At 38.7% G+C, this 144,179-nt stretch overlaps 4 protein-coding genes across 7 annotated transcripts; 3 read left to right on the top strand and 1 right to left on the bottom strand.

Moving 5' to 3' along the window:
- Window positions 1-32,299: 32,299 nt before the first annotated feature.
- LOC137830915 (protein JAZ13-like) lies at window positions 32,300-33,531 on the top strand. The gene is made up of 3 exons (XM_068638320.1): window positions 32,300-32,447; window positions 32,637-32,730; window positions 33,103-33,531. The coding sequence occupies exons 1-3, from the start codon at window positions 32,380-32,382 to the stop codon at window positions 33,292-33,294; spliced, it is 354 nt and encodes a 117-aa protein (XP_068494421.1). The 5' UTR covers window positions 32,300-32,379; the 3' UTR covers window positions 33,295-33,531.
- Window positions 33,532-66,275: 32,744 nt separating this feature from the next.
- LOC137830914 (uncharacterized) lies at window positions 66,276-73,868 on the top strand. Of its 4 annotated transcripts, none has more exons than XM_068638317.1 (18): window positions 66,276-66,460; window positions 67,176-67,248; window positions 68,271-68,314; window positions 69,395-69,437; window positions 69,515-69,733; window positions 69,853-69,969; window positions 70,572-70,649; window positions 71,267-71,311; window positions 71,416-71,495; window positions 71,594-71,658; window positions 71,740-71,806; window positions 71,962-72,075; window positions 72,400-72,473; window positions 72,777-72,874; window positions 72,980-73,039; window positions 73,244-73,312; window positions 73,402-73,455; window positions 73,672-73,868. In XM_068638317.1, exons 1-18 carry the CDS (start codon window positions 66,369-66,371, stop codon window positions 73,723-73,725), a joined length of 1,446 nt encoding a protein of 481 aa, XP_068494418.1. In that variant the 5' UTR covers window positions 66,276-66,368; the 3' UTR covers window positions 73,726-73,868. The 4 variants fall into 4 exon arrangements, with proteins under 4 accessions (XP_068494418.1, XP_068494417.1, XP_068494420.1 ...); XM_068638316.1 differs by having other exon boundaries at window positions 72,397-72,473; XM_068638319.1 differs by lacking the exon at window positions 69,853-69,969.
- A 14,908-nt stretch (window positions 73,869-88,776) lies between these two features.
- Window positions 88,777-92,294, top strand: LOC137830913 (multiple C2 domain and transmembrane region protein 16). Its single transcript, XM_068638315.1, has one exon. It carries the CDS (start codon window positions 89,150-89,152, stop codon window positions 92,189-92,191), a length of 3,042 nt encoding a protein of 1,013 aa, XP_068494416.1. The 5' UTR covers window positions 88,777-89,149; the 3' UTR covers window positions 92,192-92,294.
- Window positions 92,295-131,092: 38,798 nt separating this feature from the next.
- On the bottom strand, window positions 131,093-142,836 carry LOC137830912 (heat shock 70 kDa protein 17). The gene is made up of 13 exons (XM_068638314.1): window positions 141,697-142,836; window positions 139,572-139,731; window positions 138,412-138,657; window positions 138,162-138,298; window positions 137,711-138,047; window positions 137,436-137,597; window positions 134,427-134,501; window positions 134,246-134,346; window positions 134,086-134,155; window positions 133,040-133,096; window positions 132,884-132,945; window positions 131,757-131,829; window positions 131,093-131,644 (listed from the first exon to the last, which is right to left on the bottom strand). The coding sequence occupies exons 1-13, from the start codon at window positions 142,692-142,694 to the stop codon at window positions 131,435-131,437; spliced, it is 2,688 nt and encodes an 895-aa protein (XP_068494415.1). The 5' UTR covers window positions 142,695-142,836; the 3' UTR covers window positions 131,093-131,434.
- Window positions 142,837-144,179: the final 1,343 nt, after the last annotated feature.

The raw sequence follows: 144,179 nt of genomic DNA, 5'->3' as shown, positions 1-144,179 counted from the left end.
TGGCATTCCACGTCCTCGGTACAATTTTGCCCGAAAGCCATTCTAAGTGATAAGCTCCCCCCTTTTCGACTTCTCGGATTTGGAAAGGTCCTTCCCAGTTGGACGAGAATTTCCCTTCATTTTTTCTCGCATTGTTGCGCATTCTCCAGGCGAGGTCGCCCTTCTGGAAACTCCTCGGCCGAACCTTTGTGTTGTACCGTCTGGACTCCCAGATTTTTCAGGCGACCTCCCGAATCCTGCTTTTGTCACAAAACTCACTTACCAAATTGAGGTTGACCACTAGGCTTTCCTCGTTTAGGGTGAGGTCGAACATCTGTCGTCGTATGGTGGGCTCGGCCACCTCGACCGGGATCATGGCCTCGGTCCCATATGTCAGGCTGTAGGGTGTCTCCTGCGTGGTAGTTTGGGGGGTGCATCTATATGCCCAAAGTACCTCGATCAGCTCCTCGGTCCATCGGCCTTTTGCCTTGCCCACGCGCTTTTTCAGTTCGTTGAGTATGACCTTGTTGGCGGCCTCAGCCTGCCCATTGGTTTGCGGGTGTTCTACGGAGGCCGTGACAGACTTGATGCCCGGGTCGTCATAGAAGGACTGTAGGCCTCAGTCAATAAACCGTCGGCCATTGTCAGTTATTATTGTGTGCGAGACGCCAAATCGGCAAACAATGCTCCTCCATACGAAGTTTTGCACATTTTTTGCCGAGATGGATGCAAGGGGTTCGACCTCGATCCACTTGGTGAAGTAGTCGACTCCCACCAGGAAGAACTTGGTTTGCCCTTTCCCTGGCGAGAAGGGACTGATAATGTCCATTCCCCAAATGGCGAACGACCATGGGGAGGTAATGTTGTGCAGCTCTTCCGGCTTTGTGTGGTGGAGAGGGCCGAACTCCTAGCACTTGGCACATTTCTTCACGTATTTGGAACAGTCGCCCTGGACGGTCGACCAGTAGTAGCCGGCCCTCAGAACCTTAGCGGCCATCGTCCTCGCCTCAGCGTGATTTTCGCAAACCCGCTCGTGGATCTTGGCCAGAATGTACTCGGCCCGTTTGTTGGTGATGCATTTTAACAGGGGGGTCGAGTACCCTCTCCGGTACAAGTCTTCGTTGATCATGGTGTATTGGGCGCATTGTTGCTTCATCTCCTTTTCTTGGTCCGGCTTGCATGTGTCGTCTCTTAGGTACTGGATGACGGGCGTCATCCAGTTGTCGGCCTCGACCTCATCCCTGTCTGTTGCCAGGCACTCGGCCTCGGTCACATTGGGGTGTCTCAGCCATATCTGTATGACTATCTCTGGTGGCTCTTCTTCTTGGTGACCGACAACTTAGACAGGATGTCGACCCTTTTGTTGTCCTGCCTCGGTATGTGTTCCAAGGGTGCTTTGCTGAAACGGGCGATGTTGTTTTTGGCCGCGTGGAAGTACCGTTGTAAGAGAGGTTCCTTCACTTCGAACTGTCCATTGATCTGGCCAACCATCACCTAGGAGTCGCTTTTGCATGTGACCTCGCGTGCTCCCATGTCGTAGGCTAGGTTCAGTCCGGCGAGCAAGGCCTCGTACTCGGCCTGGTTGTTGGTCGCCCGAAATCCGAACTGGAGTGCTAGTTCCAAGAGGAGGTCTTCCGGCCCTTCAAGGACGACTCCAGCTCCACATGTCGTTTTGTTTGAGGAGCCGTCCACATAGAGTGTCCACCCGCCCGAGAGGGTGGGCAGCGGTGTCAGCTCTGCTGAGAAGTCGGCCAGACATTGTTGAACCAAGTGGTGTTCAATGTTTTGAAGAATCCAAATCCTTTGAAGGATGTTGAAGCCTCTGCTTTGCTTGATGCTGTTGTGCTGGTTTAAAGCTTTGTTCTGGGGTAGTTTAATGTTGTAATCCACCCTTAGATTAAATCTCAAAGCAATTAGCATCTCAATCTTTAACAAAGTAAAATGTTTTTCAAACTAAGTTGAAACAACCGATTGTTTTGTCGAAACAACCGATTGTTTACACTTAGGTGTTTTGAGAAAGTTAGAAAACTGTTTTTGAATGGTGAAATCTGTTAAGTAACAAAACAACCGATTGATTCGAGGAAACAATCGATTGTTTGTTTTGAAAACATAACAGAAAAACTGTTTTCTTTGACTGAGCTTTAAATGCTTTAATTGAATACGCTCCAGTCATTAAATGCTTTGACCAATCAGTTTTAAAAGCAATTAAGAGTTTGTTAAGATTTGATAACAAACTATATCTTTGACTACATTCAGAAAAACTGTTTTTAAGTATCAAGAATCTTTAGACAAAGTTTTTCAACTAAGAGTTTTTCAAAGAGTTCTGAGATTGCTTAAGAGTTTAGAGATTGATCAAGGTGCTGAACAATTCGTTTTGTGTGTTTTGCTGAGATTGGCTGTGTGTTCTTGAGGTGTTCAAGATCAGCAATCTTAGTGTTGGCCAAGGAGAGTGTGTTTCTTGAGGTTTTCAAGGTCATTCTCTTGGTTGTTGTGTAAGTGATCAAGGTGTGGTTGCTTAGTGGATTTCCTCAGGGTTTCTGAGAAGACTGGATGTAGCTCTGGATTGGAGTGAACCAGTATAAACAACTGTGTACAATCTCTCTATCTCTATCTCTTTAATTTCAGTTTGTTTGTTGTTTGCTGGTATAAACAACCGATTGTTTCGAAGAAACAACCGATTGTTTTTTCTAGTATTACAGTTTTGCTTGCTGTTTTGGCTAACTGAATTGTTGAATCAATTGGTTTCTGAAATAAATTCATTCTAGCTGAGAAAAGTTTGCGAAAACCCCTTTAAACAATTCACCCCCCTCTAGTTTAAAGCCATCTTTTCTAACAACATTGAGATTTGATGGCGCCCCTCGGCTCATAACGTATGTCGAACTCGGACAATTTGACCGATCAACTTATCATTCTCCTTGCAAGGTCCGACTTAGATAAAATTTTAAAAATAGGATAGTCGGTCCTTACAATTATTGAGTGATTTTGGAAGTAGGGGCGCATCCGTCTTGCTGTGAGGACTAGGGCAAGAGCCACCTTCTCTATCATCTGGTATCTGGTCTTGGCCGAGTGGAGGGTCCGGATGACGAAGTACACCGGTCGTTCCTCGCCCTTGGACTCCTGCACCAGGGCAGCGCTAACTGCTTCCTCCGAGACCGCCAGGTATACTAGGATTGGGTGGTTGGGTCTCGGTTTCTGGATGACAGCGGGGAATGTGAGGAAATCCTTGAACTATTTAAAGATTTCTTCACATCGGTCGTCCCAGGCGAACTTCTCGCCCTTTCGGAGTAGCTGGACTATCGGTTTCGTCCTCTCAGCCAATCGGGGGATGAACCTGGAGAGAGCGGTCAGGCGCCCTAGGAGTTGTTGTACCTCCTTGATGCTATTCGAACTTCTCATGTCGAGTATGACCTGACATTTGTCGGGGATGACCTCTATCCCCCGGTGGGTGAGCATGAAGCCTAGAAACTTCCCCCCCTCAACCCCAAATGTACACTTCTTGAAGTTGAGCTTCATGTTGACCCCTCTGAGGGCCTTGAAGACCTCGTCCAGGTCATTCAGATGTTGTTCGAAAGAGTCGGACTTCACGACTATGTCGTCCACGTATACCTCTACCGCCCGATCGATTAGGCCTTTGAAGATTTTATCCATGAGGCGCTGGTAGGTCGCCCCTGCGTTCTTGAGACCGAACGACATGACCTCGTAATAGTAGTTGGCATCGACCGTCATGAAGATCGTCTTCTCCATGTCCCTGGGGTGAGCTTATCTGGTGATAGCCAAAGTAAGCGTCCAGGAAGCTTAAAATTTTATGGTCGACCGCCCCATCCACCAGGCGGTCAATGTTTGGGAGGGGGAAGGTATCCTTCGGACATGCGCTGTTGATGTTTTTGTAGTCGATGCAAATCCTCCAGTTACCGTTCGACTTGGTGACCATGACGACATTGGCCAGCCAAGTCGTGTACCGGGTCTCCCTTATGAATCCGGCCGACAGAAGCTTATCGGCCTCTTCCTTCGCCGCAAGGCGTTTTTCGTCGCCCAGGTCCCTCTTCTTCTGAGAGATCAGGCGGGCTTCCTTGAATATCGACAGTCGATGGGTGATGACATCTGGGCTCACCCCCGGCATGTCAGCCGGTGTCCAAGCGAACATGTTCATATTCTTTTTCAGCGCGGCGTGCATGATCTCGGCCTCGGCAGCTGCCATGGCCGTTCCTACAGCGATGTTGTGCTCTTCATCAAGGAGGGGTACTCTCCTTAGCTCTTCTGTCGCCTCCAGTCTATCCTCGGTCGCCCGGGGATCGAGGTCTACCAACGCCACGATTGGCTCAACTATCCTCGGTCGGAACTTCCTGGGTGAGCGGTCCTTTCGGGAGGACTTTCTCACCCTGAGGGGAGAGGTGTCGTTCCTTAAGGGTTTCACCTGGAGGCTCTCGGCGTAACACTCTCGTGCTTCTTTCTAGTCCACGTGGACCGTGAGAATGTCCCTTGTCCTTGAAGCGAATTTCATTGTCAGGTGAGGGGTTGATATGATGGCCATCAGCCGGTTGATGGACGGTCGACCGAGGAGGATGTTGTAGGAGGTGTTGGTGTCGATGACTAGGTACCGGATTTTGATGGTCCTAGTGTTCTTCCCCTCGCCGAAGGTGGTGTACAACTCAATGTAACCCTTGGTACCTACCCTCTCACCCGAGAACCCTACCACGTGATCGTCGTAGGACATCATCTCGGCCTCGGCTATCCTCATGGCCTTGAAAGTTTTCCAGTAGAGGATGTCTACCGAACTTCCTTGGTCCACGAGGGTCTTCTGGGTGGTGAATCGATCTATATCGACCATTATCACCATCGAGTCGTCCTGTTGACGATATTCTACGCCCTTAAAGTCCTCGTCCGTGAAGGTGATGGGTGGCATCCTTGGTCGAAAAGCCACCACGTTTACCTGGTGTACCTCCCGCAGGTGCTTCTTTCGGGCGTTGTTGCTGCTTCCTCCCCCAGCGAAGCCACCAGCTATAGTGTTGATAACCTCCCGGTTACCTCTTCTGTCGGCCTCCCTGGGAGGGTCGTCCCTTCGGGGGGATCGTCCCTTGCGAGTTGTCGGTCGTCTCTGTTATCTCGGTCATTTCGACCGCATTGTGGTAACCTCGTCCGCCTAGGTGGATCCGCCGGGCGGGGTGGATCTCGGTCGTTCCTGACGAATCGGCGAAGGTGCCCAGCTTGGATAAGTTCCTCGATCTTATCCTTTAGGGCCTGACACTCCTCAGTCGAGTGTCCGGTATTTTGGTGGTATCGACACTGTTTCCTTCGGTCGGCATTGCTTGGGCTGGCCACTTTCCTTGGGGGAGGGATTAACTCGGCGCTGAGGGCCTCGTCCAGAATCCTCCCCCTGTCGGTCGTCAGGGATGTGTACCTCGAGAACCGGATTGGCCAATCCTGATTGTCTCGATGTCAGTCATTTCTTTGATTCGGCCGCCCATGGCGGTCCTTCTCCTCTTTGTTTTTCTCTCCGCTGGCATCGGCGCAAGCCTGGTTACGGAACTCTCTGAGCTCTTCCAGCTGCATGTACTTAGCGGCTCTCTTCCTCAACTCGTCCAGGTTGTCGGCCGGCTGCATGCACAGGTTGTCGACAGGGCCCTGGACGTAGGGCTATCAGCATGTGGTGCATGGCAACGTCCGGGCTCAGATTCCAGATTCTCCCTTCTCCTGGCGGATGCCTACCAGGGCGATGGAGGTTAGGTGGTGCGGTCGGCTGGTCGCGAACTGGGTCTCAAACTTTGTTACGAGTGTGGCAAAGCTGTTGATGGAGTTGGGTGAGAGCTTGGTGAACCAACTGAGGGCTGCTCCCTTCAAGGATGTGGGAAACACTCGGCATAACACAGCGTCATCCGAGGTGTAGAGACTCATATGGTGGTGTATGCGTCCATATGCTCATCCGGGTCGGTAGACTCGTCATATCGGTCTCGGTTGAAACCCTTCCACTTCTCAGGCAGTGGGACTTCGATGATGGTGTTGGTAAAAGGATGTCGGTGGGTCGAATCGGCTGTCACGGTCGTCCGGGCGGACCTGATCAGGCATGACTAGTCGTCCATCTTGGTTTCTCAGGGAGGGGGTCGGCCTCTCGTCCCCTCGGGCATGTCTAGGCTGGGGGGAGAGGTGTAAGACTTGCCGATAACGTTCGTCGGTATGACAGAAGGTCCTCCCTCTCTCTGGAGAGACAGCAGCAGCATCGTCTAGTCGGCTTCAGTCATTCTCTCCATGCTTCTGGTTGAGACAATCTACTTTTTTCCTTCAGCTAGTTTCTCTCGACCCCACAGTGGGCGCCAATTGTTCCTACTAGGGAGATGGGACCTGTAGAACTATTGAAGTCTTCTTCTCCTTCCTTCGGTCGGTCAGGTTGTTGGGTGGTGAACTGGGGTTCTTCTCGTCCTCCTGCTTCTCCTTCGACACTCGGTCTCGGGTGAACACTGGATGGTGGGGGTACCTGCGAAGGCACTCCGACGCTCAAGTCAGTAAAGCGGGTGATCAGTACTCTGGTAGGTGAACAATAATAAATGATGTACCTTTCTCCTTGGGATGTGTGCTATTTATATTATTCTAATGGGCTTACCTTATTGGGCCAATTACCGGAGTGGATCTCGCTTAGGGTTGTATTACCTAATTCTTAATATCGGATTAGCTTCACTGACCTTGGTTTGAGCGTTAACGGTAGTATGGGTCGGTCGGCCGGCCGTGGTGGTTCTACTCGTCTCGACCAAGCTTACCTGGCTTCGGCTACGTCTCTTAGGTCTCGGTCGCCTCGACCAAGACTCTCAGGACTCAGCCAGATTCCCCTGGTCTCGGTCAGGTAGACCGGGTCTCGGGCAGCCAAGTGGGTCTTGGTCAGGGAGGCCACGTGTCGGTCTCGCCCATACCGATATAGCTTTGAAAAATAACATTTTCTTGTTGTCCCAGAAAAACAACTGATTGTTTTCACAAAACAAACTATTGTTTTACCTCTGACACATTTGAATAAAGTTATTATGATTTCTTATGCATGATTACAGTTGTTTCTTTTCTTTCATAACCCATTATGAGTCAAATATGTATTCTTTGTGCCTCTGAATTAGATGATAAAGAGATATATTCTTTGTTTTCCTTGAAATTCAAAGCTTTTTATGAATGGCAACCACATTGGTGGTCATGGGGTTGATGAATATTTATGAATGTATCTTTGGAACGTCTGGAAGGTTTGCTCTTAACAGAAGAACGAATATTTCTACCAAATCCACCTCTTGAGCAATCATCTGACCAACTTGAATTGCTAGATGAAGAAAAGATAGGGGGAGAAACTGTGGTCTCCTTGCTGAAATTTCTGGGGTCTATGGTACTTTGATCCTGCTGTTGTCATAGCTCTGATATACCATAGATTTTGCTGCACTTCTGATATGGTATCAAAGATTTGTTGCTGCAATGGTGCTACTACACACACTGGTTTTCTGGTTTATTATGTTACTCCTATATGCTGGTTTTCAATGCTGGAAAACACTGATGCAAACATGTTATTCTGCTTTTATCCCTTCTTTCATTCTATTTGTGAAGACAAATAGGGGGAGAATGGTGTGGTTTTATGTGTCGTATTGTTGCTGCTACACTCTAGTGTTATCTGGTTTTATCATGGTTTAAATTCTGTTGTTGGCATGTTCTTATTCATCATAGTTTTGTTGCACACAAGTCTAATTTTGGTACTGATTTTTATAGTTATTTGACTGGTTTTTTTGCTTAAAGGCTTATGCAGAAAATTGGTTTTGTGTGTCTTGGTATCCTGCTAGTATACTTGCTTTGTATATTCACAAATTATGTTTTGCAGGACCTTTCATATTCAAAAACAACAACACAAACAAACCAGGGATTTGTCTTCATCAAATAGGGGGAGATTGTTGAACAAGATGCTTTGATGTCTCCAAACCAAGAGGAAAGCTTGAAGACCTTGTTGGGTGTGTGTTGTTTAGTTGTTTGAAACTTGTTAATTCACTCCTTGAGATGATCCAAGTTCATTTGAATCTTTAACCTTTTGAAAAGATGAGTTTTCTAAAATGCTGTTGAAATTTCAACAGGTTGAAATTTCGAAACAACAGGTTGTTTTACCTTAGTAGTTTTTGAAAAGGTTTTGAAAAGCTTGACTTTGCTGTCAAGTCAATTCAATCGATTGTTTTGACAAAACAATCAATTGTTTTTCTGAAAACCTTAACAAAATTTTGTTAAGTGGTTTTAATATGTTTAAATGATTCTAACTACCTTGGCTCCTTTATTAACTATTTTTTATCACTTGGTTGGTCTATATAAAGGTGGTTTTATGCTTCTAATCTTGGAGTAAGAAAAAGAGTTTATCAAAAACAGTTTTTCCAAGATTTGAAAGAGCTTTGGATCATTCTTAAGTGTGTGGAATAGGATTGGGTTGTAATTTTGAACTTTAAGTTTTGTAATACCTAGGTGTATTCTATTCCCTTATTCATTGATTACTGTATTTCTGGTGTTGTGTTGCCAAAGAGTGTTATGTGTTCTTGAGGTGTTCAAGATCAACACTCTTGGTGTGGTTTGCCAAAGGTAGTGTGTTTCTTGAGGGGTTCAGGGTCACTACTTTGGTGTGTGGTGTTTGTAATCTAGTTTTGATTGCATAGTGGATTACCCAGTGGTTTCTGGGGACTGGATGTAGCTCTTGGTGTAAGAGTGAACCAGTATAAATCTGTTTGTATGACTCTCTCTTTCCCTGATCTCACATTTATATGTTTTAAGTTGTTTTTATTAACTGCTGATAAAAACAACCGGTTGAATCGCAAAAACAATCGGTTGATTTTTTGGAAATCAACTCAAACAACTTTGTGCATTGCTTTCCTTAGTTTCTTTATTTGTGATTCTTCATTGACTTTCATTATACCTTCAAAGTTTTCGAAAATCTTTCATAAACAATTCACCCCCCTCTTGTTTGAGGCAACATATTCTAACATAAGCATCTCACCTTAACATAAACCCTTACATCTTCTAGTTTAAGAAAAACATTAAGAAAAATACCTTAGATTTCCATCTGAAATCTCAACCCTTTTTAGAAAGAAACCTTTGACATGATCTCCCCTATCTTGAGATTAAATTCTTGTCTGAGTGATTCCCTTTACAAAACCCTTCCCAGACTTTACAAATCTACTATTCTCAATCTACAACCTTGTCCAAAAATTTCCTTGATCTTCTTGCATTAACGCTTTTTGCAATGACAAAAGTGGAGAAAGTAAAAAGAAGAAAATAACTTAACTTAGAAAATGAAGATATCAAGGAAAACATAACTTGGGGAAGAAACTCATAGAAAAGAACTTCAGGGAGAATGAGAGACTGCTCTAATATGATTTGTCTAAATTGTTAAAATCTTAAAAGAACAATAATAAAAGGAAGTAGCTTGATTTAATATCTACGCAACTTTGTTATCTACTTGCTTTATTCCGCATTTGCTTACAGTACAATATGTTATTGTTATATTATGTTTGGGCGAAAGGAATAATATATGAGTTTATGCTTAGAGCAAATGAAGGTTATGCCCACCCATACAACCAATTAAGTTTGTTATTCTAATAGTGTATATTATGCATTAGACGATCCAAGTTACATATGCACTTAAGTAACAAGAAATTTGTAGATGGTAATAATGATAGTTAGTTAAAATTTGATGTATCGGGAAAAGATCACAACTCTCATTTTGTTTTTAAGTCAAATTTCTTACATGCTTGATTAGTGAGTATTTGTTTCATGAATACCTGATTATGCTCTGTTTGAATATTTGATTAAAAATTATTTGAGCATTTGGATCAAGACTGTCCTCTTTTCAGAAGTTCTTAGTCTTTCACGTTTGAAAGAAAAATATGTGCTACAATCTTTTTAATATCGTTGTCCAATATGAAACATTAGCATGCTTTGAAATAAATTGTTAAAATATGTTTTTGATTTTTGAATCTTGAACGTTACATCTGAGGGCTCTTAAAACTCAAACCATATACTCATATTGGTCAAGATATTCTACAACTATGGTATAGGAGAAAAACATTGTCTCTATGGTTTTGGGTAAATAGAAGATCATTGATCAGGCGAACATCCCTAAAGCAATCAACTGCAAAAGGGTTCCCAACTATTTTTATCTTATGAGGAAAGATGTTTATTGTGCAACTGGCACACTTGTACAAAAACATACAAGTATGGAAGGCTGTTGAAGAGAATAGGAAAAGCAATGGATAACATCCATAAAACCTTAGTAAATCATATATGTTGTTTCCCTTATCAAGAATGAATCATTAGATGATCCATCAGTTACTAGAGACAAACATGAATAGAGAAGAAACTTTTTATATATGCTTAAGAGGGAAAAGACATCTACATCTCTTAGAATACTGAAGAGGAGAAATGTATGAAATGTATTTTGCTCATGTGTTAGATGACCATGTGGCCGATTCTCTCGATACAAATTGAAATGTTTATACCTCTGGAGAGTATCAACGTTGCGATAAGAGATAGTTGTAGAGACTCTAGAGTTACCACACATTGAAATGCTAAAGTTTCACTAAAGAAGGATTAAAAAAATCTTCCAAGAGGATCCAATGTTGGAAGAGTTGCTTTGAAAAGAAAAGATACTATTAGATATCATGGATTTGTGAAAAATTGTAAGTATAATGATTCAGCAACTTCTGAGGAATCATATGTAAGTTACATCCATGGAGATGTCGTTGGTCATTAAGTACAAGATTCAATTAGATATGAGATGTCCTCGCCTTCTTGTCTTGAACTTCAAAATGCTTAAGGAGTCTTCTCCCTCTTTTGTTTAAAAGATCTAAAGAAATTCCTAGACTAACCCATATGGATTGACCCTACTTGTTCAGCAAGAAAAATAAGTTCCTTCAACTTTTGATAAAGATGTTCTCAATACTAAATCGAGTACACAATTTAAGGAGGTAGACAATCTAAGTTTGATAACATAAATTTCTTCTCCTGAAAAATATGAGACAACTCTCAACAAGCATCAGTAAAAGCTGCAAGGATTGAATAGAAATTGTTTAACAAAAATCAACACATAATTGATCAAGTATTACAAATTGAATGAGTCTTTAGTTAGTGGATGATGTTTTGAAATTTTCTATACGATATACAAAATTTGTCAACATGCCCAACATTATCGGAGACAAAGAAAAGATTGTCTAATAACACCTATAGGATATGAAAGAAAAAATCAAAATCCTGAACAACTCTTCACATCAGTAGAATCATATTCTTTGAGATGTTAAAACCCCTAGCAACAATGACGACTTCTTTTTGTGAAATCTTTTTGGTGATGTAAAAAATGAGGAGAATATAAGAAAAGTTTTAAATAGATATACCAATTTAACTGCATACATTCATTGCACACATTTACATTATTTTCTTTTGCTGATATGTTTCCATGTCATATTTAAACTGAAAGTATTTATCTGCTGTGAAAATATCTATGATAACTTGTAGTTTTTGTCATCATCAAATAAGGGAAGATTGTTAAGTCAATAGACAGTCTAGTCAATGTTATACGATTCTACATCCTCTAGACGATCTCTTGATATAAGATTTTATATCTTTTAATGATAACAAAAACTATAAGATGTGTTAAGATATCTAACAAAACTACTAAGTGTGAAGATTCATTAGACATTATGGGTTGACTGAACATATTAGAAGATCATAAGATCCAAAGTGAAGAATGAACGTGGTAAACTAGGCCAAAAGTGTTAAGATGTTGTTCAAGGAAGTGTGATAGAAGTTGCCAACATATGAAAGTGTTAGACAATATGAAACACTACAAAGCTCACACTTCAATAGAGAAGCATCTGGCAAATAACATAATCAGAAGAACAAGCTGGACAAAGTCCCATACATAGTCGAACATTGAATACATCAGAAGATGATTGAAATGCAATGCATCAGACGACAATAATGCAGTTTGAATTTGATATACAATCACACTTTTGAAATGCACTGCACGATCAAATAACGGAAAAATTTCCAAACTCAATATTTACATTCTATAATTATTCCTGAAATATTTTCTAAAATTGTTTTGATATGATTAGTTCATATAAATTAAATATTTAATCAAAACGAGTGTATTAATTATATATATATATATATTTTAATAAATAGTGTTTCAATTGGAAAGTTTTTGAAAAACAAAGCACACATATTCACTGCATTAAAAGATTTTTTGAAAAACATTTTAAAGAATTAAATCCAAGTTAAAATTTGATTATACTCCAACTTTTAAATCTTGTGTTAAGTTGGAAACTATTTGAAAGTGTGTTTATTGTTAAAATCCTAAAATAAAAGGACTAGACAAATAAAAAATATAAAAGATATTGTTTCAGTAATTTTCATGTGTTTAAATGATAATTGACTTTAATATTCAATGGATTTCAAAAATATGCTTTGTATATTCAACTCTAATTAAGCTTGATTGTTATCACTGATTAAAACTTATACAATCTTAGAAGCTTTTTGAAAATGCATTTAGAATAAAATACAACTGTAATTTATTGATCAAATTCAATCATGTACAAGAAAGATTTTAGAAAACAAAGTATATTATTGATTATATTAAAAGAATTCCCTAATTATAATATAAACTAAATTAAATCTATTTGTACTTAATTATTGATAATTAAGATATATTAGAAGATATTTTTTTAGCAATACTTATGCCTTAATATAAAGATTTGATTAATTGTTGATATTCACTGAGAGTTTCTAAATGTATTTTAGGAACATAAAGACACATACAAGTCAATATCCAGAGTTTCCATACTCAGGGTCTGATTAAGGAATCCATGAAGTTAATGAACAATATTCGTGCAATCAAGCATTAAAGCGTCATTTATTCTTTTCTTAGAAGAAGCACATACAACAAATTTATTCCAGAAGCAATCATGTGTCAAAGACGTATTTAGCGTCTGATGCTAGAATACAAGAAATTCAATATGAAGAAGTGCATAACATGATTCCAATATTACTAGTTTTATCTTTCAACTTTCACAACAACCACAAGTTAAAGAAAGAGGATCATATTACAAAGACACTTATATTGTCGCGCAAATGTTTCCATATAAATTTCTACTACATTTACATAGATGAAAGATAACATATTAAGTTGAAGATTAAGTCACAAAGCAATAAAGGGTTAAATGTTCACATCAAAGATCACAAATGAAACAATTCAAATTGTCTCACGCTCAGAGACGTACAAAATATAATCAAACCAAAAGTTCTCATATTTAGCGTTTGACGAGAAGAAGATGATGAACAATGCATGTGAATGAAGGATAACTAAGATTACAACATTTAAGAATCAACGTCCATATTTGGATTAAAGACAGAGACAATGGAAACTATATTTAAACTCTAAGAGGCAAAAGGATCAATCAAATTAAAGAATTTCCATATCCAACATCCAACGATCATGTGATCAAAGAGAAGAATCAAAACTTCAACGATCACACTCTGAAGACTGTATAAAGTTCTTGTAGGTGAAGAAGATAATTCACAATTACGTGAAACAAGATTCAAAGCTTACATATCGCATTAATATTCTTAGTGTGTGTAGTCTTTTTGAGAGAATTTTGTATATCTGGTGTTTAGAGCACTCATTGTTTAGGGAGTGAGTGATAATTTTCGTTTTGTTGTCAAATTAAAATGCATCCAGCGTAGACCTTTCTAACGCTAGTGAGATGATAGTATAACTGTACCGATCAGGTAATCGGAAGTGATGACGTGGCAGTAAGCGATAATATAGGCGTGTTGAACGAGACACTTGGCTGACAGAAGGGAGGTACATCGGGAAGTCCGTGTGGTCGCCAATTGTTGGCTTGGCGTTCTCCAATCTCTAGTATGTGTAATCGGTGGTCACTAGAGTTGCGTCGTAGTCGCCATACATGGGTGATAGGAGATCAGGTGGTTAAAGACCGCCAACAGGGGCACATCGCCGAAAGATCAGGAAGGCTTGCTTGAGGCTTTCAAGAGGTACAAGTATGAAGGACGAGGTTATCAGATGATCATTCCCTGGCCAGAGGTCGAGGCAAGGGAACAATTTCCTAGAACATGCATGATGTGCAAGTAAAGCAGATCGTGATAGCGGCAGGCGAGACCACAGAGAAGGTGTGCATGGTGACACCCCGTACTCGCCACTTAAAGGATCGCGCTCCAAGGAAAGTTGTGCACCGAGTTGCTCTTTGTATGGGTAACTTAGTCGAATAGCTTGAAGAGTAGAGGTGACGCTCAAGTAGAAGGGGCTCCAGATGGCGACACGTGTACAGTTGGATGCGAGCCACGTGTCCAGAGGTGTAACCGTCAGGAGAGAGAAAGTGCTCAGGTATATAAGGAACTCTTAACAGACTTTGAGGTACGTTTTCCAGAACACTTCAGTACGCTTTTAGAGTATTTCAGTACACTGAGATTCACTGCGCACGGTTCCTGGAGTCGAGAGATTCTCTCATAGTATTTGGTGATTCCGTCACTGACTTGAGCGTCGGAGCGCGATCGGCCGCAGCGGCGCCACTCTGTCTTTTTCAGGTTCTCGCGAGGATTTGAGGCGTGAGGAGCAGAGGCTAACGTGGTGCAAAGCCGATCCAGGAGGAGAAACCTTTGACGTAGCAAGACTCTTGCACTCACGTCAACCGGCAGGATCATCAGGCACCCACCGTGGGGCCATGTAAAACGTGTTTCCCATCCACAGCGAAGTTCTAGAAGTTTCTGCGGTTCTTGTGTGGTTGTGTGCTGGTGCAACCATTTTCGGCGTTTTCCACCGTTTGTTTGAGTTTTCAATCGGTAGTTTGAAGTTTCCACCGTTTGTTTGGGTTTACGATCGGTAGTTTGAAGTTTTTCAACGTTTGTGCGAGTTTCAATCGGTAACTCGAGGTTTCTGCAGTTCGTTCGAGTTTCTGATCGGCGAATCGGGAGTTTCACTGGAGAAGCGGTAGGTTTGTGTTGAGATTGCAAGTTTCTGTGAAGGTTTTGGCGTCCGAAGCAATCTCGTGTTGTTGTGGTTGCGTTCTTGGAAGTTCTTTGGAGTTTAAGAGGTTTTGACCGATTGATTGCTGGATTGATCGTTCCGCTGGTGAAGGTTTTGGTCGCTGAAGCTTAATTTGTTGATTTTTCATGAGAAAGATGAGAAGTACGCGTTCAAGTCCCGTTGTGCCAGCTGCTGCAGAAGGCGCCATGACCATGACGCAAATGATGGAAATCATGCGTGCGTTGCAGGCAAATGTGGAGGCATCGCGCATAGAGCATGCGAAGATGCATGAAGACCTGGTCGCCTCTCAGGCCAGAAATGAAGAGCTCAGCAAGGTCACTGAGGAATTGCGTCAAGCTCTTCACGAGCAGAGAGGCCGCGCGACTGTTGAGGAAGTTGCACCGTCGTCGCCACCGCGCGTTTTTCCGATGCCATTCGCTCGGGCGATCACGGACACGCCGATCCCTGCGAGCGTGGTACCTGTGAAAGCTTCTTTCACCGGCGTGGAGGATCCTGAAGCACATCTCACTGCGTTCCACACGCAGATGATGCTGTCAGGAGGCTCAGATGCTGTCTATTGCAAGATGTTTATGAGCACGCTCCAGAGAACGGCGGTGGAATGGTTCGTGAGCCTGCCTACAGGTCACATAACCAATTTCCAGTAGTTCTCAAAGCTGTTCGTCGACCAGTACATCGTGAACAAGGCGCCACCTAGGGTGTCTTATGACCTATTCGACGTGAGGCAGTACCAGGGAAAGTCCCTCAGGGACTATCTGAATCGTTTTGGAGCGCAGATGGTCCGCTCGCCTGCTAAGGACGAGGAGATGTTGGTATACGCCTTCAAAAAGGGCGTACTGCCCGGACCTTTTTGCGAGGCGCTAATTAGGGGCCACCCCACCACGTTTGCTGAGGTTAGGCGACTTGTTGTGGCCCACATCGCCGACGAGAGTGAAGTCGCCGAAAAGAGAGGGAGCGTGGCTCCTGCTAGGCCACAGGCCCAGACTAGAATCCAGCCGCAGAGGGTGCTAGAGACGGCGGCGGCTAAGAAGGATCAAAGGACTCGCCATCCTTACGATCCAAAGAAAAACAAGGGAAGGGGCCCAGGGCGCCCTAGGGAATTCAATCGCCCGCCAAGGTACAAGTTTGTCATGGGGTTGGCGGACCTGATCGCCATTCCCAACATAGCTGTCAGGCTTAAGGCGCCTGAGAAAGTTGGCGACAAGGTGTTAGGACCAAAACCGAATGCATGGTGCGAATTCCACCAAAGTTTTGGTCACACCCTTGATTCGTGTTTGGCCCTGGGTTATCAGCTCGACGATTTGGTCAAGAGTGGCTTCTTGAATGACTACTTGCTAGACAAGAGGACGGGGCAGGCGTCGAGCTCTCAGTCGGCGAGCAGTGAGGGCCAGCAGCATGAGATGCCCACTCATGGCGAGATCCACACCATCGCTGGAGGTTTCTCAGGTGGTGGATGTACTGCGTCACAGAGGAAGAAGTATGCAAGGTGTGTGATGGCAGTAGATGTGTTCGAAGATCACTCGCCATATGTGGACATTACGTTCAAAAAGGAGGATCTCAGGGACGTTGTGCCTCATGACAACGATCCCATAGTCGTCTCGCTAGTCACGGCGGGAAGGAAGGTCCACCGGGTACTGGTGGACCAAGGAAGCTCGGCAGATGTGATGTTCTGGCCGACTTTCACCAAACTACAACTACCCCTTTACCAGTTAAGGCCCTATGGAGGATGCTTATATGGGTTCGCTAGCGACCAGGTGGAGGTCAGGGGGTACATTGAGTTGAGAACTACGTTCACAAACGAGGTGGCCTCGAGGACGGAGAAAATCAAGTACCTCGTCGTGAATGCCCCCTCGGCGTATAACATTCTGTTGGGAAGGCCGACCCTCAACAGAATAGGAGTTGTGCCCTCAACCAGGCACATGAAGGTTAAGTTGCCATCAATGGAGGGAGTGGTGATCACCATAAGATCTGACCAAAAGGAGGCAAAGAAGTGCTACGAAAATAGCCTCAAGAATAAGAGGTCGGTGAGTTACATCACCACGACGCCGCCTCCCGATGTGAAGCCCAGGCCAACAGAAGGGCGAGTTGTTGATGCGGCGATGGAAGTGACCGCCGAAGGCGATGTCATCATGGTAGACGCTGAGGTTGAGGGAAAGAGCGCCGGACGGGAAGAAGAAGCGAGAAACCGCCCAGAGGAAGCTAGGGAGTCGGGAATCGCCAGGGTGGTGATCGCCAGTGAAACCAGGCCCAAACCCGTCGAGGAGTGGCTCGAGAGGGAGATCGGGGGCAAGATCTTCAAGTTGGGAAGATCTTTGGAAGGTGAGCTCCAAACCAGATCGCCAAGGTGATAGAAAGGCATCTGGATGCTTTTGCATGGTTTGCTTTAGACATGCCGGGAATCGACCCCGATTTCTTGTGTCACCATTTGGCAATGGACACACGGGTCAGACCAGTGCGGCAGAGAGGAAGAAAGTTTAATGAGGAGAGGAGACAGGCGATTAGGGATGAAACGCAAAAGCTCCTCGTCGCAGGCCATATCAGGGAGGTCCAGTACCCTGAGTGGTTAGCTAATGTCGTGCTGGTAAAGAAGAGCAACGGGAAGTGGCGCATGTGCGTCGACTTCACGGACCTAAACAAGGCTTGTCCAAAGGATTCATACCCTTTGCCAAGCATAGATGCCCTGGTCGACAGCGCAGCAGGGTGCAAGTTGCTGAGTTTTCTGGACGCCTTCTCAGGGTACAACCAGATAAAGATGCATCCCATGGATGAAGAGAAGACCGCCTTCATGACTGAGAGATCGTGCTACTGCTACAAGGTGATGCCCTTCGGGCTGAAGAATGCGGGGGCCACGTACCAAAGGTTGATGGATAAGGTCCTTGCACCGATGTTGGGAAGGAATGTGCAAGCGTACGTAGATGATATGGTCGTGACTTCGCTGGAAAAAAGCAAGCACATCTCAGATCTGGAGGAGTTGTTTACCACTATCGCCAAGTACAGATTGAAGCTGAATCCTGAAAAATGCATTTTTGGCGTAGAGGCAGGGAAGTTCTTGGGTTTCCTCTTAACTGAAAGAGGAATTGAAGCAAATCCTGATAAGTGTGCTGCCATCTTGGCGATGAGAAGCCCGGCTACCGTGAAGGAGGTGCAACAGCTTACAGGTCGGATGGCCGCCCTATCTCGTTTCGTATCAGCTAGTGGAGAGAAAGGTCATCCGTATTTCCAATGCTTGAGGCGAAACAATAAGTTTGTCTGGTCGAAGAAGTGCGAAGAAGCTTTCGTGAAGCTTAAAGAGTACCTGGCGAGCCCGCCGGTTTTGTTCAAACCTTTGGTAGGAACCCCTCTCAGGTTGTATTTTGCTGTAACATAGAGGGCGGTGAGTGCGGTGCTCGCCCAAGATCAAGACCAGGCTCAGTAACCTATCTACTTCGTTAGCAAGGTGTTACAAGGCCCAAAAGTAAGGTATCAGGCCTTGCAGAAAGCTACACTGGCAGTCGTATTCTCGGCGAGGAGGTTGCGCCACTATTTTCACAGCTTTACGGTGTTGGTGATGACCGACTTGCCCATCCAGAAAGTCTTCAAGAAGCCTGATGTAGCTGGGAGAATGGTGAAGTGGGCAGTGGAGCTGTCGGAGTTCGACATCAAATACGAGCCCCGAGGACCGATCAAGGGGCAGATTTTTGCTGATTTTGTGGTCGAGCTCTCGTCGGAAGCAGCGCGAGTTGAAGGGGACGACTTTCGTTGGGTACTTTCGGTGGACGGATCGTCTAACCAGCAGGGTAGCGGTGCTGGAGTCATTCTAGAAGGGCCCAACGGCGTGCTGATAGAACAGTCCCTGAGGTTTGTTTTTAAAGCTAGCAACAATCAAGCAAAATATGAGGCGTTGATCACCGGCATCTTGTTGGCTAAGGAGATGGGGGCTAGGGTGTTGATGGCCAAGAGTGACTCATTGTTGGTCACGGGACAAGTAACAGGCGAGTTCCAGGCCAAGGATCCACAAATGGCGGCCTACTTGGAGTATGTGCAGGAGTTGAAGGGTTCCTTTGCCTCGTTTGAAGTGATGCATGTACCCAGAGAGCAAAATGCCCGAGCTGACTTGCTAGCCAAGCTCGCCAGCTCCGGCAAGGGGGGTAGGCAGAGGACAGTTATTCAAGAAACTCTGAAGACACCCAGGGCGTTTGTGGCAGACCACCAGGTTCTTCAGATAAGCAAGTCGACGGAGAAAGCGGCGAGGAGTCACAGGTCCTTGACCCAGGAGACCTTGAGATCACCGAGAATAAGAGCATGTCGAGGGGAGAGGGTGAACGTGGCGCAGGTCTGCGCTACGCATAGGCCAGACACACGGATAACGCAATACCAGCGTTGCCTAGCAGAGGGCGTCCTCCCGCTGGATCCGACAGAGGCTAAGAGGATAAAGAAGAACTCTAGCAAGTTCACCATGATCGACGGCGAGCTGTACAGGTTTGGGTTTACACACCCACTCCTAGAATTTGTGCACGGAGAAAAGTGTACAAGAATTATGGCCGAGCTCCATGAAGGTATATGTGGGAGTCACATCGGGGGTCGAGCTTTGGCTGCAAGAGCTCTCCGTGCAGGTTACTACTGGCCAACGATGAGGGAGGACTGCAAGAAGTATGCACAATGTTGCAAGCAATGTACGTCGATTGGCACAAGGCGCCGCCAGAAGAGCTGAAGTCAATTTACAGCCCTTGGCCGTTTCATACTTGGGGAATTGACATTCTGGGACCTTTCCTTTTGGCGGTCAGGCAGATGAAGTACTTGGTGGTCGCGATTGAATATTTCACCAAGTGGATCGAAGCGGAGCCAGTAGCCCAGATCACCTCACATAAGATCGAAGGCTTTGTGTGGAAGAACCTTGTGTGCCGGTTTGGTGTGCCTAAACGTCTGGTGTCGGACAACGGAACTCAGTTTGCAAGTCACCTGTTGAAGAAGCTATGCGAAGAGGTGGGAATTCAGCAGGTGTTTGCATCTGTCGAGCACCCACAGACAAATGGCCAAGTAGAGTCTGCCAATCGGGTGTTGCTGAGAGGTTTAAAGAGAAGACTGGAGAAAGCTAAGGGATCGTGGGCTGAAGAGGTACCCCGCATAGTTTGGGCGTACCATACCACTGAGCAGTCAGGAACCAACGAGACCCCGTTTAGTTTGGTTTATGGATGTGATGCGATGATTCCAGTTGAAATCCAGGAAAGCCCGCCGAGATTCCAGAACTTTGTGGCGGAAGACTCGAACAAAGAAAGAAGATTGAATCTGGATTTACTGGATGAGGTCAGGGAGGAGGCAAGAGTAAAGGCCGAGGCAGTAAAAAGGAGGATTGAGCGAAGGTATAACTCTAAGGTAATGCCAAGGCAGTTTAGAGAGGGCAACCTGGTGATGAGGAAGGCCCATCAGTACGAGATGGAGAACAAGTTATCGCCTAAGTGGACGGGACAGTTCAGAATAACCAAGGTGCTCGGGAACGGCGCCTACCGCTTAGAGACGTTAGAAGGAGGGGCGATTCCTCGCACCTGGAACGCCACACATCTCAAATTATATTACAGTTAAAGCTTTGTAAGTAAAAACGAACATGAAGAGATTTACATGCTTTCTGTTAAAACAGTTTGAAGGGGGCACTCTTTTTCCCCTAAGGAGGGTTTTTAATGAGGCCACCCAATAAAGAAGAGTTTTCAAAGTTTAAAGTTTCTAAGATTGCATGCTTGTGGTTTTGATCGTTTTTCGGCGATTGGCGGCACCAGTTAAAAGTTTTAAGTCCCCATCGTCTTTCGGCGATTGGCGGCACCAGTTAAAAGTTTTAAGTCCCCATCGTCTTTCGGCGATTAGCGGCATCAGTTAAAAGTTTTAAAAGTCCCCATCGTTTTTCGGCGATTGGCGGCATCAGTTGAAAGTTTTAAAGTCCTCATCATTTTTCGGCGATTGGCGGCATCAGTTAAAAGTTTTAAAGTCCCCATCGTTTTTCGGCGATTGGCGGCATCAGTTAAAGTTTTAAAGTCCCCATCGTTTTTCGACGTTTGGCGGCATCAGTTGAAAGTTTTAAAGTCCTCATCGTCTTTCGGCGATCGGAGGCACCAGTGATAACTAAAGACCTCAACGCTCTCGTGCGTCCTGAGGCAAGAAGAGAAAAAGTCCTCCTCACCTTTGAGCGAGTGCAGGCGAGAAAGAGAAAAAGTCCTCCTCGCCTTTGAGCGAGTGCAGGCGAGAAAGAGAAAAAGTCCTCCTCGACTTTGAGCGAGTGCAGGCGAGAACAGAAGAAGTCCTCCTCGCCTTTGAGCGAGTGCAGGCGAGAACAGAAGAAGTCCTCCTCGCCTTTGAGCGAGTGCAGGCAAGAACAGATTGAAAGACCTCTCTACACAAGCAGATAGAGGCAAGATTAAAAGTCCTCAGCGCGTCCAGGGGGGAGGAGATGTACACTCAAGGCAAGCTAAGGCACCAGAAAAAGTCCTTCTCACCTCAGAGTGAGTTCAGGCAAGATGAACTAAAAAGTCAGGGGTGTTTGTGACCTTAAACGGTGGGAAGGGAAGGAAAACGCCTTTTCCCCTTTAAGTGAAACATCAATATTGACCCAGTAAGACCAGATAAAACTTCCACGCTTGCAGGCGGAGTGAAGATAGACAAAATCCTCCTCGTCTTGAACGAGTTCAGGTACGGCGATCAGAAGAGTTTCAGGCGATGACAGGAGTAAGGGGTCGTTTCGCTTGGCAGATCAGGTAAACTGTATTTTAATACCAATTTGAGTTAAAGCCTGCTGCCTAGCGAGTGATTTTATGCTAAGGTTTGTTGCCTTAAGTCTGCAAGTTATATTAAATGTCATCGCTTAAGAGTTGTTGCTTAAGTTTTACTTTGAGTTAACAGTTCGATAAATTGTTATAAGATTAACAGTTTGCTCAAGTTCAAAGCAGTGTGTGAATGGTTAAGCCCGAAGTATCTCTGAGCTAATTCGTTTAAGCAAGTTTCACCGGTTATGTTGATTAACCACACAGCGAGTAAGAGGCACTTAAAGCGAAGTATCAGAAAACAACGTTTCAGCAGTAGAAGTTATATAAGAAGTGGCAATTCGAGTTTGCATACAAATGTAAACAGTTACATAAGCAGTAAGATTACAGATAAAGTTTTTAAAAGGAAAAGGTGATGGAGGGAGGCAGTTAGTCTTCGGAGGGTACAATCTTCCCATCCACCACCTCGTTGTTGATCGACACCATGGAGAGGTCGAGCTCAGGGTATTGACATGTTACTTGCTCCAGAGCGGCGTTGAACCCGGCGGTGAGGACTTGGGCAGCGCTTTCCTCGAGCTCGTGTGTTTGCTTTTTTAGCTCTTCCGTTTCCTCACGAGCTCGAGCAAGTTCTTCAGTAGCCTTTTTGCCTTCGTCCCTAGCTTGGGCCAACTCTGTAGCAATCTTTTTGGCCTCCTCTCGAGCTTCGGCGAGCTCAGCAAGAGCATCGTCCCTTTCTTTTTCGACCTTCCAAAGGAGAACCTCCTGATCTGCTGATCTTTTCTCAAGGTTTTCCACCTTGGTCGCATCCGCCTTTTTTGCAGCCTCCAAGTCTGCCACCTTGAGCCTATAAGGGACCAGTTTGCTTTCCAAGTCGATCTTTTCTTGGACTTGGAGGTGCAGTTTCTGGCGCAGGTCGGAGACTTCCTTGCGCGTGCTCCTTAGCTCAGCATCCATGGCGTCCTCCAGCCTTGAGTGCTCCAGCTCAGTCATTAGCAAGTTGCACGTGAGCTTTTCAGCTTCAGCCCTTACCATAAAGTTTGACTCCTTCAGCACGGAGTTCTCCTCTTGAAGCTTCTTGAGTGAGTCCTTCACAGCTCTTGATACAATCGAGGGAAGATCCTCCGCCATCATCTTCAGTCGGGCTGTGAAGGGTCCCAAGATCTCTTCGAAGGAGGTTAGGAGGCTTGAGGTTGTTGCTGGAGGTGCTGGGGGGGTTTGGTGCTGACTTTCACCACCACCCTCTTGAGTTTGCAGGGCGAGGGGGGCTTCTAGGCGTGGTGGTAAGGTCGGAGATTCTGTTATGAGTATCAGCGAGACCTGAGCGCCCTCATCTTCTCCCAGTGTGGCCCCAACAATAGAAGTGGTGGAAGGCGGACCCTCTCCAACAGATACGAATGGTGTGGAGGCGCTTAGAGGGTTCTCTATGAAGTTTGGGTCGCTGCTTTCGACCACTGGGGGCGCGGCGGCCAAGGGCGTTGCTTGGACTGGTTGTAATGGAGCTGGTGGTGAGGGCGGCGTTGGTGTTGGGAGTGCAGGTGGTGTAGAGGTGGCCACCCTTGTCCTCTTAGTAACGAGGCCATCCTCAGTGACTTCTTCATCATCTTCTTCCTCTTGCACCACCTGAGGGTTTTTCCTTTTGGGTCTCCTCAGGATTAGTTTTTTCCTTTCTGGGGCGGGCTGTACCCCAGAAGAAGTTGAACCTCGGGGAGGAGTTTTGCCTTGAGGAGCGACGATCGCCACCACCGGGTTGGGCACAGCTTGGGAGCCCGCCACGAGCTTGTGGGATCGGGCGATCGCCCTCAATTCCGCCAGTTTCCTTTTTCCCAACATATTATCTGCACAAGGTAAAAAAACAGATCAGCAACCAAGGCAGAAGCCAAACATGCAAGTGCATTCATACAGAGATGACACAAGTAGTACATGGATGAAAGATCAAGGTCAACACAGAATAATGGGATGCCAAAATAGAGTGGTGAAGACGCTAAGCTAGTGTTAGCTCAAAGTGAGAAACTTGATGCTGGAGTAGGGGCTAACCTATGTGTATTGCGAGTTGGCTCTCGAAGAACTCGTAGGGAATAATTGAGGCAGTGGGGAAGGTGATGTTGACGGCAACCACGCTTTTCCAGAAGAGACAAAGATCTTTGTCTAACTCCCCCATGTTGTCAGGACTTCTTGGTCTCCTGAAGCTGTCCTTGGAGTCCTTGTTCCCCTTGTTTACCCAGTACAAGGGGAAGTCGTCAAGCAGTGAGGGGTCTTGCTCATTCTGGCACACCTTAACGAACTTCCCTTTCCAGTCTTTATAAGATTGCTGGAAGATTGAGAAGATTGATCTCCCAGCAATCCCGTTCAAGCTGACCCAGAGGCGATCTCCGGGATTCTTTGACTCAAACAAGAAGAGGAAGACGTCGACTGAGGCCGGCAGCAACAGGTGCGCACAAAGAATTTGGAACGCCCTCACGAACGCCCAGCTGTTGGGGTGAAGCTGGGCAGGGGCGATGTTGAGCTCGGTCAGTAGCTCTCTCTCAAAACGAGTAAAAGGAAGCCTAAGCTTCACTTTCTTGAACAAGGTAGTGTAGATGAAGCAGAACAACTCGCCGTTGTTCCCCTTATCGTCCGCACAGATCGGTTCACCCGGGAGGCAGGGCAACATGGCCACTTTGCTATCGTGCTCCTTGTGGAAGGAAAGGTCGGGTTGATCTCCTTTCCTCAATCGGTGCACGCCCAACTCAGTGTTTATCGAGGAGGTCTCTTTCAGCAGGGTCGGGGTGGCCCAAGGATAGAGCTCCTTATAGTCTTGCGGGGGAAGGGAGGCTCCTCCGGCGAGTGGTGGAGTTGCCTGGGTAAGATTGGCATGAGAAGAGGCAGACCTCTCAGCCTGAGTAGAGGGAGCACCAGAGGCTCGTGATGGGTCGCGTGTTGATGGAGGATTTGTCCCAGGGACAACCCTACGAGTTTTGGGCGGAAGGTTTCGCGATGAAGAAGGAGGGTTAGCGGTGGACTTCGTGTGAGCCATCGCAGGAACTGCAAAGGAAAAAGAAAGGGATGAAATGAAGCTAGTAGAGAATGACTCGATTGAAGACGAAGAAGATGGAACGAACGAATAAGGGTTCGCTGGGATAGACGTTATCAAGGACGAAACCTTAGGTTACGAGAAAAAGAAATACAGCCCACAGCGTATGCTTCAGACAGATAATGGATGATGCAAACCGATTAAAATGCAACAAATACCAATAGGAGGAGTAAAAGGGTTACCTTTTTATGATCGGATGAATGTTGAAGAAAGTTGGAGATTGAGAGAGACGAGGAGTTTCGGGGTTTGCAGAGAGCACGTTTGGAATGCTTGAGAACGAAGAAAGATGATGGAACAGTGAAAAGCGCGAAGGGTTTAAGGGTTTTCGAACGTTTTAGGAAGCGCAAACGGCAGTTGAAAACGACCGTTGATGAAGCCACGTGTCGTGTGATTGAAAAGGGGGTTGGTGGAGCGTCAAAAGGGCAGAGAGTACGAACGTACGGAAATCCATACCAGCGCCACGTAGATCGACGATGACGTGACCTCTTATTCTTTTCGCTGGACAAGTCGCAGCTTAAGATTGGGGGGCTTGTGTACCGATCAGGTAATCGGAAGTGATGACGTGGCAGCAAGCGATAATATAGGCATGTTGAACGAGACACTTGGCTAACAGAAGGGAGGTACATCGGGAAGTCCGTGTGGTCGCCAATTGTTGGCTTGGCATTCTCCGATCTCTAGTATGTGTAATCGGCGGTCACCAGAGTTGCGTCATAGTCGCCATACATGGGTGATAGGAGATCAGGTGGTTAGAGACCGCCAACAGGGGCACATCGCCGAAAGATCAGGAAGGCTTGCTTGAGGCTTTCAAGAGGTACAAGTATGAAGGACGAGGTTATCAGATGATCATTCCCTGGCCAGAGGTCGAGGCAAGGGAACAGTTTCCCAGAACATGCATGATGTGCAAGTAAAGCAGATCGTGATAGCGGCAGGCGAGACCACAGAGAAGGTGTGCATGGTGACACCCCGTACTCGCCACTTAAAGGATCGCGCTCCAAGGAAAGCTGTGCACCGAGTTGCTCCTTGTATGGGTAACTTAGTCGAATAGCTTGAAGAGTAGAGGTGACGCTCAAGTAGAAGGGGCTCCAGATGGCGACACGTGTACAGTTGGATGCGAGCCACATGTCCAGAGGTGTAACCGTCAGGAGAGAGAAAGTACTCAGGTATATAAGAAACTCTTAACAGACTTTGAGGTACGTTTTCCAGAACACTTCAGTACGCTTTTAGAATATTTCAGTACACTGAGATTCACTGCGCACGGTTCCTGGAGTCGAGAGATTCTCTCATAGTATTTGGTGATTCCGTCACTGACTTGAGCGTCGGAGCGCGATCGGCCGCAGCGGCGCCACTCTGTCTTTTTCAGGTTCTCGCGAGGATTTGAGGCGTGAGGAGCAGAGGCTAACGTGGTGCAAAGCCGATCCAGGAGGAGAAACCTTTGACGTAGCAAGACTCTTGCACTCAGGTCAACCGGCAGGATCAATAACTGTGGTCAAATAACCCCAAGTCGTCTTCCAACGAATCCAATAGTGAAATCAGTAAATCATTGTTTAGAATCTCTCTGCAAGTAATAAAAGTTAGCAATAACAATAATAATAAAAAAAGAGTTGAGATAGTTGTGCAAAAAAATATAAAAGAGATTAAAACAACAAATAAAAAGTGGTTGATCCCCAAGTTCTTCCACCTTTGAATTCTTCACAGGTTCTCTAAAGATTAATCTAGTTCTCTAAACTAGATTGAACATGCGCCAATCTTATTCAACTAAAACTCACCAGTAAAGCATATGTCCACTGGTTTAATCAATGGCCACTTTGTTCCATGCGTATACTCCATGGGAATGCTTATCTCCTCTATCTTGAATCATGTGTCAGAAATTAATTAGAACAATGCGAACTAACTAAGAAACCAAAGTTTAAGATAAGGAAGACTTTCCAGGAGATTAAATAATTGTTATAGAGAATAAAAAAAAAGGAAACTTCTATTAACAAAAATCTCAAAACTCAATGGGAAATTACAAAGGAATCAACAAAAAAAGGTTTAGCCTTCCATGCGGAGGCAAAACAAAAGAATTACAAAGAAGAAAAGAAACTAAGAAAACCCTATGAAACTCGTATGAAATGCGATCCCAAAAGATCATCTTTCCTTCCTCTGAAGTCTCTTTTATAATCTTTTTTCCCTTGCATAAAATCAAATTAAAAATATGCCTTATTATTTTTTATTTTATAATTATCATATGTTTTCTTTCCTATTTCAAATTATTAAACACATATCTTCATTCCCAAATATTCTAAGATTTTATTCTTGCATTTCTTCCAGAAATATTGTTTCCAATTTTCTTCAGATTTGTGCATTGATTCCCACATTGATGTGAGAGATATTGCAGAAGATTTTCTTGAATAATATCTTCAAAGTATATTTTCTCAATTTTTGAAGGATTTTACAGAGGAATTAAATGCAAGATTTTTAGAGAATATCCCGACAGAAATTTGCATTCAATTCCTTTTTTGAGATATTTGCAAATCTAATTCTCTAATTCTTCGTTACAGATTTTGTTCCCTATTTTGATCCGAAAGAAGCACCTTGGGTTAAAAATAAAAAATTATCAAAAATAATAATTAAGTCCCAAATAAATCCAATTAGAAGAATATTAATTAAAAAATGGATTTATTTATTATTACATTCCAATAATTTATGGTTAAAATGAATAAGTGTGAATAAAACTATGTTCATCTGTAAGCCTTATATTTTTAAATCCTTCACTATTTGAAGATAACCCTGTGAGCTTTCACTGTTGCTCTCTGTTTGAGAGCGTTTCTCACTTGTTGAGAGGTTTTGGTCTCAGAGGGAGATTAAGACTAGTTTCCTAGAGAGGTGTTTAATACTTGTTACCTGAAAAGGTGAAAATTACTTGTTACCTGGATAGGTGTCGAATACTCGAGTTAGTAAAGTCTATTAAGCAGGTTGCTTAAGGACTAAACATAACCTTAATATTTAGGGCTAACCATTATAAAACTCTTTGCATACTCATCTCTATCACTTGTCTATTGTAATTTGTGATTGATTGTGTTTTTTATTAAGTGAATTAAGTTTAGACTCCTTTCAACCCCCTTATTGAGCCAATTTTACCTACATTCAACATCATAAAAACCGTGCAAATGAAAACTTTCTTTTCCTTTATTTCACAATTCAATATTATTAATACCTTTTAAATATCTCAAAATACATTTAGCAATAGTTAATGAACTTCCTCTGGTTCAAATTAAAAACGAGCACACAAACAGACGTTGTACATAATATCAGGTCTAAATGTTGTAAGATAGAGTAGGGATCCAATTATTTGTCTTTACATAGTGTTGTCCATTGGATTAGACTCCTTTTTTAGACCAAGAGATGTTATTTGATGCATTGGATTTCCCATCTCTTTGAAATCGCTTGAACTACTTTAGCAACACTTTTACATACTTCCTCAAATGTATGTAGGTCAAACTATTTGCTTCCTTTATTTACAATCCTAAGAAAAATCTTAATTCTCTCATCATGCTCATCTTGAATTCATTATGGATGAGGCTTGAAAACTTCTTGTTGTGAGTATCCTATGGTTATTAGCCTAGCCTTGTTTCTTACAACCTTACCTTGTTCGTTTAGCTTGTTCCCAAACACCCATTAGTTTTGCTCTTATGACAACTTTGTTCTTTGGGGACTGACAAGCGTCTAGACTTCATTCTTCACAAATTGATCTAGCTCTTCTTGCATAACTCTAATTTAGTTCTCATAAAGCGTCATTAACATTTCTGGGTTTAACTTCTGAGATCATGGCAGTTTAATCCTTTGTCTTTAATATTTTAGTAACTCCTTCTTTGGAATCTCCTATGACAACATCATCAGGATGATTCTTCACCAGAGTTGAATACCTACCACTAGGCTCCCTTTCTTCAACTAGATAGATTGATAAGCTGGGAAACCCATCTGGTGCTGGTAAATTGACATGTAATTCTTGCATATAAAAACCAAGAGATTTTTCTTTCTCTGATAATTTCTTATTAGGTTCATGGTCATTAAATCTTACATAGATGGCTTCTTCAACTATAGACGTTCTAGAGTTGTAAACTCTATAGGCCTTAGATGTTTCAGAATATTCAAGCAAAATTCCTTCATCACTTTTGGAATCAAACTTCCCTAGATTGTCTTTAGTAATGAGGATAGAACATTGGATTCCAAAAGGATGGAAATATGATATGATATGTTGATCTTTTTGATTTTCCACAATTCATAAGGAGTCCTTTTCAACAAAGGTCTAATGTATATTCTATTTTGCTAGTAGCAACTTGTATTAGTTGCTCCTGCCCAAAAACATTTATGGGTGGAGTTAACATTTAACATCGTTCGAATCATGGTATGATAAAATATCTAACTTGGATCTAACTAATAGATAGTATATAAATCCATTGTATTCAACAACCGTACAAAAAAAAATATTTAGATAAAATAAAAATATTTAAGTATAAAACATTTCAGTGTTTATTATTATCAAAACTTCATAAATGATCTATAAGACGGTCTACTTTTAAGGTTTCAACATTTATTATTATTTTTTGGTTAATTAATTAATAAAAATTACAATATATTCTCTTTCTAACAAGATTTGTTATTTATGTTATTGACAAATCAATTAAAAATCCTAATATATACAGGTTTTTTTAGGATATAACAAATCTTCCAACTATAACATTTTATTTATAACAAATGACATTAAATTCTCTAATTTCATAATAAAATATTAATTTTGTTATCAAAGATTATAATGCATGTAAATTGAAAATGAATTTGATAATATATTAATTAAAGTGAAGATGTAATTGAAAGTATTATTGAAAGTGTTGAGAGAAATAATGGAATACATAAAAGGAGGAACCTTTGTGGTGTGCTATATCACTGTATGCTATATAGAAAGGCAGGTGGGGCATTAAATCTTGGAAAAAAGCTACGCAAACTTGGTACGCACGTGCCTATATTTGATGATGCTCTTGCAGAAATAGAAAAAGCACCCACGTGCCACGTGACACGTGTGACATCTCTAGACACCATTCATGTGTGGCCACGAGCAAAACAATGCATTGTGTACCCTTCTTTCTTCCATCCCTCTTCCCACTACCAACCCCAACTTCGCATTTAAAACGCTCCCTTATTTTATCTTTTTTCTTCCTCCACCATTCACTTCCTTTTTCTTCTATTCTTTTTATATTCTTTCATTTTTTTAAATTCAATTTACCCTTCTTTAAAACAAAATTAATACAACTATTTTCATAACTAAAACACTTTGCTACTTAACAATTCTATAAATTATAAAATGCTCACAATTTATCTTCAACTTTCTTTAGTTAAAGACTACTTTTCTTTCCACAAATTTTTTACTCCTTGTCATTGCAAAGTTTAACTCAATTGTGTGATATAAAATTATATACTTTTTTTTAAAATTTAATTATAATTTATTTATAAACTCATTTCATTTTTTTTATAAATACATATGAAGATGAAAAATTACATTGAACATATTTTTTGGGATTATTGAACGTATCGAAATAAATTCTCAGTTAAGGGGAATGAATTTTTTTGAATTAAGGACTAAGAAAATTTAAAACTTGTCATGATTTTATCTTTAAAAAACGCATTGAAAGCTGAAGGGATGAAGATGTATTTACTATTATCAAATGTACCAGAAGAAAAACCTGATTTAATCATTCTCCTATCTAAATTTAAAGGTAGAAATTTTTCTATAAATACTCATAAAATAAAAAAATAGAATAAGTGTTTCCATAAGTTAAAAAATATAATTTTTAAAAAAGATATTTAATTTCTCCACAAGTCATTTCAGGAGATAAAAAAATATTTTTAAAATTTAAAATATCTTACATACATAAATTAAATATAAAATTTTAGAAAAATCATACGAGAGAATTTTTATAAATTAATTTATATATAAGCTAATTTAAATTTATGTGTAGATATAAGTTTGTCCAATCAAATATTGTAGGAAGTAAATTTCTTTTTTAACTTAAACAAAATTTATTATCTTGTTTTTATTTGTTTCTAGCGCATTCACCCCTTCAATGGAAAAAAGAGTTATTTGACCCCACAAAATTTGTCTTACGTTTGTTTTAATGCCAAGAGAAAGAAAACAAAACGTGTGAAATATGACGAAAGAATTAAATGTTTATTATTTATTTGAGAAGAAGAATAACAAAGAGAAAAAACTTTTTGTGTGTGGGTAGAATTTATTAAATAATTTATTTCCTCCACGAAACAGGGTGAAATATTTGTTGCATTATTTTATCTTTTTTTTTTATTTCTTTAAACATGAAAATATTGTTTAGAAAAACCATGCAGTAATAAGTTCAAAGAATTTCACCTTAAATCTTTAGTTATATATAAAAACCTTTTATACACTTTATTTAATTTTTTTCAGTGTGTTATTAACTCGTTTAAACAAGGTGTAAGGGAAACAAATTTTTTTCTATTTCTATTTCTCTAATTCTGAAAACTGCATCAGACTAATATATAGGTCAAAAACATAGATGTAAATTTACAGTTATTTTTAAAGATGTAAACAATGCATTATTCTTTTTTTGTATCCCTTTTCTATCTTTGAAATCTGGCACTGGCAAATAAGATTTTCATAGAAGAACATTGATATCAATGATACCAATATTTCTTTATTTGGTGGAGTTATAGGTATTGGGATTCGACGTTTCAAAAACTGTCAGTTTGATTGCATATATAATAAGAATAATAATATAGAAGTAAAAAGGAAAAATAAAATTTTTTTCTCTCCTTCTTTTTTATCTTCTTTGAATTGTTGATAAATTTGAAATACTAAAATTTTAAAAGTTGATGATTTAATTTATTTATCGAAAAAATAGAGGCTTAGTAGTTAATAATAAGGAGAAAAGTAATATTTGGATAGTTGAGAAGAAAAAATATGTGGAATTATAAAAAGCAGGGGAGCAGAAAAGGTATATGGGGAGTTGAAGATAAGCTCATAGTATTAAGTATCTGAGAGAGAGAGAGTGGGAAAATTAGTGTTTGATTTATGGGGACCGAGCATGATTATCCGAAGAATTAGAATTAGAATTAGATGGAATTGGATCACGTGAAAGAAGAGGAAACAGAAAGAAGACAGAATGCAGTAGGTGTGGTTACGGAAGGAAAGCAAGTTTTCCAATTTGGGAAACTTGGTCTTGAAAGGGGCAAGCAAAGGTAGCTGCCATCAAATAGAAGCCACGTGAAAATACAGAACCAGTTACCGTCACATTAATTGCTTTTCAACACCCACCTACGTAACCATTTAGTGCTACAACGCAACCCTATTATACCTAGGCCATCATGTTTTTTAGCACGTGTAACTCATTTCCCACGTGTCCTTTCATTCATTCATTCATTCATTTCTTTCCCCCCCTCTTTATAACCTCTAATTGTCCCATGCACCAATAACCAAGTTCATATCTTCTTCTTTCTCTTCCCATATCAATCTCCTATATATTCATTTCATTCATTCATTCATTCTTCCTCCCATGAAGAGAAACTGCTATCTGGATCTTCATTTTCGCCCTTCCTCCGCTTCATCATCTCATCATTCAATGTAAGCAACCACTCTTTTCTCTTCTCTTCTCTTCTCTTCTCATAACTCTTCTCTTCTCTTCTCTTCTCAGTTATGGACAAAACTATATACCATCTTTCTTTCTGCTTATCTTTTTCTCACCAAACAAACGGACTTTCCTTCTTCCACTTGTCGTTAGCTTTTTCCCTTTTGCCTGTAAGAACCTTGTAGGAATGAGCTCATGAACATGAACATGAACAAAAAAGTTGTGGCCATTCCACATGCTGCTGCTGCTCGCCACATGCTTGATGTCACAGAACTTCAGGTCAACTTTCATCCTTTTTTCTTTCACAAATTCTAAATATCAACACACCACTTAACTGCATTTTAAACTTTCTTTACTACCTCTTAAATGTGTTCTTTTATTTCTCTCTAAGATTAAAAATTTAATTAAGACATTTCTTGGTATAGGATTGTCAATTTGAAGAGTAATAAAAGTGAAAGGTGTGTAACAATTTTGTGAGAAAGATGAAGAGAGAAAAAGCATGTAATGTTGGTGTTTTGATTTGAAGAGAGAATATCTTGATAAACACAGTTGCATTCACTTTTGACACTTGAAAAAAAAATATTATTTTATTTTAAAAAACAGTTATGAAAAAAAAGTTTATTGGGATTGAATTTGGGTAATTATGTGCAGGCAAGGGTGATAATATGGTTGGCAAGTCAAGAGATGGATGGTAGCAGCAGAGGAGGAGGTTCTGTGACGTCTCTATCGATGCAGTCACAACCGTTGCTAATGCATGCCCCCCAAGGCTTTTCAATCAAGACTTCCCTAAGGAATTTCCTTCACAAGAGAAAGAAAAGGTCCCAAAAGTCACACCCCCATTAGCACCACCAAACCATTTTTTCACATCATTTTTTTTTATGATTCATTTTAGTTACACCCACTCAAAATCAAAATCAAAACAATAATAATATTCATGGGTGTAAGAAGGTGTAAAGTAAATTAAAACTGATGGGAACCAAAAATATCTTTCCTCCATTTGTATCCTTTGAGAGACCAACATCTCAATACAACTTTTCCACTGTCTAATAATAAATGAAAAGGACCGTTGCAGTCTTTTAAGGGAGTGTTTGGTGATGCCAAAGTTTGAATGTTAATGATGCTACTTTATGTTGAACCAAATGAGTGTACTCTTATGAAAAAGATGTTTAGTTTTAATTAATGATTTAAATCTATGAAATGCGTTTACAATTTCAACAATCTTTTTTCTTAATCTAAATGGTATTCCATCAATGTGGTCAACACATGTAGTAAATGAGAAGGGAAGCAATTATTGGCTGAAAAAAATTGCATAAACGAGCAAAAAAATGTGGATGGGTGGCACTGCATTAACCCAAGAGAAGAAAATGGGAAAAAGTGAAGACAAAAGGCATGTGGGAGGAGTTTTAGAATCTGTGCACGAATATGAAAAAATTAATAATCTCTCTATTTGACAATATTAAATGTCTACTCAACAATAGAACAATAATGCGACTAATATGGTCACTAATACCACAACACCGTTGAATCAACTTACATGGACTATATATGAATTCTATTCTTAACACACAAAAACCCATTATGATCTAAAAAATAAAATATTCCATTGTTTGATGAAAATTATATAATTCAGGCGTTCATTTGAGGCCTAAAAATTGAAACCATGAGATCCTCCCTAACGAAAGACGTTCATGAAAAATGTCTGCGTCACAATTTGTTTCAAAGTCTCAAATAAAAAAAATTAAAATATTGAATGCAACCGATTAGGTGTTGGGGAGTTTTTTCGCACGCCAACCATAGAGATTTAGAGCTTGAGAATAGTACTAATATATCAAGTAAACGGATAATAATAATTGTGAAACTATTAATATAGTCATAAAAAATACTGCAATATTAATCCTTTGGATGGTCTTCACTCGACACACGTAGAAATGGTCTTTTGTGCTCTTCATCGTATACACATCAATTAAAGTTAATTGTTTACTTTCTACGTCTCTTACTACTTATTTGAAGCTTCTAGGTTCAGAAACATTTTGTCCCTTTAGAAGTAGTGAAAGTGTAATAGATGACGTCAACATATCCAAATATCTATAAATATCTAAATATCTATGTATCTATGTAGGTTTGATTGTCCATATCTTCCTATTAAGTATAAGTTTATAGTTATACATTCTTAGAATGTTGATTCTCATTGTTTGGGACTATGTGATTTAACACTCCATCTCAATGTGAGTTTTCTCTTTATCTTTAAATTTTTACACATCATATTCATTCAAGTCTCATTGGATATGGTGTCCTCGCTAATAAAACATCTAGTTTTTTCGACCTCCACAATTTGTACCCTTTTCACTCTTTCATCTATTCAATGAAAATACACATCTCCGCCTGTGCTTCCAATTTATCCTTCTTGACAAATGCAAATGCCAAGACACCTAATGTTGTAAAATCGTAAGCAAATATTGCAAAAAACAGAAAAGCAGTTTGTAAACTCACGTTGCTTGGTCCTGGTCTTACGGAAATATGGAGAACATTGCCAAAGAAATATCAAATTCAGTTTTGAAATTGCAACAACAAAGTGAATTCTGTGGAGATGCAAAATATCTTTGATTCCTCTCCCTATATAAAGAGGGGTTCCATTCTCACTTTCACACATAACTTTACGCTTCCTTTCTTCCTCACTTTCTCTCTTCCCCTTCACTCTTTATTCATTTATTTTATTATAATTATATTTCTGGGTTCTATTGGGTATTTACTCTTTTAAGAGTAACTTGCTAGTTCTGATCCTCGGAAATTTCTGGGAAGTTCCTGTTGTATCCTAAGGGACTTGCGCAATACACCGCAGATAAGTCCTTATGGACAGTGATTACTCACGTCTCGGGAAATCAATTTTTTTCGTGTTTTGAAGCATTATTTACTACAATCGTAAGGACTGATGACTGACAAGACGGACAAAAACAACAACTCTACCCCGAAAACGTCAAATGTGATTTTCGCAACACAACCGATCTTTGCGAAACCATTTCCGGATGTCTCAAAAATTGAAGTCTTCACCGGTCAGAATTTTTGACGCTGACAAGAATGCGTATCCACGTTTTTGGATATGTACGAAGTCGTTTTTGCACTTACGACTTCTAAACCAGACTCAAGAACGAATGTAAAACAAGTTGATGATTGGATTCATGCAAATAAGATATGTCGTCACACCCTACTCAATGCGTTATCTAATGATCTATTCGATGTCTACGCTTAAGAAGCAAAAGATATTTGGGATTCCCTTATCCTCAAATATACTGCCAAAGACGTCGTCAGACAAAGGTTCGTGATCGAAAACTACTACCGCTGGGAGATGATCGAAGGAAAAGACATCAAAATCCAGATAAATGAATACCATAAGCTACTTGAAGATATCAAAGCTGAAAGCATAGTCTTGCCTGATGAATTCATGTCCGAACTCTTGATCGAAAAGCTTCCACAATCTTGCACAACCTTGTTGAAGCACAAGCACAAACAAATGTCACTATTAGATCTGATCACCCACATCATCATTGAAGACCCAAACATGAAGGAGTGTGCTGCTGCAAAGGCCAAAACTTTGTCTGCCAAAGCAAACATGGTAGAAAACAAACCAGCTCCGAAAAGGTACGAGAAAAAATCTAATCACAAAAAGAAATATAATAATAAACTCTCTCGTCCCAATGGAACTAACCCCACTTTCAATAAAAAAAGGGTAATTGCTTTGTCTGTGGAAAGGCAGGTCATTATGCACCTCAGTGCAGACATAGGGCCAAAAACGACTATCCTCCTAAGGAAAATCTAGGCGAAGGGGAAGATACAATTGTGACAGTCATTTCACAAGTAAATCTTGTGACAAATGTGAGCAAATGGGTGGTAGACTCTGGACTACCACACACATTTGTGCAAACAAAAATGTGTTTACCTCCTGATAAGTACCTAATTTCAGGAATATTTCATATTAAAATATAGGCACTTATGAGGATTTATTGCTAATTTACATATAAAATAATCCCTAATTTATGAATTTATACCTTTTTACATTTTTATGAGCTTTATTTGAATAAGAACATTTTATTCCCAAATTTGGTGTTAATTGCAGATTTCTAGGGAAGATTGAAGATTTGGAATAAAGGAGAATAATTTGAGCTAAAAAGATAAAGCCGGAAGGTTCCAGAATGGAAAAAGATGCAAAGAAAGATTGGGCATTTTTTTATGTTTTATCATTTAGCCCATTAGCGCGACACAGGAAGCAACCTAACCCTATAAAACTAGGATAAATAGAGGGCTAGAGGCTCAACCCTAGTGTGCCAAATTGAGAGGAAAACACCATAGAGTGAATTGTAACCAATTGGAAGAATGGAAGGTGCTAGAATTATGTGTAGCTAATTCTACCCTTTGGGATTGAGAGTAATTTGCTCAAACTCTTATGTATTGAGGTGATATCTTATATATTAATATTCAGTTCTTGATTGATTATTGGTATTGTTGTTTTACTTTTAACTTTCCGTGACAAATTGAGAATCTTAAATCTGACCGAGAGGTATTTTTAGGGTTTGGACCTAAACATCAATACTTAGCATATTTGAGTGCTAGGGATAGATTTAAAATGTTAATTTCCATTAACGTCTGAGTGTGATTCTAAGTTGTTTTTATAAATATGCGAGGGATCGATATTTAGGAAACATTCTTAAGGATTTTATATGCGAGAGATCAATATAAATGAATTTTCTACGGGCATCAATTTCAATCAAAGAACTCAATATTAACATGCTAATCAAAATACATGAGAGTGGGAGAGATGAAACCTAATCCCTATTTTTCCAAAAGCAACTAATTCTTTGTTTGCTTTCTTATTGATCAGTGCCAACACAATCACTTCTAAACTCTTTTTGCTGTTATATTGTTATATTTAGCGAATATTGTACTTGATAATTTATTGTTCCTTGTGAGATTGATATCCGTTCTTAGGGACAATTATTACTTCTGACAAACGCGGTGAACTTGCCATAAAAAGTCATCACCTCCTACACAAGTGTAGGGATGGAGAAGAACAAGTTTATCTCGATGACTCCAAGACAACTCATGTCCTAGGAAAATGAAAGGTTCTTTTGAAGCTCACATTTGGTAAAACTCTGGCTTTGAGTGATGTGCTACATGTGCCATCAATTAGAGTTAATTTGATCTCTGTGGCATTGCTAGGCAAAGTTGGGGTTAAAGTGTCATTTGAATCTGATAAGATTCTTATGACAAAAAACAATATTTTTGTGGGGAAGGGATATTGTGATCAAGGTCTTTTTGTATTGAACATTTATGAAGTTATGAATGAATTTGAATCTTCTGCTTATATTATTGATTCGTATGATATATGGAATGCTAGATTAGGACATGTGAATTACTCGTATGTTATGAAATTGCAACGACTAGGATTAACCAACATGTATGACAAACAAAATAGTAAATGTGATGTATGCGTAGAATCTAAAATAACGAAGAAAACATGTCACTCTATAGAACGTCAAACTGAACTTCTTGATTTAATTCATACCGACCTTGCTGATTTAAAACAAACCATGTCTAGAGGTGGTAAAAATTATTTTGTAACTTTTATAGATGATTTTTCTAGAGGTGGTAAAAATTATTTTGTGCTCTTCATCATATACACATCATTCAAAGTTAATTGTTTATTTTCTACGTCTCTTACTACTTATCTGAAGCTTCTAGACTCATAACATTTTGTCTCTTTAGATATAGTCAAAGTGTAACAGATGACATCAACATATCTAAATCTTTGTGTAGGTTTGATTGTCCTCATCTTCCTATCACGTATAAGTTTATAGTTATACCTTCTTGAGTAAGAAGTAGAATATTGATTCTCATTGTTTGGGACTATCTGATTCAACACTCCACCTCAATGTGAGTTTTCTCCTTATTTTTCTTTAAATATTTACACATCATATTCATTCAAGTCTCATTGGATATGGTGCCCCTACTAATAAAACATCTAGCTTTTTCGACCTCCACAATTTGTACATTTCACTCTTTTATCTATTCAATGAAAATACACACCTTTGCTCGTGCTTCCAATTTATCCTTCTTGACAAATGCAAATGCCAAGACACTTAACACCCTTAAATGATCATAATATGTTGGTTTTCTACTCCATTCCTCCATGGGAGCCTTAAAATTTAAAGCAAATGATGGACTCTTTTTTATAAAATAAATTGCAATGTTCACAACTTCATCAAGAAGGACTTAGACAAACCAGCTCCTAGTAGCATACACCAAAATGGTTATGTTCTTCCTTTCAACAATACCCTTTTGTTAAGATTTACAAGTGATTGTCTTATGTCTCCTTATACCTTCCTTTATGTAAAACTCATTAAAATGCTCTGATACAAACTCCAATTCATTATCAATTCTAATCACTTTAAATTGGGTTTCCTATTGATTATTGTAGTGGTAGGTTAGATTCTAACCTACCTTTAGACAAGTCTTATTGCTCAAGATTAGTTATAAAAATTAAGATATTGTTACCAATAAATAAGTTGGAAAATATTAGTCTCGCATAATATAGATAAATTTTATCACAATCAGTCTAGAATAAATACATAATCTAGAAGAATTTAGTTGAATAATATAATAAATCCTAATATGAGTAATTAGGGTCAAATAATTATTATTTAAGAAAATAAACGATAATATGAACTAGGGATGTAAAACTTAATTTTTGCCTTTTGCAAAAGAATTATAAGGTCAAAAAGGTACTTGACTATTGATAGGACTGATAAAATTAGAAAAAGGATAACACATTCAATGTTCTAGCAAACAAGGTCATCATATCTCTTTGCTAGAACATTTGATGCTCACCATGAGTCTAATGAAACTTTTCCTATTACTTCGTTTACAAGCAAAAACCTAAAAAGTATAATATCATGAGATGATAGAACTGTGTAATTTCATTTTCTATTCCTCTATGTTACTACCTGAATAGGTGTTGATATATCATATTTCAATTAAAATTTATTATAATAATTGTATTACTAAATTAGTATTCTTTTATAAGCTAGATCATAGTTCTACTATTCTTTTTTATTCATAACATTTATTCTACATGTTTTATATTTTTACAAATTATGGTACGTTTAACCTCTCTCTATATATATGATCGTATTTATTTATCCATTGTGATTGTCTTTCTTTAATTTCTTTTACAAGTATAGTCTTAGTCTTACTTATTAAATGTAATTGAAGAAGTTTCAACCATATCAAGTGGTGCTAACGTCATTGAGTGTATTTCTATTATTATTTTAATTAACATTCCAATAAAAAAATTGTCATGTCAAGAGTTTTATTCTTAATTTTTTTTTCTCTTAATTATTTATGTTTGTTTTCTTGAAATAATAATTAATTTTTTTAAGACATTAATTAAAAAATATAATTGAAAAAGAATAAAATAAATATATTCCCACTAGAAAAACATGTTATCTACGACCAATTCGTACATAAGATAAAAATTTTATTGGTAATCACACATTATCGACTGACAAAATTTCGATAACAATATTACTAACGAAATTATCGATATAATTATTCGTCAGTAATTATTAATTATTATTATTATTATTATTAATATTTTAAAACTATTGTTTATTAATAAAAACTTAATATTATTATTCATAATTATTATTACAATATACTATTACATAATATTAAAGCTATTAAACATAACATTAGCATTTTGGTGCAAATGGAACTTCAATCTAGGATCATTGAGTAGACGAGGATGTAACCACCACTATATCAAAGTAATCTAGTGATCATATTTTAATTTTTATTATTCTTATTATGTTATTAATAATAATATTGGTAATAATTATAATAATAATAAAAATATTAATAATATTATTTTATTACTGATAATCTATACTTATAAAGAAAAAACTCTCGGGTGTACATATTTTGTTTCTATTTTATTTTTATATTAATATTTATTTTATTAAATTATTTTGAGTTTTTAGTATTTTTGTTAAATGTGGAGCAGATTTTATGACTTAGAGTTGATATGATTCCAATAGCACAATATGAATGATTCTTGACATTCTTAGGAATCAACTTGAGTTGGACATGAGGTAGGCACTTTTTCATAGAATTGAATCAAGGTTCTAAGTTCAAGAACTCACCAAGACTAGTACCAAAAGCCAAACTCATATGGAAGTTCCATGTATTGTCAAATTGAACCGAACAAAAAGAGTGAAAAGGCAAAGACACCGAACAAGCAAGCTAGAAAAAGAAGAAAAAGCAAAGATGAACGGTAGAAAATGAAAAGGAACCGAAGCAAAACAGTAAAGGAATAGAAATGCCGAACTGAAAAAGCAAAGAAACAAGCTAAGACATGAACATAACAAGAGAAGGAAGGAAGGAGAAGAGAAAGCTCATGAAGATGGAGGAATGGTTGGATGATCACGCCACTTAGAGGATGGAGACTCCAAGATGAGTGTGCAAGCCGCCACTTGAGGTAACCAAAGAACTCTCAAGATAAGCCTAAGTGAGGAAGGCACAAAGCTCTCCAATTCTCTCTCAAAATTTGAGTATAGTTTCTCTAATTCAAAATTCAAATCTGAAAAATACAAAGGCAGCACCTTAATTTATAGCCTAGAGGTGCTGAAATGCAAAGCTAATTAAATTCAAAATTCCCCCCAAATACATGAAAGTGGTGTCAAGCATGAGGAAGGTGTGACTTCCTCTCTCACTTTGGCACCTCCCTATTACTTCTACACCTATCTACTAAACGCACACCCCCCCTAAGACTCCTAAACTAAAGACCTAAAGATGCTTTAACAAAAGAGGTTTCTTATGTTTCCCTCTAAGCACCTTCAAACAAAGAAATTACAAAAAGAGAAAACAAACGTCCATTAGCTCCTAAAGCTTTGAACATGCTTCTTGTAAGCCTTTGAGATGGGCGTTGAACTCCATGAGCGTCCTCCATTTGAGCCTCAACCTCTTCTTGCTCTTGATGATTGGCCTCCATGTCCACTTGAGCTTGATCTCCATCATACTCCCCGAGTTGGAGAGAATTCGACCACGAATTCTGGAGACCTACAGAAAAAGGAGTTAGATCACTGATATTAAAAGTATGACTACCTAAGAACGTATCAGGCATATCTAACTCATAAGCGTTGTCATTAATCCTCTTTAGGACTTGGAAAGGTCCATCCCCACGAGGCATTAGTTTGGACTTCCTTTGAGTAGGAAAACGATCCTTCCTCAAATGAAGCCAAACCCAATCACCTTCCTCAAACAACAATGCTTTTCTCCTTTTATTGGCAAGTTCAGCATACTTGCCAACCTTCTTCTCAATTTTCTTCTTGATGTCTTTATGCAAAGTTTTCACAAAAGAAGCCTTTTCATCCCCATCTTTGCACAAGACATCTCCAAGATCCAAGAATGGGAATAAGAAGAAGATCAAGAGGTGTTAAGGGGTTAAACCCATAGACAACCTCAAAAGGAGAACGGGAGGTGGTAGAATTTACTACACGGTTATATGCAAACTCAACATGGGGTAGTAAATTCTCCCACACTCTAGGATTCCCCGAAATGAAACATCTCAATAGTTGTCCCAAAGTTCTATTCACCACCTCGGTTTGACCATCAGTTTGTGGGTGGCAAGTGGTAGAAAATAAAAGTTTAGTTCCAAGCTTGCCCCACAAGGTCTTCCAAAAGTGACTTAAGAACTTGGGATCTCTATCGGACACTATAGATCTAGGGATCCCATGCAAGCGAACCACTTCTTGAAAGAAGAGGTTTGCAATATGACATGCATCATCCACTTTGTGGCAAGGAATAAAGTGAGCCATCTTTGAAAAACGATCCACTACCACAAAAATGGAGTCCTTTCCCTTTGATGTCTTGGGTAATCCTAAGATGAAATCCATAGATATGTCAACCCAAGGCATTGAAAGGATAGGGAGAGGAGTATATAAACCATGGGTGATGTGATTCCACTAGCCATATAGAAAATGATTCTTGACATTCTTAGGAATCACCTTGAGCTGGACATTATTGAGGCACTTTTCTTAGAGTTGGATCATTGTTCTAAGACAAGAACTCACCAAAAACTAGTACCAAATCCCAAACTCACTTGGATGTTCCACATATTGTCAAATTGAACCAAAAGAGATGGAGGAAAGGCAAAAACAGTAATTAACAAAACAAAACAGTAAGGTACCGAATCAAATTGCTGGAATTGAAGAAGAAAAGATGAAGAACAGCCAAGAACACAAATGAACCATAGCTACACAATAACAAGCTGAAATTGCCGAACCAAAACAACTAGGAAACAAGCTAAGACAAGGAAATTAACAAGAGAAGAAAGGAAGGAGAAGAGAATGCTCATGAAGATGGAAGAAAGGTTGAATGATCACGCCACTAGAAGTATGGATGCTCCTAGATGAGTGTGCAAGCCGCCACTTGAGGAAACCATGATCCTTCAAGATAAGACTAGAGAAGAAGGCTCAAAAGCTCTCCAATGCTCACTCCAATTTTGAGTATAGTTTCTTTAGATCAATTCAAATCTGAAAAATACAAGGAGAGCACCTCTATTTATAGCCTAAGGTGCTGAAAATCAAAGCTAAGAGAATTCAAAATTCCCTCCTAAACTTATTCAAAACCGGCGCCTAAACCTATGCATGAGGAAGGTGTGACCTCTTCCTTCACTTTGGCACCTCCTATTCTACTCCTACACCTATCTACTAATACACCCCCCCCCCTCCTAAAGCTCCTAACTAAAGCCTAAAAGATGCTATAACAAAAGAGGTTTCTAATGTTTCCCTCTAAGCACCTTCAACTAAAGAAATTACAAAAAGAGAAAATAAATGTCCCCTAGCTCCTAAAGCTTTGAACATGCTTCTTGTAATCCTTTGAGGTGAGCTTTGACCTCCATGGGCGTCCTCCATTTGTGCCTCTACCTCTTCTTGATCTTGTTGATTGGCCTCCATGTCCTCTTGAGCTTGATCTCCATCATACTCCCCGAGTTGGAGAGAATTCGACCACGAATTTTGGAGACCTACAGAAAAAGGAGTTAGATCGCTGACATTAAAAGTATGACTACCTAAGAATGTATCAGGCATATCTAACTCATAAGCATTGTCATTAATCCTCTTGAGGACTTGGAAAGGTCCATCCCCACGAGGCATTAGTTTGGACTTCCTTTGAGTAGGAAAACGATCCTTCCTCAAGTGAAGCCAAACCCAATCGCCCTCATCAAACAACAATGCTTTTCTCCTTTTATTGGCAAGTTCAGCATACTTGCCAACCTTCTTCTCAATTCTCTTCTTGATGTCTTTATGCAAAGTTTTCACAAAAGAAGCCTTTTCATCACCATCTTTGCACAAGACATCTCCAAGAAGGGGAATAGGAAGAAGATCAAGAGGTGTTAGGGGATTAAACCCATAGACCACCTCAAAAGGAGAATGTGAGGTGGTAGAATTTACTACATGATTATATGCAAACTCAACATGGGGTAGTAAATTCTCCCACACTCTAGGATTCCCCGAAATAAAACATCTCAATAGTTGTCCTAAAGTTCTATTTACCACCTCGGTTTGACCATCAGTTTGTGGGTGGCAAGTGGTAGAAAATAAAAGCTTAGTCCCAAGCTTGCCCCACAAGGTCTTCCAAAAGTGACTCAAGAATTTAGGATCTCTATCGGACACTATAGACCTAGGAATCCCATGTAAGCGAACCACTTCTTGGAAGAAGAGGTTTGCAATGTGGCATGCATCATCCACTTTGTGGCAAGGAATAAAGTGAGCCATCTTTGAAAAACGATCCACTACCACAAAAATGGAGTCCTTTCCCTTTGATGTCTTGGGTAAGCCTAAGATGAAATCCATAGATATATCTACCCAAGGCATTGAAGGGATAGGAAGAGAAGTATATAGACCATGGGGATGCATTTTAGACTTAGCTTTTCGGCAAGCTATGCATTTATAACACAAACTATGAACATGTTTATGCATATGTGGCCAAAAGAAATGTTCATGCAACACATCCAAAGTTTTAGCAACCCCAAAATGTCCCATTAAACCCCCCTCATGAGCTTCTCTAACAAGAGATAATCTAATAGAGCATTGAGGAACACAAAGACGTTTTCCTTTAAAAAGAAAGCCATCTTGAATAAAAAAATCTTTGTGTCCTCCCTTAAGACACTCTTGATAGATGAGAGAAAAATCAAGGTCATCATGATAAAGTTCCTTAATGTGATCAAAACCAAGATATTGAGAGGTTAAAAGATTTAGCAAGGTGTATCTTCTAGAAAGAGCATCCGCCACAATATTTATTTTGCCTTGCTTGTGTTTGATCACATAAGGAAATTGCTCAAGGAATTCCACCCACATAGCATGCCTCTTGTTAAGTTTGTCTTGGCTTTTCAAATATTTAAGAGATTCATGATCACTATGTATCACAAACTCTTTGGGAAAAAGATAGTGTTGCCAAGTAAACAAAGCCCTAACAAGTGCATATAATTCCTTATCATAGGTGGAATAATTGAGATGACTTCCCTTCAATTTCTCACTAAAATAGGCTATGGGGTGGCCCTCTTGAAGGAGAACAACCCCAATACCTATGCTTGAAGCATCACACTCAATCTCAAATGTCTTAGTGAAATTAGGAAGGGCCAAGATGGGAGCATTAGTCAATTTTTCTTTCAAAGTGTCAAAAGCATTTTGTTGTGCTTCTCCCCAATGAAAGACCACATCCTTTTTCACTATGTCATTGAGTGGTGCGGCAATGGTACCAAAGTTTGGGACAAATCTTCTATAGAAAGAAGCAAGTCCATGAAAACTTCGGACCTCATTCAAAGATTTCGGTGTAGGCCAATTTTGAATGGCCACCACCTTTGTTTTGTCCACATGGACCCCTTTACAACTCACAACAAACCCTAGGAATTCTATATGATCAAGAGCAAACATACATTTAGCAAGGTTAGCATACAAATGTTCCTTCCTAAGGGTTTCTAAAACTTGCCTAACATGCAACCTATGGTCATTCAAAGATAAGCTATAAATGAGAATGATCAAAGTAAACAACAACAAACTTATCAATGAAAGGTCTAAGAACATGATGCATGAGGCGCATGAAAGTACTTGGTGCATTAGTTAGGCCAAAAGACATGACTAACCACTCATATAAACCAAAGTTGGTCTTAAAAGCCGTCTTCCATTCATCACCTGGTTTGATACGGATTTGATTGTAGTTGCTTTTAAGATCAATCTTTGAAAAGATTTTTGAACCATGTAATTCATCCAACAAATCATCTAGTCTAGGTATGGGATGCCTATACTTAATTGTTATGTTATTGATGGCCCTACAATCCGAACACATTCGCCATGTGCCATCCTTTTTTGGCACTAAGATGATAGGCATAGCACAAGGACTCATGCTATCTTGCACCCACCCTTTCTCAATCAAAGCCTCAACTTGTTAGCGAATTTCCTTGGTTTCACTTGGATTGGTCCTATATGCTGGACGATTTGGTAAAGAAGAGCCCGGTATCAAATCAATTTGGTGTTCAATCCCTCGCAAAGGTGGAAGTCCATTTGGAGGATCTTGAAACACATCTTGGAACTCTTCTACCAAATTTTCCAAGCAATGAGGACTATCAACAAGTGATTCTACTCTAAGAGTTCTAGGGATGGCTAAGAAAAGAGGATGATGAGCCACTATTTCCCTTTCAATGTCACGCCTAGACACAAAGAGTGTAGGCTTAGAACTCTTATCTTTTTTATCTTTTTCACTCTCCCTCTTTTTCTTCATGATAACTTGGTCCTCATGGACTTCTCTTGGAGAGAGAGATTTTAAAGTAACCTTGTGACCATGGAATTCAAAAGATAGTTTGTTGGTAAAGCCATCATGTAAAACTTTTCTATCAAATTGCCAAGGCTTTCCCAAAAGAACATGAGTGGCTTCCATGGGCACAACATCACATAATAGCTCATCTTTGTATTTTCCAATGGAGAAATGGATGAGGACTTGTTTATTAACAATTATTTCTCCTACTTCACTAAGCCATTGTAATTTGTAGGGCTTTGTATGAGAGATAGTAGGCAATCCAAGCTTATCTACTACTCTTGTACTAGCCACATTTGCACAACTACCCCCATCCACTATCAAGGAACAAATGTTGTTTTGAATAAGACATCTTGTATGGAAAATATTTTCCCTTTGACTTTCATCAAAAGGTTGTGAAACTTGTCCAAGAAGTCTTCTCACAACTAACAAGTCCCCTTCAAGTGGACATTCGCTCTCTTCCTCACTAGATGCATGAGAATGCAATGAATGCTTAGGAGAATCCGAATCATGCTCACTAACTACAATGCCCTCATGCATGTACATACTTCGTTTGGAAGGACAATTTGCAGCTATATGACCATAACCCATACATTTAAAGCATTTAGTATTGGATGTTCTAGTGGGAGACTTAGGTCTAGAAGTAGATGGCTTAGTTTCCTTGGGTTTGAAAGAAGAATCTTTGGAAGGATGTTTAGAAAAAGAAGTTTTGTTTCTCCAAGACTTGGAGTAGTATCCATCATTGGAAGCATTTTTGAAAGAGTTTTTCTTAGCAAGTTGGGCTTCCACCTTCATTGCAAGATGAACTAAAGAGCCCAATGATGAATACTCTTGTAACTCAACAATGCTTGAATATCCTTCCTAAGACCACTCACAAACCTAGCAATCATAGCTTCCTCACTTTCTTCTAATTCAATTTTAAGCACAAGCGTCTCAAGCTCCTTATAATATTCATCCACATTTAGCGTGCCTTGTTGAAACCGTTGGAGTCTTAACATGAGGTCTTTCCTAAAATGTGGGGGCACAAACCTAGCGCGCATATGATCCTTTAAAGAGTTCCAAGAGTCCACGGGAGGACCCTTGTGATAGATAATGTCCTTTACAATTCCATGCCACCATTTCATGGCATAATCACTAAACTCTAGGGTGGCTAGCTTAAGCTTATGCTCATCTTGGATCTCATGGATCTCAAATATTTGTTCACACTTAGCCTCCCAATCTAAATATACATTAGGATCACTAGAGCCATTAAAACAAGGTAGCTTGACCGAAGGAAGCCTTGACTTTGCATCATGATAGAAGCCATTGCCGTAGTGAGTTCTTTCCCCTTGGTGATGATGTCTTTGTCCATGGACTTGGGGTGGAGGTCTCCTTCTCCTATGCTCATCTTCACGGCCAAAATCATTTGAAGAAGCTCTTGTGGAAGGTCTATGATGCTCATCATGAATTGAAGGAGATGGTCTAGCTTGTTGCACCTCCATCTTTTGCAATTTCTCCTCCAACCGTCTAATGGTTCTTTGAGCTTCATGTAATTCACCAAGGATTGAAGCTTTGGATGGAGAATTCTGCTTGTATGATGCATCACTTGAAAATCCAGCCATTTTGGAAATAAAAAACAGCAAACACACAAAAACAGCAAACAAGTTAAGCAACAAAAATTAGCAAAAACAGTGAGTGTGGCCAGCAAGAATGCCGAAGTGAAATGAGGCAGAAAAAGAGGTCACTCTCAAAGAAATAATGTCCTTGCACCAATCTGATCTTGAGGCCTTGGAATCCTCAAATGAAAGATGTCAAAGCAAGCACACCAATCTCAAAAGCAACCACCACAAAACCAATGAAACAATAAAGACAAACAAGAAAAGGTATAAGCAAGGAAAGGTAATTGCAAAAGGAAAACTATATGTAAGACAAACTCAAAGAGTAAGAATGAAAGACAATCAAGAAAATAAAGAACTCAATGAGAAAAGTAGGCACACAAAAGAATACTTAAGGAAAAGCACTAGAGTAGATGAAGAAAACAAAAAATTTAGCTACTGGAATTTTTTTTTTTAATGCAAACTGTGCTTGATATTCACTGATTTAACTGGAATGATGTAGAGCGAACTGGATTATGAAATTTAAACCACATAAACCTCAAGATGTTAAATCAATAATGACACTGGAATCACTCAAAAACAGTAAGCCAATTAATTGAGATAAATTTTTCAAAATCGCTGCCAGATTACCGTATTCTTTTCGGCAGAATTGTACACTTTTTTTATTTTATTTATCATTTTTTGTGTACTTTGAATTTTTGAATGATTCTTTTTTCTACTCTTTTCTAACACTTTTAATATCACAAATCCAGAATTTCAGAATTTTCCAGTGAGTAAATCAATTGCAATAAGGAAAAACAGTAAGCACTTTTTTTTCAGAAACAGAGGAATCCTAATAGGAATAAAAAACAGAATTATGAACTAGCAAAGACATAATGGAAAATGATGTATTGGAACTTGTATAGGTCTAGAATACAAGTATGAACTCAATTCTAAAAAGAAAATGCACAAAGGATCAACATCAATTCAGAAAATTATATGGCACTAAAGCAAGAAACAATCAAAAACAATAAAAGTACTACTAGAAGTAATGACAATTATGGAATAACATGACTAAGACAAAACTTGACATGATTACAAAATTAAAAGACATATGACAAAAAGTAACAACAAGTGAAAGGAAGCTTAAGGTAAACTCTAGGAAGGAGAATGCCATTCCAAAAGAGCAACCATACTCATATGAATAATGAGTGCCATAAACCTTTTCACAAGCACTTGGTGTAACAAAAGAAAAACAGCAAGAAAAACTCAATTAATACCTAAAACAGAAACTTAAATTGCAAGAAAATTAAAGAGCTATTGAAATTAAAGGGCACACAACTCAACAATTAAACAAGAAGAACCTAAGACTCATGATACCACATGATGTGATTCCACTAGCCATATAGAGAATTATTCTTGACATTCTTAGGAATCACCTTGAGCTGGACATTATTGAGGCACTTTTCTTAGAGTTGGATCATTGTTCTAAGACAAGAACTCACCAAAAAATAGTACCAAATCCCAAACTCACTTGGATGTTCCACATATGGTCAAATTGAACCAAAAGAGATGGAGGAAAGGCAAAAACACTAATTAACAAAACAAAACAGTAAGGTACCGAATCAAATTGCTGGAATTGAAGAAGAAAAGATGAAGAACAGCCAAGAACACAAATGAACCATAGCTACACAATAACAAGCTGAAATTGCCGAACCAAAACAACTAGGAAACAAGCTAAGACAAGGAAATTAACAAGAGAAGAAAGGAAGGAGAAGAGAATGCTCATGAAGATGGAAGAAAGGTTGAATGATCACGCCACTAGAAGTATGGATGCTCCTAGATGAGTGTGCAAGCCGCCACTTGAGGAAACCATGATCCTTCAAGATAAGACTAGAGAAGAAGGCTCAAAAGCTCTCCAATGCTCACTCCAATTTTAAGTATAGTTTCTTTAGATCAATTCAAATCTGAAAAATACAAGGAGAGCACCTCTATTTATAGCCTAAGGTGCTGAAAATCAAAGCTAAGAGAATTCAAAATTCCCTCCTAAACTTATTCAAAACCGGCGCCTAAACCTATGCATGAGGAAGGTGTGACCTCTTCCTTCACTTTGGCACCTCCTATTCTACTCCTACACCTATCTACTAATACACCCCCCCCCCCCTCCTAAAGCTCCTAACTAAAGCCTAAAAGATGCTATAACAAAAGAGGTTTCTAATGTTTCCCTCTAAGCACCTTCAACTAAAGAAATTACAAAAAGAGAAAATAAATGTCCCCTAGCTCCTAAATCTTTGAACATGCTTCTTGTAATCCTTTGAGGTGGGCTTTGACCTCCATGGGCGTCCTCCATTTGTGCCTCTACCTCTTCTTGATCTTGTTGATTGGTCTCCATGTCCTCTTGAGCTTGATCTCCATCAATGGGGATGCATCTTAGATTTAGCTTTGCGACAAGCTATGCATTTATCACACAAACTATGAACATGTTTATGCATATGAGGCCAAAAGAAATGTTCATGCAACACATCCAAAGTTTTAGCAACCCCAAAGTGACCCATTAGCCCCCCCTCATGGGCTTCTCTAACAAGAGATAATCTAATAGAGCTTTAAGGGACACAAAGACGTTTTCCTTTAAAAAGAAAGCCATCTTGTATAAAAAAATCTTTGTGTCCTCCCTTAAGACACTCTTGATAGATGAGAGAAAAATCAAGGTCATCATGATAAAGTTCCTTAAAGTGATCAAAGCCAAGATATTGAGAACTTAAAAGATATAGCAAAGTATATCTTCTAGAAAGTGCATCCGCCACAATGTTTACTTTGCCTTGCTTATGTTTGATCACATAAGGAAATTGCTCAATGAATTCCACCCACTTAGCATGCCTCTTGTTAAGCTTGTTTTGGCTTTTCAAATACTTAAGAGATTCATGATCACTATGCATCACAAACTCTTTGGGAAAAAGATAGTGTTGCCAAGTAAACAAAGCCCTAACAAGTGCATATAATTCTTTATCATAAGTGGAATAATTGAGATGACTTCCCTTCAATTTCTCACTAAAATAAGCTATGGGGTGACCCTCTTGAAGGAGAACAACCCCAATGCCTATACTTGAAGCATCACACTCAATGTCAAATGTTTTAGTGAAATTAGGAAGGGCTAAGATGGAAGCATTAGTCAATTTTTCTTTCAAAGTTTCAAAAGGTTTTTGTTGTGCTTCTCCCCATTGAAAAACCACATCCTTTTTCACTATATCATTGAGAGGTGCAGCAATGGTACCAAAGTTTGGTACAAATCTTCTATAGAAAGAAGCAAGTCCATGGAAACTTCGGACTTCATTCAAAGTTTTTGGTGTAGGCCAATTTTGAATGGCCATCACCTTTGTTTTGTCCACATGGACCCCTTTGCTACTCACAACAAACCCTAGGAATTCTATATGATCAAGAGCAAACATACATTTAGCAAGATTAGCATACAAATGTTCCTTCCTAAGGGTTTCTAAAACTTGCCTAACATGCAACCTATGGTCATTCAAAGATAAGCTATAGATGAGAATATCATCAAAGTAAACAACAACAAACTTACCAATGAAAGGTCTAAGAACATGATGCATGAGGCGTATGAAGGTACTTGGTGCATTAGTTAAACCAAAGGGCATAACTAACCACTCATACAAACCAAAGTTGGTCTTAAAAGCCGTCTTCCATTCATCACCCGGTTTAATACGGATTTGATTGTAGCCGCTTTTAAGATCAATCTTTGAAAAGATTTTTGAACCATTCAATTCATCCAACAAATCATCAAGCCTAGGTATGGGATGCCTATACTTAATTGTAATGTTATTGATGGCCCTACAATCCGAACACATTCGCCATGTGCCATCTTTTTTAGGCACTAAGATGATAGGCATAGCACAAGGACTCACGCTATCTTGAACCCGCCCTTTCTCAATCAAAGCCTCAACTTGTTGGCGAATTTCCTTGGTTTCACTTGGATTGGTCCTATAGGCTGGACGATTTGGTAAGGAAGAGCCCGGTATCAAATCAATATGGTGCTCAATCCCTCTCAAAGGTGGAAGTCGTTTTGGAGGATCTTGAAACACATCTTGAAACTCTTCTACCAAATTTTCCAAACAATGAGGACTATCAACAAGTGGTTCTAGCTTAAGAGTGTTAGGGATGGCTAAGAAAAGAGGATGGTGAGCCACTATTTCCCTTTGAAGCTCATGCCTAGACACAAGAAGTGTAGGCTTAGAACTCTTATCTTTTTTATCTTTTTCACTCTCCCTCTTTTTTTTCATGATGATTTGGTCCTCATGGACTTCTCTAGGAGAGAGAGATTTTAAAGTAACCTTGTGACCATGGAAATCAAAAGAAAGTTTGTTGGAAAAGCCATCATGAAAAACTTTTCTATCAAATTGCCAAGGCCTTCCCAAAAGAACATGTGTAGCTTCCATGGGCACAACATCACGTAATACCTCATCTTTGTATTTTCCAATAGAGAAATGGATGAGGACTTGTTTATTCACAACAATTTCTCCTACTTCACTAAGCCATTGCAATTTGTAGGGCTTTGTATGAGAGATAGTAGGCAATCCAAGTTTATCTACTACTCTTGTACTAGCCACATTAGCACAACTACCCCCATCCACTATCAAAGAACAAATGTTATTTTGAATAAGACATCTTGTATGGAAAATATTTTCCCTTTGACTTTCATCAAAAGGTTGTGAAACTTGTCCAAGAAGTCTTCTCACAACTAACAAATCTCCTTCAAGAGGACTCTCACTCTCATTCTCACTAGACGCCCTAGAAGGTGAAGAATGCCTAGGTGAATCCGAGTCATGCTCACTCATAACAATGCCATTATGCACAAACATATTCCTTTTAGAAGGACAATTAGCCGCAATGTGACCATAACCCATACACTTAAAGCATTTCTTACTAGACGATTTAATTGGGGATTTAAGCCTAGAAGTAGATGGCTTAGGTTCCTTGGGTTTGAAAGAAGAATCTTTAGAAGGAAATTTTGAAAAAGACTTTTTGTTCCTCCAAGAATTGTTGTAGTAACCATCATTGGGAAAATTTTTGAAAGAATTTTTCTTAGCAAGTTGGGCTTCCACCTTCATTGCAAGATGAACTAAAGAACCCAATGATGAATACTCTTGTAACTGAACAACATCTTGAATATCCTTCCTTAGACCACTCACAAACCTAGCAATCATAGCTTCCTCACTCTCTTCTAATTCAACTTTAAGCAAAAGTGTTTCTAACTCTTTGTAATATTCATCCACATTTAGCGTGCCTTGTTGAAACCGTTGGAGTCTCAACATGAGGTCTTTCCTAAAATGTGGGGGCACAAACCTAGCACGCATTTGATCCTTTAAAGAGTTCCAAGAGTCCACGGGAGGACCCTTGTGATAGATAATGTCCTTTACAATACCATGCCACCATTTCATGGCATAATCACTAAACTCTAAGGTGGCTAGCTTAAGCTTGTGCTCATCTTGGATCTCAAATATTTGTTCACACTTAGCCTCCCAATCTAAATACAAATTAGAATCACTAGAGCCATTAAAACAAGGAAGCTTGACCGAAGGTAGCCTAGCCTTTGCATCTTGGTAGTGTCCAACTCCACGGTGATGTCTCTCCCCTTGATTGAGATGTCTATGTCCATGGAATTGAGGTGGAGTTTGCCTTCTCCTATGGTCCTCCTCACGGCCAAAGTCATTTGAAGAACCTCTTGAAGAAGGTCTATGTGAATGATGCCCACCATTGATAGAGTGAGATGGCCTAGCTTGTTGCACCTCCATCTTTTGCAATTTTTCTTCCAAACGCCTAATAGTGCGTTGAGCTTCATGCAATTCACCAAGGACTGAAGCTTTGGAAGGAGAGTGTTGCTTGTAAGATTCACCACTTGAATAGCCAGCCATTTGCAAATGAAAACAGCAAACACATAAACAGCAAACAAGTTAAGAAACAAAGTTAGCAAAAAAATGTATTTGGCAACCAAATTGCCGAAGTGAATTTGGCCAGAAAAAGAAGTCACTCTCAAAGAAATAATATCCCTGCACCAATCTGATCTTGAGGCCTTAGGAATCCTCAAATGAAAGATGTCAAAGCAAGGCACACCAATCTCAAAGCCAACCACAACAAAACCAATGAAGCAATAAAGACAATAAAAAAAAGGTATAAGCAAGGAAAGGCTATAACAAAAGGAATACTAGATGTATGACAAAGTCAAAGAGTAATGAATAAAAGACAAGCAATAAAATAAGGAACTCAATGAAAAAGTAGGCACACTAAAGAATACTTAAAGAAAAGCACTAGAGTAGATGAAGAAAACAAAAACAGAGCTACTGGAAAATATTTTTATGCAAATTGTGCTTGATGTTCACTGATTTAACTGGAACGATATAAAGCGAACTGGATTATGAAATTTTAACCACAGAAACTTCAAGATCTTAGCTCAAAAATGACACTGGAATCACTCAAAAACAGTAAGCCAATTAATTGAGATAAATTTTTCAAAATCGCTGCCAGATTACCGTATTTTTTTCGGCAGAATTGTACACTTTTTGTATTTTATTTATCATTTTTTGTGTACTTTGAATTTTTGAGTACTTCTTTTTTTACTCTTTTATAACACTTTGAAGAACACAAATCCAGAATTTCAGAATTTTCCAGTGAGTAAATCAATTGCAATAAGGAAAAACAGTAAGCACATTTTCAGAAAACAGAGAAATCCTAATAGGAATGAAAAACAGAATTAAGAACTAGCAAAAGACATAAAGGAAAATGATGTATAGGAACTTGTATAGGTCTAAAATACAAGTATGAACTCAATTCTAAAATAGAAAATGCACAAAGGATCAAATATCAAACTCAGAAAAATTATGACACCAAAGCAAGAAACAAAAAAATTCAATAAAAGTACTACAAGAAGTGATGACAATTATGGAAAAACATGACTATGACAAAACTTGTATGGATTCAAAAAGGAAAATACTCAAACATATGATAGGCACAATTAAGAAAACAGCAAGAAAAATCAAAAGTAAGCCTAAGTGAGGAAGGCACAAAGCTCTCTAATTCTCTCTCAAAATTTGAGTATAGTTTCTCTAATTCAAAATTCAAATCTGAAAAATACAAAGGCAGCACCTTAATTTATAGCCTAGAGGTGCTGAAATGCAAAGCTAATTAAATTCAAAATTCCCCCCAAATACATGAAAGTGGCGCCAAGCATGAGGAAGGTGTGACTTCCTCTCTCACTTTGGCACCTCCCTATTACTTCTACACCTATCTACTAAACGCACACCCCCCTAAGACTCCTAAACTAAAGACCTAAAGATGCTTTAACAAAAGAGGTTTCTTATGTTTCCCTCTAAGCACCTTCAAACAAAGAAATTACAAAAAGAGAAAACAAACGTCCATTAGCTTCTAAAGCTTTGAACATGCTTCTTGTAAGCCTTTGAGGTGGGCATTGAACTCCATGAGCGTCCTCCATTTGAGCCTCAACCTCTTCTTGCTCTTGATGATTGGCCTCCATGTCCACTTGAGCTTGATCTCCATCAAGAGTAGTTTTAGGAATGATAGTGTAATTTTAAAAAAATTGTTTTCTTATACTTTTTGTATGTCTTTTTATTTTATGACATAGAGCACTTTTAAGAATAATACAACAATTTTAAGAATGATAGCGTAATTTTTTTTAAAAAAAAAAACTGTTTTCTAGTGTTTTTAGAGCTACAATATACCACTACTCTATCACAAAAAATGGTTTTCTTTTCGCCAAGTGCAAGTGCAAATTCACTTCCTGTTCTTTTTCTTTCATAGTAGAAGTATTTTTCTCAATTTTGTTTCTTGCTATTTTTGTCTTTGTTGAATTTGAAAGTGGTGCTGAGTGTGAAGTCAGGACCAATTGAATTAGGCTGACTAGACACCATGTTTTAGTAAGTGGGTTTAATTATTGTGTCTAATCTATAATATCTATTTAAGAGATCTTTATGCTTGTAATAAAATTGTAACAAACAGAATGAAAACCTAATTACTTATCCGTAGACGTAGATTGCAGATTGGCGACCGAACCACGCTAAATCCTGTGTTGTTTATTTTCTGCAGTTGATTTGTGATTGTATGTGTTGTTTCCGCGTGCGTTTTTCCGATCAAGTGGCATCAGAGCTTGGTTCATTTACACACTAGAGATTCGATCAACAAAAATTAATCGACGAGACGTGAAAATTGCGGTTGCAACGGCGTCCCAAAGATAAGGTTTCGCAGGGGCGGTAGTGACGTCCCAAAGTTAGGGTTGTGTGTGCGTTTTGCAGGTGTGCTAGTCTGAGACGGCACGTAGTGCAGTGCGATGGCGGTGACCAGCGACGGTGGTGGTGCGGAGCACGTCAGTGCGGTGCGGAGCACGAACAATGACGGTGCGCGTCCTGGCAGTTGCGGTCTCAGAGCGCCAGTGCAGTGGGGACATCGACCAGGTCTGTTGGTGAGTGATTTTGGGTGGTGCAATTTTTGTGTTCTTGATTTAAAAAAAAAAGATTGCCAAGATCTGAAATTAGTTGTACCGAGATCTCGACTAGTCGTTTGAGATGGCAGAAGACGGGAAGTTTCGAATTGAAAAATTCGATGGTACATATTTTAGTTGGTGGAAAATGAAAATTGAGGATTTGCTAGTTCAGTTACTAAGCACAACAATAAAATGAATTCGATTTTAACCAGACTTATGTCAGTGGGCATTAAGTTCGATGATGAAGTTCAAGCTTTACTACTGATATCGTCATTACCTGACAGTTGATCCGAAACGGTTACAGCAGTTACCAGTTTAGTGGAACCCGATGGATTCACCTTTGAGAAGATTCGTGATCTCGTTCTTGGCGAGGACGTCAAAAGAAGGAGTTATGGGGAATTATCTAGTGAATCGCTAAATTTCATCAGAGGTAAGAGAAATATCAGAGGTAGTAGGAGCAAGATCAGAAGAAAGAGTCAGTCAAAGACATAGGATTGCTCAAGTGTAACATGTTGTAACTGCAAAGAGGTGGGACATTTCAAGAATCAATGCCCAAATGATAAACAAGTCAACATTGCAGAAGACTCCGCAGACGAGGACCTCTTAGTTTGTTGCACGGATAGCAGTGTGGATTTCTGGGTCATGGATTCTGGTGCTTCATTTCATGTTACCCACGACAGCAATGAAGCATTGTAGAATATAGTTATTAGAGACTTTGGAAAGGTAAGACTAGCAGACAACAAAACTCTTGATGTTACGGGCATGAGTGACATAGTGTTGAAGACGCCAGTCGATTTCTAGACTTTGAAGGATGTCAGAGTTGTTCCAAGCTTAACAAAACGTTTGATTTCTGTTAGGCAGTTGGACGAACATGGACATGATGTGAAGTTCGGAAATCAATAGTGGAAGGTCGTCAAGGGAAATCTTGTCATGGCCCACGGAAGAAAGAGAGGTTCGCTGTATATGGTCGAACTACTGTCTGAGGGAGTGACCGTCCCAGTTCAGAAGATAAATAAAGTCCGGTTCACAGAATCTCGTGGGCAGAAGAGGGTTGTATTTACAAGAGAGAAACCCATAGCCACAGGTCAGATTCAGGATGAACGAGCATGGAAAGATTCAGGTAGACGAGTCAGAGGTACTTATAGTGAGAGCATGGGTTGTGCTTCAGATGAGGTTCCTAGACGACAGTGGGTTAGGAAAACCAGTATTCCAGCTGTTGAAACGTCTCTAGAAAATTTCTCTTTGAGTATGGAGTATGTTTGTTCACAGGCTATTCCAGGAGTCGGCAGTTCGTGTAAGTGGAAGCCGGTAGGAATAGAGGACGGGTCAGTGGCAGTTTTAGTCATGGCGAACGTGTTGAAACTCAGGGGAGTTTCAACGAAGTCTTCAAGATGATTAAGAAGGTTGGTGGCAACTAGAGGTGGAACATTGAGTTCCGTTGACAGATTACAGAAGTACATGTACATAGTTGAAGCGCAGGTGAACGTTGTTTCGTGGCTTCAAGTGGGAGATTGTTGAGTGTGAAGCCATGACCAATTAGGCTAGACTGACTAGACACCATGTTTTAATGAGTGGGCTTAATTATTGTGTCCCCTTTATAATCTCTATTTAAGATATCTTTGTGCTTGTAATAAAATTGTAACAAACAGAATGAAAACCTAATTAGTTGTCTGTGGACATAGGTTGCAAATTGGCTACCGAACCACGTTAAATCATGTGTTGTTTATTTTCTGCAGTTGATTCGTGATTGTGTGTGTTGCTTCCGCGTGCGTTTTTCTCATCAAGTTGTTTTTGTAGTTTTGTGTGCTCTCTTTGTGATATTCACCATGTTCACGCGTCGATTGGTGTTTAGTGTAGTGCCACTTCCTATGACAATGTATGTGCCTATTTGGCCCCAAAATCTAACTTCATTTTATTCATCTTCTCTGTTCAGAACACACTTTTTACGCACACATCCCATGAATTTAATTTCATACCTGTAAGAATCCAATAACTAATTTACATTATAAAATCATTATACATTTTTGCATTACAATTTCAAGCCTTTTACTTTTACTTTGCCTTATACTAAATTTACAAACAAAAATCGAAAGTGATCCCACACTTGGATTCCACCATCTGTGCAACCACGTAACAATGTTTTTCCAAGACAAATTCATCTTGAAAATCATGAATAGTAGAAAGAAAATGAGAAAAAGTGTGAAGTCAAAAGAAAATGGTGATTAGATAACACATATGTGCTATAATTGAATTGTAGGTATGCTCCTCTTCTTTAAGATGTGCATTTTGTTATTTGAAAAAATCAATATATTTTGGAAGTTCAACCTCATTACAACCCTGAAAAAGACCTCAAGATTCATGCTTCTAATATGTTTGTGATTTGAAGATGAAATGAAAAACAACTATGATTTTTTATAATTTGGTGAAAATGGAGAGAAACACTTACCTGTGAGTATATGAGAATGAATTCCTTAATGAATTGTCATTTATTTGTTTTATTTGATTCTAGAAGTTGATTGTATCTATATTTTTCTATATTTGAATTTGGAAGCATCATAAGTTTCTAATTTGATATGTTATTAAGTGAATTGAGTTGTTTTGATATTTAAATTCAAATATATTCATTTACTTTGCTTGAGGACAAACAAGATTCTAAGTTGGAGAGAGTTGATAAGTGTCAAATTTCAGTAATATTTCATATTAAAAAATATGCACTTATGAGTATTAATTGCTAAAATAAGTATAAAATAATCCATAATTTATGAATTTATATCTTTTTACATATTTTATGATTTTTATTTGAATAAGAACATTTTATTCCCAAATTTAGTGTTAATTTCAGGATTCTAGAGGAGAAAGGAGATGTCTAGGCAAAAAAATAATAATATAAGCTAAAAAGAGAAAGTTGGAAGGCCTCGGAACGCATAAGTGCACAAAAAGCCCAACTCAACATTAGAGCATCTCGCTCAAGCAAGAATGCTCCATCATCATTGGACAAATTCGACGTTTTACTCGCTCAAGCGAGTAAATCCAGCTTGAGCAAGAATCCACTTAAGCCCAATCAAATTAGGTTAAATAGGGGGCTTGAGGCTCAACCCTAGTGTGCAAGATTGAGAGGAAAAGACCATTGAGTGACTTGTAACTCAATTGGGAGAATATAAGGTGTTAGAAAATGTGTGGCTAATTCTACCCTTTGGGATTGAGAGTAATCTCCTCAAATTCTTATGTATTGAGGTGATATCTAAGCATAATATTATGTTATTGATTGATTATTGGTATTATTGTTTTTCTTCTAATTCTTGACCTAGAATCTTAAATTTGTCTAGAAAGTATTTTTATGGTTTTGATCTAAACAATAATACTTAACATATTTGAGTGCTAGGAAGATACTTGAAATGTTAATTGCTATCAACGTCTTATCTTGATTCTAAGTTGTTTTCATAAATATGCGAGGAATTGATATTTAAGAAGCATCTTAATAATTTTATATGTGAGGAATTGATATAAATGATTTTTATACGGGCATCAATATCAATCACAGGACACCATATTATCACGATTAATCAAAATACAAATAAGTGAGAAAGATGAAACCCAATTCCTATTTTTCCAATTGAAGCAACAACTCTTTGCTTTGTTTTCTTGTTAATCATTGCCATCACAATAAATTCCAACAAACTTTTATTATTCTATTTTATATTTAACAAATCTTCTACTTGAATATTCAACCGTTCCTTGTGGGTTCGATATCCATCCTTAGGGACACATTATTACTTGTGACAACACGGTGCACTTGCCATAAAAAGTCATCAGTGTGGTGCACATTGTGTAAGCAAACACCTTTATTTTTCCGACATCTTCTTCGTCGAAAAAGTCGTCGCTTTCATTGTCGACCCCGCCCACATCTACATGCAGGCACAAGCACTCTTCCTTGGCCGCCAATACTGTCGTGCCTTTCACCTCCTTAATGTCTTTAGAATCCTAATTTTTAGATTCTAAAACATTTATAGTGTATTGCTGCTACTTTTGACCTTTTATCTTTTTCATTTATTCCTATTTTGATTTTTCTATTGTTTTAATCTATACATTTTATTTTTTTCAACAGGGACGTTTAGTTCTTTTATAAATTAATAGCTTCAATTTCATTGTTTAAATTTAAAACCAAATTTGTTCAAATAACCAAATTGTTAAAATATTAATGTTCTTTAATAATTATTATATTTGGTTTATTGTGATAGAAATAATACATTTATGTTAATACAAACTTGATACTTGAATCAATATGATGTAAATAAGTTGTGTCGAACTTTAGATAGGTTGAACACCGACCAAGTAATGAGGATTTTCGTTTTAAGACAATTTTCTTAATCGAAGCAAACTTTATTTTAACCGTTCGGGAGGGATCGCCTCACGGGCAAAGCTTCCTTATCCAAAGGGTGTAGATTTAGGATATCGATAGGGATTGTTGTTTTAAGGAAAAACTTCCTTAACCGTATTGACGCATTACACGTTCGTTCGGGAAGGGCTACTAATTGTTAAGCAAGCTGCCTTGGCCAAAAAGTTCGTTCGAGAAGGGCTACCAATTGTTAAGCAAGTTGTCTTGGCCAAAGAATTGCATGTAGTGTCACGTTTGTTCGTTAAGGGTTGCTAATTGTTAAGCAAGATGCCTTGGCCGAAGAGTTACATGTAGTGTCGCATTCGTTCGACAATGGCTTATAATTGTTAAACAAGTTGTCTTGGCCGAAGAGTTACATGAAGTGTCGTGTTTGTTCGACAAAGGCTGCTAATTGTTAAGCAAGTTGCCTTGGCTGAAGAGTTAGTTCACCATAATATATTAAAATTTTAGGTGTGTGGCATTAAACGTCCTCGGTATAATTCTTCCTGATAAATATTCTAGATAATAAGCTCCATCGATTGTTGTGTCTTTAACTCAGACGGTTGGATCTTGATGGATTTGTGTCTCCTTTCTTGCGGTTTTTGTTGATGAATGCGGAAGCTCCATGAATTGTTGGTGGAACAAGGCTCTCCTAAGAGTGATGATAGCCTTGGAGGTGCATGAGAAGTATGAAGAGTAGGAGTGGTGAGGACAACTCCCTTTGTAGGTGTCAGTTGAAGATTAAAAGCCTATTCCTAAGAGAGTTTAGGCAAAGAGTGAGAATGGCACAATTTTGGCAGCATTTCACTATTAAATTAATCTTCCATTTACATGACCCAAACTCCTCTATATATAGCAAGAGTGGGCTGAAAATGAAAAGAGAATTGGAGGGAAATTCAAATGTTGGCACATGGGAAGGTGGCTCCTAAATTCAGCACATGTGAGGTAGGTTCTAGAATTCTTCCATGTGCTAGGGGTTCTAGAACCTTACACTCCACTTAGGCTAAATGTGGGTTGGACCTAAGTTTAATTAGGAGTAGGAAACTCTAATTAAACTTAGGTTAACCTTTTAAGTACCACTTTGCATGTTTCAACAAAAAATACAAAAGAATTAAACTAAGCTACCTTTGACAAAAATGTAAAAACTAGAGTTTATGACATGTAAAATGTGTCCTCTTGACCCCTCTTTGACCATAACTCTAGTGGTTGCCTCAATTTGATATTTTGGTGGCCTTTCAATGGATTGGTGTTGGTGCCTCTTCCATCAGATCTACTGGGCGTGTGTCTGCCACCGTGATCCCTCTCTTTTCCTTTATCTCCACCACTGTCCACTCAAACATTATTGCGATAGTCACACAATTCTTCCAATTGCATGAATTTAGTCGCTTGTTGCTTCAGTTTGTATAAGTTTTTCCCTGATTTTTTAAACAGACTATTGACAAATGAGCTTGACCGAAGTGTCGTGACTAAATGATGCACAACTACTTTTGGGCTGAGATTTCTGATGTATAAAGATAATTTGTTGAGCCTCTCCATAAATGCTCGTAGTGATTCACCCTTCTCTTGTCTATATTGACAAATGTTATGGATGTTAAATAACATGGTCGCCTTGTTGCAAATTGAGTGTCGAATTTAGATAACAAGGTTTTGAAATTATCCACCGAGTCAGATGGAAGTCAAGTGAACCAACTGAGTGCTCCTTTTTTAGTGAGGTGGGGAATACCCGACACCATACTATTTTTTCTGAGCTATAGAGACTCATCTGTGTTTTGTATACGTTGATGTGCTCATCCGGATCCGTGATACCGTCCTATCGATCGATAAGCAACCCTTTTCCAGTTAGGAGGAAGTTGTGCTTCCATGATTTCATCAGTGAAAGAATGTCCTTTTAGATAATTTTTTATGATCGTCATGCGCTCTGTATGTAACTTGGATGATTAATAAGTCAGAGTTCGGGCTTTAGTCGTTCTCTCCTAATTCTATGTGTGTTCATTCCTCTGAGGAGGAGTCTGTCTACATTGCCCATGCCTGGCTTCAGGTATGGGTTAGGCTAGTTTTCGCCTCATTTGTTCATTTTGCTCTTTGAGAATTTGTACCTCTTCTTCATTCTTTCGATGGAGGGCTACCTCCTATTTATTCTTCTGACACATCTCCTTCCTTTCTTTTTGTAAAGTTTGGAGCATAGCCATATGGTAAGCTTCTGTCGTTCATCATTTGTCTTGTCAAAACCATTTGTTGCTTGATTTGATTCTATCTCAGCCCAACAATGGGCGCCAATTGTAATTGTATAAACTAAAAGGGGCCTAGATAGTACCTGGAACTGGAACTGGTAGTAACAATTATCATTGATGTCTCGGTCGCTCCTCCTTACTCTTCTCGTACTAGTTCTCTAGTACTTAGTGTTTCCTCCTTAATCTTCTCATACTCGCTCTTTGGTACTCGATCGCTCCTCCTTACTCTTCTCGTACTCGCTCTCTAGTACTTGGTTGCTCCTCCTTGGTGCTTGGTTGGGAGTTAACTTGCAGAAGATTCTCCGACAGTCAAGTAAGTACTCTGTGTTAAAAGTGTATGATGTAATTGATCAAAACGTACCTTACTCCTTTGTAGACGGCTTATTTATAGTGTTTGGTAGTGGGCTATTTGATTCATGGACCGTATTTGGTGCATATCTTCAATAAATCAATGTTAACTGATTTCTCGGGGTGTCACCAAGATTTGGCGAGATGTAGCCCAAATTTGTAGGGAGGTTATCTTGATTTATGTGATGTTTTCTTACTTGTCATTTATTTGTCAATTTGTTCTTTAATGTGGTTGATCACCCGATCGATCGGTCAATGATATCGAATGACGTGACTCATTCAACCTCGACTAGGACATATATTTAAAATTGGAGTTATACCTTTAGTAATAGTAGATGTAAGTTCATTACTTTTTCTTTTTTCATTTTATTAAAGTAATATGCTTAATCAATTTAAATCTTCAACAACATCATATCTCTATTCATAAGGATATATATTTTTATATATAGTTAACGACATCATATAATTAAAATTAATATCTATAAATTGATTAAAAATACGAAATATACACTACAAGAAAATCATTAAATAACAATCAAATTTAGAAAATTATTAAATAACAACCTAAATTTAGAGACGAAAAAAATTAGACACTATATTGACCAAGTTATATACTATTTTAGATACTAAAAAAACTATTGGTATCTAAAGTGTTTTCTATTATTAAGTTAAATTTTATAAAATAATTTCTAAATTGACATCTAAATTATCTATCAAGATTTAGGTACTAATATTTTAGATTCTAAATCCGTCTTTACAATACTAACAAAGACTAATATATTCTATAGTAGTCATTAACTAAAATTTTAGTAGTTAATAGTTAAATATCAATTTAAAAATTATTTTACAATTTTTTATTAATAATAGAAACTACTTTAAATACCAATAGTTTTTTAATTTATAAAATAGTCTCTAATTTAATCAATATAATAACTTCTTTAAAATTAATTTTTATTAATAATTTTATTATAGTTATATATATATATATATATACTTTAATTCTTTTAAATCATTTATATTTGATTTTAATCTCTCAAATTCTTATACTAGTTTTCTTCTCTAATTTGAAAATATATTAATTTTTTATGTTCAAAAGTAGGATATAACTTACTTTGAGAACAAAAAAAGTAATGTATCTTCAAATTAAAAGGAGACCAAAGTAGAATAATTTTTTAAGGAACTAAAACCAAACATTAAAATTTTAGAGACAAAATCCTTTTATCCTTAAAATAATATTTAATATTAATTCAACTTTAGAAAAAAATATATACTTAAGAATTATTAAATATAGGATACACAAAAAATCAAGGTACTTGTAAATATAGTAAATAATAATAACAAAATATAATAATCAAATAAAATTCAAATAGTATTCAAAACTTTGTTACACATATTATCCAACTATATATGGTAAATTTAAATGATATATATTTTTACTAATGTAATATATTACTATAATCCCTCATGGGAAAGATTAAAAGAATACATTAATAAAAAGTAAGGTTTAAATATATTTTTAAATTTTCAATACACTTATTTGTTTAGTTATAAAAAAATCTACATAAAATTTGTCCTAAGAATATAGGATTGTTTTTTTAGTTCTTCAAAAAAATATAACTAAATTTCTTATGTAAAAATGAAAAGGAGAAAGTTTTTAAATTGATAAAGATTTTAAAAAAATGTTACATGGCAGTGAATATTCCGTTGCCATGTGGAGAATCAATGATTTAATTGTTGGGATTATTACTTAAATTAAAAACAAAAGAGTTAATTTCATTTATAGAAGGATTTTGAGGAAATCAAAATTTGATTTGATGGTCGTAGTTGGAAATTGTACAATGATAATTGTTCGTTATTACATGATTTGATTTAACGGTATGAAACAATAAATGGAGAAAGGTACAAAACAATACTTATTCCATCTCAAAAAAGTATATTTTAAAATACTTTTTTATTTTCATGTTTAGAAAATTACTTTCTAAAATGTTAAGAAAATAAAAGTGTTTAAAATTTAGTTCTTAATATTAATATATATTTTTTTTCTCTTCTTTTATATTGTGGATTATACTTTTAAACACATTTTTAGTTTTGCACACATTTTAAAACATTAAAAAACAAAATGGGAGTCTGTATAAAAAATGGAGGTGTATATAGCAGGAGCCTTTTTCTATAATATATTAATATAGCATGTTTAACAAAGGCACTCGCATTCTACATTCTCTATCTTCAAACTGCATCCATGAAATTTAAAATTTCAATTTTACCTTTCTGAAATTTGTATAATTTGTATTTAGATTATATATTCCGGAATATAAATTTATGAATATTTTAAGAAATTGATCTTTAAAAAACAAATACATCTCATAAAGTACATTTCAAATGGAAGTATGTATTTGAATATATAATATGTATTTTAAATTGTATATCCTAAAATGTGGATTTGTAACAAAAATTTTAACTTTTAACGTTGAAGAAAAATCATCGGATTGCACATTTTGAAACTGAATGCTTATAAATAATTTTTTAAAAGAATAAAATTGAAATTTCAAATTTGATAAGAATACAACCTAAACCTAAAATTATGAAGGACGCAAAATGCAAAATTCTTGAAATACCTACATATTTATGAAAATAATCCTATATTTTATTAATTTTTTAATTTTAGAATATAAAATCTGAAGACTTTCAAAATTACAGAGAAAATATAAGTTAATATTTATGATTTTTTAAATTCTAGATTTCACAATATAAAATTTGTATTTTGAAATTTTGTGATTTAAAATGCAAATTTACAGAGCAGAAGGTTAATATTTATAATTTTTTAAATTATAGATTGTAAAATTCAAAATATAAAATTTGTATTTTGAATCGTGTGATTTAAGAATGCAAATATTTTAAGAATTTGCCTTAGTCCTACCTTTACGATGGCTTATTTTGTTATTATTTATTTATTGTTATTTTTATATTAGAGGAGTTGTTCCTCTTCATAGTGTTTCAGAGTGAGAAGCAAGGGAAAAGAAACAGTGATGGAGGCAGAGGAGGAGCAACGGCGTCGTTTAAAGCTTGAAGAAGCCCTTGAAATCCAATCACTCAGACGCATCATTAGCGCTTACCTCAAGTAGTTCTTCGTTTCTTCTCATCTTTTCTTCAATTTTTCGTACTTTTCAAATCACCGTTCAACAATATAAGCCAAAACGAAGTGTGTTTTTATCTTTGTTTTTGTCAATTCATGATGCTGAGATTCAACAGCTAGTTCAAGTGTTTCGAGAAAAATAAATTAATGTTTTTAATTATTAATTTTTAATTTTTAATTATAGTTCACTGTTATATTTTTACTTTTCCTTTTATCTTATTTTGGTTTCATAGAAAAAGTGTATCAATTTCGCTAATACAAGAAACTGTTTGTTTTGATTTATGTGGTAAAGGTACTTTTTTTTATTTAATTTTATGAATAATAGAACTGAGAGCCTGATGCACTTATCTGGTTTCTAGTTTCTTGATTGAAAATGGTGTTTTTTTTTTATGTTTTACTATTTCTTTCGAATATGAAAAATTTAAATTTTATCGTTCTATTATTTGATTTGTTAATTTTTCTGTCTGTTACTGCTAATGTTATTGCATCAAATTAAAGTAGCGGTTCTTGGTCGAAATTCAAATGCACACAGCTACAAGTGTGTAAAACCACAAAAATATTGTTGAATTCTTTAGCTGTATGAGTAAATATTGTTGTTTTTGTTTGTTTATGAAATTTTACTGTGATTTTACATGTCATATTTTGTTTTTTTATCGTGAGATTCTGTATCCGAATCTTTTACTTATTTGTTCCGATGCAGCTATCCTGATGCTGCAGAGGAGGATGTTAGAAGATATGAAAGGTCTTACAGGAAGCTTCCACCTGCCCATAAGGTATTTTTGTCCTCTGCTTTTGCTTGATATTCTGGCTGTGCAATGTTGTTTACTTGATGTTTGACTGTTCAGTTTCTGGTGCTTTGTTTCCTTTTTCTGCCACTATCAGACTTTCTGAACGGCTGTGATGTGGCACAAATAGAGTAGGACCAAGCTTTTAAATTCCGGAAATGTGGGAAATTCCAGACAAATGCTTCTGCAATTGTGATCATGGAGAGTTAATGAACTTAAACGTAGTGGCCAAAATTGTGGTTGTAGACAGTTTTTTTTTTAAAAAAAAAACCTGTAATAAGATAAAACTTAGATGTGGTTCTTTATGTGATTTTTGTGTTGTTTTTCTATCTAAACAGAAGTTTCACCTCAGTAATCTATGCCAATCTTTATGAAAAAGCTTTGTTACTTAGATTATTGAGTGATGTGAAACTCCAATTTTGATTAGAGAATGGTAATAAAACTAAAGCTTCTAAGGAATTGCATATTTTTTTCCCATTGAATAGCGATATTTCCTTGGGTTTACACTGTTATTTCTGGTTTGTGTCTTTCTAAGCTTGAACAAGATGGTTACACTTTGGTCAATTCAGACTGTATGGATTGAACTTTTGTCTGTCAGTCAAACAATGCAAAAGAGAAACAACATGATAAACACTTAATGGATATCTTGGATTGGTTGCCACTTGGTTTTTTATTCTGTCCAAATTTCAATGTTGCTGGCTATTGACTCTTGTGGTAATGAGATGGGTTGAAACGTGCTTTCCTGTCATTTGAAAATAGAGATAATACAGAGAGAATTGTGTGAATGATCTATCTAAAACTGCATAAATTTATTCTTTATCCAGGATTTATTATAGGAATTATTAATCCTAATCTAGCTTCTAAATTAGAGTGCTAATGGACTGTATGGTGTCTAACATTCAATGCACATAGTTTCCACAGTTCTCTAGTTGTTTTCTTGTAATTTCTTCCTGAAATTTCTGTTCATTTTTATATTCCCTTGTTTACTGAACCTATTTTTGTGTTTGTAGGCTTTGTTACCTCACTATCCTCGAAAGTTTCAAAGATTACGCAGGTATATTTAACTTTCTCTTTTTTCATTGCAATATGATTTTTCTCTCTTTTGTTAAGTCTTGTAAAGAAAAAAATGTCAAAGAATTCTGTTGTTGATTCTAATGATGCTTTATTTGTGGACCAAGCTACTTTTGGAAATATTTTAGTTTTGAGATCAAATAAGACAAGAACGATGTTTTAATCTTTTGTATGCATGGTTATAACTCAACAGTATTCAGTATATGCTTTTCTCTCTTTCTATGGGCAAAACTGAGATGAAATTCTTTAGGTACTTTAGTTCTCCACATCATACGTAGTTATTAAATATCAACTTTTATAAAAGCTAAACATCATTCTTAGGATGGTACTTTTGTTCATCTTGTATAGTTGTTGAAATTTGTATTTTGATTTCTTTTTTAAAGAATTCGGAAAAGTTTATAAGAAACATAACTGAACCCCTCGTGTTTCCTTTTGTCTGTACACAATCTGATAACTTAGACGTAATCAAGGAAGTATTATTATGATATATAAATAATTAATTTTGCCATGGACTCTGTTGGAATGTAAAATCAAAGCAAAGCATTTTATTCGAGAGTAGCTGAATCGCGATAATTAGCTAAACAAACATGTTCTAACTAACCTTATAACTAGGCTGTACTGGCTTTGATGGACTTGTTTCTGTTCTTTCTCAGAACTGCTTATCTTTTTCAATATGCATTGCTTAAGGTTAGAATTCTTTTACCATATTAAGCTTTGATTTTTGTTAAATATGTAAGTTTTCTTAAAAACAATTCCCAGGTAAATACCTTCTTAAAAAAATACCTCAATTGGAATAAAAAAAATGTTCCTGTTCAGAGGAAAATTAGAATTTTAGCAAGCACAATTGCAAGTGGAGGTGATAATTAGAGATATATTTTTTTATTCTCAATTCATATTTTCATTGAGCTATAAAATGAATGCATATGAATGTTATAGCATGTTCCCACCGTTAATAAAGGATAATTAGATTTTATTTAATAATGGAAACAGATATGACTGGAAATTGAATGTGAAGTTTGTAGTCTCAGAAGAGTTTGGTTTGTTGTGTTTCCCATTGGTGCAGGTGTATCTCAATGAATTCTCATTTCATATTTGGCATGCTTCAGGTTAGAATTAACTGTCAGTGGCTAATTCATTTTCTGTGTTATCGGCATATTTGATATTGTTAAAATGAAAACTGTAGGCATTTGAACCTCCGCTTGACATGAGCCAGGACCTAGAATTTAGTGAAGATCCACATCCTGAATCAGCCGAAAAAGATCATTTAGCTTCTGAAGGGATTAATGCCTGTTCATGTGAGTCAGACCCTTCGAGAATAACGTGTTCTGTATCTGATCAAGATTGTTGTGTGGAAGACAACAACCATACATGCAGATCACAAGGACTGACACATTCAAATGAGGTTTCTGTAGCATTTGTGATCCTGAACCTTTTTGATCCAGTAGATAAGAATTATGACATTTCATTGGTTCAATCATTTTTTTTTTTCATTTAGAAATTTGACTCTGTAGATAACAACAGGAGGTGGACATTGAGAGTCAACACCAGTCAAATACTGGGAGCCTCTCTCCGAGCTTGATAAATACTAAAGAAACTACTGAATATTGTGGACATTCTATTAATGATTCCAATGGCAATGTAATTCCTTGTCTGTTGTAATATTTTAAATCTTTTCATTTTTTAGAGTCATCAAACTGGTCATTAGTTATCCAAATTCCTTGTGACGAATCTATGTAAATGTTATGATAATTCTTGAGAAAAAGAGAAGTTTTGATACATTTTAGAGTAATTGAATGAATGCTTGTGACATCTTCTTGCACTTTTGCACTAATATAGTATCAGTTAATTTTTTATTTGACATATCTCTTTCATCCTCCTACCTTCCCTCTTTCTTTCTCAGACATGCTCACAAAAAATCAAAGTGTATTCATAACAATTTAGGTGCTGCCAATTGAGACATGTTGCCTAGAAATCGTAATAAATGTCCTTCAAATCTCATTTGATACCATTCTATGTGGACATTTGAATTGTAAAGAAAGAATTCTTTCTTACCATCCTTTTAGTGTATTGATTCTATTTCAAGGTCAAACCTTATGCAGTCTTTAGATTTCTACATCTTGTCTTGTTCTAATAGAATTAGCTTTCAGTATATACTAATGATTGTGTTTTGCATTACCAGTTTTACTCTAATATGCATCCATACTGATCTACAGCCATTTATAACATATTACTTATCTCAGGTGTCAGTTACCTCATCTCAGCAACAATGGTTGGAGCCATCTTTACGATTGAATGTTCCTTTAGTTGATGTAGATAAGGTATAATTATATTCTAACCATACTTATTTTCTGTTGCCAATTTAGGATATCAGAAAGGTTTGGGTCTTAATGGGTAGAGTTTTACTTGAACTACACAAGGAAACAATAAATAATTATATCGATAACCATCACACCAAATACATTTTCATCTGTTCTATTTGTAACAATCATTTTCTCTAAAATAAGGAAACAAAATATGAGAAATAAATTAGAATATTCTGAAGATATTTTATTCTAATCAATATGGAGATCCTGAAGATATTTTTATTCTAATAAACCACTATTTTTAACATTTTTTTTGGATGAATCTATGGTACAAAATAGATGGTGTCTGTAGTGTTGCCTGAAATGAATCAAGATCTGGGAAGTTAGCAAAATTTAAGAAATAGACAGGTTGAGAAAGAAAATAAACTTTTACTTGACACTGGTTTGGCTGTACCAGAGTAAGAAAGTAGTTTTCTGTAATAATTCATACATCATTAGTTCTGTTTAACATAATCTTATATAGTTTACTCTTTGTATTTTTCAATTTTTCCTCATTGAGAGAATTCTGTGAGAGTGGGGCTTTTACATGGTTTTTGTTGCTTATATTTATTTTGTTACTGCTTTTACCTCAGGTGCGATGCATTATAAGGAACATAGTTAGGGACTGGGCAGCAGAGGTACTGCATGTTAATTTATTGCTTTTATTAATTTTTTATGTTGGTTGTCATGAAAAAGTTGATTCGTTATCCACTTTTATGCTTCTGAAAATGTATTTTAAAAGGGTAAAAAAGAACGTGATCAGTGCTACAATCCTATTCTTGAAGAGCTTAATATGCTATTTCCTAATCGCAGTAAAAAGAGGTAAAACTTAACATCTTGATACTGGAGAAATTTCTTTTGACTTGCAGATAGTTTGCAAGATTTATTTTTACACTAATAGCATGTAATTTCTTAAGCAGTCCACCTGCATGTTTAGTTCCTGGTGCTGGGCTTGGCCGGCTGGCCCTGGAGATTTCATGTTTAGGTGCGTATGTATTATCAAGTTTACATGGGAATTATGATTAGTATACATATATTATAACTAATACATCGTATTTTAATGCAGGATTTATCAGTCAGGGAAATGAATTTTCATACTACATGATGATATGCTCAAGTTTTATTCTTAACCAGTATGAATAAGGCTTATCTATTTCTTGTTGATCTTGTTAATGTCTGAGCAATTGCTTATTTGTTTTGAATTCACAAAGTGATGATTGTTGTTCTCTAATGTTTGGGTCTTTTCTCTTTTTGTTCTCAATCAATTTTGCTTCATGAAACATTTAAGTTCCCAAACTGCTGGTGAGTGGACAATTTATCCTTGGATTCACAGCAATTGCAATTCATTATCAGACAGTGATCAACTTCGTCCTGTTTCAATACCAGATATTCATCCAGCCAGGTATAAGAATGACTCTCTTAATAAAATAAATTTTTTTGGTAGAATAAAAGGTTACAAAGAGGGATCACATTGATTTATGCATTTGTTCTTATTCACCTTGCATCTCAATCTTTGGGATAATTAGAATATAACATCAAAATTTTCTGTTGGTTAAAGTGATAATCTTGTTCTTTTAGGCTCAAAAAGTAATATCTGGTCAAATATGTTTGTGTTATCAACAGCGAATGTAGAAGATTACTAGTTTGTAGAAATATTTGAACTTCAATAGATCTTCTGGTATGGTATATCACATCTTATAATTATAATATTCTTCAATCGTAGCAGTGCAGGAATTACTGAAGGCTTTTCCATGTGTGGAGGTGACTTTGTTGAAGTCTACAGTGATTCAAGCCAAGTTGGTAGGAGAAATTACCAATACTACTTTAAACTTAGTTGTTGCTGATTCAGAACTAATAGTTTTGTTCTTTAAAATAATTAAATTTTGAACACTGACAGTTGGAATTTGAACAGAGGATATCTGCTTCATGGTTCTATAATCAATTGTTGTTGTCTCTAGATACTATTAAAAAGTCAATTGATCTTTCACAAACAGAGTTCAACATTATAATACCTACTTTACCATCTATATTTTAAATAATGTGGTATATAACATGCTATCCCCTGTATAATCATTTCTAATTAGACTTAAAATGACCTTGCAGGTGCTTGGGATGCAGTTGTGACGTGTTTCTTTATTGATACTGCTCATAATATTGTTGAGTACATTGAAATAATTTCAAAGATTTTGAAAGATGGGGGAGTAAGTTCATGAATTGAAACCATCAAATAGACATCATATATCGGTTGTCATTAATTTTTCTCATTTGTTCTTCGTATTCATGACATAGATATCATTTGATTACAGGTTTGGATAAATTTGGGACCTCTCCTATATCACTTCGCAGATGTATATGGACAGGAAGATGTATGATTCTTTCTCTTTTGACTCGTTATAGTTATTATTATTTTTATTATTATTATTATAGTTATTATTATTATTATTAAAGTTATTGTTATTATTATTATTATAGTTATTATTATTATAGTTGTTATTATTATTATTATTATTATTATTATTAAGCATTTCCATGTTTGTAGTGTATTATCCTATTCTAAAACTTTTCTGTAGGAAATGTCCATTGAATTGAGTTTGGAAGATGTTAAGAGTGTTGCATTAAATTATGGATTTGAATTTGAGGTAACTCTTCCTTGAATACTGCCCTTCTATTTATGCAATATTTTGATTATCTAAATCATATTTTAATTATCTGTTGTGTTGGGTTGCAGAAAGAAAGCACAATTGAGACAACTTACACCACAAATCCTAGATCAATGATGCAAGTAAGCTTCTTACTGTACACATGCGCTCAGCTTTTTTAATATATCTGTTCTTAAATTCCGGTCCAACCTTTATGTGATGATTAGGTGTGCAGACAGTTTCTGAAGTGAATTAATTTTGAAACTTGAGATCAAATTTTACTATATATGTATAAATTTTAATTCTATTAAAATATTTTAATCATTAATTTAACTTTAATTAGTTATATTTTTCTGCAGAATCGCTACTTTGCTGCATTTTGGACTATGAGAAAAAAATCTGCTGGAGTGTAATTGCGTGTACTTTGATAATAGAGGATGTAACTATAATTATCCTTTTTTATTTATTTAATGAGGCCTTATAATTTTCTTGAATGATGAAACTCTGATATTTTTTTTTATATTTTGGTTAAAAATATGATGATTTTTTTTTTTTTTTTTTATAATGATGCATATCAATTCTTAAACACTGAAATGTAAACGTGGTTTAACATTAAATCTTTATCAGAATAGTACTATACAACATTTTATAGTTTGAATATGATAAATATAGTTTGGGATGTGATGAAGATGATAATCACTGTTTGGCGCCATTTAATATATTTTTGGTATAGTAATTCACCAACCCACCCATTCTTTTATTAAAAAAAAAGGTAAAACAATCTGCAATTCATTAGTTTGACACTGCATTGGAGTAGCAGATACATCTTTAAAATAATTAAAGTTGTTATCATTTATTAAGTAATTTATGTTTTTATATATGATTATTAAAAATTCAGTCAATAAAAATGATTTGACATTGTTATGGAATTCTGAGTTTAGTTTAAATAGTATGTAATCACAATAATGTTGTATGGAAAGAAAACATGATGAATCATTTCTCATTTATGGTAGATTGGGTAACCCAAAACTTACTCTCCAATTCGGATTAACATTCTAATTTATGTATTGCAAAATACAAAGATGTATTATAAATTGCATAATTCGAAATAATAATTTGAATTTTGGGAGTGAGTTTTGTTTTACATAATCCAAAATATAATTTCTAAAATCTTCAATTTGTAGATTCTATAATTTGTAGATGCGTTGGATTAACAAATCCAGAACATAAAAAATCAACAATACCTGTGCAACTCAACCATGGATAAAGAAGCTGAAAACTCACCTGAAAATACCACCACCATCACAGATCGTTGCCAACAACTGCCAATCGTTGTCAATATAACCCACCACCACCACAATAACCACTGCCATCACCACCACCTTCAACCCACACACTTTCTTCACTCACCAACCAACTGTGAAAAACACTGTCAATGCCTTTTATTTTTAACTTTTTACTAAAAGGAAATTTTGAAATTTATGAGGGTGCATGAAGAAGTCATGGGGTGCAGGAAGAAGTAGTCAAGAGCTACAAGTTAACTCAATCCACAAGTCATGTTGACTAAAGTGGATGAATTTGATGTGATCAAATGATGCAATCCAGATGACGGATTGTGAAAGTTAAACGAAGTGGCATTGGAATGGAAAGGAGTTTGCATTGAGAATGAGAGGTTTTGGTGAGAAATTGAGTAGTTTTGGTGCTAAGAAGTAGAAAGAGGTTTGACCAACTTTTTAGGGTTTACTAGGCCTTGGAGACTCTTTAACAAAAGGAGATTTGGGAGAGAATGAGTCCCAAATTCAAAGTTCTTCATTCAGTATTTGCAAATCTAAGTACATGAGAGTGTTTTAGAGTATTTATAGAGGAAGGTAGCTTGCTCCTTAAGCTACCATAACTCTAGTTAAGTAGACTTAACTATGGTGAGTGTGGTGGCTTAAGGAGGCCGTGTGTACTCTTCTAAGGTGCTCTAGAAGCCCTTACTTGTGTGACAAGTTAAGGTTTCTAAAGTATCTTTGTTTCATCTATAAAATAATCTATATAGAAATTTAAAACAAAAATCCTATACATGTTTATTCTATTATTGATACACACAACATCTATCTTTTATTCTTGTGTATGGTGGCTTGGATGGTCCTCCATCAGGCTCCCTCCCTTCAAAAGGATCTATCCTCAGATCTAGTTTAAAGTGTCACCTTATGTGAAAAAGATGTCTTTAAGTTCCTTTTGGTTCATGAATCCACTTGACAAAAACAACAAACATAAGTAGAATGCATAAGTGTAAAGGTTGATGGATAAGGAAATCAAAAACAAACAAAGTAGTTTGTATGGTACCTTTATTATGGTTCTTATTTCCTAAAGTAGGTAAATGAAACACCACAAGAAAGGGAGAAACAATGTAGAATAAGAAAAAGAATTACCTCAATCAGGTGATACAAACATGTAAAATATTATTTGTGTCGAGGTAAAATAGGTATAACTTTTTCTGTGGTTTTTTAAGAGGAAATAGGTCCTTTGGTTGAAGGTTAATTTACCCCTTACCTAATAGGTTAATAAAATAGATTCAAGTAGTACTATTTTTGTTATTTTGAGTTTGTACCTCATGAATTTTCCAAAACGTTTGATCTTTGTGTTTTAGTACAAGTAAGTCCTCACAAGGTGTTTGAACAAAAATTGGTTTAGCTCTAGACAAAGAATTTGCAAAATTAAAACTAATCACAAAGTTGTTTCCTTTGTTAGTGAAAGTAAATTTATTAAAAAACCCTGGGAAAAAAATGTACTGGAGAAATTTTGAGGGCTTTCTAATAAAACATCACAAACTTTGATAGGAATAATGTGACTTAAACAATTTTTATCATAATGTCCTAAAGAAGGCTTGACTTTCACTTGTTGACTCACAACTAAATCCCCATCATTTTGAAGAAAAAGATATGTATAAGAAGGAAAAAAAAGTATTTATGTTGTATTTCAACATTTGAATAAACAAAGGTATAAATTGATAACTACTCATAAGAGAAAACCTTTAAAAAATTTGACAAGTATGATGAAAATCATTTTCTCTATGGAGAGTATTAAGTTTATTAATATTTTTAAACAAAATATTTGAATCAAGGAAAGAGTCATTAGAAATCATATGAATAATATTAGTACTAGACTCCTTTCCTTTATGCTCAATATTAATCAACTCTTTAGAAGATATCTCTATTTCTTGCTTATCATATCCTAGATTTGTAGGAGGTTCTATTGTTAATGTCTCTATAAGTTTAAGTTTAGGTACCTCCTTTTGAGTTTCTAGGGATGGAGAATCTTTGTTTGTCAACTCTTTAGACAAATTCCTTACCTTGACTTTCTTTTCTTTCTCCTCTATTTCGCTTTCTATTTTCTTTATCTCTCCTAATTACTCTTTCTCTCTCTTCTCATTTTCAATAAGGTTTTGTAAAGCAACTTGATCTACTTTGACTTGAATAGGAATGAAAGGACAAAGGGTGATTCTTTTCCCTACATGACAAAAACTAATTTTGTTTGATTTTCCATCATGAATAGCTTTATGATCAGACAGTCATGGGTGGCCAAGTAAAAGATGTCCAACATTCATTGGGATAATATCACATAAAATGGTTTCTTGATAAGACCCCAAGGTTACTGGAATATTTACTTGACTACTCACAACAATACCACAATCCTTATTAATTCGTTGTAACTTATAAGGTTTTGGGTGAAGTATGGTAGGAAGATTTAACTTGAGAACCACTCTTTCACTACAAAAGTTAGAATATGACTCACTATCCACAACTAAAGAACATATTTTATCAAAAACTTTGCATCTTGTGTGGAAAAGATTTTCCTGTTGTGACCGTTCCAAATTACTAGAATGGTTATCAAGTAGTTTTTTTTTTATCATTAAACATTTTTCTTGAGAAAAAAGAATATTGTTCTATGAAAGTAGGAGGAATTGAAAGAGTAATTCTTTTCCCTACATGACAAAAACTAATTTTATTTGATTTTCCATCATGAATAACTTTATGATTAGATAGTCATGGGTGGCCAAGTAAAAGATGTCCAACATCCATTGGGATAATATCACATAAAAGAGTTTCCTGATAAGACCCCAAGGTTACTGGAATATTTACTTGACTACTCACAACAATACCACAATCTTTATTAATTCGTTGTAACTTATAAGGTTTTGGGTGAAGTATGGTAGGAAGATTTAACTTGAGAACCACTCTTTCACTACAAAAGTTAGAATAGGACTCACTATCCACAACTAAAGAACATATTTTATCAAAAACTTTGCATCTTGTGTGGAAAAGATTTTCCTGTTGTGACCATTCCAAATTACTAGAATGGTTATCAAGTAGTTTTTTTTTATCATTAAACATTTTTCTTGAGAAAAAGAATATTGTTCTATGAAAGTAGGAGGAATTGAAAGAGTTTTAAAACTTTTTGCTGGATACGTAGATGCAAGAGGATCAACAAAAGAATTTTTTTTTGTTAGTATGATGGATTATGCTATGATCACCCATTGTTGAAAAAACAATGGTTTTCACAAAGATTTTTAAAAATTCAACTTGAGTGAGAAAAGAAATTTCAAAAAGATGTTTAGCTTTGTGAAGTAAATCAAGGATTCAAATGTAAGTTTTCTCCAAGTTCACTCCCAAGAAGGTGAGGTGAGTCACAATGGACTACTTAAGTACCACAACTTTCCTAGCCAAATGATGTGAGTTGATTTTAAGATTGCACATTTTATGGGTTGCACTTTATTTATGTTTATTTTTTATTTTTAAGCAGAATATGGTGAGAAACCCAAAGAAGTTTACCACTGGACACAAAATTAACCAAGTGGTTAAGTAAGTGTGAATGTTCACTTCTATTGGTCAAAGAGAAAACACAATTATATGTTGCTGATGATGAAGAGGTGCAGAATTAAAGCATATAAAGGAAAGAAACAAGATGGAAAAATTCAATGTGTCAAATACATGAGGCAAGACACTCTATTTATAGGAGAGAGTGTCTTGGAGAACTAGATAGAGGGGTAGGGGTGTGTTTTGTGAGAAGCCTTCTAGAAGGTAGGTAAAAGAAACCCTAAACCTAGAAGCACTTATCATGAAAGGTGGGCTTGACACAAGCCCAGTTTACTAAGTACACCCTACTCAAATTACTAAGCACACCCTACTCAAATTACTAAGCACACTCTAAAATAGAAAGAGGTTTGACCAACTTTCTAGGGTTTACTAGGCCTTGAAGGTTCTCTAGTACATGAGAGTGTTTTGGAGTATTTGAAAATCTAAGTACATGCGAGTGTTTTGGAGTATTTATAGAGGAAGGTAGTTTTCTCCTTAAGCTACCATAACTTTAGTTAAGTAGACTTAATTATGGTGTGAAGAAGGTTTTCCTGAGTTTGTAATTTGTTGTATTCATACTCTGTAATAGACTCAGGGGATTTCGTTTCATTCTTACTTGTATTCTATTCGTAGGCAGATCCAGATATGGTTTCTCGATTTTCTGTTGTATTTGTTTTTCTTGAGGGGTTTAAGAAACAAAGCTCTTGTTTAATCTTTTGATTTTTTGTTTAGTGAATTATCAGTGGTGTGCCAAGGACTAGATGTAGTTCTTGGTTAAGAGTGAACTAGTATAAATTCTTTGTGTGATTCTCTCTATCTCTATCCTTTTACTATATACTGTTATTTTCTGGTTTTTAGATAGTAATTCAATTGGTTAAATAAACATAATAACTGTTTTTATATTATGTTTGCTTCTCTTTTTACAATCAATTGAACAATGATTTTAGTTTGTTGGTTTTTATGAAATTTTTAATCCTACTTAAACAATTGTGAAAATCTATTGAAAATAAGTTATTCAACTAGTGTAGCCTTTTTTATCTTCAGTGGTCTCAATATAGTTGAGTAGTAGAGTAAACATAATTTCTTTTACACCCAACAATTTTAGACACACAGCTAATCAATTTTTGAAAATTTAAAATTATTCTTTATTTTGGAATTAAAAAATATATTTTGGAAGAGAAAATTCAGATTGTGTTTTGGAAATGAAATTTTGGAATACAATTGGAAAACCAAAATCCATAATTAAAAAAACTACATTACAAAAAATAAATTTTGAAAAACAAAATGCAAAAACATATTTCAAAAAAGAGATTTTGGACAACTGTAGAGAACATTTTGATCATTTCGTGTTAGTGCATTGGTGCAGAAAATGTCAACGACAACAGTTTTTTTAGCATTTACACAGTGGTTACGAAACCGCTGTCTATGAACACATAGTCTATTCTATGGAGGCATAAACGACGGTTCTAAAATCGTTGTGTATAAGTCACACATAAACGGTGGTTATGACCATAACCGTCATTTACACCCTTCCCTAAACAGTCCACATGGTCGAGGTATAAACAACGACATAACCACCATCTATTATCGACATTTGTATAGTTCATTTTGTTTTATGCTTTGTCCCATCTTAATTAACCTGTTCATTTAAACCCAACCAACTAGATACATAAATTCAAACACATTCATTCAAAGAAGCAAATTTGGTGAAAACTATCCGACCTCAAAACTTTTGGCTAAGAAGATAGACGAAGATTAAGACTTACTGAAAAGATTGTAAAGTCTTTTTCTTTTTCTTAACCTTCTGAGAATTGTACAAAGTAGTTAGGAAGTTTTGGGCCTTATATTTTGGGCCAAAGTAAAGAAGGATGTAAATAGCAAAGAAAGTAGAGCGTAAAATAATAAAAGAGAGGTGCAAATAAAAATGTAGGCAAGGAAGGCATGAGGATCCACATGCCTTCTCCTCAATGGAGATGATTTGCACCAATAAGGTGGTGACACTTGTCACACTCTCATTTGAGAGGTTTTGAGAGACTTTCTCCTATAAATAGGAATCTCTTGTACATGATTTTTAACGTTGATTTGAGTAATGAAATGTTGTCCAATTGAGACACTTTTACTTGTTCAAAGTTCTCTCTAGAGTTGTCTTCTTGCTAGACAAATTTCTAGACTCCTCCTAGTAGTGTTGGCCTAACCTCACTCTAGAAACTAAGTGTTGGCCTAACCTCACATAGATTCATCCATATAATTTTCATCTCTTCCAAAATTTCTACAATTCTTTGTGCTTCCGTAATAGTGTTCATCATCTGTAGAAGATATTCAAATTAAAACAATGAAGAAGAAGATCTACAAATGAAAATGCAAGCTAGGATTGCATCAAAATTATATTAATAAAAATTTATTACAAACACTAATACATATTCCTATCTATCTATCTAATTCCTATACTATTGATTAGCTATTCTACAGTTATAGAAATTAAGGAAATATGTGGTCCATGCATGTCTCACATACTCTATGGCGGCTAAAGGCAGTGGTTGCTCATCCGTAAAAAAACTGCATTACAAAATAAGTTTCACATTAATGTTAAGATATATATACTTTAAAGAATTATAAAGAATAATTTAAATATTATTACTTGCTCCCAATATTTTTGAATGCCTAGTCTTACAATGGTAACCATCCATTGCATAATGTAATAGCCACACTCATAGCCTCCCGGTTGTCTATTACTCTATAATTCAATATAAATTAAAAGTTAATATTGATAAACAATGAAAAGAGGAAGACAAAAATTACAAACCTTTAAGTTCAACCATGTCAGATTTTGATAATTTGTATTGAGTCGACCTCTGAGTATGCTATATCCACGCCATGCCCTGATTAATACAAAAATTTGTGTTAGTAAACGTTTAAGTAACATACGTAGTTAAGTTTATAATGTAATTACACATAAATTATTTGCTTTAGATGTGTGGATGACTTCTTGATGAGAATCAAGTAAAGGAGGATTTTATTAATGAAGGAAGAGGCCATTCACCATCACACTTGAAGTTCTTCCTTCTAGTCTTCTCAAAATTAAAAGAAGACATAAAATAAAGAGAGGTCCAAGCCCAAAGCCCAAGCCCAAGCCCAAGTCCATCCTATAAAGGGCAAGGGAAAGTATTAAACAATAAAGAATATTGTTGAAGGTGCTTAGAGGGAAACATTAGAAACCTCTATTGTTAAAGCATCTTTTAGTCTTTAGTTAGGAGTCTTAGGGGGGGTGTGTTAGTAGATAGGTGTAGGAGTAAATAAGGAGGTGCCAAAATGAGAGAAGGGATCACACCTTCCTCATGCATTGTTTTAGGCGCCAATTCTAGAAGCTTTTTAGGATGGAGTTTTTGAATTTGTGTAGCTTGCATTTCAGCACCTTAGGCTATAAATAGAGGTGCTCCCTTTGTATTTTCCAGATTTAGAATTTGTAGTAAAGAAACTCTCCCAATTTGGTGATTGAGTGAGTGAGATTTGATTTCTCCTCTTCCTAGTCTCATCTTGAGTGCCTTGGTTCTCTCAAGTGGCGACATTGCACACTTATCTTGGAGCATTCACACTTCAAGTGGCGTGTTCATCAACCAAGAACTACAACCACATAAGTCCTCTTTCTTCTCCATCTTCTCATTCCATTTCCGTGCCTATTTGAATTCCTAAACATGTCTTAGGTTCCTTTCTTGCTTTCTATTCGGTGTTCTTGCTTATTTTCATGTTTCAATCGGTTCATCTTCTTTCTCCTTGGATTTGTTCGGTGCATTTCAGTTTTGAAGCATTTTAATCGGTTCATTTCATTTGTTAAGAAATTTAATCGGTTCATTTGCATTTTTACATCTTTTAATCGGTTCAATTGGCAAGAAATGGGTCTTCCATGTGAGTTTGGTGTTTGGTGCAAGTTTTGGTGAGTTCTTGAAACTTAGAACATTGATCCAATTCTATTAAAAGTGCCTAAGCTATCTCCAACTCAAGTTGATTCCATAAAATGTCAAAGAATCATCTATATCTTGCTATTGGAATCACATCATGTGGTATCATGAGTTTAGGTGTGTTCTTGTTTAATTGTTGAGTTGTTGTAGCACTTTATTTCAAGAGCTCTTTTAATTTTCTTGCAATTTAAGTTTCTGTTTTAGGCTTATTTTGAGTTTACTTGCTGTTTTAATTCTTTTGCCTATCATATGTTTGAGTATTTTCCTTTTGAATCATGTCAAGTTTTGTCTTAGTCATGTTATTCCATAATTGTCATTACTTCTAGTAGTACTTTTATTGTTTTTGATTGTTTCTTGCTTTAGTGTCATATAATTTTCTGAATTGATATTGATCCTTTGTGCATTTTCTTTTTAGAATTGAGTTCATACTTCTATTCTAGACCTATACAAGTTCCAATACATCATTTTCCATTATGTCTTTGCTAGTTCATAATTCTGTTTTTTATTCCTATTAGGATTCCTCTGTTTCTGAAAAAAAAGTGCTTACTGTTTTTCCTTATTGCAATTGATTTACTCACTGGAAAATTCTGAAATTCTGGATTTGTGATATTCAAAGTGTTAGAAAAGAGTAGAAAAAAGAATCATTCAAAAATTCAAAGTACACAAAAAATGATAAATAAAATAAAAAAAGTGTACAATTCTGCCGAAAAGAATACGGTAATCTGGCAGCGATTTTAAAAAATTTATCTCAACTAATTGGCTTACTGTTTTTAATTGATTCCAGTGCCATTATTGAGTTAACATCTTGAAGTTTCTGTGGTTTAGATTTCATAATCCAGTTCGCTCTACATCATTCCAGTTAAATCAGTGAATATCAAGAACAGTTTGCATTTTAAAAAAATAATTTCCAGTAGCTAAATTTTTGTTTTCTTCATCTACTCTAGTGTTTTTCCTTAAGTATTCTTTTGTGTGCCTACTTTCTCATTGAGTTCTTTATTTTCTTTCTTTTCTTTCATTCTTTACTCTTTGAGTTTGTCTTACATATTGTTTTCCTTTTGCAATTACCTTTCTTTGCTTATACCTTTTCTTGTTTGTCTTTATTGTTTCATTGGTTTTGTGGTGGTTGCCTTTGAGATTGGTGTGCTTGCTTTGACATCTTTCATTTGAGGATTCCAAGACCTCAAGATCAGATTGGTGCAAGGACATTATTTCTTTGAGAGTGACCTATTTTCTGCCTCAATTCCCTTCGGCAATTTCATTGCCAAGCTCACTGTTTTTGCTCATTATTTCCATCACATCACTTCTTGTGCAGTGAACAAAACCACACAATAGTATTATCAACTACGAATAACACAAGTAACTTCCAATGACCCATACATCATCCATGAAAAAAATTAGTAAATATTTAAAACATGAAATAGTAATAATTGACGACTTATAATTGAAATTACTCATTAATATAAGGGTAAAGATAATTTTTTTCCCCTATGAAAGTGTTAGTGATGTATTACTGAGTTTCAACTTTCTTTGCTCCAATTAGATTAATCAAATAGGGATCCAAGAATCCATAAATATCTTGATTCCGTCATTAATAGAAACTCCATACAAATACCTACAAGTTATTAGTTAAAGCATAATCAATAATAATTTAACATAAAGTAAATTGAAATATAGGTAAAGATACTCACATCATAAAAAATTGAACTATAATTATATTGAGCTCCTGGTTTCTACCTGTAAATTCTAACACATTTCACATGTATATGTACATGGGCATGTTAGTGTTTCTTCCAAAAAACATATCATTCCACGGAACCTCGAGTGGGTTTTGACCAATGTCTTTAGCCGCTGATGATAAAGAAGCTATAGGATTGTTAATGGTAACCGCAAACTTCTTTTGCGAACTTGATTTCCGACGAGGTTTCTACAAAGTAAAGAACATTTGTATTAAATTAGATGTAATACATAAATATTAATTAATATAATGAAATTAAATTATTATCGGGGGTTTTGGTATAATTCGAACGAGGTGTCTGGGCCAGGCTATGAATGTCTGAAATACTTCGACCATGGTTGTTACCTCATCTATAGGTAGTGGAACACAAACATTAAATACCCGTACTTTGTCCACTGTTACCTTCACCACATCAGGGGGAGAGGAACGTTATGTAAGGTAGTGACCTCTTGAAAGACTTTTCGAATGGTCACCACCTGAGGAAAGATGTCGTCCTCTATTAGTAACTCACATTGGCTTATCTGTCCAATGACATCCTCCCCTGACGTTGTAGGAGCTGCATAACTCCCCTTTGTGCTCCTGGGAATGGGAGTAACAAGTGGCTTAGCACAAAGTTGTTGCGATAGAAACTCCTGTCGCAACAGACGATTCTTCTCCTCAAACTCTAACCGCATGCGCTGAGTCTCCTTTTTCATCTCCTCCATTAATTCTTGCGATATCTTAATCGCCATTTCTGCTTTGGTCTCTGAGGTGGGGGAGGAGGATGAATGTCATGGTACAACTCCAAAATATTGTCAAATTTCAACCCCTAAGTAATTTCGAAAGAGAGCTTTTTCGAAACTCTTCTCCAAAACAACTTTCTAATGTTGTTGTCGAACATGCGGCTCAAACTCTACTTGTCTGTAGAAGATTTGGTGATGAGACCGCAAAGGGCGTGCCTATTGCTGAATTTGAACGTTTGAAGAAAGAATTAGCTGATTCAGCTCAAACTCTTGAAGCAACTCTTAATGCTAATACTTCTTTGACCAAAAAGATGAAAGGGATAACAAATGTGCACTCTCAATGTGGTCCAATGAAGGAATCCTTGGAAACTAAGATTGAAGATTTAACTAATGAACATGGTCGACTTATGAGTGAAATGGAAAATATATGCCAAGAATTAACAAGAATGACAATCTCTTATAACTCCGATCAAGGTCACCGAGAGAAAGATGAAAAAGAAGTTGAAGTAGCCCAACAATATGTTTTGGAACAACATAAACTTGGCTTCACTAAAGCTCTTCAACAGGCCGAATACTTTTATAAAATTCCTATTCATGAAGGGAATTTTGATGTCATGAAAGACTTTCACAAAGGCCAACTAATGCCTATTGGGGAGATTCCTAATGATGATGAAGATGAAAATGAAGATACTGCTGCCAGAAACAATGATAACCGTGAAGATAATGAACTTGTTGACATTGATTAATGTATTCTTTTCTTTATATTTTGTAAGTGCATATTATCTTTTGTTCCATTTCTCGGCCTCTCGGCTCTGTAATACACTTAACCTTTCGGCATGAACATTATAACTTTGTTAATCGTTATTAATTTTTTTTGAATGATCTATTAACGTATTCATAACCACAAAGTCCTCTACTTCGATTGTAATCACCATTGGATCATTCTGATTAGGATCAATGTCTTGAAAATCTTCAACAGTGAACGTTATTGTTGGCATACTTCTTCTATGGATTGAGTTTGTTGTTCTTGACGATCTTACATGCCACTTTCTTGATGACGACGAAACTTCTCCTCCGACAAATCCTCCAGATATAGTATTGATTACCCCTCTGATTGGCCTTATTGGGATTCTCCCTCCTCTCTAGCTTGGACTTCTTCCTTTATCCCTCCTTTCATAATTGTGATATTTTCTCATTCGTGGTTCAAGGCTTCTTTCCCTTCCTTCCTCTCGATTTTCTTCTCTTCTTTGCTCCCAACTTCTACCCCCACTTTGTTGCACGCTTCTATCTCTTGAATCAAATATTCTTCCTTCATTTATTTGCACGTATTGCTTAAGATGTCCTGTTTGAATCAACTCTTCAATTCTATCTCTTAATCTTGTGCATTCTTCTGTGTTATAGCCAAAATTCTTAAGGTATCTGCAATGCTTGTTATGATCAAGATTATTAGGAGTAAGAATTTTTCTAGGTAAAGGAATTAACTCGATATTAAGGGTTTCCTCCAAGATCTTTGCTCGATTAGTATTGTGTGGCATGTATCGTGTAAATCGTGGTCCTCGATATGTCTCATTTGGCTTCTTCCACCTGGTTCCTTCCTTTTCCCTCCTATCAACCCCCTCTTCCATCCGAATTTGACTCTTGAGACTTCTCAATTCTTCTAGTTGCATAAACTTTGTTGATCTTTGCCTTAACTCATCAAGATTCGTTGCAGGCCGCTTACATAAACTATCAACAAATGGTCCTGGTCTCAATGTCGTAACCATATGGTGCATGGTTACCTTAGATCTTAAATTACGAATACTCAAAGCTACTTTGCCGAACCTCTCCATAAACGCCCTTAACCGTTTCTCCTTCTCCTGTCGAATATTCACCAATGCAATAAACATCAAATGATGTGGCCTACTGGTTGCAAACTAAGCTCCAAATTTCATCACCAAGGTGTCAAAAGAGTCAATCGAATAAGGTGGTAATCTTGTGAACCAACTCAATGTAGCTCCTTTCAGCGTTGTCGAAAATACTCTACATAAAATGGCATCATTAGAGGTGTATAAGCTGACTTAAGTACTATATATAACAACATGCTCATCAAGATCAATGCTTCCATCATACTTCTCCAGTGTTGGACTCTTCCAATTATCAGGCAACAATACTTCCATGATTCCTTAAGAAAAAGGGTGTTTTCTTATTGAGGTCCTGTCAACATCACGGGACACTGTGCGAGGTTTTTTGTGTGATACTTCAAAGCTATTGAAAGCTGTCTCCACATATTCTCGTGTTGAATTTAAAGGTATTGTATTTTCTTCTTTAAGCTTTTGCTTCATATATTTGTTTTCAGCCTTGAGAGCTTTTATTTCGTCTGTACTCTTCTTCTTCATCATCTCTAACTCCTTATGGATCTTAACTAGCATAGTCATAATTAAGTCCTCCTATCCACCTTCTGCCTCCTTCATATGATTTTCCCCTCTTGTGACTACCATTTTTCTTCAACGTTTCACTCTCGTCCCACGGTGGACGCCAAAATGTACTTGTACAAACTTTACGTGGGGATAGTTTTTTCAAGATTCGCCTTTGCTTTGCCCTTCTCAGTCCTCATTTCCTCCGTTGATTCCTTCTCTCGGTCACTCGTGTTTTTAGAAATATCTCTCGGTCTCTTGGTATGAGGTGTTGTATCTGCATGAATTTTTCAAAACTTAAGTTAGTATTTTGTCTTAATCATTCATTAAAAAGCGAAACCAGAGAACTAAATGTTATATCTATTTGTACTACTCACTAATGAACCTATTCACTTCATATTAAAACTTTTATTTATCTTTTATTAATTGATTTTCTATTTTGTAATTTTGTCCTTTAACACTCCATTAACATTATTTTTTTTATCATATTTACGTATATCTCAAACTGACATATATATATATATATATATATATATATATATATATTTCTACTTTCCACATAAGATTTTCACTTACGGTTCTTTTTCTTTCCGACTTCTTGGCCTCTCTACATGAGCAATTCATGTAGTATTATTGTGATCATGTAGTTAAGATATGGTACCTTGAAGGAGCTAACAAGTGCAGCATGGTTAAAGTCTTGTAGCGTTTGAATTAGACGTATATGAACCCCGTGAATTCTTACTATTCTTATGCATGCTTCTATATTTCAACAGCTCCATCAAATAATTTATCGCTAAGTTTATAGTTGTTAACAACATGTACGTATCCTTTAGGTTTTCACTTTTCATCTTTCTTTGGGGGCTGATTTTATGAATAAAAAAGAAGAAATTCATAAATAACCAATGACACGGTCGGTTGTGTTGAAGAGAGAAGACGGATCTTGTAATAAAGAATCATTACACTAGTTTTTGTTTTTTACATTCACCTCATAACTGAAATTTATTTTATTTTATTATAATATAATATTTTATTAAGAAGAACAATTATAAAGTATAAATTCATAAAATAAATTCCTTTACTAAATTATAGTGCTTTCTTTTTCTTTGGACTCGTTCGTATATATAAAAAATAATTAATTTTATAGTATGAAGAAAGATAGTTAAATTTATTTAATATTTATTAAGTTATATAATAAAAGAGCACATCTTGCTTGATATTTATTGAAAATAATTTGTAAAGTAAAACATAAGAATATTTGGAAATAATGATAAAGAAAGCGAGTGGTTTAGAAGGCAGTGGCATGCAGAAAAAACAGAGGCAATGTTGGTGAGATGATGAAGAATTAGGAATCCCTAGATCCTAGGGTTGTGTGACAAGACTGAGGTAATGTGATGTCTTCGTCAAAATTAGGAATAATTACACTAAAGCTGCGTCCAGTGATGACCTCAAAATTAGGGTGGATGACACAAAACCCAATTCCATCTCTATTTCTTTCTTTTTTTTCCAACATTCCCGCGTCTTCCTTTACTTCAAAGGACGGCCAAAAAGTAAAGCCTATGTTTGACAAACAACCTTCCATGCTAAGAAAAACCACAATACTATTTCTTATCATTTCTTTATCTATCACTTTTTCTATTATATATATTCTAATTAAAGCAAAATTAATTGATATGTTTATATTAAAAATACACCATTGCCAATAGATTTGATTGTTTTACATAGTTTAAAAGTTGAAATAAAAGATAATTTAAATAAATATTTTTTTCATTAATTTGTTAGATATTTTTTTATTAGATTTAAGATCAGAAGGTAGTAAAGATATGTAATTCTGTAAATCCCTAACACGCAAAGCAAAAAGGAAGATAGTAATAAAATGTTTTGACAGACAAAAAGAGGCCAAAAGCTTCAAAGGTCTAAAGGTGGTTGCAGATGAAGATAAGCACCCTCTTTCAATTTAAATTTAAATTTGTTAGGCCTTCCCATGCTCTCTGCTTCAGACTCCACAAATTCATATTCATATTCATATTCATATTCTAACCATTCACATCAAAGAATTCCACAAAAGCTTCAAAGGTTTGGTGATGAACAAGAACCCTGAACTTGGCAGAGTAGGGTTTTTACTTGTTAGGACATGAGATAGACAAACAGACTATATCATCCAAAACGCACACTTCGGAAACTAACCTCAGAATGGCCACTGTTCGAAAACTCATCGTGGAGGTTGTCGACGCTCACCACCTTGTCCCCAAGGACGGCCACGGCAGCTCCAGTCCCTACGTCGTTGTCGACATCTACGGCCAGCGGAGGAAGACTAGGACCGCGGTTCGCGGCTTGAATCCGGTCTGGAACGAAAAGCTGTCCTTCAACGTCCACGCCCACTCTCAGCATCACATCTTCGGTGACATGCTCGAACTCGACGTTTACCACGACAAGAAATACGGCGCCACACGCCGGAACAACTCCCTCGGAAGAATCCGCCTCAGTTCCTCGCAGTTCGTCAACAAAGGCGAAGAGGCTTTGGTTTACTACGAGTTGGAGAAGAAGCACTTGCTGAGCATGATCCAAGGCGAAATAGGCTTAAAAATTTACTACGTGAACGAACTGGCAGTTCCTCCTCCGCCGGAGAAAGAGGAGGCACCGCCGAAGAAAGAAACCGAAACGGAAACTGTGGAGAAAGTGCAAGAACCACCTCCACCACCACCGGAAGGTGAGAAACCTAAAGAAGAAGAAAAGGCACAAGCTGAACCTCCAACAGATCCAACCGTACCTGAACGAGAAGCAGAACCAGAGCAGAAGCCTGAACAATCAGAAGATGGAGACCAGGTGAATCCGTTACCAGCAGACGTGGATTTGGACGTGAAGGCAGCGTCTGTGTCGAGGTCAAATTCCGAAATAAGGTTCGGCGGAAGCAACACTCCTCCACCTCCGGCGATGAGAAGGTCTACTTCAGCGGGGAGTTTCGCAGCATCAGAGGCGTCGAGTGAGATCAGCATGTTGATGGAACGGTCGTCGTTTGATCTGGTAGAGAAGATGCACTACCTCTTCGTGCACGTGGTGAAAGCGCGGTATCTTCCCACCAACGGCAACCCCGTCGCGAAGATCGCTGTTTCGGGGCAGCACGAGGTGACCTCAAGGCCCGCGCGCAAGACCACGGTCTTCGAATGGAACCAGACGTTCGCCTTCGCACGCAACGCACCGGATTCCACCTCTTCGGTGCTGGAAGTTTCCGTGTGGGACCCACCCGCGTCTCAAGCTTTGCTAGGAGGAGTGTGTTTCGACGTCAATGAGATTCCGGTGCGGGATCCACCGGACAGCCCTTTGGCCCCACAGTGGTACAGACTGGAAGGCGGTGGGGCCCTCCACGGAGATCTCATGATTGCCACGTGGATGGGAACACAGGCTGACGAGTCCTTCCCCGACGCGTGGAAGAGCGACACCTTCGCAAACGTGAACTCCAGAGCCAAAGTTTATCAGTCGCCCAAACTGTGGTACCTCCGCGCCACTCTTCTCGAGGCTCAAGATCTTCTCTCGCTGCCCTTCAACTCCCCCAAGGAAGCTTGTTTTCAAGTAAAGGCCAAACTCGGATTCCAGGTGCTCAAATCCAAAACGGTGCTCACTCGAACCGGCAACGTTTCATGGAACACCGAAGATTTCATATTCGTGGTGACAGAGCCAGTCAGCGACCACCTCGAGTTAACTTTGGAAAACCGCCAATCGGTCGCGCCGGCTACAATGGGGGTGCTCAGAATACCTCTCCACGCCATAGAGAGAAGGGTGGATGACCGGATTGTCCAGTCGCGGTGGTTCACGTTCGACAACCCCAACGAGAAAGAGGAGAACAAGCCCAGGGTGCATCTGCGGTTGTGCTTCGACGGTGGGTATCACGTGATGGATGAGGCAGTGAACTTGTGCAGCGACTACCGCCCCACGGCAAGGCAGCTGTGGAAGGCTCCGGTGGGCACGTGCGAGCTCGGCATCATCGGTTGCAAGAACTTGGTATCCATGAAGACAGTAAACGGTAAAAGCAGCACGAACGCGTACTGCGTGGCCAAGTACGGCAACAAATGGGTTCGTACACGAACGGTTTCGGATAGCACAGAACCCAAATGGAACGAACAGTACACGTGGAAGGTTTACGATCCTTCGACTGTTTTAACTGTGGGAGTATTCGATAGCTGGACAGTGCCATTCATAATTGATAACGACAACGATAAGAACAGTGATCAAAACCCTGGTGAACCTGATTTCCGTATTGGAAAAGTACGAGTACGAATTTCTACGCTGCAAACAGGGAAAGTGTACAGAAATACGTACCCGTTGCTGGTGCTAACTCCCAACGCAGGCTTGAGAAAAATGGGTGAAATCGAGATAGCGATCAGGTTCGTTTGCACCACTCAACGGTTGGATCTCCTCCACGTGTACCTGCAGCCGATGCTACCGTTGATGCACCACATAAAACCGTTGGGGGTGGTGCAGCAGGAGGCGCTGCGGAGCACAGCGGTGAGGATGGTAGCGGGACACTTGGCGAGGGCGGAGCCGCCGCTGAGGAAGGAAGTGGTGTTTTACATGCTGGACGCGGATTCGCACAACTTCAGCATGAGGAAAGTGCGCGCGAACTGGTACAGGATAATAAACGTGGTGACGGGGGTGATCGACATCGTGCGGTGGGTAGAGGACACTCGTGGATGGAGGAACCCAACAGCCACGGTTTTGGTCCACGCGCTGTTGGTGATGCTCGTGTGGTTCCCAGACCTCATTATTCTCACTTTCTGTTTCTATGTGTTTGTGGTGGGCGCGTGGAACTACAGGTTCCGGGCGCGTGACCTGCTCCCGCATTTTGATCCCAAGATTTCGATGGCGGAGGTGGTGGAGAGAGAGGAGCTGGACGAGGAGTTCGACGCGGCGCCGAGTTTGAGGGCGAGTGAGGTGGTGCGCGTGAGGTATGAGAGGCTTCGGACGCTGGGCGCGCGCGTGCAGACGGTTCTGGGAGATTTGGCGACGCAAGGGGAGCGCGTGCAGGCGGTGGTGACGTGGCGGGACCCACACGCGACGGGGATGTTTGTGTTCATGTGCTTGGTGGTGGCAATGGTGCTTTATCTGGTGCCGTCGAAGATGGTGGCCATGGCTTGTGGGTTTTACTATCTCCGACATCCTGTCTTCCGTGATCGCCTGCCCTCGCCGGCGCTAAACTTCTTCAGAAGGCTGCCCTCCATGTCGGATCGGATTATGTAGATTTTTTTTATTACTTTCTCAATTCAAATTATTCCTTTACATGCATGATTAGATATCAAATATGGATTATTTAGTATCAATTATTCAATGAGCTTTTCACAAATTTAGTATGTCTTTTATCCTTAGTCTCGAAGGATTATTAGTCAGTGATATTTAAGGTATTCTTGGTTTTGAAATTTAATGTCTTTTTATGATTTTTTTAAAATAAACCCAAACATTTCAAGTGATTCTTTTACTAATTGTTTAAAATCAGTTCCATGACTTGATTAGTGTTTGTTTAGAGATAAAACTAAAAAGGTTGGAATTCGATGCTGCAAAACTTAACATAGAAACAATTCAAATATAAAAAATAAAAGCGTAATATGATTGAATAAATTAAGTCGCTTGGTGCTTCCTTTGTTTATTTTCATCGATCGTTCAATATGAACATTGTATACATTGTATACCATTTTGTTTCTATATGTACCGTCTCCGGACGTTGACCAAAGTCAAGTCAAAGTCAACGTATGGAGGGGTCCTTTCCAAGAAAGAAAGTCAACAGGTTGGGGCGTCGCTTGGGGGAAGCGTCGCCTTATTAAAGCGTCGCCAAGGGAAGCGTCGCCAGGTGTAGGCATCGCCAGGTGTAGGCGTCGCCAAGAAGGGATGTCGCCAGGTTGGGCGTCGTCAAGATGGGGCATCGCCAAGATGAGGCGTCGCCTAGTTAAGGCATCAACGGGGTCACCCCCGGTACCCATGGGTAGGAAAGACCGTGGAGAGGAAGACACCGCGAGAGGCCTCAGTGCCTCATAACAGTGATGAAGAGAAGAGAAAGGTGGCTTCAAGGCCATAGTTCTAGTACCAGTAGGGGTAACCTAACTCGTGAAGTACCCACGCCACCGCTGGGAGACCCTGGGACAGATACGACCCATGAGAGGGCCACGTCCAGGGGAGAATCACGTGCATGGTACGAGAGTAAGGTAGATACCCTCCCAAGGTGAGTGACTAGAGGCTGGGGCGCCTGAGTTGGCACCCAGAAAAGTCACCCATTTGCATCAGATGCACTTCGAGGAAAAAGGACTCACAATGGAATAACCCTAAGTTAGGTTACGACGTTGTGAGGCCCTCTGCGTAGAGCAATGATCAAGTCAGAAGAACACGTGGCAATAAGCACTGAAAACATCAAGGCTTTCCTAAAGGTTCGCTAAGGTACGCGTTAATTTAGATTAAATGTTTCGAGGAATATTTTTATACGCTTTCAATGCGCTTTAACGCGCTTTGAATGCGGGAGGTGTATAAAAAGAGCCTTGGGATGTTTGAAAAGGAGATCCGAGTTTTGACCTAATTCTGACAGTTTACACAGAGTCACAAAAAACCTAGTTGTTTCACGGCGTACGCATAGAAAATTAGGGCAACATAGTACTAGTTATTCAGTATTTCGACCACCTTCAGAGCATCCAGTCACGGTGTTCCGATACGGAGGTGTGTCCCCTTTGATGTTTCTCGCTAGCTGACTTGATCGTCGGAGTGCAAACGGCCGTGAGGGTGCCCCTTTGTTCACTTCTTTTCAGGTATTCACAGACGAAGCAGAACAAAGGTCCCCTAGCTCGCGAGGACGAGTCACGCATAAAGACGACCCTGGTCAACCAGCGGGAACATTTGGCGCCCACCGTGGGGCCGATATAAAACGTCAGTCCCATCACACAGTTTTCCAGTTCCAGTTGCAGTTTCCAACCCAATTCCAGTTCGCAAATCGCAGATAGTCAAGAAAGCTTCCAAAAACCACGAAAATGAGGCCCGCACACTCTAGAAGCGAAGAGATGACCATGCAACAACTCATGGGCATGATGCAAGGGTTGCAAGAAGCAATGGCGGCATCAAAAGCGGAGCAGAACGCGGATCTCATAGCATCTCAGGCGAGAAACGATGAGCTCCACCGCACCAACGAGGAACTACGCCGCGGATGGCGCGACGTAGACGAGCCTGAGACTGCCACCCCACCAAGAGAATTCTCAACGCCATTCTCACAGGCGATCCTAGAGACAACAATCCCCAACACGTTCACGGGGCCCAAAGTAACCTTCACAGTGATGGAGGACCCTGAGGCGCACCTCACTGCGTTCCACACACAGATGATGCTGGTAGGCGGCTCTGATGCCGTAAGGTGCAAGCTCTTCATGAGCACTTTGACTGGGATGGCCATGGATTGGTTCATCAGCCTCCTAGAGGGTCACATCACGTCTTTCACACAGCTTTCGCGGCTATTCAGAGAGCAGTATCTAGCCAACAGGGCCCCACCCCAGTTTCATACGACCTGTTCAACGTGAAGCAGTATCAAGGCGAGACCCTGAAAGAGTACATAAGCCGTTTCGGGGCGCAAGTGGTGAAGGTGGGTACCACAGACGAGCCCATGATCGTGTACGCATTCAGGAAAGGAGTGTGTCCTAGGTATTTCAGCAAGTCACTCAATCGCAGTCGCCCCAAGACTTTTGCTGAAGTAAGGCGTCGGGCGGTAGAACACATTGCCTCTGAGGGTGAGGCATACGAGAAATGCGCGACTGCTGCACCCACACGCCCAAGAGCGCAGGTGCGCACGCAACCCGCTAGGGTCCACGAAGCCGCCACAGAAAGAAAGAACCAAGACAGGAAGCGCACCTACGAGGCAAGGAGGACCCAACCTAGGGGTCGAGCAGAAGGAAGGAGAGAGGGAAATAGACCTCTAAGGCACAATTTTGTGGTGGAACTTAAAGACCTCATTGTTGTGCCCAACATAGCCGACAGGTTGAGGCCACCGGTGAAGTCTGACAAGGTGCTGGGACCACACAAAGAATCATGGTGCGAATTTCACGAAGCATTCGGGCACCATATCCCCGACCTGTTGAGACCCTATACTGGATGCTTGTATGGGGCAGATAACCCGGTGGAGGTACTTACATGGAACTGAGGACGACGTTCACTGATGGAGTGGCGTCGCGCACCGAGAGCATCCGGTACTTGGTGGTTAACGCCAACTCAGCCTACAACATCTTGTTAGGCAGACCTGCCTTGAACAGATTAAGGGCAGTGTGCTCCACACGCCACATGAAGATGAAGCTACCGGATCTTAGTGGCAAAGTAATCGTAATCAAGTCAGATCAGGAAGAGGCCCGTAAGTGCTATGAAAATAGCCTGAAGACGAAGAGAGGTGTGGTCATGATGATTGAACGACCACCAGTTTCAGATTCGCGAATGGAGTTAGAACCGTTGGAAGAGGTGACGCCCGCGGAGTCCACGCCTGTCAAAGCCACACCTGTGGGGGCGGCGCCTATAGAGGATGCACGTACAGAAGGAAGATACGGTGACGCCTCGCCAATGGAAGAAGTATACAGAGAGGCCTCGCCCATGGAAGAAGTATACAGAGAGGCCTCGCCCATGGAAGAAAAGTCAGGGAAGGCGATGCCCGATGTATCCGATAGGGCGACGCCTATAAAAGAGGACCCCGTGAACGAGTCTCGCGCAGAGAACGAGCGGAGTAAGCAACCCCAACCAGTAGACAACGTGGTGGAAAGATAGATAAGGGGTAAGGTGTTCAAATTAGGACGCTTCTTGAGCCAGGAAGAACGAGAAGAGGTAGCTGCGGTGATCTTGCGCCACCTAGATGCATTCGCGTGGACTGCGGCGGACATGCCGGGCATCGACCCAGATTTTTTATGCCACCATTTTACTATGGACGCCAAGGTTCGCCCTGTGCGACAGAGAAGGAGGAAGTTTAATGAGGAACGATGCCTCGTCGTGAAGGAAGAGACGCAAAAACTGCTAAGCGTTGGGCACATCAGGGAGATACAATACCCTGAGTGGCTGACCAACGTAGTTCTAGTTAAAAAGGCGAATGGGAAATGGAGGATGTGCGTTGACTTCACAGATCTGAACAAGGCATGCCCCAAAGATTCATACCCACTGCCCAACATCGATGCGCTAGTGGATAGCGCCTCGGGATGCAAGATGCTAAGTTTCTTGGATGCATTCTCAGGTTACAATCAGATTAAGATGCATCCAAGGGATGACAGCAAAAGGGCGTTCATGACAGAGACAAGCAACTACTGTTACAAGGTGATGCCATTTGGGTTGAAAAATGCAGGCGCCACCTACCAGAGGCTGATGGACAAGGTCCTTGCACCCATGTTGGGAAGGAACGTGCAGGCCTACGTAGATGACATGATGGTGACTTCACACAAGAGAGGGCAGCACGCAACGGATCTGGAAGAGCTATTTGCTACCATATCAAAGTATCGCCTCAAATTAAACCCAGAAAAGTGCATTTTTGGCGTGGAAGCAGGGAAGTTCTTGGGATTTATGCTCATTGAAAGAGGAATAGAGGCAAACCCTGATAAGTGTGCAGCTATTATAGCCATGAGGAGCCCAACCTCAGTTAAAGAAGTTGAGCAATTGACTGGGAGTGTGTCTGCTGGAGGGGAGAAGGGCCACCCTTACTTCCAATGCCTCAAGAGGAATAGCCGTTTTGTATGGACAGATGAGTGTGAAGTAGCGTTCCTCAAATTGAAGGAGTACTTGGTGACGCCACCTGTGCTCTGCAAGCCACAAGTGGGCGTCCCCCTCCGATTAGACTTTGCGGTGACAGAGTGGGCCATTAGCTTTGTGTTGGTCCAAGAGCAAGACCAAGCGCAGAAGCCCATTTATTTCGTAAGCAACACCTTACAAGGCCCAGAGTTGAGGTACCAGTCGCTGGAGAAGGCGGCGTTAGCAGTGGTGTTCTCAGTCAGAAGGCTCCGCCACTATTTCCACAGTTTCACAGTGGTGGTGATGACGAACCTCCCCATCCAGAAAGTAGTTCAAAAGCCAGATGTAGCAGGGAGGATGGTTCGCTGGGCGGTAGAGTTGTCGGAGTTTGATATCCAATATGAATCCAAGGGTCCATCAAAGGGCAAGTTTATGCTGACTTCGTGATAGAGCTCTCACCAGGAGGAGACCCTTAAGAGGTGGAGTTAGGGTCACAGTGGATGCTCTCAGTGGATGGGTCCTCCAACCAGCAGGGAAGTGGCGCTGGAATAATCTTGGAGGGGCCTAATGGAGTGTTAACCGAGCAGGCTTTACGCTTCGTGATGGCATTTCATGTGTTCTTCTTGAATCAAAGTAGCAAAAGTGATGCGGAAGCAATGGGTGAGTGAAACAAAGCCCTCCTAGGAGTTGTGATGGCTTTGAAGGTGCATGATGAGTATGGGTTAGAGAGGTTCGGCCAGCTCTATGGAGAAAGGTGAAAGGAGTGAAGTTTATAGCCTAGATTTCTAGGAGAAGTAAAGCTAGTGCAGAAAATGGGCAGCATAACAATACTCAATTAAACTTGTCAAATACAATGAGATAGCCTCCCTATTTATAGGCTATGTGGACGTAAATGTTAAGCCACATTTCTAAAGAAAATAAAACCAAAATTAAATCTAAATTCTAAGGTGTAATGACCGGCCATACACAACCCTAGATTCTAGAAGGTTTCCATCAAAAATGCTTCTTACACTATCCTATCTACTAAGTACCCCCAATGGGCCTTTATGCAAACATATACAAAGCCTTCTCTCTTCCATCCGTGGCCTCATTTGCTTGTGTTTGAATATGTTTGGCCATTGATCTTGTAAGGGGTCCTAGACGGTCTAGCTCCATGGATAGCCTCCCTCCTTCACGTCCTAGACGCTCACCTTCACGTCCTAGACGCTCACTTTCACGTCCTAGACGCTCTCCGTGGTCTTGGTCTTGGTCTAGACGCTCTCCTTGGCTTGTGCCTTGGCTTCCTTGGGTAGGTGTGCTTGGCCCTCCTCCATCATCCCCTCCCCCTTGGAAAGGATTTGTCCGCAAATCCAGCTCGTCACTGTCATTGGTACCTACAAATGGAGAAAGATCAATTACATTAAAAGTGTCATGTACTCCATATTCAAGAGGTAGGTCCAACTTATATGCATTGTTGTTGACTCGCTTGAGAACTTGAAAAGGTCCATCACCTCGGGGACTTAGTTTGGACTTCCTTTGATTTGGAAATCTATCTTTTCGAAGATGAAGCCAAACTAAGTCTCCTTCCTCAAAAATTATTTCTCTCTTCCCTTTGTTGTTGTATTTTGTGTACTTCTCATTTTGTTGTTGTATTTGGATTTTAATCTTCTCATGCATTTTCTTGACAAAATCAGCTTTGATTACTCCTTCCTTATGCACAAAATCTTGTGGATTAGGAAGAGGTATTAAATCCATAGGCGTGAGAGGATTAAAACCATATACGACCTCAAAAGGAGAAGCATTAGTAGTTTTGTGAACTACTCCATTGTAAGCAAATTCAATATGGGGAAGGTACTCATCCCAAGATTTGTGGCTTCCCTTCATGATAGCCCTAAGCATAGTTCCAAGAGATCTATTGACTACTTCGGTTTGACCATCCGTTTGAGGATGACAAGAAGTTGAAAATTGTAGTCTTGTTCCAAGTTTACCCCAAAGAGTTTTCCAAAAGTGGCTTATAAACTTGGGATCTCTATCGGACACTATACTTCGAGGGAGACCATGGAGTCTCACCACTTCTCTAAAGAAGAGTTTAGAAATATTTTGAGCATCATCTACTTTGTGGCATGGAATAAAGTGGGACATTTTGCTAAAACGGTCCACTACCACAAAAATAGAGTCATGGCCTCTTGCAGTCCTAGGAAGTCCTAAAATGAAATCCATGCTAATGTCTTCCCAAGGAGCATTTGCAATCGGCAAAGGGGTGTAGAGTCCGTGCGGCATTGTTCTAGACTTTGCTTTTAAACATGAGATACATCTAGAACAATGTCGTTGGACATCTTTCCTCATGTGTGGCCAACAAAATTTTGCTTTTAAAAGATCTAGAGTCTTATCAATTCCAAAATGGCCCATGAGTCCCCCTTCATGTGATTCTTTGACAAGGAGCTTTCTATGTGTTCCTTGGGGAATGCAAAGTTTTCCTTCTTTAAAAAGATATCCCTCGGACACATAGTAACCTCCTTGTGCTCTATGTAGACATTGAGCATAGATGGATGAGAGTTCTTGGTCTTCTTGGTAAAGCTCCTTTATGTGGTCAAATCCAAGAATTTGGGCACCTAGTTTTGAAAAGAGTGTGTGCCGTCTTGAAAGAGCATCGGCCACTATATTGGTGCTCCCTTTCTTGTATTTGATTACATAAGAAAATTGTTCAAGAAATTCCATCCATTTAGCATGTCTCTTGTTGAGCTTGTGTTGGCCCTTTAAATATTTTAAAGACTCGTGATCACTATGGATAACAAATTCTTTGGACACAAGGTAGTGTTCCCAAGTCTTTAGGGCTCGCACAAGAGCATAGAGCTCTTTGTCATAGGTGGGGTAGTTGAGGGTGGCACCATGGAGTTTTTCACTAAAATAAGCAATGGGGTGTCCACCTTGCAACAAAACCGCACCTATGCCTACCCCCGATGCATCACACTCTATCTCAAAAGTTTTGGAAAAATTTGGAAGAGATAGAATGGGTGCATTGGTGAGTTGAGCTTTGAGCCTTTGAAAGGCTTGCTCATGCTTTTCATTCCAACAAAATGCAACATCTTTTTTCACAAGTTCATTCAAAGGAGAAGCTAGGCTAGAAAAATTAGGTACAAACCTTCTATAGAAGCTAGCTAACCCATGAAAACTTCTTACATCACTTACATTTTGTAGAGTTGGCCACTCGCGGATGGCTTTGATTTTCTCGGGATCTACATGCACCCCCTTTTTGTTAACTATGAAACCTAAGAAAACTACACTATCTACACAAAAGGTACACTTATCCCTATTGGCAAAAAGACTATTGTGTTCTTGAATCACTTGAGATAAGACCCAAGTCTACCCTTTGGTGGGCTTGCATGTGGGCTTGTGCTTGGGCCTCTTCCATCATCTCACGGATCAAATATCAACCTATGAGAATCTTGAAACAAAGCAAAGGAGTTAGAGTGAGTATTTGGAGAACAATTAATTGTGTGAAGTTGCCATCTTTGTTTTTCTCTTGTTTTGGTCAACTTCTCACAATGCTTCCCTTTTGATGGTTGTAGGTGCCTTCTAATCCTCTTATATTTTCTAAAATTTCTAAAAGTAGTTACTTTTTCCTTAGGCATAATCCCTTTAGGAAATGGTGACAACTTTAAAAAGGCAAGAGGACTATGTTCACATACAACTTCAAATGGAGAGATATGAGTAATCTTGTGGACTACTCCATTGTATGCATGCATAAAAGGAAAAGGATTCTTATCCCAAGAATTGTGGGTGTCCCTCATGATTTCGTGAAGCATAGAAGGGAGAGCTATGTTTTCAAATTTTGGAGCTCTATCCCTTATTTTTGAAAATAAATCATGGAGGCTTGTCACTTTTCTTAAGAAGAGTTTATCCATGTCCATGAAAATGGAATCAAAACCTTTTGTTGTCCTAGGAAGATCTAATATGAAATTTAGGCTTATGTCTTCCCAAGGATCATTTGCAAAAGGTGAAGGAGTATAGAGTTCATGAGACATCGCCTTAGATGTATTTTTAAAACACGGAATGTATCTAGGGTAATGTCTTTGAACATATTTTCTCATGGGTGACAATAATTTTCCTTTTAAAAGCTCTAGAGTTTTATCAACTCTAATTTGACCCATGAGTTCTCCTTCATGAAGAATTTCTCTTTTATGTGTGAAGGTAGTCTCATTGATACAACCTTTGTTCATGGAAATTTCAATTCGTTGCAAAGGTTGTCTCCATAAGACATGACAAGTTTCTTTAGGCACTACTTCACATAAAAAATTGTCTTTGTAGATGCCTATAGATGACTTGACCTTCACTTGGTGATATCTTGGCATGTATGTAAAATAATCTACTATATTTTTATCTATGCAAGCCTTTTTTAAGGATTCTTCTTTTTTTTCTAGACTTGCAAGTGTTCCTTTACAAAAGGTAAGGCTAGGTTGTTCAACAAGAGGTATATTTTCAAATGTATTTTCAACTTTTCCTTCTTGTTGAATGACCTTGTGGGAAGGAACACTCTTCTCCCACGCCTTTTGTTTCCCAAGGGTTTTCTCTTGCTTTTCTATTTTTACATTTTCTTCACTCTCACTAGCTTCTTTTTCTTGGCTACTATTCTCATCTTTGTCCCTTAAGATCATAGATCTTTCATTGAAACACTGAGATGCTAATTGATCATTGCCAAGGTATTCTAAACATGGAATTTCTCTAGCTTGAGTGTGAGAGATATGCTTGGTTAGGTTTTCTTGTCTCTCTTTCCTAGCTCTCCTAGGGAATTGTTGATGATATTCATTTTTCCTAAGACTTTCTTCCCCAAGATAATCATGATGTTTAGAGCTAGATGCATGAGAATGTAATTTTTTTGAAAATTGAGACTTCTCATTCTTTGCTTTAGTCAAAACATTAAGTTTAGTCTCACTCTCCAATTGTCTATAAGCAATTGATTGCACAGTTTGTGAAACTTCTTTCAAAAGAGTTTTTAAAGATTTTAATTCACTTCCAATAGACTTGGTAGAATGAGAAGAAGAAGACATGGCTAAAGCTTTGTGTATACAAGTATTTTACCTTGAGAAAACTTAGGAAAGTCAAAGAAGGTAGTTTTCCAGGTAAGGGAGGTGAGTCACGAAGGACTACTTAAATACCAAGCCTTTGCCTTAGCCAAAAACTATCCCTCAATGTCTTCACACCAAACTTTCTCTTAGTAAACCACTTAGAACACAATTAAGTTGAGAAATCAATGCAAGAAAACAATGTAAGCTATCTATGCAACAAAACTAGTCGGTTTTAACACAAATTTAAACAAAACTAACCATGCAAAACGTAGCTATGAAAGCAAAAGAAAAGCAATTACAAACAAGTAACAATTACTAAACAATAATGCTACACTATTCGGCCCTAGGTGAGGCTTCTTGGACACTTAGAGCCCTTGAAGACACACTCACCGTCTAAAACGTAATTAACAAAGTAATTAACAATAAACCAAGTTGCAAAGGAAATAAGAAAAAGCTCCCTTTGTTGTTCCTCCTTTTGGTTAGTGCACTTTCTTTGTTGTCTTGATTGTTGATCTTCTAGGTGTTTGTAGTGTTTGTTTCAAGAAAGCTTGTTTCGCCTTAGCTTTGACTCCTCCTTAGAAAGTTGGCTTTAATTCTCCAATTTCCAGCACCTATTCACAAGGGCTTAACCTTAAACCAAGTCAATTTCCATGCACATAAGCACCAAGAGAGAATTAAATTCCAGCACCCAAAATGAGAGGTCAAGGAACAAAAGCAAGAAACAAATTTAATTGAAAGAAAACAGTACCACCAAAAGGATTTATAATATGACAACTTAGAAAGAGATTCAAGAAATTAAAGCAAACAATTAAAGGTACTCAATAAAAGTTGGCACACAAAAGGAATTCCTAAAGAAAAGCACTAGATTAGATGACCAAATAAAAAAAACAGCACCACTGGAAAATGTTGTGGGCCAGAAAACGTGTTTGTTCCCCGATTTATGCTGAGCTGTAATTGTAAAATTTGTTTCTGAAATTTGGATGCAAGAAAATTCAGGATCTTATCTAAATTTTGGCTTTGGAATCACCTAAAACGCATGCACCATTTTTTTTTAATAATTTTTGCAAATTTGGTGTGCAGTTAGGCCAGCTGTAACGCTCAAGATTCGCACTCTGATTTTGTGAGATTTATCATTTTTTTTCTGTTGCTCCTTTTGACCTCATTCTTTTTTTGTCTTTTCTATAACACCTTAAACTTGCATTTTCCAGAAATTCAGAATTTTCCTATGGGTAGAAAAAATTTGTTAAACAAAACAGCCCAGAACAGAGAGGTGTTACAGGGGAAAACTGGAAAAACTGGAAGAAAACAGCAAGATAACCAAATTAACACAAAATCAATCGGTAAACATTCAAGACAATCAAGAACATTATGAACAACACGGAATTTAGAAAAAAATAGAAGAAGATCTTACAACCATAGCTCTGATACCAAATGATGGAAAAATGTGAGAAAGGAAATTGTGTATGAACTAAGACACAATTATGAACTCAAACTAAAAATAAAAAGCACCAAAGGATCAAAATAACAGCAGATTATAGCAATATAAAGAGACCCAAAACAAGAAACAATCAAGCCAAAAAATAGGACTACTAAGAATTGATGACAATATGGATGAACATGACTTGACAAAACATGTATAGATTCAGAAATTTAAAGACTCAAAGCATAATATGAAGCAAAATAATGAAAGCAATAAAGACTCAAAGCCTAAAACAAAAATAGCAACACAAAGGTGTATGAAATCCTATCACAAATTGCACAAGAACTTGTTCAAGATCAAATGAACAAGAGTGCTTGGGTTGGATCTTCCACAAAGCACACCAAGAACAAATTAAAATATAAAAACAGCAAGACAAGTAAGGAATTGAAAATGACAAATATGAAAATAAAGAAGAACTGAAATTAAAAAGACAAGCTACTCATCTTGAAGAACCAATAGCTCTGATACCAAATGATGGCATTTCATGTGTTCTTCTTGAATCAAAGTAGTGAAAAATGGGGCGGAAGCAATGGGTGAGTGAAACAAAGCCCTCCTAGGAGTTGTGATGGCTTTGAAGGTGCATGATGAGTATGGATTAGAGAGGTTCGGCCAGCTCTATGAAGAAAGGTGAAGGGAGTGAAGTTTATAGCCTAGATTTCTGGAGAAGTAAAGCTAGTGCACAAAATGGGCAACATAACAATACTCAAATAAACTTGAAAATACAAGGTGTAGGCTCCTCCTTTTATAGGCTAAGGAGGACCATAATGCAACCCTAATGCTAGCCAAATGAAATGTAAATGTGAAGCACATGGGTGCACATGGCACATGGGTGCACATGGGGAGGGGTGTGTCTAGTTTTTATGCTCACCCCCTCCATAGTCTTTCTAGAATGTTTCACACAAATATGCTTTCTACACTACTCTAATTACTAAGCACCCCTAATGGGCCTTTATGTAACAATTACAAAGGTCTTCTCTTCCCAAAACCGTAGCTTTGACCCATGTGTATGTGAAGCTAGACGGTCTAGAAGGAATCCTCATCATGGCCTAGACGCTCCTTATGTAGCCGCTCCTCATCATGGCCTAGACGCTCCTCTTCATGGGCTAGACGCTCCTTTTTGAGTCTAGACGCTCCTCATCATAGGCTAGACCGTCTAGTCTTGGAGGCTTGGCTTTCATCGTGTGGTGAGCTTGGGCCCTCCTCCATCACTATTTTTCCTAAGAACTAGAAGAACTTCCCTAAGGTGACTTAGATGGTCTTCTAGGCTTTTACTATAGACTAAGATATCATCAAAGTAAACTACTACATATTTACCTATACAATCTCTCAAGGTGTGATTCATAAGCCTCATGAATGTGCTTGGAGCATTAGTAAGCCCAAAGGGCATCACCAACCACTCGTATAGTCCAAATTTGGTCTTAAAAGCGGTTTTCCATTCATCACCCTCCTTGATTCGAATTTGGTGATATCCACTTTTAAGGTCAATTTTGGAAAATAGAGTTGACCCATGCAATTCATCAAGCATATCATCAAGCCTCGGGATTGGATGCCTATACTTGATGGTGATGTTGTTGATTGCTCTACAATCACAACACATACGCCATTTTCCATCTTTTTTTGGCACCAACAAGACAGGTACAGCACAAGGGCTTAGGCTTTTTTGAACCCAACCCTTCTCCAACAAGTCTTGAACTTGTGATTCTATCTCCTTTGTTTCCTCGGGGTTGGTTCTATAAGCAGGCCTATTTGGTAGGCTTGCCCCCGGTATAAAGTCAATTTGATGTTCTATCCCCCTAAGAGGAGGAAGCCCAATGGGTCCTTCTTGGGAGAATAGATCTTCAAATTCACTCAAAAGGTTTTGTACTTGAGGAGGTAAAACCATGAGTTCACTACTTGTGGCAGTGCATGTAAGTGCTCCTTTACAAAAGATAAGGCTTGGTTGTTCAACAAGAAGCAAATTTTCAAAAACATTTTCAAAAGGTTTTTCTTGTTGTCCAACCTTGTGGGAAGGAACACTCTTCTCCCACGCCTTTCTATCCCTAAGGATTTTCTCTTTTTCTAGCTCTCTTTTTTTTTTTTTCCTCATCCCTCTTTTGTTTCATTTGTATTTGGTCTTTCACCACTTGAGAATGTGGTAAAGGACTAAGTACAAACTTCTTATATTTATGGGTGAAGGAAATCTCGTTAGTGAGACCATCATGCAAGGTTTTCTTATCAAATTGTCATGGCCTCCCTAATAAGATATGGCAAGCTTCCATAGGCACTACATCACATAAAACTTTGTCTTTGTAGTTCCCTATGGAAAACTTTATTTCCACTTGCTTGTCTACATGTAGTTCCCCATTTTCATTAAGCCATTGAAGTTTGTAAGGTTTTGGGTGAGGAACTACTTGTAGCTTAAGCTTTTCAACCATCCTAGCACTACAACAATTACAACTAGATCCACTATCCACAATGAGAGAACATATATTTTCTAAAACATTGCATCTTGTATGAAAGATGTTCTCCCTTTGTGTTTCCATGGATGTGCTAGGGTGATTATTGAGGGTTCTCCTAATCATAAGCAATTCTCCCTCTAGTGGAGCTACCCTCTCATCCTCTCCCCCTTCCTCTTTCTCACTAGGCTCATCCTCGCCACCAGTGTACTCGTCTACACCTTTTAAAAACAAAGTCCTTTGGTTTGGACATTGTGCTTGCACATGCCCTCTACCATAGCACTTAAAACACTTGACATCTCTAGCTCAGATGGGTGGGGTTGAGGTTTCTTTGGTGAAGGGCTTGGTAGGCTCTTTTGGTTTTTCCTTGGATGTACTACCCTCCCTTCTAAACTCTTTCTTGGGATAAAAGCTAGAATAGGGGCTCACCTTTTGACTTGAGTTTTTGCGCAAGTTTTGTTGCTCAACTTTAATGCAAAGTTGAACCAAATCATTCAAGTCTTGATAAGGTAAGAGCTCTACTCTATCTCTTATCTCAAGTGATAGGCCACTAAGGAACCTAGCAATGGTGGTTTCCTCTTCCTCTCTAATAGAGGCTCTCATCATATAGAGCTCCATCTTTTGTCTATACTCCTCTACGCTCATATTTCTTTGTTGGAGTCTTTGGAGCTTGTCCATCAACTCCCTATGGTAGTAAGAGGGTATATGTCGACGTCTTAGGGCTCCCCTAAGGTCATTCCAATATGTAATGGAAGGTTCCCTATGAAGACGTCTATCTCTTTCGAGAGAGGTCCACCAATACATGGCATTCCCTTGGAAACTAAGGGTGGCTAAGGGTACTTTTCGTTCCTCACTTACCCTATGGCAAGCAAAAAGTTGCTCTACCTTCATCTCCCAATCTAGATATACTTCTACATTTTCCTTTCCATGAAAATGAGGTAGGTCTACTCTTGTTTCCATTGGCACCTCTTGTTCCCTTTGCCTAGTTCTTCTAGGGGGTGGTTGGTAATAATCATTGATTCTACGGCTTCCCTCCCCTAGAGACTCAATACTTTGAGAATGAGATGCATGAGTTTTTTTTTATTTTTGTGATTTTTGTGACTTCTCTTCTTGAGCTTTAGCCAACTCATTAATTTTGTTCTCATTCTCCAATTGTCTAAAAGAGATCAATTGTACCGCTTGGGATACTTCTTTTAAAAGAGTTTTCAAAGATTTTACTTCACTTTCTATAGACTTTGGAGAGTGAGAAGAAGAAGACATGGCTAAAACTTTGTGTATATAGGTGTTTTACTTGGAGAAAGTTTAGGAAAGTTAGAGAAGGGAGTTTTCCAGGTAAGGGAGGTGAGTCACAATGGACTACTTAAGTACCAAGCCTTTTCCTTGCCAAAAACTTTTCCTCCAATGACTTCACACAAAATTTTCTCTTAGTAGAACACTTAGAACACAAGAAGTTGAGAAATCAAAAAGCAAGAAAACTATGTAAGCTAGATATGCAGCAAACTAGTCGGTATAGCACAAAATTAAACAATACTAAACATGCAAAACGTTTCTACCAAAACAAAAGAAATACAAGTTCAAACAAGCAACAAATTACTAAGCAAAATGACTATGCTATTCGGCCCTAGGTGAGGCTTCTTGGACACTTTGAGCCCTTGAAGACACACTCACCGTCTAAAACGTAATTTAAAAGAGGTAATTAACAATAATCCAAGTTGTAAAGGAGATAAGAAAACTCCCTTTGTTGTTCCTCCTTTTGGTTAGTGCACTTCTTTGTTGTCTTGATTGTTGATCTCCTAAGTGTTTGTAGTGTTTGTTTCAAGTAAGCTTGTTTCGGCCTTAGTTTTGACTCCTCCTTAGAAAGTTGGCTTTAATTCTCCAATTTCCAGCACCTATTCACAAGGGCTTAACCTTAAACCAAGTCAATTTCCATGCACATAAGCACCAAAAGAGAATTAAATTCCAGCACCCAAAAAGAGAGGTCAAGGAACAAAAGCAAGAAACAAATTTAATTGAAAGAAAACAGTACCACCAAAAGGATTTATAATATGACAACTTAGAAAGAGATTCAAGAAATTAAAGCAAACAATTAAAGGTACTCAAAAAAAAAGTTGGCACACAAAAGGAATTCCTAAAGAAAAGCACTAGATTAGATGACCAAATAAAAAAAAAAACAGCACCACTGGAAAATGTTGTGGGCCAGAAAACGTGTTTGTTCCCCGATTTATGCTGAGCTGTAATTGTAAAATTTTTTTCTGAAATTTGGATGCAAGAAAATTCAGGATCTTATCTAAATTTTGGCTTTGGAATCACCTAAAACGCATGCACCATTTTTTTTTAATAATTTTTGCAAATTTGGTGTGCAGTTAGGCCAGCTGGAGCGCTCAAGATCTGCACTCTGATTTTTGCAAATTTTTTTTCTGTTGCTTCTTTTGACCTCATTCTTTTTTTGTCTTTTCTATAACACCTTAAACTTGCATTTTCCAGAAATTCAGAATTTTCCTATGGGTGGAAAAATTTTGTTAAACAAAACAGCCCAGAACAGAGAGATGATACAGGGGAAATCTGGAAAACTGGAAGAAAACAGCAAGATAACCAAAATTAACACAATGGAAATGTGAGAATGGAAATTGTGTAAGAACTAAGACACAATTATGAACTCAAACTAAAAAATAAGAAGCACCAAAGGATCAAAATAACAGCAGAATAAAGCAATATAAAGAGACCCAAAAGCAAGAAACAATCAAGCCAATAATAGGACTACTAAGAATTGATGACAATTATGGATTCACATGACTTGACACAACATTTATAGATTCAGAAAATAAAGACTCAAAGCATAAAATGAAGCAATTATAAGAAAGCAATAAGGACTCAAATTCCTAAAAGAAAAACAGCCACACAATGGTGTAAGGAATCCTATCACAAGCTGCACAGAATTTGTTCAAGATCAATTGAACAATTGTGCTTTGGTTGGATCTTCCATAAGCACACCAAGAACAATTTAAAATATAAAAACAGCAAGACAAGTAAGGAATTGAAATGACAAAGATGAAAATAAAGAAGAACTGAAATTAAAAGACCAAGCTACTCATCTTGAAGAACCAAAAGCTCATGATACCAAATGATGGCATTTCATGTGTTCTTCTTGAATCAAAGTAGCAAAAGTGATGCGGAAGCAATGGGTGAGTGAAACAAAGCCCTCCTAGGAGTTGTGATGGCTTTGAAGGTGCATGATGAGTATGGGTTAGAGAGGTTCGGCCAGCTCTATGGAGAAAGGTGAAAGGAGTGAAGTTTATAGCCTAGATTTCTAGGAGAAGTAAAGCTAGTGCAGAAAATGGGCAGCATAACAATACTCAATTAAACTTGTCAAATACAATGAGATAGCCTCCCTATTTATAAGCTATGTGGACGTAAATGTTAAGCCACATTTCTAAAGAAAATAAAACCAAAATTAAATCTAAATTCTAAGGTGTAATGACCGGCCATACACAACCCTAGATTCTAGAAGGTTTCCATCAAAAATGCTTCTTACACTATCCTATCTACTAAGTACCCCCAATGGGCCTTTATGCAAACATATACAAAGCCTTCTCTCTTCCATCCGTGGCCTCATTTGCTTGTGTTTGAATATGTTTGGCCATTGATCTTGTAAGGGGTCCTAGACGGTCTAGCTCCATGGATAGCCTCCCTCCTTCACGTCCTAGACGCTCAACTTCACGTCCTAGACGCTCACTTTCACGTCCTAGACGCTCTCCGTGGTCTTGGTCTTGGTCTAGACGCTCTCCTTGGCTTGTGCCTTGGCTTCCTTGGGTAGGTGTGCTTGGCCCTCCTCCATCACTTCGCCTTCAAAGCAAGCAATAACCAGGCGGAGTACGAGGCGCTGATTTCTGTGATGCTTTTGGCCAAAGAAATGGACGCTCAAAGCCTCCTGGCAAAGAATGACTCACAATTGGTCACAGGGCAAGTAACAGGGGAGTACCAGGCAAAGGATCCACAGATGGCCGCATACTTGAGGTACGTCGAGGTGTTGAAGAGAGCCTTCGCTGCGTTTGAGCTGGTGCATGTCCCTAGGGAGCAGAATGCCATAGCTGACCTGCTTGCCAAACTGGCCAGCTCAGGCAAGGAGGGAAGGCAGAGGACTATAATCCAAGTGACCCTCAAAATGCCGCGAAAGTTTGTTGCGGACAACAGGGTGAATGTTCTTCACGTTAGTACAGCAAGAGGAAAGTCGAGGAACCATCGCTCTTTGAGTCAAGATACTGTTGAACCAAGTGGTGTTCAATGTTTTGAAGAATCCAAATCCTTTGAAGGATGATGAAGTCTCTGCTTTGCTTGATGCTGCTATGCTGGTTTTAAGCCTTGTTCTGGGGTAGTTCAATGTTGTAATCAACACTTAGATTAAATCTCAAAGCAATTAGCATCTCACTTTTAACAAAGCAAAATGTTTTTAAAACTAAGTTGAAACAACCGATTGTTTTGTCGAAACAACCGATTGTTTACACTTAGATGTTTTGAGAAAGTTTGAAAACTGTTTTTGAATGGTGTATTTTGTTAAGTAACAAAACAACCGATTGATTCGAGAAACAATCGATTGTTTGTTTTAAAACCATAACAGAAAAACTGTTTTCTTTGACTGAGCTTTAAATGCTTTAACTGAATACGCTCCAGTCATTAAATGCTTTGACCAATCTATTTTAAATGCAATTAAGAGTTTGTTAAGATTTGATAACAAACTATATTCTTAGATATATTCTGAAAAACAGTTTTGATGTATTAAGAATCTTGAAACAAAGTTTTTCATCTAAGAGTTTTTCAAAAGTATTCTGAGATTGCTAAAGAGTTGAGAGATTGATCAAGGTGCTGAATAGGGATTCTACTTGTATTGATTTCAGATATTCATCTGTAACAAGTGTAATCTTTTGTAAACTGCTGAACAATTTGTTTGTGTGTGTTGCTGAGATTGGCTGTGTGTTCTTGAGGTGTTCAAGATCAGCAATCTTAGTGTTGGCCAAGGAGAGTGTGTTTCTTGAGGTTTTCAAGGTCATTCTCTTGGTTGTGGTGTAAGTGATCAAGTGGTGATTGCTTAGTGGATATCCTCAGGGTTTCTGAGAAGACTAGACGTAGCTCTTGTTTGGAGTGAACCAGTATAAACAACTGTGTACAATTTCTCTATCCCTATCTCTTTAATTCAGTTTTGATATTTTGAAACTGGTATAAACAACCGATTGTTTCGCTAAAACAACCGATTGTTTTTCCAGCTTTGTGCTTTTGCTGTTTGTTTTGGAAAAATTGAATCCTTAATCAAGGTTCTTCTGAAGAATTTTCATTCTAAGTTTAAAAGTTTTCAAAAATCATTCTTAAACAATTCACCCCCCCTCTCGTTTAAGGCCATATATTCTAACAATTGGCATCAAGAGCTTGGTTCTTGAAAGTTATTCAAGTTGATCCAAAAAAAAAATTTCTATGGCTGGAAAACTATCTTTTGAGGAGGGTGCTTCAATCTACAAACCACCTTTATTCTGTGGATTGAATTACAAGTTTTGGGAAGCAAGAATGAAAATCTTTATTGAATCTATTGATCAAAGAATTTGGGACTCAATTGAGAATGGTCCTTACATTCCAAAGTTCAAAAAGGAAAATGCTTTCTTTACAAAACCTTTGTCCAAATGGACAAATGATGAATGTAAGATGGCTCAGCTTGATAAGTCTGTTCAAAATATTATAGCTTCTGCACTAGAAACTAATGAATTTTTCAGAATATCCAAGTGCAAAACTGCTAAGGAAATGTGGGAGACACTCAAGGCTGCTCATGAACCAAAGGAAGCAATGACAAAGAATCAAGCAAGAAGAAAGAAAAGACAAAACAAGAAAAGCCTCAATCTTTGTTTAATGGCCAGAAGGGAGGATGACTCATGTAGTATAAGTTCATCAAACTCTGAAAACTATGGTCAATTGCTTCAAGCCTTTCAAGAAACTCATGAAGAAGCCAACCGATTGGCTCTCTTGAACAATCGGTTGAAAGAAAAGAATAGCTGGCTTGAAAACAGAGTAAAGGCACTGGAAGAGGATTTAGAAAACTCAAAAATGGATTTTGAAAATCTGGAAATAATTTACAAAAACTCCTCTTGCAAGTGTGATACTCTAATTTGTGAAAATTGCGAAAATCTTGAAAAGAAGGTCCACTATCTTGTTAAAACAGTGGATAAGCTTTCTAAAGCCAATCTAACTTTGAGAGTGTGCTAGCATCTCAAAATTGTGTTTTTGGAAAATCTGGATTGGGTTTTAATCCACAAAACAAGCAAGATAGATTTTCAAAATCATTTTAGAAAATGCCATAAAAACAACCGATTGGACCATCGAAACAACCGATTGTTACATGCTTCTATTGCATGAAAAGAGGTCATTCTATGCGATTCTGTAAAATCAGAAAACATGTTGTTCCTAAAGGACTTATGAAGTGGATTCCCAAGAAAAATAAAGCTTGTATTGATGAGTATAAACCAGATGGACCCACATTCATAAGGGGACCAAACCTATGTACTTGAAAATCTTTTTGTAGGACATCTTGGAGGAAAGAAAACATCTTTGGTACTTGGACAGTGGATGCTCCAAGCATATGACAGGGGACAAATCAAAGTTCCTGAGAATATCCTTCAAGCAAGAGGGCTATGTCACCTATGGAGACAACAACAAAGGAAGAATTCTTGGAAGAGGATCCATAGGAGATGAACGCATCTTGGTGATTCATGATGTGCTCTTTGTTGAAGGCCTAAAGCATAATCTTCTGAGTATTAGCCAACTATGTGACAAGGGATATCAAGTGATGTTCAAGACAAACACATGTGAAATCTGTCTACCCAACACCAAAGAGGTAATGTTGGTAGGTAAGAGAGTTAATAATGTGTATCTTCTAGATATCTCTACACCATGTTCAATTGGATGTCTTCTATCCAAGCAAGATGAATCTTGGCTTTGGCATAGAAGAATTGCTCATATTCACATAAATCATTTGAACAAGCTAATATCAAAAGATCTTGTGATTGGGCTGCCAAAACTCAAGTTTGAGAGGGATCACATTTGTGAAGCTTGCCAAAAAGGGAAACAAGTGAAGAGTTCTTTTAAAACCAAAAATCTTGTCTCTTCATTGAGACCTCTTGAACTCCTTCACATGGATCTCTTTGGACCCTCTAGAACTATGAGTCTTGGTGGAAATTATTATGCTCTTGTTATTGTTGATGATTTCTCTAGGTACACTTTGACTTTGTTCTTGGAATCAAAGAGTGATGCCTTTGCTGCTTTCAAAAAGCTAGCAAGAAGGCTTCAAAACACAAAGAACAACAACATTGGCTCCATAAGAAGTGACCATGGAGGAGAATTCCAAAATGAGAAGTTTGCAAAGTTCTGTGAGAAGCTGGGGATCCTGCACAATTTCTCTGCTCCAAGAACACCACAGCAGAATGGAGTTGTAGAGAGGAAGAACAGATCTCTTGAAGAGCTTGCAAGGACAATGCTTAGTGAATCATCACTTCCTAAGTATTTTTGGGCAGATGCAGTGAGCACCTCTTGCTATGTGATGAATAGGGTGCTTATAAGGCCCATCTTGAAGAAAACCCCATATGAGCTGTTCAATGGAAGGAAGCCTAACATCAGTCACCTCAAAGTATTTGGTTGTAGCTGTTTTGTTCTCAACAATGGAAAGGAAAGCTTGGGAAAGTTTGATGAAAAAGCTGATCTTGGCATTTTCATTGGTTATTCACTCACAAGCCATGCTTATAGAATCTACAACAAAAGATTGATGACTGTAGAAGAGTCAGTTCATGTAGTCTTTGATGAGGTAGATCGCAGAACCAGTGAGAACACACAAATCAGTGCTGAGGAAGACGAACAGAGCATCAGTTTGGAGAAGCTGGATATCTGTGCAGAAAAACAACCGGTTGATTCGCAGAAACAACCGATTGAAATTCTGCAACAGAGTGAGCTACCCAAAGAGTGGAGGATTCCTAGAGATCTGTCAGTGGATAACATCATAGGGCAGATAAAGGAAGGTGTCTCCACACGTAGCTCCATCTCAAACTACTGCAGGCACACAACTTTTGTTTCTCAAATTGAACCAAAGTCAATTGAAGAAGCTCTCAAGGATGAGAAATGGGTTGAGGCTATGCATGAAGAGCTAAACCAATTTGAAAGAAATGAGGTATGGTTTCTTGTCCCTAAAACTAATGAAATGAATATTATTGGTTCAAAATGGGTTTTCAGGAACAAGCTAGATGAGGATGGAGTGATCACTAGAAACAAAGCAAGGCTAGTTGCCAAAGGCTACAATCAAGAAGAGGGCATAGACTATGGTGAAACCTTTGCTCCTGTGGCAAGATTGGAGGCTGTGAGGCTGCTGCTGGCTTTTGCTTGTATGAGTGGCTTCAAACTCTTCCAAATGGATGTAAAGAGTGCCTTCTTGAATGGCTACATCAATGAGGAAGTCTATGTAGATCAACCACCGGGTTTTGAAGATCATAAGTTTCCTAACCATGTCTTCAAGTTGAAGAAAGCTTTGTATGGTCTGAAACAAGCTCCAAGGCAGTGGTATGAGAGACTTAGCAACTTTCTGCTATCTCATGGTTATGAAAGAGGAATGGTAGACAAGACTCTCTTCATCAAGAAGTCAAATGCAGAAATTATTCTTGTGCAAATCTATGTTGATGACATCATCTTTGGTGCTACACAATATAGGCTATGTGAAGAATTTGTGGCTGCAATGAAAGGTGAGTTTGAAATGTCTATGATGGGAGAACTATCTTTCTTTCTTGGATTGCAGGTTAAACAAACAAAGGATGGGATCTTCCTAAGTCAATCAAAGTATTGCAAGGAAATTCTCAAAAAGTTTGACATGGAGAATTGCAAAGAGGCAAGCACTCCAATGCCATCAAGTTGCTATATAGATGCAGATGCTGCTGGAAAGAGTATAAATCAAACAAAATACAGAGGTTTGATTGGATCATTGCTTTATCTCACAGCAAGTAGACCGGACATCATGTTTGCGGTGTGTCTATGTGCAAGATATCAAGCAAATCCTAAGGAGTCACACTTCAAAGCTGCAAAAAGGATTCTGAAATATCTCAAAGGAACATCTTCTGTAGGACTATGGTATCCTTCTCATTCTCCTATACATTTAATTGGTTATTCAGATTCTGATTTTGCAGGTTGCAAGCTAGATAGAAAAAGCACAAGTGGCACTTGTCACCTTCTTGGCTCAAGCCTAATCTCATGGCATAGCAAGAAGCAAGCATGTGTTGCTCTCTCTACTGTTGAGGCAGAATATATAGTTGCAGGTAGTTGCTGTGCACAGATCCTATGACTCATGCAATAACTTGCAGATTTTGGTTTCCAAATCAGCAAAGTTCCTTTGATGTGTGATAACACAAGTGCAATAAATCTTACCAAAAATCAAATTTAGCACTCAAGGACCAAACATATTGAAATAAGACATCATTTCATCAGAGATCATGTGCAAAATGGGAACTGTGAAGTGAAGTTTGTGGAGACCAAACTGCAGCTAACTAACATCTTCACAAAGCCTTTGCCAAAAGAGAGGTTTTTCTTCTTGAGAAATGAGTTAGGTATTCTTGATCTTAATAATCTCTCTTAAATCTGTTTTTAATACATGTTAAAGTCTATTTGTGAAGACAAATAGGGGGAGAATTATTGGTTCTTGTATATCTATGTCTTATATGCATAAAATGTTTAAATCTCTGAATTTAAAATTGTTTTCTGTTGCTGCTGATAGAAACAACCGATTATTTCGTGTAAACAACCGATTGTTTATTATGCTTAATGAGTTGAAATCTAACTTGCTGCTGTAAGAAGCTTTGGATAGTATGAATGCTTTCTCTGCAGGAACTACTTCAGATTTAATCAGTAAAACACAAGCACCAGGGATTTGTCTTCATCAAATAGGGGGAGATTGTTGAACCAAGTGGTGTTCAATGTTTTGAAGAATCCAAATCCTTTGAAGGATGATGAAGTCTCTGTTTTGCTTGATGCTGCTATGCTGGTTTTAAGCCATGTTCTGGGGCAGTTCAATGTTGTAATCAACACTTAGATTAAATCTCAAAGCAATTAGCATCTAATTTTTAACAAAGCAAAATGTTTTTAAAACTAAGTTGAAACAACTGATTGTTTTGTCGAAACAACCGATTGTTTACACTTAGATGTTTTGAGAAAGTTTGAAAACTGTTTTTGAATGGTGTATTTTGTTAAGTAACAAAACAACCGATTGATTCGAGGAAAAAATCGATTGTTTGTTTTAAAACCATAACAGAAAAACTATCCTGACGTGCGTAAGTGGCGACGAGTGCACCCGGATAATGGCTGAACTCCACGAAGGTATTTTTGGGAGCCATGTGGGGGGAAGATCCTTAGCATCCAAGGTAATACGTGCAGGTTTTTTCTGGCCGACGGTAAGAGAAGACTGCGTTCGATACGCCCAGCGTTACAAGCAGTGTCAGATGCACGCTGATTGGCACAAACCGCCGCCAGAAAAACTGAGATCGATATATAGCCCGTGGCCTTTCCATACTTGGGGGATTGACATCCTAGGCCCGTTCCCACTGGCGATAAGGCAGATGAAGTACCTGATCGTCGCCATTGAGTACTTCACCAAGTGAATAGAAGCAGAACCAGTGGCACAGATCACTGTGCACAAGGTACAACACTTTGTTTGGAAGAACATTGTGTGTCGTTTTGGGGTGCCAAGGCGTCTCATTTCAGACAATGGCACCCAGTTCGCAAGCCAACAGTTGGAAAAGTTATGTGCAGAAGTAGGCGTCGCCAGAAGTAGGCATCGCCAGATAAAGAGGCGAAGGTCAGACGCAAAGCAAGATAACAAGTATGTGGAGTGTAAGTTAAAACCCGGGTGCCTAGTCCTTGAGCAGGGTTTAAGGAATTCCTTCAGGACGCCCCCTCCTCAAGTATGAATAGCTAGCCCCGATACCAGATGTCAGTGTAAGTTAAAATCCGGGTATCTAGTCCCTGAGCAGGGGTTAAGGGATTCTTTCGGGACACCCCCTCCTCAGGTATGAATAGCTAGCCCCGGTGTCTAGTGTTTTAGACACCCTGAGGACGATACGGCGCTGCTGTAGTAGGCCTCTCTTCAGGCATGGGCACCAAACGTAAAGAGATAAGGGCTAAGTTGCCCTGGTGTTTTAGACACTCCATGGATGATACAATGCTGTTGTATAGGCCTCTCCATAGGCGTGGGCACCAGAGCACGACTTTTGTCCAAAGTGCATAGATACGCTGAGGACACCCAGAGCAGGTCTCTCCTCGAGCGTGGACACCCAGTACAGGTAAATATAAGTCCTCCTCGCCCTCGAGCGATGTCGAGGCCCAGATGAACAGATAAGTTCTCCCACCCTTGAGCGATATCGAGGCCAGAAAAGATATGAGAGCGAGACCTTTGGTAGTAAGTGCCTAAGGACTCGAAACAGGTAAGGTAGAGAGCAAGCTGAAAACTTTCACGAGCCTAGAAGGCCAGAGAAAATCAAAGAACAAGAGAAGAAGTCACGTGCTACCTAAAAAGTTAAAGGTGAAGCGATGAAGAGATGTATCGAGGGAAACGCATTCGATATAGTAAAGAAGACATAAGCAAATAAAGGTGCAAGGAAGATTGAGATCGCACGAGAATTTAAAGGCGACGTTCGAATGACATTCAAGCAAATAAGTTAAGTGTCAGGATTACGAGTAAAGTTTAAAATATTGTAAATACAAATTCACAAGCAAGATAGAAGTTTATTAAGGGCAACTCATTCCCCGAGGTCGAGGGGCACGACCTTCCCGTCAACAATATGGCTGAAAGGGCTGTAGTTGGAGGTGTCAATCCCCGGTTTTCACAGGCGGCTTGAGCTAGGGCCTCCTTGAAACCCACTGCAAAGGTGTCGGCCATGTCGTTGATAAGTTTCCCTTTGGCATGCTCCAGTCTTTTAATTGTGGAGTCCTGAATTTCCCTCTCCGCAATGAGCTCTTTCTTGGCCCTCTCCAGCTCCTCGATCGCGGAGTCCCCGGAGGCTAGCTGCTTCTCGAGAACTTCCTTCTCCACCCGAAGCCTGTTCAATTCAGTCTAGAACTGGCCATGCTCAGTTTGGAGAAGGTTGAGCTTTTCCATCTTTTCAGCTAGCTCCCCTTCGATCTTCTCCAGCGATTGCTCCCGGTTAGCGCATTGGTCAGCAAGTTGTTTCTGTTTTGCCTCGAAAGCTCGCATCGCCGCTTCAAGAGCAACGATTTTGGATTGGAGAGACGCCACCTGTGCAAGGAGCTCAGTGCCAGCTTGCCCTGCGTCATGTAGCCGTTTGCAGGCTTCCGCATTGTCCTCTCAGGCACTTCTCAAAGAGGCTTTGTAAACTTCCTTTTGGCACGCCCAGCCACGACACAGGCTCTCCTTTTCCTCTTTCAGGGTAGCCACTTGCTGTTGGAGAGTTTGGAGGGTGCGTGCCTCATCAGCCTTGGACTTTGCTTGGGCGCGCCACTCAAGGGCGACAGCCAAGAAGGCCCCCAGATAGTAAGGCATGCCCTCTGACCGTCGCACTCCAGAAGACTCACCCGACGACAGCCTCTCATTGAAACCCCTCATTAGCTGCATGATGGGAGGGGGAATCGCTATAAGCTCTAGGGTAGGGGTTGGGGCGGCAGGTGTTGGAGTTGGTGTTGGAATTGGTGTTGGTGTTGGTGTTGGTAAAGGCACAGACTCTACCACCCCCTCCTCCTGGACTATTTGTGGCGAGGGAGATGTGGCGCTGGGAGGGTTGTTCATCAAACACCCCCCATGCGGAGGTGAAGGGGAGCGTGAGTAAACGATACGGTTGGTCCTCCTCCTCTTATAGGCAAGTCTCACGTCCGAGTCTTCATCCTCGGAGGAGATGGTGAGCACCCTCTTGCCTTTGTCAAGGGGGGCTGTAGGAGGAGTGCCAGCTACAGCCAGTGGGACTGCAGCAATGGGAGGGGGTGATTTGGGTGTTTAGAGTGTGAGAGGAGAGTTTGGTGTTTGTAGGGAATGGGGAGAGTTGGGTGTTTCGGCAGTATGGGTAGTGGAGATGGCGGCAACGGAGGCGCCACCCTTTGCGGACGTCGCGTCAAAACGAGCCTTCAAGGACCTGGCCAGTTCAATTCGCGTTGCGAAATCCATCACTGATGCTGCACCAAACAAATCAAGCAACAAAGGTTAGGGCTGATATTAACGCGGAAATTTCGAGTACAGAATATCAACTCTACTATTGAGGCAAATTTGCGAATCAACGACAAGTATAGAAATTAAAACAGTCAAGCATCGCATGCATGAGTCAGAGAAAGCACGATTAAGAGGCAAGGATAGAGAAGACAAGAAAGGGGGAAGTTTCCCTACCAAAGTATGAAGACAAGGTGCGCGCATTGAACTCACAAGCTGTGAGCTTCAACGTGTTGAAAACGATCTTCAGGCCAGCCAAGGCCTCGCACACCCCCCTGTCGAAGGAAGATAGCTCGTCCAAAGATTTGGGTTTGACCAGTTTGGGTTTTTCCGTCCAATACAGGGGGAACCCATCAAGAGCTGTGGGGTTGCGCTTGTTCGCACGCACCCTGAAAAAGAGGCCTTTCCAACCATTGAAGGAGTTCTAGAAGAGGGTTAGGAGGATTCTTCCGACAATTCCAGAGAAGCTTACCCAGAGTCTCTTCACCTCAAAGAAATGAAGGAAAACGTCCACTGAAGGTGGGACGCCCAGGCACCCACATAGGATTTGAAAAGCCCTGACGAAGGCCCAGCCATTGGGGTGTAGCTGGGCGGGGGCTATGTTGTTCTCGGTGAGTAACTCCCTCTCAAAGGATGTGAAGGGAAGGCGCACACCAACGCGTTTGAAAACCGTTTGGTACATGAAGAAGAAGGGTTTCCTGCCATTAAACTGGTTGTCCACACAGACTGGCTCCCCAGGGATGCCATGGCAAACAGAGATGTGGGAGTCGTGGGTGCTACAGAAGGCGTTAAAGTTGTATAATTGTGGGTCACCCTGGTGCTTCACCACGTCTTCTACGGTGGTTAGGCTAGTGCACTCAGCCAAGAGCTCATCTGAGGCCCAGGAGTACTGAGCCTTATAGTCGACCTTTGGGGGAGGATTGGGCGTTGTTTTTGTACGCGCCATAGATTGATAAAGAAGCTGAAGAAGGAAGAAAAAAGCAAAGGCTTAGTGAAGGAGTTTTGAAGAAGCAAATGGGACGAAACCATAGGAAGCCCCTACCCACGCGAGAAATCCAGAAAAGAGAGGAAAGCGAAGAAATGTGGAGGAAAGGCGAGAACACAGAAATACAAGAAACACAAACAGGCCCAGGCAGTTAAGAGAGCGGTACAACTAAGTATGAGGGAGATAATAGCAGAAAAACCGTACCTTTGGTGATTTGGAAATGGAAAGGGACGAGCTTTGTGAACGAAGAAGGGAGGGATCGCGAGAGCTTCAGAGAAAAGAAGAATGAACAGTGAAGAAGAACGCAAGAGTGAATAGAACAGTAGTTGAAGCGCGGGATTACGAAGACTTAAACATTATGACTGAAGCGCAAGAGAAGCTAGTTTGGGACCGTGTGATTAAGCCACGTGTCGAGGGATTAAGCGCTAACTTGAAGCGTAAGAGGCCCCAAGCGCTAGCCGTACGATTGAGCCACGTGTCAAGAGATTAAAGCATGACCCAAAGCGTCACTTTTCTCGCTTAGAGAATGTTACGTCGGCTCAGGAAGTGTCACGTCCACTGCTCAAGGGAATGTCACGTCAGCTGCTCAAGGGAATGTCACGTCAACCACTCAGGAAATGCCATGTCATCAGAGTGCCACGTGGACAATAGGGCGAGGCCTTAGTCTTTTTGCTGAAAACAAGTATCAGCTCAAGACTGGGGGGCTTGTGTACCGTCCCGTCCCTGGGCGTTGACCAAAGTCAAGTCAAAGTCAAAGTCAACGTATGGAGGGGTCCTTTCCAAGGAAGAAAGTCAGCAGGTTGGGGCGTCGCTTGGGGGAAGCGTCACCTTATTAAAGCGTCGCCAGGTGTAGGCATCGCCAGGTGTAGGCGTCGCCAAGAAGGGACGTCGCCAGGTTGGGCGTCAGCAAGATGGGGCGTCGCTAGGTTGGGCGTCGCCTAGTTAAGGCATCAACGAGGTCACCCCCCGGTACCCATGGGTAGGAAAGACCGTGGAGGGGGTGACACCGCGAGACGCCTCAGTGCCTCAGAACAGTGATGAAGAGAAGAGAAAGGTGGCTTCAAGGCCATAGTTCTAGTACCAGTAGGGGTAACCTGACTCGTGAAGTACCCACGCCACCGCTAGGAGACCCTGGGACAGATACGACCCATGAGAGGGCCACGTCCAGGGGAGAACCACGTGCATGGTACGAGAGTAAGGTAGATACCCTCCCAAGGTGAGTGACTAGAGGCTAGGGCGCCTGAGTTGGCACCCAAAAAAGTTGCCCCTTTGCGTCAGATGCACTTTGAGGAAAAAGGACTCACACAATGGAATAACCCTAAGTTAGGTTACGACGCTGTGAGGCCCTCTGCGTAGAGCAACGATCAAGTCAGAAGAACACATGGCAATAAGCACTGAAAACATCAAGGCTTTCCTAAAGGTTCGCTAAGGAACGCGTTAATTTAGATTACGTTTCGAATGTTTCGAGGGATATTTTTATACGCTTTCAATGCGCTTTGACGTGCATTGAATGCGAGAGGTGTATAAAAAGGGCCTTGGGACGTTTGAAAAGGGGATCCAAGTTTTGACCTAATTCTGACAGTTTACACAGAGTCACAAAAACCCTAGTTGTTTCACGGCGCACCCACTGTACGCACAGACAATTAGGGCAACATAGTACTAGTTATTCAGTATTTCGACCACCTTCAGAGCATCCAGTCACGGTGTTCCGATACGGAGGTGTGTCCCCTTTGATGTTTCTCGCTAGCTGACTTGATCGTCGGAGTGCAAACGGCCGCGAGGGCGCCCCTTTGTTCAATTCTTTTCAGGTATTCACAAACGAAGCAGAACAAAGGTCCCCTAGCTCGCGAGGATGAGCCACGAATAAAGACGACCCTGGTCAACCGGCGGGAACACTATATATGAATTATGTTTGAATGATTATGCTGAGTGTAACTTGAAGATATAAGCTTAACAATTATACTCTCTGTTCTGGCACAAGATCTAATCAAGTCATAATCCCCTTCTTGACCAAGTGTTTCTAATCTACTCAATTCCTCCCTTTTACTTACTATTCAATAAACTATATTGAACTCAAGTTTTAATTAGGTGTAAAACGGATACAATTTAGGTGCAACATTTTATTTCTCATTCGTTACGATATCATACCTAATAGATATAGATCGTCCTTGAACTGACAATAATCGAGTATAAATCGAACAATCTTTGGGTCATGGGTCATCTTTGAACCGACTATAACAAATATTCGCAAACTGATTCTAGGAGTTGTCCACAACTCACAAATGGATGATTATTTGATTGGTTTCATCGGTCGCTATAGACCCGAGCATGGGAGAGTGTATTGAGCATTATGATTGTTCATAGGTCGGATAGATGAGACATTTATTCGTAGAATTTTTTATATTTATCTACCTTTGGATTTTAAATTATAAGTATGTGTTGTGTCACGACGATGCACAACCCCCCAACCTCGAGTCCAGGAGATGAAGAAGCTTGATGGCGAGGATTTAAATGCTTGGGTTTGTCATCATTATGCGTTCTAACGGATGCAAGTTTACCCTTACATGTGACATCATCCAAGTGATGAGCTTTTTTCGAAACGTCATTCCCACTTTTCATTTATACAAAACATATAACTTCTGCAAAAACAAATCGTTAAACATTTCGTCTCGTTTTGTCGAGACCTTTCGCATTCTTTCCTTGACGTTTTAACTTAATCCTCGTGAATCTTCGGTACATAAAACTCATTTTCGCTCTTTGAGTTGCTTTGTGCTGTTGTTCTCGTTCTTCCAAGGTTAGTGATGTCTTCCCTCTTTCGTCCTACTTCTTCTTCTTCAGTCGCTCCTTCTCCTCTTCCCAAGCCCCCTTCGTCTTCGTCTTCCTCGTCTAGTTCCTCCTCTACCCAAATCCTTAATTCAAACTATTGTCCTCGAGGGGGAGGAAGTGAGGGATGATGACCAAGGCAACGTGTCTGACCGGTCAAGCACCTCCGAGCAGCCGCGTCCGTACGAGGACCCTAGTTGGGTTGATCCCTAAGTGTTTGGGATCACGTCCGTCCTTTTGACAAACGCCTCTGTCTCTGATTTTTTGAATAGGATCCCTGTTTTGAAGGCTTCTGCCAGGGGATCTCCTTTATCCTTCGGTCATTGTGCGTTAACCGACCGTGTGTACAGGGAACGGTCATCCATCGAACCCCCTTTCTTCTTCATGTACACTTGTCTCTTTTTTGACTTGCATGTGTCGTTTCCTTTTAACACGTTCACGGTGGGCGTCCTTCACGTGTTCAACGTTGCGCCGAGTCAGTTGCACTCAAACACATGGGCATCGATGCAGGCCTTTCGCGTGGTATGCCAAATTTTTTGTTTGCGTCCTTCCTCCTCTTGTTTTTTGTATTTCTATACCTCTCATCTGTCCGACCCTGTTAGCTGGCATTCGTTAGTCAAGCGAGCGGGCAACGTTTTGTTCAAAGCCTTCACGACCTCTTACAAAAACTTCAAAGAGAGGTTCTTTAAAGTGTTTGTGGAGCTTGCGGGTATGCCACACTTCTTTGATGCAGGCGGTCAACCTAGGTTTCCTCTGTTTTGGACCAGGAAACCTACAAAGATAAAGGATTGGCCTCATCCGGTCAACCCGAGTGCTGGTAAGCGGGAGATTTTTGCTATCTTCAATAACCTTCCTAGAAAAATACCTGCGTGGCCACTGATGTCCTTGTACACCGAGTCCGATCGCGAAGTGGCCTTTGAGGGTATGTTAACATCTTAGACCTTCAGTCGTTTCTTGGAATTTTAACTAATGCTTTGTGTTTTTCGTTGCAGCAATCGCAATAACAGAAGTCCCTCAAGCGGTTGATATGTTGAAAGCTTTCAAGGACCGTGTTAAGGAGAAAAATGGGCGTTCAGGCTCCGAGGCTACGCAAACAGAGGCTCGAGCAGGGCCTTCCCAGAAAAATCCAAGGAAGAGGGCATGGGAGGGTGGCAACACCACGCGGACATACCGCTCCCCCAGCGAGATGCCCGTCCCCGCTCCGAGTCGAGCAACCATCAATCTTGACTCCCTGCTGATTGACGATTTCAACCGACCCCCCTACAACGATCGTCGTGTCGGTGGTGGCCGTCCAACAGTCACCCCTATCGGTATTGAGAGGTGACTTTCACTTTTCTGCGGGTGAGTGTGAATCTGCCCCTAGCACCAAGGAGGTGATCCGAACGATCCTTGAGGACAACCTACTTGAAGGCGACATACAAATGATATGCCGAGGTCTGGTATTGACCCGCCTCAGGGCTGGGGCGCGCGGTCGGCGCATGGAGGAGGTTTCCCACTTAGAGCATGAGCTTCTTGAGGCATCGAGCAGCCTAAAGCAAGTTGTTGACGCCAACACGACTTATGAGAAGAAACTGTGTGATCAAGCTGCCGAGTGGGAGCTGGACGCGGCTCGGATAGCCAAGCTGGAATGTCTGGAGGCCGATAGGGCAGCTGAGAATGACCGACTTAAGAAAGCCTTGGAGGAGGCTGGCCGGACGATACTATGGCTTTGATTAGTCAAAGTTTCAACTTGTCTGTTCAGAAGGCTTGGGTGTTGTACGGTGGCCCTCCTCCTTCTGGTGAGTTTGATCAGGAGATGGAGGTCTTCGACGACCGCCTTGTCCCCGCGAACAAAGTCCAGAGATTGCAGACCGCTGTTGGGCCTGCGCCGAGCGATGATGCTGAAGACCGTAGTTTAGGGTTTTAGTTTTCTTTTCCCTCGCTCGTTTTGTTCCCTTGAGGCCGGGGTGTGGCCTCCCCCTTTGTTTAATATCAATGCAATTAGTTGTTTATGGAAATATGTTCAAGTTATCCTTATCGTTTAGTGTTGCAATGTGAATTAAATATCTAAAATTGGTTTTTAACATCAGTCGGTTGTGGAGTGTATAATGAATAACTGGATTTAAATAACCATATTTGCATAAGTTATCCTTAACGGTCGGTGTGGTGCTTATGTCGGTTAGGGCTTCATCCTGACTGACAATTGTGTTTTAGGTATCGGAAGGTATGTCGTTTAGGGCTTCATCCTGGCTGAATCGTGTAGATGAAGTGTCGAGAGGGTATGTCGGTTAAGACTTCATCCTGACCAACACTTGCGTCTTAGGTATCGGGAGGGTATGCCGGTTAGGGCTTCATCCTGGCCGACACTTGCGTTTTAGGTATCGGGAGGGTATGCTGGTTAGGGCTTCATCTTGGTCGAATCGTGCCTCTTAGGTTGATTTTATAATTTGCACGTTGCTTGATAGAAACGCCTCTTTAAAACCTCTCTGACCGTTGTGTGTTGTCGGGTGAGAAAAGAGTGCGTAGATTTTATTCATCCTTTAGCTAAAATAAAATTTGAGGTGCGTGGAATTCCACGTCCTCGATACAACTTTGCCTGATAGCCACTCTAGGTGGTATGCCCCCCCTTCACTGAATTCTCGGATTCAGAATGGTCCTTCCCAATTGGACGAGAACTTGTCGTCCGACTTCCTTGTATCGCTACGCATTCTCCAGACAAGGTCACCTTTGTGGAAGCTTCTTGGCCGAACCTTTGTGTTGTATCTTCTTGTTGCTCGCAGCTTGCATGCGGCCTCGCGGATTTTGATCTTATAACGGAGTTCATTAATGAGGTCAAGCCCGACCGCCAGACTTTCTTAATTTAAGGATAGATCAAAGAGTTGTCGCCTGATGGACAGCTCGCCTACTTCGACCGGTATCATGGTTTCGGTGTTGTACGACGTTTCTTGGGTCGTTGTCTGGGGTGTGCATCGATATGCCCATAGGACTTCTAGCAATTCCTCTGTCCACCTTCCCTTGGTTGTGCCAAGTCTCTTCTTCAACTCGTTTAAGAGGACTTTGTTGGCGACTTCGACTTGACCGTTCGTCTGAGGATGTTCGATCAAGCTGGTCACGGATTTGATGCCGAGGTCATCATAAAAAGTCTTAAGCCCTCGATTAATGAACTGTCGTTTGTTATCTGATACGATTGTGTGTGGCACCCTAAACCGACACACGATATTCTTCCAAACAAAGTTTTGGACATTCTTGGCCGATATAGAAGCGAGAGGCTCAGCCTCTATCCACTTCGTGAAGTAGTCCACTGCAACTAGTAGGTGTTTTGTCTGACCTTTATCGGGCGAGAAAGGGTCATCCCCCATATGGCAAACGGCCAAGGAGACGTCATGCTGTGGAGCTCCTCCGACTTTGAATGATGCAGGGGACCGAACTGTTGGCACTTCAAGCATTTCTTCACGTATTATGCACAATCTCCTTGGACGGTCGGCCAATAGTACCTTGCCCTGATAACTTTGGCCGCCATTGTTCATGCTCCAGAGTGGTTGCCGCACACTCCATCTTCAATCTCTTGCAACACGTATTGTGCTAGTTCTTTGGTGAGGCATTTTAGGAGCGACATTGAATAGCCTCTTCGGTACAGATCAAGACCGATCAAGGTGTACCGTGCGCACTGCAGTCTGATTTCCTTTTCGTCGCCCGGCTTGCACGTTCCGTACTCTAATTATTGGATGATTGGACCCATCCAAGTATCAGTTTCGGTAACAGCTAAAACATTGGGCGTCACCCACGCTCGGTTGCTTCAGACGAATCTGAACGATAGACCGATGGTGGCTTTGTTTCTTTGTGGATGCGAGGCGAGATAGTGCGTCTTCTCGTTCATTGTCCTGCCGGCGTATGTGTTCGATAATGACCTTATCGAATTTGGCAATTGAATTGTCGATCGTGTGATAGTACCACTGGAGTAAGGGCTCCTTTACTTCGAATTCACCTTTGATCTGCCTGACGACAAGTTGTGAGTCACTTTTGCACACCACCTCGCGGGCTCTGAGGTCATGGGCGAGGTTAAGGCTGGCCAAGATGGCTTCGTACTCGCCTGATTGTTTGTTGCCTTGAAGGAAAACTGCAATGCTTGTTCGAACAACAGGTCGTTTGGTCCTTCTAGGATGACCCTTGCGCTGTAGGCGGTCTTATTGGATGATCCATCCATATACAACGTCTATTCGGTCGAGACATCTGGTTGTAGTGCCAAGTCTGTCGAGAAGTCCGCCAAGCATTGGGATTTGATGGCATCCCTCGATTCATATCGGATGTATAATTTTGATAGCTCGACCGACCACCCTATCATTCGTCCTGCAAGATCGGATTTAGACAATATTATATATAAATGGTAGCTGGTTTTTACCATTATGGCATGGTTTTGAAAGTATGGTCGCATCCATCTTGCTGTCAGAACCAGTGCTAGTGCTACTTTCTCTATCATCTCGTACCTTGTCTCGTCCGCATGGAGCGTGCGACTGAGCGCTTGCACCAAGGCCGCATTGACCGCTTCTTCTTTGTTGATCTCTTGCACCAAGGCCGCATTGACCGCTTCTTCTGATACTGCCAGGTATACTATGATCGGATGATCCTGCCTTGGCTTTTGAATGATGGTCAGTGACGAGAGAAATTCCTTTAGCTCGTTGAAAATGTCTTCACAAGCTTCATTCTAGTTGAAATTTGTTGTTTTTCGGAGCATCTGTGTCATTGGTTTGATCCGCTTGGCAAGCTGAGGAACAAATCTTGATAGTGTTGTTAACCTGCCAAGTAGTTGTTGCACCTCTTTCAGGTTCTTTGGGCTTCTCATCTCAGTTATTGATTTTCACTTATCGGGGTTGGCTTCAATTCCCCGATGGGTTAGCATAAAACCCAGGAATTTGCCCCCTTCGACCCCGAATGCACACTTCTCGGGGTTGAGGCACATGTTGGTCCTTCTTAGAGCATCAAAGACTTCTTGCAAGTCTTTGATGTGCTGGTCACACGAGTCAGATTTGACGACTATGTCGTCCACATAGACCTCCACGCTCTTGCCGATCATCCCTTTGAAGATTGTATCCATCAGCCGTTGGTACGTCGCTCATGCGTTCTTTAGGCCGAACGACATTACTTCATAGAAGTAATTTGCACCATCGGTCGCAAAGGTCGTCTTCTCCTTGTCCCTGGGGTGCATGCTTATCTGGTTATAACCAAAGTAAGCGTCTAGGAAGCTCAACACTTTGTGCCCGGCTACCCTATCAACCAGACGATCGATGTTAGGCAGGGGATAGGAGTCCTTTGGGCACGCTTTGTTCAGGCCTTTATAGTCAACGCACATTCGCCATTGGCCGTTGGATTTGGTGACCATGACCACGTCGCCAACCAAGTAGTATACTAGGCCTCTCGAATGAACCCGACAGCCAAGAGCTTCTCGGCTTCCGCTCAGGCCGCGAGCCTTCTTTTTTCTCTCCATGATTTATCTTCTTTTGCGCGACCGGGCGCGCTTCTTTGTAGACCGATAGCCTGTAGGTTATGACTTCAGGGTTTACACCTGGTACCTCGGCAGCCGTCCAAGCGAAAAGATCAACATTCTTCTTCAAAGCTTGATGTATGAGCTCAGCATCAACGGCTGCCATTGTTGTGCCAATACTCGTGTAGCGTTCTTCGTCGATGATCGAGACATGACGCAACTCGTCCTTGGCTTAAAGCCTTGGTTCCACCTCTCAAGGGTCGAGGTCAATCATGGCAACTGCGTGTTTCGCTGGTCGCTCTGATCTTCAGGGGGACCTCCCTCGTCCAGCCATCTTTCGTCTGGGTGACTGACTTCCAGACGCCTTCTGACGAGTGGGTTCCACTCTCAGACTCTCTTCGTAGCATTCCCTTGCAATCTTCTGATCCACATGGATCGTCAATATATCTCTCGACAAAGATGGAAACTTCATTGCGAGGTGTGGGGTGGAAATGATCACTCCAAGCTTGTTGAGAGACAACCGTATGAACATAATGTTGTATGAGGTATTGGCATCAATAAACAAGTACCTGATCTTCAGGGTTTTACTCGCATTTTCTAGGTCGAAGGTGGTGTATAGCTCGATGTACCCCTTCGTGCCCACTCGCTCTCTTGAGAAGCCAACTATGTGGTCATCGTAGGGTGTCATCTCCTCTATTGGAATCCTCATAGGCTTAAAGGTCTTCCAGTAGAGGATGTCGACCGAGCTCCCCTGGTCCACGAGGGTCTTCATGATGGTGAAGGTTTCAATGTCGACTGATATCACCATCTGGTCATCCTGAGAGGGTTCTACACCCTTGAAATCTTCCTCAGTGAACGTGATAGGGGGCATCCTTGGCCGGATGACAACATAATTGACCTAGTGCACCGCGCGCAGATGCTTCTTCCTGGCGCTGGTTTTCGTCCTTACGAGTTATCTGGTTTTGCAGCATTAGTAACTCCACCCTACGTTGTTCTTTTAGGGAGGCCAAGTTCTACTTCATTTTCTCTTGCATCTAACCTAAAGCGTCCCTCATGGTTCTTTAAGAGTTCTCTTCACCCCTCCGAAGAAAAGTCTTAAGCGGTTGATGTTAGAATGGATGGCTTTAAACTAGAGGGGGGGTGAATTGTTTAAAGAGAATTTTCGTAAACTTTTAAAAAAAGAATGAAATTATCTCAGGAAAGCAATTGATTCATAAATTCAGTTCGCCAAAACAGCAAGCAAAAGCTGCAGTACCAGAAAAACAATCGGTTGTTTCACAGAAACAATCGGTTGTTTATACCAGCAAACAACAAATAAAACTAAATTTAAAGAGTTAGAGATAGAGAGATTGTACACAGATGTTTATACTGGTTCACTCCAAACTCAGAGCTACATCCAGTCTTCTCAGAAACCCTGAGGAAATCCACTAAGCAATCACACCTTGATTACTTACACAACAACCAAGAGAATGACCTTGAACACCTCAAGAAACACACTCTCCTTGGCCAACACACCTACACCAAGATTGCTGATCTTGATCCCCTCAAGAACACACAGCCAATCTTAGCAAACACAGAAACGAAACTTGTTTCACAGAGTACAAGGATTACACTTGTTACAGAAGATAATCTGAAATCAATACAAGCAAAATCCTATTCCACAAACTTTGATCAATCACAAACTTTTAGCAATCTCAGCTCTTTGAAAAACTCAAAAACTCTTAGCAAAAAACTTGTCAAAGATTAATTGTCAAATCTGTTATTCTGAATTTATTCAAAGATGTAGTTTGTTATCAAATCTTAACAAACTCTTAAATTTCATTAAAAGATTGGTCAAAGCATTTAATGACTGGAACGTAAGCAGTTAAATCATTTAAAGCTCAGTCAAAGATAAAACAGTTTTTCTGTTATGGTCCCAAAACAAACAATCGGTTGTTTCCTCAAATCAATCGGTTGTTTTGGTTCTTAACAGTTCAAACATTTTAAAAACACTTTTTAATCTTTTTCTCAAAACACCTAAGTATAAACAATCGGTTGTTTTAACTTAGTTTGAAAACATTTTACTTTCACAAAGATTGAGAATGCCTATGCTTTAGATTTAATCAAAGGGTGGATTACAACATTCAAACTACCCCAGAACTATACTAAACCAGCACAGCAACACCAAGCACAGCAAAGACTTCAACATCCTTCAAAGGATTTGGATTCTTCAAAGCTTGAACACCACTTGGTTCAACAGTTGATTCGTGTTATCTTGTTGGGCACTCATGTCGACAATGTGTCTAGCTGCTATAGTGGTCCTGGGAAAAGTTTTGTCAGGATCCCTCGGTGAGCGTCAAATGTTCCTATCGAAAATGAACTCAGGAGTACAACTCAACGAGGACAGGATGTTTCTCAAGGAACGAGTTTTCAGTTGGTCTCCGATTAGAAGGAAAAGTCCACCTGAAAAGGACTTCCCGATACTTAAGTCGGTAAGAGGACAAAAATAGTGAATTCTTAACAATAGGTGAGTTTAGAGTATGAGATAAGATAAGATTGTACTTCTTAAAGAGTGAATATTTATAAATTCATCAGGTGATATTTTCTGAGTCTCTTGAGATGGCCATGTAACTGCTTTTCAATATTCCATAAATAGCAACTCATCATTTAAAACTCATTAGATCATTTTACTTATGATATTGATTAGGTCAATTAATTTATTATGATCAAACTCAGTTACAAGTATTGGTTGTTCCTGAAAAGGAAGGCAAGTACACCTTGTATTTTTCAATTGCTAAAAATTTTAGATAACATCAGGTGAGACTAAGTAAGAAAATAAATTTTAAATCTTGAAATTAAAAATATTAAATTTCAATTTGAGAGATTAAAAGAATTAGTTTTAAACTTGAAAGGGAAAACTCAACAAAATTTAGAATGTGTCGTATGATAATATGTGGTCTCCATTAACCACATAAAGAGTTTAGTGTACTATGAAAAGAAGAGCTTATAATTATTTGATACTGAAGCAAAATTCGTATTTGATATCACAAATAAAGTCTCGTGAGTTGTCTTTTCTCTTCTCCTATTACATTGTGTTTAGGCAGATACAATTTTTCATATGGCTGTAAATTATAAGTTGTCCCCTTAAATATAAAAGGAAAATTAATCATCTTCTACAGTAAGACTCATCTAACCTCAAAAATTTAGCACTCAACCAGCAAGCAAATGTTGCCTCAACTCTATTATCCTGCTAGCTGAGAACTGACACTGCCTCCTTTTCACCTATTAATTTCTACCATTACCATTCTACATTTGACTATTAAAACTGGACAGACATGCATATTCCATTTAATCATAGCTCATCATGAACTTCGGGTTGCTCGGTAACAGTTTCTTCTTCTTTTGTCTCTTCTGAATTGTCAGCAGTTGAATCACTTGAAGAGGAACTGTCTGTTGGGGTAGAATTGGAATCATCCGTTTTCTGTTCATTGCTCTCTGTTTCATTCTTTACAGGCTTCTGAACCTTAGGCTTGGGCTTGGTAATTCTGTTAATACTGGCAACCTGTAGTACAGGAAACAAGGTCATTAACAAAAAATTGCACTGCTTTCTTAGGCCTGTAAAATCATATGCCAATACATTGTCTTCATTCAGACAAGTAGAAGAGACAGGTTACCTTGGTTTGCAGATCAAGCACCTTTAAATATACTTCTTCGGATGTAAATGCTGGCTCACTGAATCCAGAAGCCCTTCGAAACAAGTACAGAATAGGAATGTAATAATCAATTACATTAAAAATGTTATGAGCATATTTGCAATTTCCTCAATGGACAAACTCTTTTTGGCAGTCAGTAAAATGGAAAAAGTGAATACTTTACAAAGCTAGACTAGTCCATTTTCTTAAATATTTGGAAGCGCATAATGGGAAAAGTACAATATGATCTAAAAAAAGGGGAGTAATCTAAAACAATGAAGCCGTCAATGATATGATTCAGATGATCCACGGCCTTTATGAACAGTAAAGGGAGGGAGGCTAACCCTCAAAGGAAAAAACTTAGGAAAATTTTATCTAGAAAATGAATAACAACAGGCAAAGAGACCTTGAAGAGAAGAATCTAAAATCTCAAAAGTGGAATTTAGGTTATTTGAATATTTTAAAGCACTGAAATTTTATTCTTCAAGAATTCCACAGATACTGAGTAGCACAATACACTGCACATTACATACATATTATGTTAGCAGAAGCGACTTCCATACTGACACAAATAACCTTATTTTGACCCAAACTATTTCATTATGTAGCCCATTGTCATTGATCATATTTTTGTGCCATACAAGCTAACTGTAGCAGATGAAAGGGAATCATTTTATAAATGATTAGGTGGTAGAGACAGAAGCACAGGGTTTGTGATGTGTGAATTAGGTTACAGTGAGAACCGAGAGCAGACTGGGGGATATCGTTTGATGATTGGGTTGTTATTAGGCAGAGGATTTTTTTCTCTATTGGAGTTTTGGCTCTGAGCAAGTGAACTTTAAACATCCTTTGTATTATCTTCTTCCTCTTAAAAATATTCATTTATCTCCGGCTATTATTTGATTTCTAGTTTGATTTCCTTTAATCAGTATTTGTTCCAATCATGTTATGGATGAACTTTTTCATGGAATATTATTTCTAAATAAAGAAAAGTAGAGGTAAATGTTTATTCAGGCATCCGCCTTGCGACATGACAAAATATTCAAATGACAAGGTAAACAACTAATTGTAGCTTCAATAACAACTAAAGTACTACGACAATAACTTACTTCTTTTGCTCAGATTCTTTTTCGTCCAACCAATTCTTTAATTTTTCAGAACTTTTGATAACCTTGCAAGTTAAGAACCAAAAAACAATGAATTTTCTGAAGGTAACACATCAGCTTTAATAGATTCCAAGTCATCAAAATAAAGTTAAACCATACCTCATCTACTCTTTCTTGCGGAAGCCAAGGCTTCTTTACTTTCCACTCTTCAACAATCTGCACAAGTCATAAATGTATAAAGTTACATCAGAAAATAGCTGGCAGCAGTTGAATATAAAAACTTCACAAATTCACAAAATATACAATAAATGTTTCAGACATCAGTCACCCAAGCAATTGCTCGAGGTATATTTTTCGTTCACCTAACTAACGCCTTTTTCAATGCATTTTATTCTGGTAATGATTTCCTGAAGTAGTATGAATGTGTCCAAATGATTTTATAGAAATTAGTACATAAGTGCTGATATGATGAAAACTGGATAAATAACCACTTGAATGAAAGTTGTCTGTCGTATTAGATTATATATCTAACATCTCAACAAGGGCAACAACCAATCTGTACATTCTTTTTAATGAAATATGTTGAATTAATGTAATAGAAAAATAGAGAAAATCTTCTTGTTTATCATATTACAGCCTCTACTGATCCAACGTAAGTTTACAACAAGAACATACACATGCATCAAAGTCATTAGCAAAAAGTATAGAATTTGTGAAATATGCTGAATTAATGTAAAAAGTATTTGTGAAAGTATTTAGATTATATAAATTATATCAAATTCAACAAGCTTTTGAATTCATGCTCTCACTCTCTCTCTCCCCTCTTTCTTTCTCCTCTCCTCCTTTTCTCTCTTTACCATCGTCTCTCACTTCTACCCCCATTCCCATTTCTATTTCCTTGTTTTGCGCTTTCTTTCTCTCTGTTCTCCTGTTTCTCTCTCCTCTCTTTCTCCCTATCGTCAAAAAAGAAAATTGCAATATGGTGACCCTATCCAAACCAAGAGTTTGAAATTTAAAAAAATGAATTGATTTATCTAAACAAAGGATTAAAAATGAAATAAATTTAAATTAAAACAATTCAAATTTCAGATATTACAAAAAATAGCTGAGGAATTGACATAATTCAACCCTACCCAAAAAAAAATCAGCTTCAAAAAGAACATGAAGAAAGTAAAAAGCTCTAAGGCACTTCACATGAGATGTACCTGTTTCAACTCATCAATATACTTACGACCTTGCTCAACTGCTGCTGGACGAGCTGTAAGCTCTTTTAACCTGAAACAGATTTTCAGGTATTCAGAAAATCTCTATCAAATACAAACCGTACAGATTAAAATTGATATAATTGGGCTAACTATAACAAACCTTAAGAAAATTGGATCTCCAACAGCTTTTAACTGATCTAGACGCTCTTGAAACTCTGTGGCATTGGCATCTTCACCATCTGTATACAACCAATCTTGCACCTGACAGAATGCAAAAGGCTTTAGTCAATATTCCTATCAATAACACTTCTTATTAAGTTGCCCAAGGAAAAGGGTTAAACCTGATCAAGCTTCTCAATGAAAGACTGACGTTCCGCACTTGTAGAAACTTTTTCAAAATCCTCAAGAGTTTCAATCTTCAAAGACATGAGAAGCATTAAGAACAAGTTGAATAAAGCAGTTATATTGATGTGCTGTAATGATGTATATATAGAGAGAAATCAGTGTATTAAACCTACACTATTGTGCTTGTATTGATGTGAGAGTGTATACACACACACTCACTCACACGTGTGTTTGTGTGTGTTACAAAACAAAGGTAGGGCACTTTCCTTAACCTTGACCCGAAAGCTGGGTACATAAAAGAGAAATATAATAAAATAACATTTAATTTTAACAATCCCTTCAATCTGGGGCATACGGATCATATGCACCAAGCTTGAAACATATATATTGAATCCTAGGTCCTCTTAAAGATTTAGTTAGAATGTCTGCGAGTTGTTAATTAAAACTGCAAACTCAGTAAAAAGATTCTTGGACAAGAACTTCTTTCTAACAATATGACAATCAATCTCTATATGTTCTCTCATGAAACACTGGATTGAACAGACTACATGAAGAGTTGCTTTGATTGTCACAACACAACTTCATCCTCAACTTTTTAACAAAATTTCAACTCTTGAAGGAGTTGTTTAATCCACAAGTTCACATGTAGCTAGGGCCACATATCTATATTAAGCTTCTAATTAGATCGGGCAACAACACTTTGATTCTTACTTATACAAGATATAAGATTCCATCCAAGGAATACATAGTATCCCATGGTAGATCTCTTGTTAATGGGACAATCATCCCAATACCTTACGTCTAGAGTATTTCCCATGTACTCATACAACAATCCCTATCTTGGGTCCCTTTTACACATCTAAGAATGTGAATAACAACATTCTAGTGATCAATGTGAGGATTTTGCATAAATTGACTCACAACTCCCACTTTATAAGAAATATCAAGTCTAGTTATAACACGAAAAATGAGTTTTCCCACTAACCTCCTATATCTCTCTTTGCATCATAAATATAGTAGCCATTAGTTTCCAAATGATCATGATATCCTTGAACAAGAAACCACAACACAACTCCACAGAGACAGACTAAGACAAATAATTCTTCCTACTGAGTTCTGCACTTGTAATGGTAGGAGTAGCAGAAAAGGGAGAAGCAAAACCTACTAAATTCATCTCAAAGATGAAGAACAACAACGGAGATAGGAGAACCCTAAGACTGTGAAAGGGGGATGTGTCCCGACACCAAAGTATGTTGAAATAGAGAAACAAGGTTTGAAACGGAGGCACACAATGTTGACAAGTCAGACGACAGTATCGCAAAGTGATTCCAACAACGGGAAGGCAGCACATGAAGGACACACTCCGAAAATTGACCACACATAGATCATTGCGTCCGAGATCAGTTCATTACACAATCATTGGGGTTGGGTCGCACCCCTCGAGGCACACCTAACCTTGACATCAACAATGACAGTGACAATGATAAATGTTGTCGGAGACAATGAAGTAGAAGACATTCAAGTCAATGTAGTCAAACTCGTAACTCGTAAGAGGATTGGAGAGGAGATAAAGGATCATAGCTCGAGGATCGTAACTTGACTTGTAAGAGTTACTAATAGTGTTATAATATATATTTATAGTGTTATAATATATATTTATAGATAAATTAAAAAAATATTAGAAATATTATGTGAATTAAAATTATGGGAACTCATAATATTTTAAATGGGTCAGTAAGGCCCAAATAAATTTAGGATTTTAAATTAATAGTGCTGCTCACTTCCTCTTGCTACTACAAAATACTTCTCCAATGACTTAATTTGAATTAGGGTTGCTACTACAAAATACTTCTCCAATGACTTAATTTGAATTAGGGTTGCAATAGACTCTGATATTAAAAATGGGCCAAGACCCAAATGTTTGAATTAGGTTTTAGGGTTTATTTTGGGCAGCAACTCTTCACTTCCATGCGCCGCACATCATTCCCTTTACTCTCTTCATTTTCCGCATGGTCACAGCCTCACCGGAGCTCACCACCGCACAAAACCATCAAAGCCACCGTTGCAAAACCTCATTCTCTGTGCTGGAGCAACCAAGTTCCATTTTTCTTGGCCAAAAATGGTCGTGCACGAGTCACGATCAACAACCTTAGTCAATCCTCCAATCCACTGGTCCGTGCGGCACCTCGTTGTGATCCTCTCTGATACCAATCCGCTGACCGAGACTCGGCTAGCCTTCCAAACTCGCTGACTCGTGCGAGTATGCGAGTAAACTCGTGATTTTGACAACACTAACTCAAGTACTAACTTGAATAAATAAGATAGAGAAAATAGTGCATTCAACCTACATTGTTCTACTACTATTGTTGTGCGTGTGTGTATAAGTTACAAAACAAAAAGGCACTTGCCTTAACTAACCCTAAAGTTGGGTCCACACAAAATAAGTAATAATAAAATAACATTATAAAAGAAATAATAATTAAATAACATTTCATATTGGACAATTAATAAGCAGATAAAACTAGTTAAATTAGTCCATTTTAAACACTCTAAATGAAAAACAACAGCATATGTTTATACATTCAGTCAACCTATGAAGTAACTGTAGAAGCATCATTCCTAGATCCCACCCTCCCAATACAAACACAAGGCAATCAGAAAAACTCTCCAAACAAATGCAGATACTGAATGTAAGGAAAAGAATAGAAGGATGATCAACAGACAGGCATTTGAAGTTAATTTGGCTGGAGGCTAGTATATTTTGGGTTTTAAAAATGCTCATCCTTCATTTCACAATTCTTTTGATGATTTTTTTCTCAAAAGCAATAGTCAAGACCAAAAGTTAAATTCCTCAGTATAAACTTAGTCAACTACTTAAATGTCAATCTTTTGTATGAATCCCTGAAAGAAAATTAGAAATCTTTAAAGGATAAAAATTACCCATTACATAATAGATGAAGGCTGTTAACAAAGTGAAAACTATAAGCATATTGCTTTCTACGAACCTTTTCCTTAGTAGTATATATATATCCTTCCAAATTATTTTTTAACTCAGCTGTTCTTTTTCTGTCTGTATCTTTTTGGTCTAGTACTTGCAATTTCTTTTTGACTTCAGTAAGAAAATCTTCTGACAGAGACATTCCAAGTCCAGTTATCTTCTCAACAATCTGTAAAACAGCAATGAAGCAAGAAAAGTATATTAGATCTTGTTTCAATTTTTCCCAAAATTCACCACCCAGTTTAAATAATCACAAAATAAGGGTGGCCAGTTGACATTCACCTTTAATGGCACCCTAAAGGTCCGCTTTTTCAGCTTCTTCTCTGTAGCAAGCTCAGCGGCAGCTTGCTCCTCTGCACTAGTGTTGGATGTCTTACTAATCCCACTGTCAGTTTTGATGCTTTCATTGCTTCCCTCAGAACTATTTCCAGCAGCAGATTCAGCCGAACCATTTGATGAAATGGTTGAACTCTCAATGGTCAAATTCTTCTTAGGAACTTCCACCCACTCTGTTATTTCAATAACAGCATCTGCCCTATCGAGAGAAAGAATTCCACTTCTACTAAGAGAAAAATGTATGCTTGCCTTGATGGGGGATGACAGATTCCGAGATGAGTATCTAGAAGAACAGAGAAGGAACAAAGATATGAGGGCATTTACTTTAAGAGCAATTCCTGAAGGGGCTTAAATAAGCAATATGCCCACAAAACTTCAGCAAGATTTTTATCCTTACTTCTCACTTGCATCTGTCAAACCAGATATCTGGTATCGAGCAATTTCAGGAGCGGTAGCACCAGGAGGCAAATGATGCCCACTTTCATAAGCTAGTGAAACTTCAAAATCTTTGTTATGATTAACGGATCTAAACATCTTGTAAGTTAACAATATTACAATGGATTAATAAAGTTGGAGTATATAATTGATCAATTCATTCTTCATATGATATTTAGTCACAATCAGCATAGAATCATAAACTGATTTACCTTACTCGGGACTTTCTTCATTCGTGGTACAAGTAACTGCCTAGAGCTTTCATCTTTTAAAAGTTCAGGACCATTCAACTCAACCACAAATCCGTACAAGGAACCATCAACCATTCCTAGTTTGCGGTTTAATTTAATCCCATCACTTAAATTTGCAGCATGCAGAGCTGCACCAAGAACTATTGCTTCATCAGCATCAAGATGCCTATCAAGCTCTTTTCTCCCAAGGAATTCTTGAAGCTTAGCCTGTAATAATATTAACAGAATATCAATAAACAAAGCTCTACACTAATGCACAGCAAGTAAAAAACTTCATCTGTGAAACTAAAGTTCAAAGACTGTATCCAACAATACATCGACAAAATAAAGTGCTGCAATTTCATAGATTCTGGGTATTCAAACTCGGATATATTCATATTTGAAATAAAAAGTGATAATGCAAGTGAATTATATACGCAGTCAGTCTTCTCCATTGAAATCTTTATGCCAACATTTGAGGCATCAGCTGTGCTCTTCCTTTGTCTTCATTATTCAAATCAATAGAAAAAAGTAGCAAGTACAGGTTATCATAAAATAGGGTCAAGCTTGGACAGCATGAATTACTATGATTGACAATATAGATTACAGAAATGTTGAAGTTCAAGTGAACAAAATGCGAGAGCAAAGGACAGAAAACTGAGAAGGAAAGGGTCTGAAATGCTCTCTCAGTATGATTGTGTTTCTGGTGAAAAAAATAATTAGCCTTGGATGCCAAGTGCAACTCTAAAATACAGGAAATTGTGAGGAAAAAACTTTAGTAACTGAATCAGTTTGGCTGAACAGAGTTGTAACAAAACATCCTGACAAAATATCTAACGAACAATTAACCTGACGGATTAGTTACTTCTGTTAAATCAGATTAGCATGCACGTGCATTTAACATCTAATAATATACTAGCAGAGCAGCAGCAGTATAAAGACAGCATACAACTCCAGGATACAGATACAGTTGTATAACTAGGTTTATCCTTTACATAGCAGATAATATATATGGTAAACAAATGTTGCTGACGACTATCAAGCATGGACAACAATATTGTATGCAGAGATCAAACCCCACCCTAGCCAGAGTGCACACTGTCAAAATAATTGTCAAAGAAAGGAAAAAAAAATATTCACACCTGTAATTTTGGCACTCTGGTGGCACCTCCAATTAACTCCACCGCATATATTTCTTCCAATGAAAGACCAGAATGCTCAAGCACCTCTTTCACAGGTAAAAGTGATTTTTCCCAAATGTCTTCACAGAGCTCTTCAAATTTCTCACGGGTAATAGTGCTCCTGTAAGAAAACATGCCATGTATGAAGGACCCTTGAGCATTATATGCAGTGTAAGAATATCAACTTGATAATAAACTATAATTTTACTTTCCTTGTCATTATTTGCATTTTATTTTGACTAGTTTATTTATTTTTGTTGACAATCTTGAGAATATAAGAGTTTCATTTTTCACAGTATTTCTTGACTTCCCCTTTAGAAGCTATCTTCAAATTGATCTCTTCCGTAAGAAGATACCAAAACCTAGCCTGTCTATTAACCAATATGCAGTCCTTAAGGTTACATGTAACTCCTTAACCAAGATAAAGCTAAGCATATTACTATATTCTAAAGATCAACCAATTGACACGGACACTGATACGACATAATATGCCAACCTAACCTATCAATCAACCAATTGCGTTTTACCTTTTTTAGCATTACTAGTAAAGAATTCTCCCAAGGTCATCTCGTTAAGATTGGCACCTCCTTGACATCAGAGATGACAAAGAGCTGGATTTGATATTATGTAAATTCATGATTGTGGTTATAATTTTTATTTGGGATAGCAATTTATTTTGGGAGAATTATAAGAAAGGAAAACTTGATAAAAACAAATATTCAGTTTAGGAACTGCTGAAATCATAGACTTAAGTGAAGGAAAGACAGAATCAAAACAAAGATGAATATTTTCTTGTCTTGATGTGAAACAAAATACATAGCATACACCTATTCATACTAATATTAGACTTATAATGCTAATAATTAAGGAAACAAATCATGATGTATAAAGAAATATGAAAAGAAAAAACACTTCAAACAGATCATCCCACATAAACATACAATATTTGTTCAGAAGATAGAATGAAGATATGATGCATCTATTACATATTCTATTAGGAACAATTAACCACCCCACTAATTAACTATGTGAAAATAATGGCTAATGACTGATAAATGTGTAAACCACTGACAGAACTGACCATGTAGTTAATTGTTCCAAAAACATGAAATACCATATCAAGAATTTGATTATTTTGTTTCCCAATTATTTTTATCTGAAACAAATAGTGAGAACATGTTTTTACTGCTGTATTCAAGCAAGGCATAACTCCCAAGACTGATGCCCCTTTCTCAACCTTAGCCAGCCAGTAAAACCTAAGGCTAGTTAATTGCAAATAACTAACCACTTAAGCAACTAGTTATTGACTCAATCAGCTATTTGCAAGCTTAACCACTTTGTTAATGGAAAATACTGCTATAAATAGCTCATTTTTCTACGATTTATCCAACTAAATTTTACCCAAAGGAAATCTAGGACATGCTTTTACTGAAGGGTTGGAGCAGTTCAGGTTACAATTTACTCAGACAATTGAAGCAAAGGCAACTGTGTTCTTTCTACCAGTCTTTTTGCTACTGTAATTATTTCACAGGAAAGCTATGATGTTCCCATATAATTCCAATACCCATACTGGATGTTTCCAATACCAGTACTTATTGAATACATATGCAAGCATACCCAATAACCTTACCACTCATGTAAAACTAACTCCACACAAAAACACCGAGTCTTGTTAGGAGTTTAGTTTGCTACTAAATGAGACAAAATGCTACTTCACTCTTAAAAAATCATTTTGAATAGACAACACTCTATCCCCCCAAAAAATCAAATACATGAAAATGTATTCCTAGAAACAATATCAACTGAATTGGTTTTTTCCGAAAAAGAAAAATACAAAACTCTTTGGATCAAATATTTCCCATATTAGTTTGCCATCATAATATATAGGATAAAGACTGGTTGTCGTTTTCCTAGCTGTTCTTGTTCATACTAGGTAATAAAAATCAATTAAAGAGGGTGCTAAAGTACACTGTACAAATAAGGTTGAACCATGATCTACACAGCACAAAGCATAAACTTTTGCTCAGAAGTAAAGAGAATAATAATATATAATTTCATAGAATGAGTAATTTCAAATTCAAACTACCTGAAGTCGACGTCATCATGAAGCGATTCAACGGAAATAGGAGCAGCGGTATTCGCACTAAGAATCTCTTTAGTTCGCTTAACCTGCTTCTTCAATTTAGCCATGGCCTTGGGAAACTTCCTCACATCAATTCCACCACCAACTTGCGCGTTGAACTGATCCGCAAAATACTCCACCAATCGCAACTCCATGTGCTGACCACCAAGCTCCGGGTTCCAGCGCACATCCTTCACCTGAAACTGGTTCACGGACACGCTCTTGCCATACTCCTTACCCTTGTACGCCGAGAAGTACACAAGCGCAGCGTAGGTACTAGTAGCACCCATGTCATAGAAAATCACGTGCCTCGTCTCGTTCGAGAAGTCCTTATCGATCCCGTACTGCAGCGCCGCACCGGAATGCTCGTTTATCAGAGACAAAACGTTAATCCCCGCCAACTGCGCCGCCGCAAGCAGCCCTCTCCGCTCGGCCTGTCCCATATACGGCGGCACAGCGATCACCGCGTCCTTAATGGGAATCTTCGCGTGAAACTCCGCCAAATTCACCGCGTAACCTAACACCATGGCAACGAGTTCCTCGGGGGAGTAAACACTGTCGTTTTCGTTTCCGCCGTCCGCGACTAAATTCATGCCGCCTCGGAAGTTTTCCTTCGTCTCGAAAGGGAGGTACATTGAGTTAAGAATCTTCTGCGCGGAGGCATAGGGCTTCCCGAGGAGGTCGCGCGTTTGGGAATAGACCTTCTGCGGGTAGCGCGCGGCGAGGCCGGCCGCCTCCTCACCGAGAAGGCGGTTGCCTTCGTTGAAGGAGACCAGCGCCGGCGATTTCCGTTTGGACATCTCGTTGATCGCGATCGAGATCGGAGATTGACCGGGCTTCAGGTTCACCACCGCCACCTTCAACGATTCGGAACCTAGATCTACGCTCAAAACCGCGGCTTGCGACGGAGAGAACAAGAGCGCGAGGGAGAACAGCACAGCTAGCGCCACCTTCCACGCCATTTTTCCGACGGAATGCGGCGTTTGACCGCCGAGAAAGCGAGGGAATATTATGTGAATATGTTTTGGGGAAAACGGAAGCGAGATCTTGGTGGTGGCAGTGAAGTGAGTTTAATAATTAATAATAATAATAGTAATACTAATAATAATAATAATAAAATTGGAAGTAACGGTAGTGGTGAGCCAGTGCTTTGCTCTGCTAGCAGATTTATTGTACGGGACAAAGTGTGACGGAGTGAAGGGTGTTTAACCACTGAAAACAAAACACGTGGCGAAATGTACACGTGGCGGAAATTGAGATGGTGTGTGGTGTTGTTATTGACTCCTGCGTGCTGAAGGTTCTCGCTGAGTCAAGAGTGTAAGAAATGACGCTTCTAACCTTGTATTCTGTAGTTAATATGTAACTTGAAAATCACAAACTGATCTTAAAAATTCACATTTTAACACGTTTGAAATGTTTTTAAGGGTGATATTTTTCTGCGCACTTTTCCATTTATTAAATACAGAAACTCAAACGATTTTGTTCTGTGTATCTACATTTTATTTTATTTTATTTTTTTAATTTTCACGATGATAATAAGAATGTAACATACATATAGATTAATTTTTGAATGAAAAATAAAAAAAAATTGTAAAAAGTGATTAAAAATAAAGGTTATGCTATATAAAGTGAAATTTAGTATAGAAATAAATGAGAATATGTTTTTTATTATCTAATTTTATATTAATATTAATTTAAAAAATTAAAAAATAATTATTGTATTAATAAAATGAAATATATTAAATAAGGGTGGAATCGAAAAAAAATTTATATAAAAAAAACATTATAGTAAAAAATTCTCTTTATATATAGTTTTATATATAGGTATACATGCACAAAAAGTATATATTGTTTTATTTTATATTATTTTAAAAACTATAAACAATTTTAAGAAATTTTCTAATTTTAAAAGTTTTTGTTGTAACATTTCAAAGAACCAAATTACAATATATAAAAAATATTTTATAATATTTATAAAATTTAATTTTCAAATATCAAAAGATGATTTAAAAATAAAGAAAATTTAAAATATATATATATATATATGTATTACATGTACTTAAATATGGAAAAATGTAAAACATCTTAAGCAGAAATTTTAGTGTCTATGGTGGTAGATATAAATAACACAAAAAGGTAAATTAACCAAAATAATATATGTGTATATAAAAGAAGTTTAATTAATGTTAAGTTTATTATAAATTTAGATATTTTTAATTAAATTTTTATTAAAAACTTTTTTTAATAACATAATAAAATTTTACATTTTTTCAATTAAGCTATTATTATTTAATTTTACAATGAGATAACATGTTCTTACTTTTAATTATCATTGTTTAAGAATTTTTGGAAAATAAAAAATAATTTACAAAATTGATGGTATTCTACTTATTGTTCAAGTTCATTTGGAGACTATGAAATTAAATGATAACCCAATTGAAAGCAAT

The sequence above is a fragment of the Phaseolus vulgaris genome, chromosome 6 (genome assembly GCF_000499845.2).
Source record: "Phaseolus vulgaris cultivar G19833 chromosome 6, P. vulgaris v2.0, whole genome shotgun sequence".
Taxonomy (NCBI): Eukaryota; Viridiplantae; Streptophyta; class Magnoliopsida; order Fabales; family Fabaceae; genus Phaseolus; species Phaseolus vulgaris.
The sequence above is the reverse complement of the archived record's forward strand: the minus strand, read 5'-3'. Positions and strand labels throughout refer to the sequence as shown.

Excerpts from the sequence above, each read along its gene's own strand:
- LOC137830914 (XM_068638316.1), top strand. The coding sequence starts at position 66,369 with ATGGAGGCAGAGGAGGAGCAACGGCGTCGTTTAAAGCTTGAAGAAGCC. Across the intron at positions 71,312-71,415 it reads TTAGGGACTGGGCAGCAGAG|GGTAAAAAAGAACGTGATCA; the intron begins GTACTGCATGTT and ends GTATTTTAAAAG. Across the intron at positions 73,313-73,401 it reads ATTATGGATTTGAATTTGAG|AAAGAAAGCACAATTGAGAC; the intron begins GTAACTCTTCCT and ends GTTGGGTTGCAG.
- LOC137830912 (XM_068638314.1), bottom strand. The coding sequence starts at position 142,694 with ATGGCGTGGAAGGTGGCGCTAGCTGTGCTGTTCTCCCTCGCGCTCTTG. Across the intron at positions 133,097-134,085 it reads ATATTGATGAGTTGAAACAG|ATTGTTGAAGAGTGGAAAGT; the intron begins GTACATCTCATG and ends TGACTTGTGCAG. Across the intron at positions 132,946-133,039 it reads CGCAAGAAAGAGTAGATGAG|GTTATCAAAAGTTCTGAAAA; the intron begins GTATGGTTTAAC and ends TTAACTTGCAAG.
- LOC137830913 (XM_068638315.1), top strand. The coding sequence starts at position 89,150 with ATGGCCACTGTTCGAAAACTCATCGTGGAGGTTGTCGACGCTCACCAC.
- LOC137830915 (XM_068638320.1), top strand. The coding sequence starts at position 32,380 with ATGAAGAGAAACTGCTATCTGGATCTTCATTTTCGCCCTTCCTCCGCT. Across the intron at positions 32,448-32,636 it reads TCATCATCTCATCATTCAAT|GAATGAGCTCATGAACATGA; the intron begins GTAAGCAACCAC and ends AGAACCTTGTAG. Across the intron at positions 32,731-33,102 it reads TTGATGTCACAGAACTTCAG|GCAAGGGTGATAATATGGTT; the intron begins GTCAACTTTCAT and ends AATTATGTGCAG.